Raw genomic sequence first — 121896 nt, forward strand, 5'->3', positions numbered from 1 at the left:
GAAAATGGGCAAAAAAATGGGCACAGAAAATGGGCACAGAAAATGGGCAGTGCAGGATGTGCACAGAAAATGGGCACAGAGAATGGGGCAGTGCAGGATGTGCACAGAAAATGAGCAGTGCAGGATGAGGGCAATAAATGGGCAGTGCAGGATGTGCACAGTAAATGAGCAGTGCAGGATGTGCACAGAAAATGTTCACAGAAAATGGGGCAGTGCAGGATGTGCACAGTAAAATGAGCAGTGCAGGATGAGGGCAGTAAATGAGCAGTGCAGGATGTGCACAGAAAATGGGCAGTGCAGGATGTGCACAGCAAACAGGGCAGTGAGGGTCCCAGCTGCTGACGAGGGTGCCAGGGCTGTGGCACACAGCCCTGTCCCAGGCAGGCAGGAAGGGCCCTGGGCTCTGATCCCCTGCCAACAGCGGGGGGCTCAGCCATAAAAACAAGGAAATGGCTGGCTGCACACACGCTGCTGTGTCTCTCCTGCCGAGGCACAGAGCTGGAGCAGCTCTCCTGGAGCTGGCTGAGGTGGGATCCTCAGGCTGGGTGCTGCCCAGCTCCTGGTGGTTTTTTCCCCCCCTTTTTTCTCCTCTTCATTGAGAAAATGGCCTTACCAAGGGAAGCACCTTTCCTCCCTCGCAGTAACACAGAGGCTGACCCTGCCAGCTGATGGCTGAGTTACCTGTGGTGACAAAGGGCAAATGACCAGGGAGGAGTGTTCTGGTGAGAGCAGGAGCTCGGGAGCACAGTGACTGCTCTATAAAACCAGGACATACTTTCACACCAGCTGGAAGGGCTGCAGGCTGGGGAAGTTTGCTCAGGTTTTAATGGCTCACTCATTAGCAGTTCGACCAGATCTGTCTATTTCCTACACTTGGAATAAGAAGCTGAGGTGGGAACGTTTCCTCTTTCACAGTCCCAGAGCTACAGCTCTCACCAGCGCCTCGGCAACACAAGGGCTTTATTTACACTGCACAACCTTGAGGTGCCAGCACAGAATCACACAAAGGGAAGGGCTTGGAAGAGAACTTAAATCTCCTCCAGTTCCACCCCCTGCCACGGGCAGGGACACATTCCAGCAGACCAGGTTGCTCAAGGCCTTATCCAACCTGCCCTGGAACACTTCCAGGGCTGGAGCATCCACAACTGTCCGAATTGCACCCCAGAATCCCGATTTTAGCCTGCTTTGAGCAGGCCTGTGATTGCCCAGCTGTGCTGGGATGTCACGTACACACTCCCTGCCCTCATCCCCTGCTGTCCCTCCTCACCCTGTCCCCCACCCTAGTGCCCCATGTCCCACACCCTGTGCTGAGAGGGGTCCTGTCTCTCCTCGCTGTGCCCCTCCTGCAGCCCTGTGACCTCCTCCCCGTGCCTTATCCCCTGTCTCCTGTCTCTCAGCCCTGTCCCTGGGCTCCAGCTGCCATCCCCAATCCCCCCATCCCCGGTACCCTCCTTTGGGCCAAGTCCCGTGTCCCAGCCCTGCTCCCGCCTCTCCAACCCCAAACCCCATCCTCTGTGCTGCTGCTCCCTCTGCCCTGCCCTCCACGTCCCATTCCCCATGTCTGTGCCCTGTCCCCCATGCTCTGCCCCTGCACCCCTTCTCCATGCTCTCCCCTCGCTGTCTCCATGCCCCACCGCTCCTCCGCTCCCGTCCCCGCCGGAGCCCGTCCCCGTGACTCTGTCCACATGACACCGCTGTCCCTATCCTGGCCTCCCGTTCCATCCCCGCCTCCTTTCCGTTCCCGCCTCCTTTCCGTCCCCGTGCCCGCTGCTTTTCCGTGTCCCCGTGCCCGCTGCCCCGGCCGGTGGCCCCCGTCCCCATCCCCACCCCGGCCGGTGCCCCCGTCCCCATCCCCATCCCCATCCCCATCCCCATCCCCATCCCCATCCCCATCCCCATCCCCGTCCCCTGCCCGCTTCGGCGCTGTCCGGCGCTGTCCCGGCGCTGTCCCGGCGGTGTCCCCGTGTGTCCCGGGCCATGTCTGGGCGGGCGGTGCGGGTGCTGCGGCTGGGCGCGGTGCCGTACGCGGAGGCGCTGCGGGTGCAGGAGCGCTGCGTGGCGGCGGCTCGGGCTGCGCGGGGCCCGGCGGCGCTGCCGGTGCCGGCGGCGGCCCGGGGCGGCCCGGAGGAGCCGGCGGCGGAGAGCGTGGTGCTGAGCGAGCCGGCGCAGCCCGTGTACACCTGGGGGCTGCGGGGCGCGCCGGGCGCGGCGGAGGCGGCGGCGCTGCGGGCGCGGGGCGCGGCGCTGGTGGCGGCGCGGCGCGGCGGGCACATCACCTTCCACGGGCCCGGGCAGCTGCTCGCCTTCCCCGTGCTCGACCTGCGCCGCCGCCGCCTGCCGCTCCGCGCCTACGTGGCCGGGCTGGAGGCGCTGGTGCTGCGGCTGTGCCGCCGCCTGGGGCTGGGCACGGCCCGGGCTCTGCCGCCGCCCTACACCGGGGTCTGGATGGGCGACAGCAAGCTCTGTGCCATCGGTGAGAGGGGACGGTGAAGATGGAGCCGGGCTGGGAGAGCTGGGGGTGCTCACCTGGAGAGGAGAAGGCTCCGGGGAGAGCTCAGAGCCCTGGCAGGGCCTAAAGGGGCTCCGGGAGAGCTGGAGAGGGACTGGGGACAAGGGATGAGGGACAGGACACAGGGAATGGCTCCCAGTGCCAGAGGGCAGGGATGGATGGGATATTGGGAATTGTTCCCTGTGAGGGAGGTGCCCAGAGCAGCTGTGGCTGCCCCTGGATCCCTGGCAGTGCCCAAGGCCAGTCTGGACCAACCTGGGTATGGTAGGAGGTGTTCCTGCCCATGGAACTCCTCCCAGCCCAACCCAACCCATCCTGCGATTCCCTGGGCACAGGGGCAGGGCACTGCGGGAACCTGGAGCTGTGGGCACCGGGCAGGGAGGGAGGGAGCGTGCAGGGGTGGGACTGGCACCCAGGAGGAGGGCACAGCACAATCTGGAGCCCCTGCAGCCCCCCCAGGCGCCGGCACTCGGCACCCCTTGCTCCCAGGGCTGGCTGCCTGCAGCCCAGTACCAATCCTTCCCCTTCCCTTGCACCCCTCCACATCCCATACCCCTCCCTGCAGCCTGGATTTGGAGTCCTGCAGCTCTGCCCATGTCCAAGCCCACTGGAAATTCCAGCGGTGGGAGGTGCTGGGGGATGCTGGGCTGCGGTGGAGGGTCTCAACACGCTGCTCCCCACCTGCCCCAGTTTTGGGGAGGCCTGGCAGGAAACCCAATTTTTGGGTTTCCCCTGGAAGAAGGGAGCACAGCGTGGTGGGGGAAGAGTTTTCCGTGATCTGGGCAGCATGGTCACTCGGTGTGTCCCAGCAGGGCAGCCCTGGTGCAGGTGCTGACGGGGGGGATGCTCTGGCCCCGCAGGTGTGCACTGCGGGAACCACATCACCTCGCACGGGCTGGCGCTGAACTGCTGCACCGACCTCTCGTGGTTCGAGCACATCGTGCCCTGCGGGCTGGAGGGCAAGGGCGTCACCTCGCTCAGCCGCGAGCTGGGACAGCACGTCGCCGTCAGCCACGTCCTCCAGCCCTTCCTCGACTCCTTCCAGGAGGTGTTTGAGTGCACTTTGGTCTCCTCGGAAGAGCCCGGGGTCTAGGATCCTTGTGCTGCCTTGGCTGGGTGTGCCCCGGGCCAGGGCAGCCCCCGGGGGTCTCTGTGCTGAGACGAGTTCTTGTGCCTTTGCCTGTGGACTGTGAGTGGACCGTGGCACAGCAAGGCTGCTGCTTGACATCCAAACCTGCCCTGGGAGTCTCCATCCCTCGGCTGAGACCTCCGTGGGTGCCACTGACCATCCAAACCTGCCCTGGGGCTGCTCTCTGCATCCCCATGAGTCTCCATCCCTCGCTGAGACCTCCGTGGGTGTCACGTCCCCACGTCACTTGCTGGGGAAGTACACAAACAGGTGCTTTTGTGGGGTTTTTTTATCTGCTTTTTGCCCTACAGAAATTAAAAGATTTGTGTGAATGCTCACGGGTTCACAGGAATTCACGTGGGTCATCCTTGCTGGTGGGTAAAAGGAGATTTTATATATAAAGAGAGTTGCTGGGAACTTTGGCTGCCGATCCTTTTCTCATTTGCTTACCCCAAGACTTTATCAATTCCGGCCTTTTTCTCACCCTGATCCCAGGGAAGTCCTCACGTGGCGGGGATCCTGGCGCCAGGGAGGGTGGAAGGGGGCTGTGAGCCCTGGTGGGAAGGTCACGGGAGCGCTGTGGAGGCAGTGGGAAAGGGGGAGGAGGGGGAAAAGGCTCGCTAGGAGAGAAGCCAGGGGTGCCGTGGATCCCGTGGGACCACACCACATTCCAGCTGGGCAGTGGAGGCCTGCTCCCACGGGATCTGTGGGGCTGCAGGAGGGGCTGCTGTCAGCACTCCTGAAATCGCTGTCTCGGCTGCAGCATCACGGGCTGGGTGAATGCACGGGCTTATCCAGGCTGAGGAATCAGCCCGAGGATGAGGTACCCCCACCCTGTTCAGAGCAAGCCCTGACCCCCAGGCACAGCCCCTGGCTGCCGTTCTGGGTGTTCTCCCTGACCCCCAGGCACAGCCCCTGGCTGCCATTCTGGGTGTTCTCCCTGCCCCACAAGCCCTGACCCCCAGGCACAGCCCCTGGCTGCCGTTCTGGGTGTTCTCCCTGCCCCACAAGCCCTGACCCCCAGGCACAGCCCCTGGCTGCTGTTCTGGGTGTTCTCCCTGCCCCACAAGCCCTGGGCTCTCTCTGCTGCGGCTCGGCACCGGCAGCTCCTTGTGAGCGCCCCTGGGTGCCCGGTGGGGCTGGCAAGGGGCGAACCGGGCAGGCTGAGCTCCAGGAGGGCACGGAGAGCAGGAGGAACATGCCCGGGCAGGCTCTGTGCCATGTGAGGGCTCCGGGACCGCGGTGCCGGACGAGGAGGGACAGGGGCAGGAAAGCGGGAGCGGCAGTGTGTGCGGGGGCAGCGCCGCTCTCCCGCCCCACGGAACCCCGTAAAGCCCCGTAAAGTCCCCTAAAGCTGTCCCGGGGCCGGGCTGGGCTGGCTGGCTGCGCAGGTGGCTCTGCCCGGGAAGGGGAGGAGGCTGGCGGCGCTCCCAGCCCGCCGGCATCCCTCCCCGCCGGCAGCGATGCTCAGTCCCGGCTCAGCCTGGCAGCGGCGCGGGCAGGGAGGGCACACCAGGTGAGTGCGAGCCCCCTTCCCGCGCCCTGTGCCCCGCTCCCTACACCCCCCCAAGGTGGGACCCCCCAAATCGTGCCCCATCTGTGGGTGCCCTCCTGGGATGAACCCAGATCTTGCCCAAAACCTCCCCAGTTCAGCCTAATTCTCTTCAGTCAGGAAGGCAGCCGGGTCCGACCTCATCCCCTCGGGCTCCTGGCTGCTCGGCCCCTTCCTCCTTCTCCTCCTCCTCCTCGCAGCTGGGGTCTCATCCTGGAAGGCTCACCCCGAGTTTGGGGTGGCCCATTTGGGGTCAGCTGGGGGTGGAGCTGCGGGTGCAGCAGGCAAGGGGTGCTGGGGAGCTGGTGGGGGACAGGCTGGATCCCCGGGGGACTACAGGAGGGACTGGTGTGTCCCAAAGGATGGCACACTGTGTCCCTTGTCCCTTCCTGGCCGTGCCTGCCCCGGGGCAAGCTGTGAGGGTGCACAAGGGAGCCCAGGGGGGTGCCCAAAGGGAAGGGAAATCTCCAGGGGGGTTTAGGGCAGCAAGATGGGTTTGCAGTGATCTGTGGGGGGGCTGTGCCAGCTCTGCACCCTGCAGGGGGGCAGGATATGTGCCCAGCATCCCCACACATCCCTGGGGAAAGCAGGCTGTGAACCCTCCGGACAGCAGTGTCCCCACATGGTCCCCAGCCCTTGGGAGGAGAGATGGGCAGGCAGCTGCCCCAGAGCCCCGGGAGCTTCCTCTCCTCCATGGAAGGAATGAAATTTAGGGAGAGGGCTGCTGGGAATGCAAAGGGTCTGGCTGCTGGGAATGCTGAGGGTCTGGCTGCTGGGGTTGCAAAGGGCTTGGGCACCCTGCTCTGCGGCAGAGGAGCGCTTTGGGGTCGGTGCTGTGCCCTAGACCCCCTGTGCTGTGAGGGCAGCCCCCGTGACCCCGCTGTCCTGCCCTGCAGCCGGCCGAGCGAGGCCATGGACGGGATGAACGGCACGGAGCCGTGGCAGCGCAGCCTGCAGGCGGTGCTGAGCGCCCTGAACCAGACCCTGCACGGGGCCAGGTCCTGCCCCGGGCAGCCCCCGGTGACAGGGGACACGCGTCGCAACGCCAACGCCTACATGTACATCCTGTTCGTCATGACGCTCTTCGCCGCCACCGTGGGCAGCCTCATCCTGGGCTACACCCGCTCCCGCAGGGTGGACAAGCGCAGCGACCCCTACCACGTCTACATCAAGAACAGGGTCTCCATGATCTGAGCCTGGCCCGCGCCCCGTCCCCCGGAGCCGCGGGGCTCGGGCTCACCGGGCTGGGCACGCCCTGCTCGCCGGGGCATGCGGCAGGGCTGCTGGCCCCGGAGCTGCTGGGAACCCCCCAAACTGCTGGGATCCTCCCAGATCTGCTTGGAACCCCATAGAACTGCTGGGAACCCCATAGAGTTGCTGGGAACCCCCCAAAGCTGCTGGGAACCCCCCAAAACTGATGGGAACCCCCCAAAACTGCTGGGATCCTCCCAGAGCTGCTTGGAACCCCATAGAACTGCTGGGAACACCATAGAACTGCTGAGAACCCCCCAAAACTGCTGGGAACCCCATAGAGTTGCTGGGACCCCCATAGAACTTCTGGGAACACCCCAAAGCTGCTGAGAACCCCCCCCAGAGCTGCTGGGAACACCCCAAAGCTGCTGGGATCCCCATGGAGCTGCTGGGAACCCCATGGACCTGTTGAGAACCCCCAAAGCTGCTGGGAACCCCCCAGAGCTGCTGGGAGCCCCATACAGCTGCTGAGAACCCACCCCGAGCTCCTTGGAACCCCCAAAAGCTGCTGGGAGCCCCCCAGAGCTGGAAGAAGGTGACCTGCAAGCAGGCGCTGGTCCTGCAGCCCCACCGGGACTCCAGCGTGTCCATGGGGCTGGCAGGGCAGCTCCTTTCGCACCGCGGGCTGGCAGAAGCCTTCGAGGAGAAGGTTTCCCCGTTTCCCAGCTCGGATCAGCCCTCGCTGGGCTCCCAGCAGCCGCGGCTGTGGCCAGCGGGGGGTTCTGGGGCTGAAAGGCGGCGGTGCTGGAGCTGGATGGGCCCTGCTGCTCTGGCAGGGAATTAAAGGATCTGCTGGGCTCGGGGCACCGTGTTTGCTTCTGCCCCCAGCCAAGGGGTGTCTGGGGCAGCCCGTGGGGCACGGCATTCCCAGAGCCCGGGAGTGCTGAAAGGGCTAAACATGGGGGATTCAAGGGCACCGTTTCCGGGGCACCACAGCCCCTAGAAGGGACAAACACCCGGGGTGGGACACATCCCCGGGATGGAGAGGGATGGGACACATCCCCGGGATGGAGAGGGATGGGACAGACCCCTGGGATGGGACAAATCCCTGGGATGGGACAGATCCCCGGGCTTGGACAGATCCCCGGGATGGAGCGGGCTGGGACACATCCCCGGGCTGGGACAAACCCTCCGGCTGGGACAAACCACCGGGCTGGGACAAACCGCCGGGCTGGGACAGATCCCTGGGCTGGGACAGATCCCCGGGCTGGGACAAACCCCTGGGCTGGGACAGATCCCCGGGCTGGGACAGATCCCCGGGCTGGAGCGATTCCCGCACTCCCAGCCAGACGCTCTGTCCCTCTGTCCCTGTCCCCCGGCCGTGCGGGCGGCGCTGCCGGGGCCGCGGGCACGCTGCAGCCGGGCCGGAGCCGCGTAGCTCCAGCCACCTCCAAAGCCTCTCCGGGCTCCGGATGGCCATGCCGGAGTCTTTCCTGCTTCCTTCCTGCTGTCAGCTGCAGCTTTGGCCTTTTGTCCCGCGGGTGCCAAATGCGTTTTCCATGGGGTGAGGGTGCAGCGGGGACGGGAAGGGGATGTCCTGGGGTCCTGCTGGCCTCCTTGGCTCCGGCTCTGCTGCGTGTGGAGCCGGCCTGGGGGGGTGGCCGTGTCCAGGACAGTGAACGTCCCTGTCCTTCAGAAAGGCCGTGGGGCAGCGCCAGCGTCTCGCACGCCCTAACCTGTTGATAATGGCATAATGAGTGCCTTTAATTGCAGCTAGATTAGCTGGCCCACGGGCGCCTTTCCGCCTGCATTCCAAGGTCAAACGCAGTTGCAATCCTGAGCCCAAACAGTGACGCCAAGCCCTAATCCAAGGAATAATAGTGGATGTGAGCGTGTTTGGGGTAGGGCTGGGAACCTTGGCACAGGCGGCACTGGCACGGCCGCAGCCTGGCGACCATTCCTGCTCTGCCTGCCCTCGGCTTGGGCACAAACCCGGAGCAGGGGGAATGGGAAGCCCGTCCTGGGGCTGGTCCCAGCGGGATTCCTGCGGCAGGCAGGGCTCTCTGGGTGCAGGAGTCCTCGGGCACCTGGCCCGAGCGGGAAGCGGAGGCTTCGCTCTGTTCATCCTGCACCTGCAGCGCTGGGAAAGGAAAATAAACCTTTATATGTGCAAACACAGCGGGGGAACGGGGCCAGCAGGGACAGACACACGCTGTGCTGCTCCTTCCCCTCTGCCTGCCCGGGGCTTGTCCCCCTCCAACCCCTGCCCCTCCAGCGGGATCAGCCTGGAGCAGCCATGGCCGGGATGTGGGGATGGGGCTAGATGGTGAGTGTGGTACCCCAAAATCCCCTAAGTGAGGTGGAATCCTGGCTTTTCCCACTTCTTGGAGAGAGGGATGCATCTGGTGACTCCAGAATCTCTTCTGATGCTGTGACCCAAGCGGGAAAACCCTGTTGAAGGATAGCATGCCATAAAAATTGGGGGGAAAGAAAAAAAACTGCTGCTCATCCTTAATCCAGCAGATTCTGAGGGTGGAAATCCCTCCTGGCAGACACAGTTCCTGCAGCAGTGGTTACCCACCCGATCTGCAATCCACTGGCAGCTCCACTGTCCATCCCGCGGAGGGAAAATTCGGAAAATCCGGAGCAGAGCCTGCGGGGGGCAGGGCAGGGCAGGGCAGGGCAGGGCCGGGCAGGGCAGGGCAGGGCAGGGCAGGGGGATCCACCGGGTGTCCCCAGCCTGGGGTGGCCGGCTGGATGCCACCAGGCTGGGTGACAAGATGCCAGTGCCACCTTGTGGCAGCTGCCTCAGGGTCCCGGTGTCACATTCCCGGGACAACCCGGCACCCCAGTGCCCGCGGGAGCTCTGTCTGTCCGTGTCCTCATGGCTCCCCGGCTCCAGCCTGGCTGGTGTCCCCATGGGATCCGTGGTGTGGGGCAGCTTGACAAACCTCCAGCAGATTGTGCTGGGCTGCTCCGAGGGCTGGGGAACCAGGGATATGGGAGGGAGGGAGGGATGGATTTGGGAGCCCCCTGAAATGGGTTTGCCTCAGGAGCCAGGGGATGGATTTTGCCAGTCTTGAGATGCTCATGCCAGAGCTCAGAGTTTCCTCCTCGGAGCTGATGGGCTCCCTGGGCTGCAGCCCCAGGAGCAGGGGACTCCTGGTCACACTCACAGAGCTTTTGTCAGCAGCAAGGGGATGCTCTCAGCACACAGAGAGAGGGGCTGGGAGTGTGCTGGTCTGGGCTGAATCCCCACATCCAACCGAGCAAATTGTAGCTGGCTACATTTGGGGTTCAACCAGTGCAGCTAGGGAAAATAATAAGGCTCTGGGAGGCTGATTTATTGGAGAGTTTTTGTGTTGGCACACAGCAGTGGATCACGGGTCAGAGGGTGTCTGGGGCCTGGAAAAGGACATGGAAACCTGTGGGAATCTGGGCTGACCTTGGCTTAGCAGCTCAATGGCTGGATTGTTGGGGAGCAGGAACCTCAGGAGCCTGCTCTGGGGCTGCTTTGATGCTGATAAGGAAGGCACCAGGTGAAATGATAGCAGCTCAGGGAATGGGGCTGCCAGCAGGGCTGCCTCAGGTCCTGCTGGCTGGGGAAGGGTGGCACGGCCTGGCTGGGCAGGGGAAGCTGTGCTCTGGGGTGCTGCTCCTCCAGGAGAGCTGGCAGAGGGTGGCACAGCCTGGCTGGGATGGGAAGCTGTGCTCGGGGGTGCTGCTCCTCCAGGAGAGCTGGCAGAGGGTGGCACAGCCTGGCTGGGATGGGAAGCTGTGCTCGGGGGGCTGGCAGAGCCCCGAGGGGAGTGTGCTGCCCAGGGAAGGGCTGAGCCAGGCTCACATCCCCAGGGCTGCTCTGCAGGGACAGAGGGGTCACGATGGGGAAGGCTGGTTTTGGGAATCCAAGCATTTTGGGGATCTGGGAATGAAGGGAGCTGCTCCTGCCCTCCCTCCGTGGGAGCAGAGCAGAGGTGCTCCAGCAGCTCAGAGCTGCAGGTCCCAAACTGCTTTTGGAGCCTGTTTGGAGCGGTGTGCTCCTGAGGAGAGTGCTGCCCGTGCCAGGGCATGTGGGATCAGCCCTTCCCAGGGCCGACACCATGAAGCACCGAGCCAGGGGCAGCTGCAGAGCTCCAAGAGCCAATTCCTGAAGCCGGCAGCCCCCGTCGCATCCCTCCCCGCGGCCGGCCTGTGCTCTGTGTCCGTGCTCTGCCCTCCCTCAGGACACAGCCCTTCTGCTGCCACCCGGGTCTGCTCAAACGCGGGCATTCCAGCCCAAAAAAGCAGCGCTGGCCCTGCCCAGCCCGCCCGGGATCCCTCGCTGCCTTCCCCGCCGTGCCCGGCTCTGCAGGGAAGGGAAAGCCGGGAGTTGCTGTGTCATCGCCAGGGAGAGCCAGCAGGGTGCTCAGGAGGCAGAAATAACGAAATTATAAACCAGAAATGGTGCCCCGGAGGCGGCGCTGAGGGGCACGGCGGCTGCGGGAGCACACGGGGGTCACCGCGTCCCGCACAGCCCCGGCCCCCTGCACATCCCGGGAGAGATGGAAAAGCGGCTGGCATGGCTCGGGAGCCCCGGGCTGCTGCTGCACCGTGCGGAACAAACGGTGCGAATTGCCAGGGAAACCTCAGGATCTGCTCCAGGGCTGCTCCCGCCGGGCTCCTCCCGTGGGACGGCGCGGGGCTGGTCCCGTGGGCTGGGTCCGGGCTCTGGGACAGACCCCGAGGATGCTGACGGGCTGGGACACCTGCTCCTGATCCCGACGTGTACCTCAGCCCTCCCGGTGGGCAGCGGGAAGGGGGGATCCTGCCCCTGTGCCCAACCCTGGTGAGAGCCCACCTGCAGAGCTGCCCCAGCCCTGGGACACAGCAGCAGCACCTGGAGCTGCTGGAGAGAGCCCAGAGGAGGCCCCAGGGGGATCAGAGGGATGGAGCCCCTCTGCTGGGAATGGAGGTTGTTAGCCCAGGCTAGAGGAGCTCCAGGGTGACCTGAGTGTGGCCCTGCAGCACCTGGAGGGAACTACACGAGAGACAAAGAGATTTTTTACAAGGGGTCAGGACAAGTCTGCCTCAGACCGATGGAGAATTGATTTAGGTTAGAAATCAGGAGGGGTTCTTTGCCCAGAGAGGCTGCCCCTGGAGCCCTGGCAGTGCCCAGGGCCAGGCTGGAGGGGGTGGGAGCAGCCTGGCACAGTGGGAGGTTGGGGCTGGGACTGGCACTGCCCTGGTCCCGAGGAGGCCCTGTGTTTGCCCTGGCAGCGCAGAGCAGCTTCCCTGGCCGCAGGACAATGCCTGCAGGGTGCCACAGCCCGTGTGACACTGCCCTGCCTTTGGAGCTGCCATTCCCTCCCGCTGAGCCCTGCCACGCTCCTGGCGGCTCCCAGCACACGAGCTGCAGCTGCCAGCAGCCTGGCAGCCCTTCTGCTGCCAGCCGGGCTCCTTCCATGCCTGGCAGCCCTTCTGCTGCCAGCCGGGCTCCCTCCATGCCTGGCAGCCCTTCTGCTGCCAGCCTGGCTCCCTCCATGCCTGGCAGCCCTTCTGCTGCCAGCCGGGCTCCTTCCATGCCTGGCAGCCCTTCTGCTGCCAGCCGGGCTCCTTCCATGCCTGGCAGCCTGGCTGCTGCTCCCTGGGCACTCAGGGGAAAGCACAGAGACCTCGGCTCTCCTTCCACCTGGGAACGGGTTTCATCTTTAACCCAACACACTGGGCTTAGCTGTCACCTCCCACGAGGAACCCAGCCAGTCCCCATCAGTGGGTCTGAGCAGTTTCACCACAATGTTTTTCCATGGTTGCCCTGCTCTGGAGCTGCTCGGAGCACCCTCCACGGGCTGCCTTGGCATTCCCACATTTGGGAACCAATCATCACTTCCCCGTGTGGGGAGCACTGGTGAGGTCCTGGGGAGCCTCAAGCCCTCTGTGCTGCAGTTATTCCCGGGAAGGAAATCACCTCCATCCTCCTCCAGACTGTTCTGTTCTCCAGGGGAATTGTCATGGGGGAGAGAAGGGTAATTTTCCATCTTCCACCCGGTTTTGGGGGAGACCCAGGGTTTGTGGGCTGTTACACTGGGCTCTGGCCTTCTCTCCTTGAAGGCACAACACAGAGGAGGAGAGAAGAGCAGCAAAAGCACAGAAAGCTCTGAGCTCTGGAGAAGCACGCAGGGACGTGGTGCTGCTCATCCCGTGGGCTCAGGATGGCACCAGGGCTGCTGCCAGGTCTACAGGAATGATTGCACCCCATTTCCTGGCTTCACCAGTGCCCAGGCTCTCCTCCCTCTCTGAACCAGGGCAGGGGGAGGATCAGGAGCTGCTGCAGGTGCTGCCAGGTGTACAGGCAGGAATGATTCCACCCCATTTCCTCACTTCACCAGTGCCCAGGCTCTCCTCCCTCTCTGAACCAGGGTAGGGGGAGGATCAGGAGCTGCTGCAGGTGCTGCCAGGTGTACAGGCAGGAATGATTCCACCCCATTTCCTCACTTCACCAGTGCCCAGGCTCTCCTCCCTCTCTGAACCAGGGTAGGGAGAGGATCAGGAGCATCCTCACTCCTTAAGGTGACCTTCTACCTCCTTATCTTCATCTTCTGTTGACTCCAGCCAGTAATTCCCTGTCACAGACCAATTACAAGGTTTATCTCCCCACGCCCAGCCAGACCTCTGCACCACAGGATTTGTGGTGTGTGAGCCACCCTCTTGTGATGGAGCATTTCCCTCTCTGTCCTCTTGGGTGCCCCAAACACCTGCTGGGGAGCAGCCCCACAGCCTCTGCCCATCCTCCCAAAGCCTGGCATCCCCACCTGCAGGGCTGCCCCAGCCCTGGGGACACAGCACAGGAGGGACACGGAGCTGCTCCAGGGCTGGAGCCAGGCTGGAGAGCTGGGGGTGCTCACCTGGAGAGGAGAAGGCTCCAGGGAGAGCTCAGAGCCCCTCCAGGGCCTGAGGGGGCTCCAGGAGAGCTGGAGAGGGACTGGGGACAAGGCACGGAGGGACAGGACACAGGGAATGGCTCCCACTGCCAGAGGGCAGGGCTGGGTGGGATATCGGGAATGAGGAATTGTTCCCTCTGAGGGTGGGCAGGCCCTGGCACAGGTGCCCAGAGCAGCTGTGGCTGCCCCTGGATCCCTGGCAGTGCCCCAGGCCAGGCTGGACAGGGCTTGGAGCAGCCTGGGACAGTGGGAGGTGTCCCTGCCATGGCAGGGGGTGGGAATGAAATAAGCTTTAAGGTCTTTTTCAACCAAAACCATCTGTGATTCCATGATTCTATCCCTCTGCAGTGCCTGCTGTCACTATGGCAACCTCAGCCAGGACATGCAGTGGGGTGGGGATGCTCTGTGGGATTGGGGTGCTGTATGGGATTGGGATGCTCTGTGGGATTGGGGTGCCCTGTGGGGTGTGATATTCTGTCGGATGAGGATGCCCTGCTGGATAAGGATGCTCAGCCTGATAAGGATGCTTTGAGGGATGAGGATGCTCAAGAGGATGAGGATGCTCAGCGGGATGAGGATGCCCAGCAGGATGAGGATGAGGATGCTCAGAAGGATGTGGTCCCTCCAAGCCTGCTGCACAGGGCCAGGCAATCCAATTGGAGCTGGTGCATCCGGGGAGGGCTGCGATCCCCCTCCTAGTGGCTTTGGAATTGCCATCTGGAAACGCTTCTCAGCAAGCGGCTCACCTCCAGGGCAGCGCCCTATCCGCCACCCTCCCGGGGGGAACACCGGACGCTGTGGGCACTGCCGGGCGGTCCCGGGGGGGTTTGTAGCTGTCCCTCGGGCCGGGCAGTGCCGGTCGCCGGTGGCCGGGGCCACACAGGACATTTTCGGGACGTTGTTTTCGCTCCGCGGCGGGGGCGGGACGCGAACCCGCGGCCCCCGCGCCCGGTGCCGCTCCCGGAGGCCGCCGGGAGTTGTAGTTCCGGCCGCGTGCCCTGCGCTGCCCTCCGCGCGGCGGGGACTGCATTTCCCGTGGTGCCGCGCGGCGGGGCGCGGCCCGGGGCGGTGGCGGCGGGGGCGGGCGCTCCCCGTTAATCGCCGTTGCTCCCGTTAATCGCCGCCGGCAGCGATAAAAACCGGCCCCGCGGGCACCCGGCCGTCCCTCGGCCTCCCCCGCCTCTCCTTCCCCGCGGGCGATGCGCGGTGCGGCGGCGGAGTGAAGGAGCGGCGCCTTCTCCGTCCTCATCCTCCTCTTCCTCCTGGTCGCCGCCACCATGGGCGACTGCGGCGCGCCCGGGGACGTGAACTCCAACGTGCTGGTGTCCCGCAGCACCGGGGACGCGCAGCTGGACAAGGCGGTGTGGCAGTGGCTCAGCTGGGACAAGGTGGGCGAGCGGCGACGGCGACAGCGGCGGAACCGCCCGCGCCCCTCCCGGGGCTGCGGCACCGCCCGGGCAAAGCTCAGCCCCGGCATGGGCAGGGGTGGGCACGGATGGGGCCGTACTGGCACCTGGAGCACTGCTCGGCGCTCTCCTGGGCAGGGACGGGGCCGTCCTGGTGCTCACCTGGGCAGGGATGGGCTTGGATGGATGGTGCCATCCCTGCCCCTGGAGGTGCTTGGTACTCACCTGGGCAGAGATGGTGCCGTCCTGGTGCTCACCTGGGCAGGGATGGGGCTGGGATGGATGGATGGTGCTCACCTGGGCAGGGATGGGGCTGGGATGGATGGATGGTGCTCACCTGGGCAGGAATGGGGCTGGGATGGATGGATGGTGCTCACCTGGGCAGGAATGGGGCTGGGATGGATGGATGGTGCCCTCCGCACACCTGGAGCCCCGTGCCCGCCCTACCTGCTACTGCTGGGGCGGGGCTGGGTCAGCAGCTGGTTCAAGTGCTGTGTGAGAGTGTTTCCCTCAGCTGCCCGATTTTCCCCTCCCCGGGAATGCACAGCCGGGTTCCGCATTCCCCTTTTCTCTCCATCCCCCGCGCGGTGTCAGGGGCACCGCGGGCTGGGTTAATTCAGGTTAAACCGCCCAAACCCACGGGGACAGCGCCGTGTTGGAGGCTGCTCCGCTGCTCCTGGCGCCGGAAGGGTCACTTTGGGTTTTCTGTGGGTTTTTGGCTGTGGTTTGTCCAACCATCATGGCCTGGGCTTTAAAAAAACACCCTGGTGGTGGGGAGGGTGAGCTCCCAGTGCTCCAGGGATTCGGGCTTCTGGCTGCTTTTCCTGCGTTTTTTAGGTTCCTCTCTCCTTTAGGAGCCTCTCTTGCCTTTATTTTTGTCACCGCGGCAGGCAGTGCGCTGGCTCTGTTTCCTCTCCAGTGTCACCCTGCCGGGATCAAAGGGGCAGAGCCGCAGGCAGGTGCCACCTGATGGCTCCGAGAGGAGAGAGCTCCCTCTCTCTCTCCCTCTCCTGCCTGGAAATGTGCTTTTCTCCTGCCAGCCCTGCAGGAATTAACAGGTGCCACCTGCACCTCCTGCGCCGGGGCTGCGGCTGTGAAAACACCCGGGGGAGGGAAGGATGGCAGGAGGGAAACAGCATTCCTGATAACACCTCTGATGGCCCAGCTCGAACCCCAGTAAATGTTTTATTTTTATAGCCCCTCGCGGGCGCAGTGAAAGGCTTTTGCTGCTCTTAACAGCTTGTTTTGTCTTCCCTGAAAATGCGGGAGCTTCCAGCGGGGGTGGGGGGTGCCAGGGAAGGTGGCAGGAGCAGGGATCGCTGCCCCAGCTCCCGCCAGGAGCCTCTGCAGAGCAACCCTTTGCTGCTTGCCAGCCCTGAGCCCCCCTGCCAGCCCCACCTTCCCCAGCTGCAGGGAATTTTGGTGCCTCTGACAGGAGGAAATCCATGCGCTCTGTTCCCAGCTGGGCAGGCTCCTGTCCTGGGGTTCAATTGGAGATTCTGGCTGTAATTAATTAACTAATTAGCAGGGCTGAGCTCGGTGCCCTCTGGGGTTTGGGGGCTGTGCTCAGGAGAGGCAGAGCTCCCGGGCACTGTTCTCCACTCTGTCCCTGGAATTCCCTTTCCCTGTTTGTGCAGGCCCCTCTCCCTGCAGCCTCCCTGCATTTTCCTAATTCATGGGCTCAGTGTCATTGTCTTGTTTTCTCCTCCTTGCTGGTGAGGTGCTTTGGGGTGTTCTCCTCATTTTGTGGCTTTGGAGATGCTCTCCAAGAGGAAATGGACTTGGTGGTTTGTCACCAGTGACTCGCTCCAGTTATTTGGCTTGCAGTATTTGTGCTTGTAAAGACTTGCAAGTGGAATTTTAGGGATAATGTGGGGAAATGAAGGCCACAGATGGATTCACTGAAGCTCAGACCAGCTTGAGGCTTTCCCCCTTCCTTCAGCTGCCCATGCATAGAGTGTGCAAACAGAAGAATATAAATTGCTGTGAGTAGTAAATAATTTGACAGGGTATTAGCTTTGAAACCTGACTCTGGTGGTAAGTGCAGGTGATTAACATGCCTGGTGGGAAAGAGCCATAAGGAATACCCATTAATGCCCTTGTCTTTACTTCTCCACTTGCTCCAAATGCTGGACCCTGGTGAGCCACAAAAAGTGATTTTGCCTCAGCAGGTGACTGTGCAGCACGTGGCAAGCTGAAAGCTTGGGGGATATATATTTGTTTTTTTCTCTTTTTGCTTAATAATACTTTGTGCCCCAGCAGCAGCAGCCTGTCCTGGGGCCACTGTCCCTTATCTGCCACCTCCTGCTGCAGCTGGCCACCTTCCCCTGGGAGAGCTGGAGGCTCCTGATTGGGGCCTTGGCCCTGCTAGGCTGTGCTGAGCATTTACAGATGTGAGCTCTGCACACACCAGGGAGATGGAGTGGGTGGGTGTTGTCATGTGGATTGGGGCAGTATCACTTAATTATTAATTATATACTCATTTATAGTGGGTCAGCATCAGTTATTTATTATACATATATTTATATTGGGTTGGTATTATTTATTATCTATACATTTCTATTGGGTCAGTATCATTTAGTTACTATATACAGATTTATGTTGGGTCAGTATAATTTATTTATTTATTATATACTCATCTGTAGTGTATATAAATAAATAAATGATGCTGACCCCCATCTGTAGTGGGTCAGTATCATTTATTATAGACACATTTATATTGGGTCAGTGTAATTTAGTTATATACACATTTATATTGGGTCAGCATCAGTTATTTATTATAGACACATTTATATTGGTTAGGTGTCAGTTATTATACCTATATTTACACTGGGTTGGTGTTATTATATATACATTTATATTAGGTCAGTATCATTTAGTTATTATATACATTTATGTGGGTCAGTATCATTTAGTTATATATAATAATATATGACATATCATATTGCTTATAATTTTTTATTATGTATCACATTTAGTTATATACACATTTATATTGGGTCAGAATCATGGATTTATTAAATATACATTTGTATTGGGTCAGGATCATGGATTTATTAAATATACATTTATATTGGGTCAGGATCATGGATTTATTAAATACACATTTATATTGGGTCAGGATCATGTATTTATTAAATACACATTTATATTGGGTCAGAATAATTTATTTATTAAATATACATTTATATTGGGTCAGAATAATTTATTTATTAAATACACATTTATATTGGGTCAGTATCATGTATTTATTAAATACACATTTGTATTGGGTCAGTATCATTTATTTATTAAATACACATTTATGTTGGGTCAGTATCATTAGATATATACAGATTTATATTAGGTCAGTATAATTTAGTTATAAATAGACATTTAGGTCAGTATAATTTATTTATTATGTACACATTTCTGTTGGGTAGGTGTCATTCCTTTATTCTATGCCCATTTATATTAGGCAGCCTGGATTCATAGTGCACATATCTGTGTCTGTTAGGGAGGTGTCATGTATTTATTTATACATATATTATGGAGCTGAAGTGTTCCTGGTGTTTGAGGAGGGTTGGTAAATAAACCAATGTCTGGATTTTCTGCACAAGTTTTGGTGCTGGTGAAGGTGTGAACTTGGCCTAAAATCTCTAAGCTTCTTTTCTTTCTTGCCCTTGGCAAGAGGAGCCATCACAAAAGCCCCCGTGAGACCTGAGGTCGTAACTGCCAAGCCAACCAGCAGAACCCCTGTTTTGGGGTTTTTTTTGGGTTTTTTGGGGTTTGCAGTGGGGATCAGTGCCAGCAGAGTTGTGGAATTCCCAGGCTGGGGTGGCAGAGGGTGCTCAGAGCCAGGCTGGGTGTTGCAAGAAGGGAAATCTGGGCCATGGGGTGTGAGACTCCACAGCTGGCAAGGAGTAAGGGTGATGCCAGGCTGGGATTTTATTATTTAGGAAATTAGGTGGCTTCAGTCAGAAGTGCTTGCTAATGTGTTTTTAAAAGGTGTGTCTGTGCTGTTGCTGGAGCCTAGCCTCAGTTTTGTGGGATGTGTGATTTTCTTGTTGTGTTCCTGCAGGGGAGCAGTGCAGTGTGTCCTGGGAAGCTGCAGAGGATGCTGTGGGGTTTGAAAACTGTGTTTTAGAGCCAAGCCACGCCGTGTCCTGGTGTGCAGTGAGGTGTTGAAGGCTCAGACTGGTTCCACATCAGCTGTTTGTGGTCTGGTTGTGAACAGCAGGGAGAGAGACCTTGGCTCTGGCAGTCTGGTGCCTCTTGTGCCCCAGTGCTGTGGCTGCTTTTTAGGACAGAAATGGCTTGCCTTTTATTTCAGAGCAAAAACAAGAAGTAACAAGTTGTTTGAAATTCACCTGTCCAGCGTTCAGGAATCATTTCAGCTTTCTCAATGCATTTTATGGATTGTTTTTTCCTCCCAGTGAGGGTGCCCAGCTCATGTCCTGGTGCTCTCCCAGCCCTTTGCCAGTCCTCCTGCAGAGCCTCTCCCTGGAGAGCGCTTCCCAGCGCTGCTGGAGCTGCCTGACCTCTGATTTAAATGTCAGGGCAGCTGCACCCCTGCCCTGCAGATGCCATCTGCCTTTCCTGACCTTTGCTTGCCACCCTGCCTGGGGCAGCTCTGCTTTGGAGGAGCCCTGGTGTGCTGGGCTTTGAGGGTCCCCAGCACGAGGGGAGAGCTGAGAGCCTTGGCTCCCCATCTCAGAAGGCTGAGTTGTTATTTTATGGTATATTAGAAGAAAGTGGTATACTAAAACTATACCAGAAGAAAGAAAGCTAGAAAGGAAAGGAATGAATAATAAAACCTTGTGAGTGCTCACAGCCTCGGCACTGCTGGCTGTCATTGGTCATCAGGTGAAAACAATTCAGGTGCTGGGTAAACAATGCTGCAAATCACATTCCAAAGCAGCAAAACATGGAGAAGCTGGAGCTTCCCAGCTTCCCAGGAGAAAGATCCTAGCGAAAGGATTTTCATGCAAGGTGTCAGTGGCACCCTTGTTCCTCCAGGGCAGTGTTTTTCCCCTCTGCAGGGGCTGTGTTTTCCCGGCTGGGTGAGCACTGCCGTGGGTGGGATTGGGAATGCCCTGGGTTGCTTGGTGGCCAGATTAATTCAGTGTGGGCTGGGTGGCTGAGAAACAAAGAGCAGAGCTGTGCAGAGCTGTGTGGGGCTGGGGGTTTAGGGAAGCCCTGCCTGAGCAGGGGCATCAGTGGGTGAGAGCCCAGCCTCTGCCCACTCCAGAGGGGCTCGGGAGCCTGCTCCAGGGCAAGCTGTCCCTGCCCATGGAATGGGCTGGTCCCCAAGGCCCCTTCCAGCCCAAGGCATCCTGTGATTTCCAGGGTTTTGCTGTGCCTGTTTCCTGTGGGTGGGGAGGAAGGAAATGCTGCTTCCAGGTTTGGGTTTTTGTCCATCCTCCGGGGGCAAAGGTCGGGAATGGAATTGTGTTATCTGCCTTGGGAAAGCCTCTTCCAGAGTCTCTGCTCCTCACACAGAGGGGCTGGGAGGTGTCCTAGTGACCAGGCAGTCACATCAGTGGCGGCAGGAGCTCCTGAAGCCTTTGTTGGTAGGATAATGTGGGAATGATGGGAGAAGTGAGTTACGGTGGGGGCCGGTTTGAGGATGGGAGGGCTTTTCCCTAGGAATCCCCTGGAAGGGATGAGCGTGCCCGGCCCAGCTCCTGGCTGCCAGCGCTGAGGGAGGCCTGGCTGTGTTTTGCAGAACCAGAAGACCAAGGAGCAGATCGAGAGCCTGCTGCAGGACGGGAAGCACCGGGAGCTGCGGGAGCGCCTGTGCTGCCGGCTGAGCTTCGGCACGGCCGGGCTGCGCTCGGCCATGGGGGCTGGCTTCTGCTACATCAACGACCTCACCGTCATCCAGTCCACCCAGGTGAGCTGGGGACAGCCCCTGGGTCCTGCTGGGAGCCCCCAGCCGCGGTGAGCACGGAGGGCTGGGTGCTCAGGTGGCTTGGGCAGCTTGGGCTGGGCTGGAGTTGGGCAGTGCTCCGTCTGCTGCACAGCCCCGTGGCTGGAAATCCCATGGGCTGCCCCAAGAGCTCGCAGTGCCACGTGTAAATACCTGTGGTGTTTCAAAAAGAAAGCACAGAAATAATCCAGCAGGGGAAAGGAGCGAAGCCCTGACCAAACCAGCCTGTTCTTTTGTTTGCAGCAGGAGTTGTGGGCATCTGTGGGCTGAGCAAGTCACACCAACGCTTTATTTGTGCCCACCTCTAGCCCTGGGTACTGAAAATAGGATGAGCTGGTATATTTGGGACACTAATGCTTGGGAAACCAATAACATGTTTGTTATGAGACAAGCAGTGAATTTTACCTATTTTGAGAGATACACTCCATTTCCATAAAAAGTATGGTCAAAGCTGTTTGATGGCATGGCTTAGCAAGGGTTGGTAAAACCTCTCAATTAGTGCTGTGCACCTGAGCTCTTCAGCTGGTTTCTCTTTGCAGGCTGATGCCCTCACCCCCCTCAGGACATTTGCTGGAATTGCCCCTTCTGTTGGCCTGGGGTGGAGGGCTGTGCTGGGAAAGTGGGACAGCTGGGACTCCCCAGGGGTGCTTGACATTGTCTGAGCTGTTCAGCTGGAGCCCCCAGACGTGTGGAGAGGCCCAATTCCAGTGCTCTTTGTGGAGCCTTTGTGTCCAAGTGCTGCTTTGAAACCCAGCCTTCCTTGTCTCTGGCAGCTCTGCAGGATCTCCTTGGCCCTAACAAAAAGCTTCCCTTGGGTGTCTGACCTGCCAGGAAGGATGCTGCCTTCCCTGCTGCTCCAGGTGTGCCAGCCTGCTCTGCCCAGAGCTGGGCTCTGGCTGCCGTGGGAGCAGGTTGATAAAAGGGGTCTAAAAGTCAGTGTTTAGTTGCCCGGGGTGGGATTGTTAAAAGCAGCCAGGCTGCTCTGAAAAGCCCCATTTCCCTGGCAGCAGAGGAGGGTTTGTGGTGATTTCCCTGCTGCTGTGGGCTCTGGGGGGGCTGCTGGCCCTTGGCTGGGCAGGGCACGTGTTGGCAGGCTCAGTTTGGTGGGCACTGCTGGTTTTGGGAGCTGCAGCTGTTTTTGGGGGTGTGTGCCTCTGCTCCCTCTGCACGTTTGCTGCTATTTTTGGTTGTTTATGAGAGCTGCAGGTCAGGCTGGGGCACGTGGCCTCTGGGGGGTGGATTGGAGCTTTGTGCAGTTTCTGAAGTGACCTGCAGCAGGTTTCAGCCTTTTCTGAGCACTCTCAGAGGCTGAGGGCAGGAGCAGCCCTGGCTCTGGCTTTGCCCTTGCCTGGGACAGGAATAGCTGGCCAGTCAAATATCAGAGTGGTAATTAATACTTCCTTCAGTTAAAATAAGCTGCAGTGGAGTTGCACATGTGTTCTGTGTCCTTCATTTGAGCTGATTTTTTTTTTTCATTTGATCTTCACTTGAATTGGTTGTGTGGATATCGTGAAAAGTCAGAGCCAGGAAGGCACAGAACATTCAGCAGTTGCTGTGGGCTCTGCTGAAAATGGCAAGTTTTAAACTCCACATAAAGCCCTGGTTCCCTGTCTTTTCTCCTGCTTTGATGCATGTCCAGGTGCTTTTATCAGTGGGACAGGAACCTGTCACTGATCTGCACAGTGACAAAACCAGCCAGCTTTGCATCAGAGGGTTTCCTTGAAAAGCAAAGCCAGAGGTAAAAGATGAGAAGTGCAAAAGCTGGGCTTTGTAAAGCTCTTCCTAGCTCTCTGGATTTCATCAGCCAAGAATCCTTGTGTTATTCTCGATCCCATCACTGTTCCCTCCCCTCTCTTCTGACCCTGAGCACTGGGGACAGGCCGTGCTGTAGATGCGGACTCGTTGGATTTTGCAGCAGGAAATCACCTGAACCGTGCAGTGGGAGAGGCAATTGTGGTTCTGGAGTCACCTGAGGAGAATTCTGGCTTAGATCTGAGTGCTGACACCTGCTAATGAGCCGTTAATTATCCCCACCAGAGGCACCTGTGCCTCTTTCAGAAGTGCTGGAGGTTTAAGGCAGAAGTAATTAGGGACACCAGCAAAACCTGGGTCTTGTTGGGGGGAAAGAGAAATTCTTTAAACGGAGAAGCTGTTCCAAGAGAGGAGTTAACCCCAGAGGTGCTGGAATTCCAAGGTGCCCTTGGAAGGAGGATTGGTGTGAGCTCAGGCAGAGGGTTTGGGCAGTGGAGAGCCTCTGCATTCACTTCCTCACTGGCGTTCATTGATTTGCTTTTATTTCCTGCAGCTTTCATAACCATGCTTGGATCAAGTCCCAAGCTTTAACTCCAGCTGTGGGGTCTGTGGCTGAGCTTTAGGGGCTGATTTTGAGCCAACTGCTCTGTAGCAGAAAGTGAAGACATCCCTGTTTTCCTTCACACAGAATCTTAGCTAAATAAGGGGTCTGCTGAAAGAAATGTGCTGTTTGTGCCTTCAGACGTTGTTCAGGTCAACTAGAAGAGTTTTCTCCCCTTGTTGTCTCCTCTCCTTGCAGCTGTGAGTGGAAGTCCTTGGCAGGGTGAGCACTTGGTGTGTTCTGGGTTCAGGGTGAGGGTGACTGCAGCAGGAGATCCCAGCCTGCAGCCCTGCCACTGTTCCAAGAGCTCTCTTTATTTTAGGAGTAAATAAATCCCTCTCTGTGTCAACCAGGTCATGCTTTGGGGCTCATCCTTGGACCTGATCCCCGGGGCCTTTCCCAGCCTTGACAATCTGAAGGGTTTGAGAAAAGGGATCCTGGCTGAATTCTGGGGCAGGAGGCAGGCTGCCTTTCCAGATACCCAGAGGAAAACATCCTGAAGGATTGCACCAAGTACTGCTTGGGCTGAAAATCTGTTCAATTCTGGTACAGAGCTTCCAAAATATGTTTTTTTTCTCAATTCAGCCTTGAGAGGATGATGTAAATAAGTGGAGCACAGTATGGATTGAAAATGAGTGTTTGCTTCTTGAGGGTTTGTTGTTGTCCTGCTCCCTTTTATTTCCCACAGCAGTTCCTCTGGTTACTTGCTTTCTTTCAGTGGCCACTGGGGGAAAACCACTGCTGCTGTTTGTGATTATTGTTATTGATGTGTTTGAGCTGTGTTTTGCCTGCTGACACGATCCATCCTTTGTGCAAGATCACCCTCAGTGTTTGTGTGTGCTGCAGCCCAGCTAATTCTCCTTTTCTCCTTTTTTTGTTTTCTCCAGGGGATCTACAAGTACCTGGAGAGGAACTTTTCAGACTTTAAGCAGAGGGGCTTTGTTGTTGGATATGACACACGAGGTCAGGTCACCAGCAACTGCAGCAGTAAGAAGTATGAGTATTGATTACATCTGCAAGACTAGAAATGAAATTGTGGCTTTAAATGCGTTCTGTCCTGTCAGCCCTTTCTCTTTTGGTTTGGGATGAGCTGGGCACACTCTTTGCTCTCTCCCTTAGTCCATTGGAGCAGCAATGAGGAGAGGCTGGGACTAAATTCTTTGTTTGCCAGCACAGGAGGAGTGTAAGGCTGCTTGCTCTCCACCAGGGGAATTACAGATTAAATGCACAAGAACAGTAGGTTTAATGTGCCTGGAGACAGAGTGGAACATGAAGGTAAATTCAGAACATGCAGCTGGAAACCCCTGGAAATTAATGCACTTTTTACCCTGTGATGCTCTGGTGTCTCACACCTGATCTGAGCTTGCCTGGGGGAGGCAATCCCACCTGCAGCCTGCTGTTTCTCCATTTTGGGGGGGTTTCACCTGGAATGCTCAAAATGTGGGCTTCCAGCCACGGCCAGCTGTGCTCTTGGCAAGGAAAGGGGAGGAAACTGCCTCCTGAATTCCCTAAGGAATCCCAGTCCCTTGTCACTGGGGAGCAAAACCCCTGTGGGTGATGGCATGCTGTGCAAAGAGCCAAGCCAGTAGCTAATTAGTGTTTTGGTGAGGAGCAGTTAATTATTTTAGTTATTGTAATTAACAGTTCTTCTTTTCAAATGTAGAAGTATTTAATTTTAGGGCTGAAGAAGTCCCTGGTGCAGTAGGGCACAGAATGCAGTGAGTGTCTCCTCTCCCCTGAGATGTGTGTGGCTCACTTTTCCCCAGACTCTGTGGGTTTGGCACAGTCTGAAAGTGGGGAGGTGCAAGAGTGAAGTTCCTTCCCATCCCCCCAGAGCCTGGGACTGAGCCTGGATGGTCACAGAGGTGTTCCACACGTCCAAGCAGCACCTCAATTCCTGACTGTGTGTTCCTCCCATCCCTGGGATCCTGCAGAGCTGAAATCCAGCTGATCTCCCCCAGAAGAGTGTTCCCAGTGGGAGCAGAGTGCTTTCCCAGCACTGTGGGCAGCAGGGCCTGGGGATGGCAGGTCACCCAGCTGTGTCCTGTGCCCCAAGCAGGATGTCAGTGAGAGCTGACATTCAGCTCCCAGCTGAGCTCTCAGAGCCTTGCAGGGGGGCTCTGAGTCAGTGAGAGGTGGGCTGCTGGTGGTGGGGAGAAGGAAGGCAGTATTAGTGCCTGTCTGTGAGAGCAAGGTGGGCTTACACCATTTAATATCTCCTCTGCTTTGCTCTGAGACTTCCCTTTGCCTCCTGAGCTGTGCAAAAGCAGTTTGGTATCAGTTACCTGGAAGAGAGTGAGCTTCCCTGATGCTTGAAGGGGCAAGTTTGTAATAGAGTGGGAATTGGATCCATGGGCACTGTTGCTAAACACTCTGGAATGAGGGGTGCTGCTTTGCAGGGATATTTTTTGGGGCTGGCTCTTCTTCCTGGCCATGGTGTGAAGCTGCTGGGCAGGGCTGGCACAGGAGCTGTGTGTGGGATTCCCAGTCCTTTCCCAAAGCTGCAGCTGCAGACACCTGGTACTTCAGACCCTCTGGGGAGCTGGGTCTGTCCTTGAGCAGAGGATGGGGGCTCTGTATCTGTGTGTGGGATGTCTGCCTTGTTTACCTGAGGGCTGCAGTGCCTGCCCTGTCCAGGCAGCAGCTGGAAGTGCTGGCTCACATTCTGCAGCCTGAGAGATCCAACCCTGACTGTGCAATTTGTGGGATACCACTCTAGGCATCAGCCAGAAAAGCAGTGGAGTGCCTTGGGAAGCAGGTGCCTGGAGGTGGCAGGAATTCCATCTGGCTGCTGGGCTGCCCTGGTGAGCTGGGCTGACTGAATATTTTCTTTTCCCTGTTGGTAGGCTCGCCAAGCTGACTGCAGCAGTCCTGCTGGCAAAAGATGTGCCTGTGTACTTCTTCTCCACCTATGTCCCTACCCCCTTTGTGGTGAGTCACCTTCTCCTCCTCTTGTACCACACAGTTATGGGAGTATTGGAATTTACTGAAGAAGAGAGCTAGCAGCTTTCTTATATTCTGTTATTTAACAGAAAAAGAGGCTGTTTGGTATGCCTGGCTCCTCAAGGAGGCTGTAACAAGGATCTCACCCAATTCCTCAGTGCCTCTACTTTCAATGCCTCAAAGTCAGGCTCTTCTGGTCACAGCAGCTTTTCCTTGCCTGGCTTTAAATCCTTGCTTGTGTTCCATGAGTTCTTCCACGAGCTGCAGTGTGTTCTGTGGACCTTGCTTTGAGGGGAGGGCTGGAATGCCTGGAGGAGCCTGTGACTCCTTTTCCAGCAAGCCTTTCTGTCAATCCCTTTGTTCTGTTGCCAGGGGCTCCTTCAATCTGTGTGTAGGCTTCCAGCTGGCCAGTTAAGGGTTGCACTTTTGCAGTGGATATAAAGGATGTTTTCATGGAGCAGCGGCTGGCGGGAGGCAGGGTGTTCACCTGGGTGGCTCCCAGAGGGGCTGGGGCAGGGCTGGGGGCACCCCTGGGTGCTGGGGCAGGGCTGGGCTGAGCTGTGCCTGCTTGCCTTGCAGCCCTACGCCGTGCAGCAGCTGGGGGCCGTGGCTGGGGTGATGATCACAGCCTCCCACAACCGCAAGGAGGACAACGGCTACAAGGTGAGCCAGCCCTGACACCCATCCAAGGACACCTTCCCCTAGCCCAGGCTGCTCCAGCATGTCCAGCCTGGCCCTGGAACCCTCTGGGATGGGGCAGCCTGTGCCAGGCTCCCCTTTGTGTGTGTGTGTCCATTAGAGGGAGAAGTTCTGTGAAGTAATTGCTCCTTGCACAAGCTGGCACGCTCGCCTGTGCTGAGAGCAGAAGAGCACACAGTTGGTGTGTCTTGAGCATCAGTCTGCAGTGGCATTCCACACAGGCTCAGCAGCAGCTGAAGGAGTGCCCCAGCAATTTGTGTGATGGCTGCTGAGGCTTAAAGCTGAGTTTAAAACTAGGCCAGCCCTGAGGTGGATCCATGCACACGGCAGGGGGCTGTGCTGAAGGGGGGAATGGTTCAAGAGTGGATTAATAAAACTCAGTAGCATTGGTATTATTGTGGTTTTGCCCTGGTTTTCTGGGCACTGAAGAGGGGTGGGTGGCTTCACTTGGCAAGCTTGGGACAATAAAACCATCCACAACAGCAAGTGCAGTGTTTTAACTGAGCATTTCCTTCCTCAGCTCTATAAGAGGCTGAACTAAACTCTCAACTTTAGCTGAGTGTTCTAGAAGCCCTGTGGCAGGTCAGTGAGTGATGGCAGTGTGAGGGGAGGCAGAGAGAGCTCTTGGGGGTGATGGAGCTGCTCTTGCCTTCCCTGGAACACGCTGTCAAGTTCTTCACCAGCCTTTGTTTCTGCCCAGCTGGAGCAATGAGCAAGGAGAGGAGCCACAGGAATTTCCCAGGTGCTTCATTTGTCAAGAAGCAATTCTGTGTTTGTGTCTTCTGATGCAAACAGATCAAACTTACAAACATATCAGTTTACTGAAGTGAAGAACAGTTTACTGCTCTTCAGTAGAGAGGAAGTGAACAGAGTTTACTGGTGCCAGGACCCTGGTGTGTGTTTCCTGGCCTTTCCCAGGAGCTGTTTCATCTTTGACAGTTTCCCCAGTGGATTTCAGCAGGTTCTGAAGGTTTTGGGCAGTGTGGGCTGGAGGTGACAAGCCCAGAGGTGAGGAGGCAGAGGCAGATGATCAGAGCAGAGTGTGCCCTGTGAGCTCAGCCGTGCTGCTGGCAGCAGAGTGTGGGAAAAGTGGCCTCTCAATCTTTAACAAAGGCTTTATTGTAGCTGGGGTTAGATATGGAGTTTCCACTCTGGAGGGTGTTTCCAGCTGAGAGATTAGGGCCGTTCAGCTGTGGAAAAACACAGACCTTGGCACCCTGCTTATCTGCTCTGCTCTGGGTTCCAACCCAGGCTGTATTCCTTTTTCCAGAGGAATGCCAGCCTTGGGGAAGGAGCTGTTTTTCCTACTGTTAGTTTGCACAGCACTCCCAGATTCAAGTGCCTGCCTTTGGTTTCTCACATCCTGATACTTCAGTGGTGGTAGTTCAACACCATCTTTTGAGGAAGCAGGCTGTGTTAGCTCCATTTATCAGCTGTGAGCTCAGAGGTTCGTGCTGGATGACTCCAAATGTCTTGAATCAAGCCAGTCAGATGCTGAGTCCCCTGTATGGCTTGGGCAGAAGGCAGGTGGAATCCTTTAGCTAACAGAATTTATCAGGTTAACATCTTTGCAAGTAAACCAAGTCTTGTTTCCTTTCCTCTTACCCCAGGTTTATTGGGAAAATGGAGCACAGATCACCTCTCCTCACGATAAGGAGATTATAAAGTGCATAGAGGAGTGTGTGGAGCCATGGAGTGGCTCTTGGAATGAGAATCTGGTGGACACCAGTCCCCTCAGGCAGGATCCTCTGCAGAAGATTTGTGACAGCTACATGGAGGACCTGACAAAGATCTGCTATCATAGGTATGGTATAAAGCACAAGGCACCTGGGTTGTGCTTTTCAGTAAGCTGTGGGTTGCACGTGGGAAAAACTGACTGCAGACTGACTCCCCTGTGTTCTCTGAGGTGTCATCAAGCTCAGGGCTCACCATCCTCAGGGTTAAACCATTTGGTTGAGAGTAAAGCAGCTGCCTTTGGGAATGAAGTTACTGTGAAGCACCCCAGTGGAAACCATTTATTACGAGTGAATACACTCAGTTCTGAATAAAATGCAGAAATTCAGAGTAAAAGTGAGGTGGACGTGCATGAAATAGATTCAGTCTAAAGGTTAGGTGGGGCAGAGGATGAGAATAAAAGGAGGGAGGATGGATGGCATGCAGCAGATCTGGAATAACGTTTTAAGGTGGTGGAAGAGCCTGAGTTTGATGTATAAATCAACAGTTTATTCTTGGGAGACTTTGATCTGTCTCAGCAGAAGGTAAATACTTCATCTTCCAGGAGAAGCAGCTTTAACCCAGCGATCTCTAGTGCAAAATAAGCACTTTGACTGATTCCTTTGAAATGAATGCAGCAGTCAGCAGAGCAGTGCCCAGAGGAGCTGGGTTTGCTTTGCTTTCCCTCGTGAGAGCAGTCCTGGAGAGCTGGGGTCCTGCTGAGCTGTGTTTCCTCCCAGGGAGCTGAACGTGCAGAGCACTCTGAAGTTTGTGCACACCTCTTTCCACGGAGTTGGCCATGACTACGTGCAGCTGGCCTTCAGAGCCTTTGGCTTCCAGCCCCCCATCCCAGTTCCTGAGCAGAAGGATCCAGACCCCGACTTCTCCACGGTCAAGTGCCCCAATCCTGAGGAGGGAGAATCTGTGCTGGTATTCTGGTTCTAATTCATCTGGTTTCTGTGGGGGAGAGCAAGTGAGGGAGAGAACAGGGGGAGCCTGCCTTCAGCTGTGGGAAACCCATGGGGGGTTTTCTTTCACTGGCTGTTAGGGGTAAGCAGGAAGGCTGTGGGTTTATTTTCTCTCACATGTTGGTGCTTTTTGTCCCCTCCTTCTCCCACCAGGAGCTGTCCCTGAGGCTTGCAGAGAAGGAGGGTGCCAGAGTAGTAGTGGCCACTGATCCAGATGCAGATCGGCTGGCAGTGGCAGAGCAGCAGGACAAGTGAGTGGTGGGACCCTGTCTGGTGCCCTCCTGCAGAGAAGGTGGTGACAGTCACAGAACATCCTCAGATTACCAGGCACAGACCTTCAGTCCGCTTTTTCCCTTTCCCTTTGAGTTTTATCCTTTGGTATAAACTCCAAATGCATCTTAAATCAACTCACCCAGCCAAGAGTAGATTAAATACTTACTGGTGTAATAGTAAATGGACCAGTAAAGCTCAGCTGAAAACTGAGTGGTTACTGAAGGCAGTAAACTCATTTTGTTTGCTGTGTTTTCATTTACATCAGGCAAACCTTCCTTGGCAGTTATCATGGGCTTCTTTGGTGGAGTTGGTTTTTTTTATTCTTGATTTAAATCCCTGGCTTTCCCCTGCTTGTTCATATTGAACAGAAGTTATTTTTCTCCCACTGACAGGCCCCAGTCCTGGTGGTTGTGTAAGTAAAAGCTGCAGTGTTCAGGTTGCCTAGACTGCTCTGTGTGGGCCAGTTCCAGACTGCTCTCCTCTGCTGGGTGATCTGCCCAGGGTCTTCTCAGGCTGTGCCAGAGAGAAGACCCTGGGCTGTCTTTGGGCCCTGGCCTTGTAGATCCTGGAGGTGTGATAGGTGTGCAGTCTGTCAGCAGGGTGGCTTTGCCTAGAGCAGCTTGTCAGTGCTGTGCTCACACCCCGTGTTCAGAGACTGCCCAATTCCTGTCCCCCAGCCCTCTCCTTGCCTCTCTGGGTGGAGAGTCCTGCAGAAATGCTCTCCTTGCCTCTCTGGGTTCTGAGTGCCTGCAGAAATGCTCTCCTTGCCCCTGCTGGTGCTGAGTGCCTGCAGAAATGCTCTCCTTGCCCCTGCTGGTGCTGAGTGCCTGCAGAAATGCTCTCCTTGCCCCTGCTGCTGCTGAGTGCCTGCAGAAATGCTCTCCTTGCCTCTCCCCACAGTGGCTGCTGGAAGGTGTTCACGGGCAATGAGCTGGCAGCCTTGTTTGGCTGGTGGATGTTCTCCTGCTGGAAGGAGAACTGCTCCCAGGATGCTGATGTGGGCAATGTTTACATGCTGGCAACCACGGTCTCCTCCAAGATCTTGAGGGCAATTGCACTCAAGGAGGGATTTCACTTTGAGGTGAGTGTGGGCTGGGGTGCTGCCTCCAGCCCAGCCCCTGCTGCTGGCCTCTCTGAGTAAAAGGGGATCAGGGGGCTTCAGGCTGGGAGTGCTGAGGGATTCCAGCCTGCAGGGATGTTCTCTCACCCACACAAGCCTGGTTTCAGTCTCCTCAGTGTTCTGGGACTGGGGGATCAGCGTGGGCAAAGCTGAGTCCCAGGGACACGGATGAGCACCTGGATTGCAGGTAACAGGCATGCCCTGGCTGTGGTTATCTGAAGGGGATTTGTGCAGCCTGCCCTGCTCCCTGAGTGTTGATGGGGCTGTAAGAAGCACCTGGAGGTTACACCATGGCCCTGCAGGTGCCCCGGGCCAGTGGGTTTTGGTGCTGGGTTTACTTCAGGCAGAGGGGCTCCTGTGTTCAGATCTTTAATGCACAGCTTTGGGAAGAACTTGCTAAAAAATAAACTGGGGGTGCTCTCCCCAGACTGACAGTTTAGCTTCTGCATCCAAATTTAATCTGATTTCTCTTGGATCTTAGCCAGAGGAGAGGTAAGTGCCTGAAATCACAGCACAAACATACAAAGGGCCAGGCCTTGTTTACACATGTCTTAATTAGATCCATGTGCAATAGGAATAAATATTTTGCCAAAAAAAGAGGAATTTAAAGTTGAAAGCAGCTCTGAAAACCATTTTGAGTGGCTGCCCAGATAGGCCTAATCAGGGTGAATGTCAGTTCCCTGTAGTGGATTTGGTTCTCCCTCTAATACTGCTTGTTTTGGGGTGTTTTTAATTGAAAAAGGACATACTTGACTGAAAGAAAAAGAGAAGCCAAGAATTTACAGAACCTCCTGGCCTTCTCTAAAAGCTCCCCTTCCTTTGTATCTGTAACTTCCTTCTCTCCAAGGAAAGCTGTTCTAAGCTTTCCACTGCTGTTGCATGATTTATGTGGAACCCCCCAGAGCAGTGCTCTCCCCTGCCAGCAGCTGAGAGTGTTACTGTTGTATTTCTGTGCCTTTTCCTCCTGAATAAATAACTGTGTCTCATCTGTGAGCAGCACAGATGATCTGATGTGGTCTGAGCACCACAGCCCCCGACACACTTTTCCCTTGGTTTGGTACCCGTGTCCTACTTGAGTATCCACGAGGAAAATCCTTTCCAGTGGCTCTTTGCCTTGGGCTCCTCACTAAACTGAGGAGATGACTTGTCTGATGCTTCTTTCCTGTCCCTATTCTGCTTGTCAATTAATTAGATTGGAATTTAAGGAAATCACTTGGAAAAAAAATCAGAAGAACCATCCTTAAGCTTTAGTGTTTTGACTCTGTACCAGTCTTTCCCACTGACCCTAAAATTCAAAATACATAGTTATTTTCTTTTTGGTGTTGTGGTTTTTTGTTTGTTTCTTTTTTCCAGTCTGGAGTGAACAGTGGCTGTGCTTTTTTCTTTGAATTTAATCAAAATTGAAAACACATGTTTTTAGCCCTCCTTTTTTCTCCCTTCTTTTTTAGGAAACACTCCCTGGTTTTAAATGGATTGGAAGCAGAGTGAAGAATCTCCTAGACAAGGGGAAAGAAGTCCTCTTTGCATTTGAGGAGTCCATTGGTATGAGTGCTGCTGTCCCTTTAAGCTGTTGAGGGCTGAGGGGGCAGTGTGACCAGGAGGGGCTGATCTTGGCTAGGAAATAAAACACACAGAGTACTTTATTTTTATCCTAATAGCTAATAGCATTGATATTTTGCTCTCATCAAATTGGCTTGCCAACTCCCATAATAAATGGTGTCTGACTTGCTGATTCTGGTGTTTGCTTATCTGTCCAGCCCTATAACCCCCAAAATCATTAGTTTAGATGAGAAATCATTGGATTTCTGCTGCATAAGCAGCAATAAAGCAGCTTCCGTGTGCTGGCCAATTTTCCTTTCCAGGACCAAAGGTTAGAGCTTAGTCAGGTAAATCAGTGTGATAATAATCTGTCAGGTTACTTTTCCACCATCCCTTTTTTCTTCCTAGGATTCATGTGTGGCACATCAGTGCTGGATAAGGATGGAGTGAGTGCAGCTGTGGTCATTGCTGAAATGGCAACTTACCTGCAGGGCCAGGGCCAGGGCCTGACCCTGGCACAGAAACTCGTTGACATTTATGAAATGTGAGTGGTGCCTTTCATTAGAGTGTTCTACTCTGCTGCTTTGGAGCTGGGAATCATCTAAGGAGTATTTATTTAAATACAAGCAAGTGTTTGTGTCCCTCAGATGCTTTCTCATTGCAAGTTGTTCTGGGGTTTTTATGATGTAGGGTGGATTAGAGCCCATCACAGCAGGTATCACAAGGGGCTGCAGGAGGGCTGGAGAGGGGTTTGGGGCAGGACTCTGGGAATGGCTTCCCACTGCCAGAAGGGATGTGTAACAGAGCAGGGAGGAATGGCTGGGGGTGCACTTCCAGCAATAAAACAAGTGTTTGTCAGAATGAAGCCCTGTACTGAGATCTTCCGGGTACCAAATGAGCCCAAACCCTCTGACCCTCACAATGAGAGCCTCTATGTGCTTGCAGCTATGGGTATCACATCTCCAAGACCTCCTATTTCCTGTGCTACGAGCCTGCCACCATCAAAAGGATCTTTGAGAGGCTGCGGAACTTCGAGGGCCCCGAGTCGTACCCGCGGTGCTGCGGGGCTTACAGCATCCTGCACGTCAGGGACGTCACCACGGGCTACGACAGCAGCCAGCTGAACCACAAGGCTGTGAGTCCTGAGGGCTGGAGCAGGGCAGGGAGGGGGCACAAACCCCAGTGCACCGACAGCAGCCAGCTGAACCACAAGGCTGTGAGTCCTGAGGGCTGGAGCAGGGCAGGGAGGGAGGCACAAACCCCAGTGCACCGGGAGGAGGCAATGGGGAAACTCTGACACTGTGCACTCGCTGGTGCTGCTGCAGCTCCTGAGCCCCCAGGGGCTGCTGCAGGGGCAGTGAGGGGCTGCTGCTGCTGTTTTGCAGGTGCTGCCAGTGAGCAAGAGCAGCCAGATGATCACGTTCACCTTCCAGAACGGCTGTGTGGCCACGCTGCGCACGAGCGGCACCGAGCCCAAGATCAAGTACTACGCTGAGATGTGTGCTCTGCCCGGGCACAGGTGGGTGTCCCAGCCCTGCTGCTGCCCTCAGCAGCACACCAGCAGGGGTTCTCAGCACCTGCTGCAGCAGGCTTCTCTGACAAACCCAGTTCCTTAGGGGTAAAAAGTGCTCAGGTGGCAGAATCACGGAATTGTTTAGGCTAGGAGAGCTCTCTGAGGTCAGAGTCCAGCCTGTGACCAACCCTCTCCTTGTCAGTGGGACCAGAGTGTCACAACCAGGCTGTTCTCTCTCTGCTGGGGTTGTACTGCTGCTGGTGGGTGTGTTTGCAGCCAGGTGGGCTCCCACTGCCTTTGGGAATCTGCTGTGTTACCCTGAGCTGTGGGAGAGCACCAGATATTGTTCACCTGGGCTGAGCCACTTCCAGTTTAAAAGTGTGGGGGAAATCCAGGGTGTGTTTGCACCACAGAAACCACCTCTTCATGATTATGGAATGCTTGGTGTTGGAAGGGACCTTAAAGACCACCTTGTTCCACCCCTGTGCCATGGGCAGGGGCACCTTCCACCATCCCAGGTTCCTCCAGCCTGGCCTTGGACGCTGCTCGGGGCAACCTGTGCCCGGGCCTCACCACCTGATTCCTGCAGTATTAATTGAAATTAATTTAATTAAAGGAGGGAAAAGGCCACTAGAGGGCTCTGGGCACCGTCTTTTGAAGTCCCTTCCAGCCCAAGCCATGGTAATGCTGCCGAAAAGGAGCTCGTTAAAGCAGGAGTCTCCACACCTGGAGGGTGGGAAACACAACAGAGCAAGTCCATCCCCGTCAGTCTCGCTGTTTGTTTGTTTAATTCTGGGCATTTCCCAGCCCTCTGACCCAGACCTGCTCTTTCCTGCAGTGACAGAAGCGTGCTGGAGGAAGAGCTGCAGAAGCTGATCGAGGCTCTGATTGGGGATTTCCTGGAGCCTGCCAAGAACGGGCTGACCTGGCGCTCTGCATAGAGCCCGGGCCACAGGAGGCTTTGGAACAAAGGACCCAGGAGCAGAACCAGTCTCATCTCTGTGTCTGTGTGTGTGTTTTCAACAGCTGCATTCTTTTTCTGTGCAGAAGAAGCTTTCTTTTGTCAGGCTTTTCACCAAATTGGGTTAAGGAGAGGAGGTCAGAGGAAAGGGTGGGATTTATTGTTGCGGTTTTCAGTCCTTGTGACCAAAAGTTTAATTAACCCACACCAATGCAAGTGAAATGCCCTAGTACCTTTGAGGCAGCTGAGCTTAGCTGCTGCATCTCTTAAACTCAGTTCAGGTACCTGAAGCACCTCCTTTTTTGTGTGAGAAAAGGTTTTAAAGTTTTAAAGGAGTGATCACTCCAAACTGACAGCAAAGGCTGCTTCTTCCCTGCAGCTCTGAGACCTTCCACACAGGTCTGCACTTCCAAAAGCATCGAAGCAGAGCTCAGCTTTCCTTGTTTGGGCAAACTGTTGGCATTTTTCAGCTACTAAAGAATTCTTCTGTTGGTAAAGGTGTTCTTGGGCTTTGTAGCTTTCCTGTGTGTGTCTTAAAATAATTGGCAGTGAAACAATAGTGGCAAGAGCTGCAGCTTGGGGTTGGAATTGCCTGGTGCCTTCCAAGGCTTCCAGAGGAGCAGGAACTTGGTCATTCCTTGGTAAAATTTCCCCTCCTGACTACCACAGGCGCTGTAGCTACTTTTTGTCCCCCATCTCTGCAGGGTTCCTCTATTCATTGCTTGATTTAAATGCTACTCAGTGACTTTTTGTTTTTTGCTGGCCTGTATTTATATAGTCTGTGTATTACAAAGAAAAAACAAAACCAAGGAAGAAAGTGAAGATGAGATTAACACAGTTACTAAATTGTGATTTCTTAAATTTTTGTCATGTCCTGTCAGGTAATTTATTAGAATAGCACTTTGCAAATACTGTTATTCAAGGGTAAATTTTTAACAGCTTTCTCTCATTTGTTTTCTCCCTTTGCTCAAGTAGCAAGTGGGACTTGTAATCACATTTTCCAAAAAAGCCACCCAAACCAGTGCTCAAGTTCTCCTTGTGGTTATATTGGATTTTGAGCAATAAAGGCCCTGATTTGGCACAGGGGAGCTGGTTCTGGAAGCTCCCTGCTGTCACTGGCAGCAAGTGAAGAGAAGCTGCAGCAATTCAGTGCTGGGTTTTATCAGTGTGGAGATGATGGGAGAAGAGCCCAAGGTGCCCTGGAGCTGAAGCTGTGGTTTTGCCACTATTGCTGCCTCCCCAGATTGATCCTCCCTCTGCTGCTGCCCTTGCAGCTGGATGCCACAGGATGGCACGGGGTGGCTTTGTGTGTGTTGCCTCTCCATGGCTTCAGAGAGCCCTGAGGTTTGGGGGTTTCCTGCTGCCAGCAGCTTTGCACTATGTCCATGGAGAAGTAGTTCAGTGTCCGTGAATGTACATGTACTAGAGAAGGTCTGTGTTGCACAAGTTCTGACCTGTCACTGCTATTTATTTATTTTTTTATTTTCAGAGAGAGTATCTCCAAATTGTTCTGCCAGTGAGTGAAATGTATCTCATGCCAAAAGCTTGGGTTTTTTTTTTACCTTGATTGTACATTTGACTGACATGGTGGGGGAAATAGGCGAACCCAGATACACTCAGAGGATGCTTTTGTTGTTGTCTGTGCTGGCTAGGGCTGGGAAGGCGTTTCTGACTCCTGCTTTGCCTTCAGCTCTCCCAGAAAGGAGATCCAGTGCAGATCTGGATCCCCACTGCACTGAACTCGAGGGAGCTCTTGCCATTCCTTCCTTTGGCAGCAGAGTAAACCCTGAGGTGTTGAGGGTTTTGTTCTCCAGGCAGTGAAGAGGACAAGTGACTTTGGACATAATTTTGAACAAACACTGTAAAAAGCAGAGTGTGTGTGTGTGGTGAGCCCAGCTGTGTGTCACTGTAGCAGTCACATCTTGTGAGTGATGGTTGTGCTCCCACAAAGAGCAGGAATCTGCAGCTTCCCAGACATCTGCTTTGTGTCAGTAGGCAAGTGCTAGAAACTGAGATGTTTGCAAAGAAGCATTGTTAGAAGCTATTCCTAGTTTAACTATCCTTAATTAAAGAAGCAGCCCCAGCTGTGGGGTGTTTTGTGTCTGGGATTTTCCCCGTGGGTAGGTCTGACAGGGAGCTGTAGCTGTAGTGATGCCTTTGGGAGGACAGCAGCAGGCACAACGTGTTGAATGTACTTTCAGGGTATAATAACTATTTGCTGTTTTGAAACTGCTGCTACTGTTGTTTTCCTACTGTATTGGAACTGTTTGATATATTTATACTGTTCCATTTGTGGAACTCCTTTATCTCCTCCCTCTGATCTTGCATCCCTTACTTCTGTTACTGTGAAGGACTGGAATTCTCGTTTCCTTGCCCTGTAACTTTGTAATGCATCGTGGTAGAGTTCACTTGGTTTGTGCACAGCTTTCCTCGAGTTGTCAGCTGTTCTTTCCCACTTCTCAGATAAGAACAAAGGCCTTTCTGACTTGGGTAGAAAGCAGGTCACAGATCACAGGACGCCGTGGATGTTGTTTCTGAGGTGCTTCCAGGTAAAACACACCTTGTCAAAGCTGGGCAGTGGCTGGAGCTGTGGTCATACAGCCAGTGTTTGATGAAATCCAGGGGGCTGGGGTTTGTCCCCTAGCTGTGGCAGGTTTAATCCCTGAGGGCCTGGGACAGGAGCTCTGAGTTCAGGGCTCTGCTGGTTGGTTACCTGCATGCCCACATCCCTGGTGTTGCTCCCTGGCTCAGCACTTGGTGTGCCCTCCCTGCCAGGCTCCTGAGGGTTGGGGATTCCAGCTCCATTTCCTCACAGCAGTGTTTGTGTGACACTGGTGGAAGCCAGGAGAGGAGTGATGGGGTCTGTCCCTTGGCCAGGGTGGGATGTGTGTGCTGCCTTAGGAAGCACCTGGATGGGCTCTCATTTTAAAACTGGTATCACTTTGTTTTGTCTTCCCTCCCCCTTTTTGTCCTCTCCACAACTCAGAGGGGCCTCCTTGCATGGTGGCACCTGGGTGGTTGCAGTCCAGCTTGATTCCCTCTGCTCAAGAATGGCTTTGTACAGGTGACTGAAGTATCTCAAGCTGCATCATTCCCCTTTCCTGGAACCTTGGGGAGTTCTGGATCTGTACTGCTGTTTACCTGATGTCTATTCTGTAAAACTAGGGCGTATTACAAATACAGAGTGAGAATTTGCACTTTTCTGAAGACTTTCTGTGTACTGCTATGTGGATTTAGCTGAATGAAGTGTTATAAGTAATAAACTATTCCCTTCGTATAGTCTCAATCCAGGTTTCTTTGTCTTCTTTAGCCAAATGCTTCTGCCCCAGAAGCTGAGCTGGGCTTGGAGGGGTATCCATGTGTCACTTGGATAAGGCCTGGGAACAAGAGACTGCTCAGAGCCTCCTCCTTTTGATGGCACTGAGCTGTCCCTGATGGTGGAGGGTGTCCCTGGGGCTGATGGGGGCTGCAGTGTCACCTCAGTGCTGGCTGCAGCCTTCATCCCAGGGGATCCTGTGTACCTGATGATGTTTTATCTGCCAAGGCTGCTCTCCCTGGGCCCCTCTTCTCCCAGCTCAGTGTGGGGGACAGCCAAGGGCCAGGCAGGACCCTGGAAGTTCAGGGTTGGGGTGCACTTCAGCAGGGAGAGGGTGACCCCGGGACTGGCACCTGCTGTCCTTGTCCCTGCTGAACACAGACATTCCTTCCAGGACAGCATGGCTGGGCTGCTCCAGCCTCCTTGGGGCTCGTGGGAGCAGTGTGGGGGAGCAGAGCATCTCCTGGGGGCTCCAGGGTCCCTCTGTGCTGCTGACAGAGTACCAGGACCCAGGGACATCCAGATGGGAGCAGCCCAGGTCGCTGGAAGCTGATGAGTCCTGGCAGGCAGCAGTGCTGGCTTCGCATTCAGGTCTTGTCAATTTAAATGTTAATTCAGTAACTAAATTAATTACCAATGGGCTGAGCCCAGCCTCCATGGGCTGTCCCTGGGCTGGGCTCTCCTCTGCCTCCTGAGGCCTCTCTGGAGCCAGTCCCTCCTGGATTCACCCTGCTCAGCTGTTTCTTGCTGGGGGATGATGTGGCTGGTGAAGGGCTGGGTGCTCCCTGCTGTCCTGTTCTGGTTCTGGGAAAGCTGAGCAGTGCTGTCTGGAGCCTGCTGGAGCACCTGAAATCCCACCTGAGGGCCTGGGGTGGGAGTGGGACCAACAGCCCCAAAACCTGGTCCCCGGAGTCAAGGGGAGCCCCTCAATTGCAGCTTGCCAAAAGGGAAACTGAGGCACAGGGGAGAGAGAAATGGGCTCAGGGACCCATCCTGCCCAGGCAGAGCAGCATTTCTGAGGCTGGGCAGCCTGAACAATTAGAAGTGATGAAGATGATCTAAAAATAGGGATTGGTAAATGTCAGGCTGGCGAGCGGCTGGGGCACGTGCCGGGAGGATGGAGCAGCTCTGCAGGCTGCCTGTGCCCCTGTGTCCTTAGCAGGACAGGGACCTGCTCTCATCTGCCCTGCAGTGAGCCTGCCTCCCTGGGAGCTCCCCAGAACTGGCTGATGGGGACCAGCTGGACAGCCAGCACCAGAGTTATCTTCTGGCTGTTTGATCCTGACAGGAGCTGCAGAGGATCCCAGCTCTGCTTTGGGTGGGGGACACCAGGCCCTGAACACAAGTTATGTTCCACTGGCTTTTTACAGGAGGAAACTTCAGCAAAGGCCTGAGGCCCCATGGCTGATCCCAGCCTCAGGATCTGGGTGCTGTGCTGCCAAAACCACCTCAGATGTTCAGTCCCCCTCTCTGTGCAGATGATGGGAGCCTGCTGGCACAGGGACACCCAGCAGATGTTATCCCCTCCATTTCCTCCACCCCTGCCAGCTTCTCCCCCCTCCCCAGAATCCCACCTGTCCCCAGCATGCCAAAAACTTGCTTAAAACAGCTGGGAACAGAGGTTTATTTGGAGAAATAATCCAGATTGGGGCAGATTAGTGGAAACACGTCCTTCCCCATCTGCCTGGACAGTGCTGTGCCAGCTCCCTGACGGGCTGCCTGGAGCCAGCTTGGGGAAAGCACACAGGGACTTTGGCCTGCCCCCTGAGCCCCCTGGCCAAGCTGAGTATCCCCAGCCCCTGTCCCTCAGGAGAGTCCCTGATCCCTGGTGGTGTCACCTCCAGCCCCTCCAGGTCTGTGCTCAGCAAGGACTGCCCATCTCCCAGAAATATCCCAACCTGGCTAATTAGAAACATCCATAAGCAAACAGGAGAAATCCTTACTGACAATCCCACTTTTTTTTGGCAGAGAAGAACCACCTCTGAAGCAGAGGAAGGACACACAGCACTGTCCTGGGTGTGGTGGTCCCAAACCACCAGAGTTTCAAGTGAACCCTGCTGAGGACTGAAATCCATTTCTGTGGGGTTTCCCCCCTGTGCAAACCCTTCCCTGCTATCAGGAGCTCCACCCTGCTCTGTTTGTGCCTCAATTTCCCCAAGGCATGAGGGTAGCGTCCCTGTCTTGCTTTTCCTAAAGGAATCATGAAAAGCAGAGAGTGTTTTTCCTCCCTCTGAAGGTTTGGGTTAATTTGTGATGAGGGAGGAAGGAATGTGAGGACTAAGGAGCCTGGTGCGTAGGCTGTGAGGGGTGAATTAATTCTCATTAATTCTGTGTTTTTGTAAGGACGAGGCAGCTTGTGGCTGATTCTCTTCCCTGCCTCAGTGCAGGAGCACCACAGCCCTGTGCTCAGCAAGGACAAGGGTGATGCTCCAGCCCAGCTCTTTCTCCTGGATAAATCCAGCTGCCATCATCATGCTGGGAGTTTTGGCCTCTTCTGCACTAAAGAACCAAACTCAGCCTCTCTCCTACAGCCTTGGGACCACAGAGCACCTTGGGCCACCAGGGGATACCCTGGTTTGGTGACACGAGGACCTGAATGCCCCCAGGATGTTCTGAGGGCTGGGTGCAGCCAGGGCTGCCCACCCACATCCCCCTCCCCAGCCAAACCTTCCTGCCTGCCCGCTGGGCCAGCCCAGGGAACATCTGAGCTTTGGAAAATAAGGAAGGAAAAGCAGATCTCAAAGCCTGTGCTGGTTGCAAAGCACCGGTGGCATTTCTTATGCAGGGCATATAAATAGATGTTTTTTGGCTTTTTTCCCCCTCTGTTTCGGTGATGAGCCACTGCAGGGGGCTCTGAGCATGCTTTGCTTGGTTCCCATCACAGCTGCTGTTTCTATCCTGCATTTCCCTCGGCTCCAGGAGCTGCTGGGGTGACTTTGTGCTCGGGCAGCAGCTCCTGCCATGAGCTCGGGACACTGGGAGGTCCACATTCCTTCATGGAAAGGGACTGCATGCAAATGGGATGGCAGCTGGGGCTCTCCAAACACAGGGCCTTCTTTGAGAGCCCAAAAAGCACATTCTGAGTCGCAGCTTGGTGACAATGCCCTAATCCAGAGGTTCCCTACTCCTGTTCCTTTGTCATGTGTGGGGTATGCGCTGTACAGAGTAAAACTGATGCTAACAAGCCACAGGAGCTGTGCTCCCACAGCTTTAGCTTTATCCACCCCCGTCCTACCCCCTGCACATCACTTGGGGGCTTGCCATCCCTGGAGGGGTCTCACTGCACTCAGTCAGGAGGGTCGGGATGGTCCAAACCTTTTGGTGCCAAAAGGAGAAGTGCCCTCATCCCTGGGCACCAAAAGCCACCACCTCCCTCCCTCTGGCCTCAGGAAAAGCTGGAGCCACCAGCTGCCCACACCAGCCACCCCTTCAGAGAGAGGGCTTTGGGGTCAGGGGGTGTTTGGCCACTTCTCCTTTTGCCTGGAGGTGATTTCCTTCCTGTTATCTATCCCAGAGCCTGGCGCCTGCTGCCAGACTGGTGTTCTGTTCCCTGCTCCAGCATCCCCCTTCTCCCTGCTTCCTCCAGGCTTCTCCCTGCTCCAGCATCCCCCTTCTCCCTGCTTCCTCCAGGCTTCTCCCTGCTCCAACACTCTCCTTCTCCCCTGCACCATGCTCACCCTCACCAGGGCTCCCCATCTCTGTCCCCATGACTGGATGCTGGAGTCACAGCTGGGGTGTGCTCTGCCAGATGTGCAAACCCACCCTGCTGGCCCCATCCTGTGCTCAGGGGCTCGGTTTGGCTGCACTGGGGTGGGAAAGGGAGGTGGGGAAGTGGGTGAAGGTGAGGGCAGGATGAGATGTCTCCCCTTGTAGCTTGCTGCATGGAGTGACAAGGTGGCAACGGAGCCCACAAACTCCTACAGTGGGGGGAAAACCTCAGGAAAAGGTCTTCAAAATGCAACAAGTTTGACAAGGAGCTGAGCCGTGGGGATCTCAGGATTCCCCAGGAGCCAGGACAGAGGGGAATCAGCTCCCTGCTCAGTAGGACCAGCTCAGAACATCCAGGAAAATCACTGTGATTCCCAGTGCTGTATCCCCACTTGAACACAGCCCAGCCGCAGGCTCTGCTCCCGCTCTCCTTTCCCAGCTGACCCACCTCGATACCGGCATTTGAAGGGCAGGAATTTCAAAGGGGAAAAATGCAAAGGATCCCGCACCAGGCTGCATCCCTCCCGGAGCTTCCAGGCATGGAAACTGTGCTCCCCACCTGGCAGCTGAGCGCACACGGCACCCGGGCTGGAGGAACACAACTCCCACAGAAGTCTCACTTCGGAGCCAGCACAGCGGGCACCAGCTGCTCCTGAGCATCCCCGAACACCCGGCACGGCTGGAGGCAGCCGCGCTCCTCGCCCTGCCCGCATCAGCCTCCCGCTGTGGGGAAAGGCAAACGCAGACGCCTCAAAACGCAACGCTCCGGTTTTCATCCCAGCACCGAAACTCGGCAATTTAAGATTGCCACATCCCAAAAGCTGCGGCTTCCTTTGGAGAAGCCCCGCAGCCGGAGATGCTCAGCGCGCCGGCACCTCGTGAATTAGGTACCAAACCACCCCGGAGAGAAAAATTGCTTTAGAAAGCTGTTACCTGGATCATTTTCCCGAGCCCCTGTGCTGCTGCCAGGGAAGGATCTGTGCCCAAGCCACACAAAACCCCCCTACATGCCTGGCCACCAAACCAGCTCAGCAAGAGAAGTTCCTAAGCACCGATGAAAGCAGAGGAGCAAACCGACCACAGTAACTCCGCCTCAGCCGCGGGGATATTCGGAAATCGTTTGCAAGGAGCTTTATAGAAAATAGACGATGGAGTGGGTGCAGCTTTCAATATATTTGCTCTAGGATATAGTAACAGGCACTAAAGCAAACACGGGCGGGGGAATTAGGGCGGGAGCTTCTGCTTGGCTCGTTTTAAATTACAAAGTGCCGAGACAGCCAGGTCTACGCTACATTCTAGAGTCAAAGGGCTGCCCCCGCGTGCCCCGGGGACCATGCACGCAGCCGGCGGAGGCGTTTCCTACAGCTGCATCGCCTTGTGCCTAGAACGAGCTGGAAATGTCACTGAACATAACCTAATGGATAAACGGGCTCGGAAGAGCACGCCGCTACCCGGGGGGAGCAGCTGGACGTGTTCTTCTCTTTCCAGCAAAAAGGGAAAAAAAAAAGAAAAAGAAATCGAGTTAAACTTTGCGCCTGTCAAATAGAAATCTAATAGGAAAGAGAGCTGTACATGGTCAAAGTCAAGTCGATGCTCCAGGAACGTCCAGGACAGTTTCAGGTATTGCCCGCGGCTTCCCGGGCTGTGCCAAGCAAACACGCGGGTGCGAGCGCCGAGCCGCGCATCCCGCCTACCGGAGCTTCCCGGTGGAAGCTTCCCGGTGCTCCGGGGCCGAGCCGGGCGTGCTCCGGGGCCGAGCCAGGCGTGCTCCCCGCCAGAGAGCTCCGCGATGGGGGAACGGCCCAGCCTGGCGCCCTGCGGGAACCCGTCGGGTCGGAGAGGGCGCGGCAAGGGGGAGCCGGTCCGGAGCCTTCCAGGGAGGCTCACCGCGCTCTGGCGCACCCCGAGGCCGGCTCGTCCTCACACACCGATTGTCGGTGGTGCCGGGGCCGGGCCGGTACCGGGGCGCGTTTAGAGGCCGGGCCGGTGCCGGGGCGCGGTCAGAGGCCGGGCCGGTGCCGGGGCGCGGTCAGAGGCCGGGCGTGCCGGCGCAGCGCGGGTCGGCGTCCTGCTCGTAGCGGTAGTGGTAGCCCTCCATCTGGTCGCGGCAGGCCTCGCGCAGGTTGTGCAGCCAGCGCTTGATGCCGCGGCGGTTCAGGTAGAGCACCATGAGGAAGACGACGCCGATGAGCGCCAGGACGATGCCGAAGAAGACGTAGGAGGCGGTCTCCAGCTCGGCGGGCTCGCCGCCGTCGCCGCGGGCGCAGGCCAGCGCCTCGGGCCGCAGGCGGAGCAGCGCCGTGCCGCGCAGCGCCGGCGGCCCCGCGCAGCGCAGGCTCCGCGCGTCGAGCACGCGGGCGGCGGCGGCGCGCAGCCAGCCCAGGAAGGGCCGCAGGCCGCAGTCGCAGCTCAGCGGGTTGGAGGCGAGGCTGAGGCGCAGCCCCCGCAGCTCGGGCGCGTCCAGGCTGCGCAGCTCGGCGGCCGCCAGCCCCCGCAGCGAGTTGTTGCGCAGGTCCAGCTCCTCCAGGCCGGGCGGCAGCAGGGCGGCCGGCAGCGCCTGCAGCGCGTTGCCCGCCAGCTCCAGGCGCCGCAGGCTGAGGTTGCGCAGGGCCAGGGCGAGCTGCTCCTCGAGCGGGGCCGCCAGCAGCGCCTGGTTCAGCTGCAGCGTGCGCAGCAGCGGCGCCCCGGCGAAGGCGCCGGCGGCCACCGAAAGCAGTGGGTTGTGGCTCAGGTCGAGGGTGCGCAGAGCGGGCAGGCCCTGCAGGGCCATGTCCTCGATGGTGTGGATGTTGTCGTGGCGCAGGCGGAGCAGGCGGAGGTCGCGCAGCGGGCGGGCGGCGAAGGCGGCGCGGGACAGGACGCTCAGGTTGCTGCCGGCGATGCTGAGGTTCTGGACGGCGGCCGGCAGCTCCCTCGGCGGCTCCTCCAGCCTCTCGTAGCGGCACTGCACCAGCTCCGGGGTGGCCACACAGTAGCAGGCGGACGGGCAGGCGGCGGGGGCGGCGGCGGGGGGCACGGCCAGCGGCAGCAGGGCGAGCCCCAGCCAGGGCAGCCAGCGCGGCCCGCCGCCCGCCGGCCGCGCCTGCCTGCGGGCCATGCTGCCCCCGCGGGCATGCAGCGGGGCCGGGGCTGCGGGGGGGTCGCGCCTGCCTCGCCGCAGCCCCCCCGGGGCCGAGCTGCCTCCGGCGCCGCGCCCGCACACGGCGGCTCTGCCGGCAGCGCCGGGCGCGCCGCTGCCCAAATCGGGCCGGGGGGGTGGAAGGGGAGGAGAGCGAGGAGGAGGAGAAGGAGGAGGAGGAAGAAGAGAAGGGGACAGGTTGAGGCTGCCCGGCGCTGCGCGCTGGGCTGGGGAGCGCCGCGGGCGGCGGCCGTCGGGGGGAGCTGAGCCGGGCTGGGCTGAGCCGGGCTCGGCACCGAACCCACCGAGCCCCCGCCGCTGCGGGGCCCTGGGGGCTGGACGGGGCTGCCGCGGCCCCCTTGCTACCCGAGGAGGGATCAGGAGATGCCGCGGTCCCCGCCAAGCCCGGGGAGGATTTGGAGGCTGTCCCGGTCCTTTCCCAGCAAGGTGGGCGTTGGGGGGCTGCTGCGGGGTGCCCCCCCAGCCCTGGGGAGGGAGTGGGGGCTGTCACGGGGGCTCTCCACCCCAGGGAGGATTCGGGGAATTACCTCCGACCCCTTCCATTCCAGGGAGGAGCTGGGCGGCTGTCTCAGCTCGCCTCCAGCCGCGCAGGATCTAGGGGCTGTCCCACCCACCTTCCAGCCCGGTCCCCATTCCCCGACCTTCCCCACAAACCGGGCACCCCGCAGCATCCCTGAGCATGCAGGGTTATCTCCCCCTGCTTCCAAGCCTGCTTGGTCCCCACCGGCATCCTGGGGCTGCCCAGGGCTGCCGGGCACTGGGGGATCACAAGCCTCAGGGCACGGAGGGTGGTGTTGGGGTGGGCACGGGATTTTCGGATGCTGGAGCGATGCACAGCCAGGGACTGGGAGCGCTGTGTTCAGAGCCAGATGCAGCAGCAGTTGGATCCCCTTCAGTGCCTAAATTCCTCCATGGAGCTGAGCTGAGGTCATATTAAATAAACGCCATCCTGGGCACACAGAGTCCCAGAATGGTTTGGGTGGGCAGGGACTTTGGAGTGCATCCAGTGCATCCAGAAGATAAGGGTCCCTTGCCGTGGCAGGGACACTTTCCTCTGTCCCAGTGGGTTGCTCCAAGCCCTGTCCAGCCTGGCCTTGGACACTTCCAGGGATGGGGGTCTCGTGGATGTTGATTCTCCTCCTCCCTGTCCTTATCCTCTCATCCTGACCTTTTCCCAAAGCATTTCCCCTCTTACTGGGGTTCCCTTCTCCAGAAGCTCTCCTGAGTTTTAAAGGGACCAGGTGAATCGTGGATGCTGCTGTGGCTGGGTGGCTCGAGCTGCTGCTGACCACCCTGTGCTGCACTCCCAGAAATTGGGCAAACTCTGTATTTAAAGTGACGGTGTCTAACAGCGGCCAGAGAAACCAAGGGAGCTCGTGGAAGGGTGGAGGAGAGAAACAGACCTGGGAACATGCCAGATAAAGTGTGGGGCAGCACCCACGGAGGATGAGTGGGGAGAGCCAGGTGTGCAGTGGGTCGTGCTGAGCCAGCACTGCAGCACTCCCAGATGGAGCCTCCTCTCTCCCAAAATAGCGCTTTGCAGCCCATTTATCACATTTAATTGCTATATATAAAGAACTGATAGCACTCTGGAAGACATGGCAGCGGGTGGGTGAGGTCAGGCCAGGTGAAGCAGGTCCTGGCAAGTCTTGCCAGCCGGGCTGCGAAGATCCCGGCACCTCTCAGTCCTTCTCCGGGCTCCTCGCACAAGGAGCTGCCATGAAAAAAGGCAGGCACCTTCCCTCCCGATCCAAAAGCCATAAAACACGGCGGCTGAGTGATGCTAGGGGTTGTGGCAGAGCGTGAGGCTCTCTGCAGCTGACCCCTTTGACTTTGAAGGGTGGAGATGCTCCAACGTTTGGAGGGGAAGGGCGTTCCAGGGTTGTTCTGCCTCAGGGTGACTTTGGGGACGTGGGGCCTCCTCCCTGGTGGCACCATGGTGAATTCCTTGCCTGCTGCAGACACCCTGGAGTTCCCCAGGGCTGGCTGGGGGTGGTGAAGCCGCAGCATGCAGCTCAGCAGAGCTGTGAGCCTTTGGGCAGCCAGGGCAGTGCCAGTGTGTGCAGCAGCCCCCCAGGTCCCACACCCGCCACCAGGCTGGTGTTACTCATTCCTGGCTGTCATGCTGGATCCTGGAGCCCCTCAAACATGCTGTGTACAGACCTTCAAACCCCCGGCGGGCTTGGATCGATTTGAGAGCCTCCTCCACCATCCCCCCTGACCATAATTCTGCATTTGAGGCAGCATTGAAAACTTCCTGTGGTTAAAGGCCGGGAGATTGCGTCTGCCATTGCCGTGTCTCAGGATGAGATTAGGTCAGGCTGATGTGATTTGTTCCTACAATTCCATACAGACCGTTACTCATTGCCTCGTTATCTTCTGGGTGCTTCCAAGGAGAATTGATTGCTTGTGCCACGTCTGGTAACCTCTGCCAGGCCACCTGCTCTGTGACATCGCTCCTCTTTCCCCCTCGTCAGTGGTGGCCTGGGTTATTTTGGGTCTTGCACCCTGAGGATGTGCAAGCACAGCTCTGGTTCCTCTCCCACCGTGTCCCACACTGGTTTTTTTCCTGCTGGTGCTGCTCTTGTTTGCAGATTGCTTTTTAGTGAAGGCTGGAGCAAAAAGGCAGTGAATGCTTTGGTAGAAGGCATCGTACCTTCCCTCTCCATCCCTCTGTGTTTCCTGCTGCTGCAGACTGAGGCTCAAGGCTCTCCTCATCCTCCTCTGGGCAGAGAATGGATGGAGAGCAGCCCTGAGGAGAAGGACCTGGGGGGTGTCAATGAGTGAACAACTTGACAGTTTTTAGCAGGGGAGGGGATCCTGCCCCTGTGCCCAGGTGAGACCCCACCTGCAGAGCTGCCCCAGCCCTGGGGACGCAGCAGCAGCTCCTGGGGGTGCTCACCTGGAGAGGAGGAGGCTCCAGGGAGAGCTCAGAGCCCTTGCAGGGCCTGAAGGGGCTCCAGGAGAGCTGGAGAGGGACTGGGGACAAAGCATGGAGGGACAGGACACAGGGAATGGACTCAGACTGACACAGTAGGCTTAGATTTGATATTGATAAGGAATTGTTCCCTGTGAAGGTGCTGCGGCCCTGGCACAGGTGTCCAGAGCAGCTGGGGCTGCCCCTGGATCCCTTGCAGTGCCCAAGGCCAGGTTGGACAGGGCTTGGAGCACCCTGGGACAGTGGAAGGTGTCCATGCCAATACTGCAGCATGTGAATCCAGACACTGACCTTTGCTCAGCCAGTGCTGGCAGCAGCGTCCTTTAAAACCCACACCTGTGACACTGGAACTGCTCATTTCCCTGCAGGAGCATGTTTGGGAAAATGCTGGAAAAGAAGGAATAATTTTTTTTTTACATTTCCCACATAAAATTGTTGGAAATGACATTTCTTTCACTTAAAAAAATTTCTTCCATCTGTATTTGGAGAGGTTTGGCACTGAAGTCCTGTTTTTGCCTTGTCCTAGGTGATTTCTTTCCCTCCCTTGCTCACACCCTCTTGGGATTACAAATCTGCTTTTAAACCAAGATAGGAGGGTCCCCAGGCTCAGGGTGATAGAGGCCAACTCCCAGATTTTGTGTCTTGCTCCAGGGATGGTGCTGGGGCTGGAGGTCAGGCTGGGCCTGCCTGGTCCCATGGCCAGCCTGTTTCCCTGTGACCTGGCAGAAATTGCCTTCCCCAGCACCAGCAGATAGAAAGTGGGAAATAAAAGGCAGGCCAGGCTGGGCTGACAAAAGCAGATGGGGACAGCACGTCCGTGTGGGTTGTGGCTGGCCATGGTTATCCCTGCAGGAAGAGCTCATCCCTGGGATTGGCAGAGGCCCACTGCTGGCTGGGTGCTCCACACCGCCTCCTCTTCCCTCTCCACAGCTCCCTGTCCGTGTGTCCCAGCTGGCACCAGCCAGGCCCCATCTGTCACTTAGGGAATGGGATGGCTCCTTTTGGTGGCCCAGGCACTGTCAGTGCCACTGCTCCAGCCCCCTAATGGATTCCCTGAGCTAATCCAGGGAGCTGGCTGGAACTGGACACGGCTGAGCTGCTTGGTGCATGTTTTCAGATGGTATCAGGGCTTTTGAATTTCAACCTTGCAGACTGGCCAAGGCAGCTGCAGGTGGGCAGGGCCAGGGGCTGCTCCTCGTGCTCACAGCCCTGCGGAGCTGGGAGCTGCTTCCTGCACTGGTGGAGGGGGCAAGGGAATGCCGTGAATCAGGACCCCCTGGAGTCACCTGGGTGGTTTTTCCATCCCAAATAAGTGGAACTCTGCAGTGCTGGGCTGTGCTGGCTTCCCTTCCGAGGGAACAGTGCTTTAGGAGCCCAAAACCAGGCTTGGCTCTGTTGTGCCCGGGGCCCAAGGGGGAAAACGCCACCCCAGCCCAGGAGGGAAACAACAAATCCCTGATGGCAAAGCCGCGGGACGCAGGAGGGGAGGGATGGCCCCTCCTGGGTACAGAGCCCGGGCGTGTTTAAGTGCTCTGCTCAAACCACGGCGTCCAAAGGAGAGGGCACCCTCTCCCCAGCGCCCGCAGAGCCCCGTGTGTGCTGGAAATGCTCTATAAATACATTGGCAATAAATAATGGATAACCTGGATGGGCATTAAAGTGTAAACAGGAGGTGAAGGGCTCTCTCCCATTACCGGTCCCCCGAGAGCCACACGCATCCCTCTCTCCAAGCCCTGCCTGATGCTACTCCAACTGCAGAGCCCTTAGTCACAGCAGTGACAATATCATAGATCAGTGGCTCCAGAGTTGGCAAAAACAAACCAAAAATAGTCCGGAGGGCAGAGTCTTCCTCCCGATGGCCTGCTGGATTCGCCTGCATCAGCGGTTTTGGCTGTGGTGCTCCTCTGCCTGATGGGCTGACCCTCCCAAGGAGTCAGAGTCCTCTCCCTGGCACACAGCTCAGGAGTGCCCCTGACCTGGGAGGTTTTACTCCCCTTGGATGCAGCTGAGGCGTTGAGCCATGCTGGCTGGATATGGTCCCCAAAAGTCACTGCCCTGTGGCCGAAGGTGGCCCCATTCCCAGGCTGGGGGGGAATGTCCCTGTTGTCCACCGACAGTCCCAAGGGGTGGCATGGACACCCACCTGATGTGCAGAGAGACAAGGGGATTAAATGAATGTATGGATGTGACATGGGGTCATCTCAGTAGGAGACTTGTGCTGGGAGTTGAAGGAAGGGCTGGTCAGAGTCAGGCAGGGTTTGCCCAGCAGGGGGGTCCCGTTCTGCTTCCAAAGGGTCCTCTCAACCCCAAATAAAAGCAAACCTTCCTGGTACCAGCACTAATGCTATATCCCAGGGTCCACCATCCTCCTGGAGAGGAGAACAGGGTGCCAAGAGCAGCTGTGGCTGCCCCTGGATCCCTGGCAGTGTCCAAGGCTGGGCTGGACAGGGCTTGGAGCAGCCTGGGACAGTGGAAGGTGTCCCTGCCCATGGCAGGGGGTGGGACTGGATGAGCTTTAAGGCCCCTTCCCACCCAAACCATTCTGGGATTCTGTGATTTATGTCTTTGAGCTGCTAAAAGCAGAAGAAAAACATCCCCATAAAATGCCATGTGCGTTGTATTTCCTGGATCTCCCCCAGCCATCCCCAGCACCAGGGCCAGTCTGTGATGACAAGAGTGCATCTGTTTAATAGGACAACCTAGGCCATGAAGATACATTCCAAAAGGATAATAAACCGGATTGCTGGAGTGCAGGGACCAGGCACCTCTGTCCATCACTGATCCCCCTCTCCCACCCTCCTCCCTGAAATCTTCAGGCCTGTTTATCTTCCTGCATTTCTTTGGAGAGCTGCTATTTCCTGCTTTCCAGGGTGTCAAATCCGCTTGCAGAGTAGGAGGTGTGGGTTGGGGCCACGTTGGTGCTGAGAAGAGGCTGGGCAGGAGGGCAGTGGAGCCCATGGGGCAGCTGACCTTCTCCCAGAGCCCACTCAGGGCTGAGCTTTATTCCCAGGTGGTGGCTGATGAGAGCTGCTCGAGCATCCCAAATCCTCCAGCCAAGTGGAAGCCAAGGGGGTGATGCAGTCAGGGAGCAGGCAGCTGCTGGGCTGCTGAGCTCCCCCCACTGCTCCAGCATGTGCTTCCCTGGGTGTTTTTCACTGCCAGCCAGCTGAGCTCCTTACTACACCGAGCAAATGGAAAAATATAAATTTCCCCAAGCTTGGAACTGGGGGAGGGTCACAATTACTCACACTGGAGCTGACAATTAATAATGGAGATCTGACAGATTACACGCTCACCTGGGATAGTGCACAGCACCTGGAGAATACTAAATTAATGCTCACAGAGAGCAGACACCCTGAGCTTGGTGCTGTGAAGTCCTGGTTTTGAAGCCGGGTGGCAGAGCTGAACCCAGAGCTCCTCCTGTGGGCATGGTGAGGGCAGGATGGAGAATTCCTCAGGGAATTTCTGTCCTCCAGCTGCTGAAGCACTGTGATAGGACCTGGTTTTGCATTATTCAGGTGACATAAATAATCTCCTGAGTCTAGAGGGGGAAAAAAGGGCAGGCACGGCCTTGCCAAGGCTCCTTTTTGCACAAGGTGGCTGGGGGTGACCCTCACCAGTCCCAGTCCTGCTCTGGGCAAATGTGGCTTCCTGGGAGACAAGGAGAACCAGTGTGAGACAAAGAAGAGCACAAGACCTGGGTGTCCCACAGTCCCCAAAACCCCTGCGTTATAGCTCAGCCTTTTCCCCTCATCTCCCTTTGATGGGGTTTGGGTCTACCTGGAGTTTGGTGGGAGGGGGGAATGTGCAGCATCCAGCAGCTCCTCTGCAGGGAACCTGGCCCCAGCCGGGAGCTTTGTGGGGAATTCTTCCTGAATCCCCGCAGAACTGAAAACCCCCACGCCTTGGTAACAATTTCTGAGTCACAACAGAGCTCACTGGGATGTTTCAAAGTCCTGCCTGCAGAGGGGATGCTCAGGGGGAAAAGCAGAGCCCAGTGCTCAGCAGGATGATAAATAACTCGCCGTGGGGACCTTCCAGCTTCCCTGCTGTGGCACGGCTGTAAATAGTGTGCTTTGGGAAGCACCGGTGCATTAGTGAGGGCTGTAAAGCACTGGGGCTTGGCTGGGCACTGCTGGCTGCAACAGCAGCAAAAACCCAGCCAGGAAAATGCATCCCATCTTCTTTTACGAACCACAGCAATCTGCTGGCTCAGAGTGCACTTTAGGAGATTCATGAACTGAAGCCCAAAACAGGCAAAAGAGCTCCAAAGCTTCCTGAGGCTGGGCTGGGGCAGAGCCTTGGGTCCTCTCCCTGTGCTGCTCCTCACGCAGGGGGGTTTACTCTGCCACCCTGGGCAGGGCAGCACAGGTGGCACCCCAGCAAAATGCTGCAGAAAATGCAGACAAGGCAGGTGATAACATCTGGTCAATGATCCTTCTCTAATTGCTGTTTTATGGTAGTTTGATGGCTGGTGTGTAAAACCACAACAAGCCTCACTCATCAAGGTTGCAGTGAAACTTTCTGAGAAGCAAAGGGCTGCTCGGAGGATGCTGTGTGGGAGGGGGGGCAGGGAGAGCCCCCAGCTTCTGACTTTTCAAAGGCAATTTCTGAGTCACCTTCCTGGGGATCTCTCTGCTGCTGCTGCCCTGGGAGCTGAGGGAGACTCACCTGTGCAGGGCCCCTGCACCAGGGAGGGCAGGTACCTCTCAGCAGCCCCAAAGAGCTCCCCAAATGCTGGGCTTAGAACAGAGGTTTTGTAAAAAAACACTACATGGAGAAGGGTTTAGGGGTGAACAAGCTAGTGTGCTCCTGCCAGAGCTGTTATTAATTTCAGAGCTGCTGGAAGTGCTTGGCTCTGGTGATGCCCCGTGGGACCAGCTGGCCCAGGGGCAGAGCCAGCTCCCTTGCCAGCTCCATCCTCAGCCAGAGGCTGTTGCACGCAGGGAATGGCAGCAGGGAAAGCCAAGTCCCTGTGTTTACTGTTGGGGACACATGGCTGTCCCTGGTGTCTTGTTCTGGGCAGGGAATTGTTTGGCCTCGGGCAGCCTGCTCCTCTCCCAGCTGCAATCACCTCTCCAGGCTGGGAGATGCTCCTTGGGCTGCTCTAAGGATGGGGGTGGGAAGCTGTTTCAGCACGAGGAATCTGCTCAGCCCCTGTTGTCCCACCCCCGTGCTTTTTTCCAGGTACCAGCGTGCCAGGTCCTGCTCAAAGCAATGATCTCTGTCCTCTGTGCTGAGGAAGCTCTGCCTCCTGTCCCACACTGACCCATGCTGGTCCCTGACCCTCTCTCCAGAGCATCCCTGTCCCCAGGGCTGGAAGGGCTCACTCATCCATGAGGACCCCAGGACATGCTCCCCAGAGGCAGCCCTGGTGGGTTGTTTCTGCCTGGCACCAGTGATGGTCCAGCTGTGGTGGCTCTGGTTTACTGGTCTGAGGCCTGCAAAAGATTAGGGCAAAACAGATGGCTCCTAATTGGCAGTGCAGCTTACTTCCTGCTCTCCAGATAAACCATTACATTAAGGCTTAAATCAAACTTCGTACAACTTAGGAGGCTGCTTGTAATTATTTCAAAATCTAGACAGATTCAAGGGCCTGGATTAAGGCTCTGTTTAGTGTAATGAATGAAAAATGCCTGCTCTGTCCTGTTAGGCTGAGCAGCAAAGCGTTGAAGTGCTGGAAATGAGACCAGCAAAATCCTCAGGCTCTGATGGCTGGAGTTTTGGGGCAAAGTAAGAGGTCGTGGACTTTGGCCAGGCTTTTCTGTGACAGCAGACCTGTGATGGGGCTGCTGAGGAGCACACAGCTCCCTCTGGGACATAGTGACACCATCAGGAGGCTCTGGACATCCGTGGGGACTCACAACGTGGTTCAGGGCTGAGCAAAGTCTTGGGATAATTTTAATTGGAGCTGAACGCAGCTCAGTTAAGATAAACAAAATTTAATAAGCTGACCAGCTAAGGCTGATTAAAAGGGAGTGATGCCTCTGGATCTCCTGTGAGCATCTCCCACTGGAGCAGCATGGATTGGCAGCTGCTCCAAGGATAAAACAGCATAAGCCCATGTGTTTGGGACACAGCAGTGTCACCTTAAAAAATTCTCTGGGAAGTGAGAGGCTTTTGTTGTCTGTCCTAAAAAACCAGCACACCTGCAACTCTGAGCAAGAAATGTCTGGAACTTCTCTATCTCTTCACCCAGCCCCAATGGAACTTCTCTCAAGCCCTCCTGAATAACCCACACAGGGACTGGATTCATCCCTCAGTAGTTTATAGACTGTTTCTAGAGCTCCTGACAGCACAAGTGCCACACCACGTGTCCTGCCTCCTCCAGGATCTCTCCAGAGGCATGGAGAGCTGCCCAAGCATCCTGCCACAGAGCTGGGAGGGGGAGACACCACAGCCCCTGTGCAGCAAGCTGTAACCAAGCCGTGGCACCTCTGGGGACAGTAGCTGTCTGGCTGGCACATGCTGAGGGTCTCCCTGCTGGCCCCAGCCTGGGCTGCCTCCCTGGAGCTGATTCAGAGGTCAAGGAAAGGACACCCTGCAATATCAGGTGGGAAGGGGCCTCAGGGATCAGCTGGTCCAGCCTTTCTGGGACAAGACAGCCCAGCACCTTTACCGATGAATCTTGAAAGTGTCCAGAGGAATCTCCTCTGCTTCTCTGGGGAGGTTATTCCAATGGCTGATTCTTCTCACTGGGAAAAAATATCTCTTGTGTCCAGCTGGAATATCCCCAGGGAAAAAACCTGCACCCTTTGCCTCTCATCTTTTCTGTCCAAGGGAATCTCCATCTTCTCAGCAGCCACCCCAGAATATGGTAGTAATATTCTTCTTTTCTCAAGGCTGGGCAAACCCAGGGCTCAGCCTTTCCTCACCTGGCAGCTTTCCCTTGGGTCCTTGGGTCGTCTCTGGGGCCTTTCTCCGGGCCCTGTCCCACCCATTTTCTGTGCAGCATGGGCCAAACCTGAGCACAGTATTCCAGGAGTGCTGAGGATTGCTGAGTGGGATAATGACTCCTTTGTCTCAGCTGGAGATGCTCAGCCTGTTCCCAAGGCTGACCCACAGATGCTCCAGTGCAGGGAAGGGGCTGACACATTTCTGTGCCTTCCAGGGAGGGTGGAAATACCCCAGGCATGGGCACCGAGTCCCTGATAATTTCCTAGCAACCCAGAAGAGTATTGATTGTGCCAAGCAGCACATTCATGCTTCATCTCAGAGTGAAAAATTCGGTGCTGCCATGCAGTAAATTCAGCAAAGCATTCACAATTAATGCACAGCTCCTGGCCATGCCTTCTGGATAGGCTGCCAGGACTGATTGATGATTGGAATTCTGCTAACTGCTTTAAGGAGCAAATTAAGGAGCAAGTTAAAATATCTGTGCTTTGGGCATGGAAAAACAGCCTCACTGAGTAGGCTGGAAGATCACATTAGTCTAGACAGGCCTTTTGGCTGCCTCTGTAGGAGTTTTATCTTCATCCATCCCTGGTCAGCCCCACAGAAAAGGAACAACACCCATGGGCACGTGCAAAGGCTCAGTCCTTGCTCCCACAGGAGGAATTTTAGTGAAGTGAAAGCTGGAGGTGCACCAGACCTCAGCAACAGCTAAAAAAATCCCTCGGAAAGCAAATGGCTCAAGGAAAGAGTGCCTGTTAAATGGATCAGCAAATACCAGTGTCAATATCCATGGGAGGGTTTGTGATCCCTCCTTCCTTCTCATACAGGAAAGGAATTCAGGTGGAACAGCTGCTGGAAAGGAGCAGGGAAAGGTGGAGGTTCAAGGAGCAGGATTCCTCCAGGAAACACCTCTGGGAGATGAAAAGGGCTTTGTGCAGAGCAGACATGCAGAAGGCAGGGCAGGGGTGGGAGTGCCTCGTTTGCAGCTGGGTCAGGCAGAGAGGACTCTGCCAGCCCCAGCTCTGCTTTAAAACTCTCCCAGCTCTGCAGGAGCTGCAGTCAATGGGTACAAACTGAGAGAGTGGAAGCTCAGGCTGGATATTCCAAAGAAATTCTTTACTGTGGGGGTGGTGAGATACTGGAACAGGTTGCTCAGGGAGGCTGTGGACCTGGGCAAGACCTTGCTCAAGCTGGTCTGCTGGGAGGTGTCCCTGCCTTTGAGCAGCGACCAAGAGGGGCTCACTCAGCCTGTTTATATATTCCTAAGGCTTTGCTGCTATTCCCATTCCACTTTGACGATGGCCACGTTCAGCTGGATGGCAATTCCAAGGGGGTAAGCTGTGTAACCCTGGCTCAGTGAGGTGTCTCTGCAGGAAAGGCGGGCAGAGGTTGTTTAGGGAGTGCAGAAAATCCCAGCAGCTTTGCAGAGCATGCACTGAAAGGGCTCTGAGAGCCCACTGGAAATCAAGTGGCATTAAGGCATGAATAAGCAACTGAGTTGGGGGGGGGAGACCTGCATATTATAAAGAGGGATGAGGAGGAAGGGAGCAATTCACAGTGGGGATGAAAGTGCTGCATCAGCCTGACAGCCCCAGCAGTGGCCAGAGGGATTGATCTGTGTGTGTGCCTGCTGGGAAATGTGCCTCCATCCCCAGCGCTGGCTCCTCAGGGCTCCCCCGGGCACAGCCCCCTGCCCGGAGCCCTGGGCATGCAGAAATGCCAGGTGCAGAACACCCCTCTGGGCAGCATGGAGGGAACAGCCCCCTCTGCACAGAGGATGCTCCCACAGGCTGGGAGGTGCTGCATTGGTCTCTGTAAAACTGCCTGGGCTTAGGTTGGGAGAGACCCTAAAAATCACCTTGTTCCACCCCCTGCCGTGGGCAGGGACACCTTCCACTATCCCAAGTTGCTCCAAGCCTGTGCCAGGGCCTTCCCTCCCTCACAGCCAGGAATTCCATCCCAATATCCCATCCAGCCGTGCCCTCTGGCAGTGGGAGCCATTCCCTGTGTCCTGTCCCTCCATCCCTTGTCTCCATCCCTGTCCAGATCTCCTGGAGCGCCTTTAGTCCTTGCAAGGGCTCTGAGCTCTCCCTGGAGCCTTCTCCTCTCCAGGTGAGCACCTCCAGCTCTGCCAGACACCCAAGGCAGAGATAGTGAGGGGGAGGTAAGTGGATTGAAGGAATTTATGGCTCCTGCACAAGAATGGGTGAAAATCCCCTTTGGGGTCAGAAGAGGAAATGCAGGGATGCCCGCACTTGGCTTTGCTGCTGGTGCTGTGGGAAGGTGACCCTGCTGCCAGGCACTGCAGAGTTAAACAACTTTGCTAGCTTGTGACACAGAAATATGATCTATCTGGGGGAAAGCCGTGCTTTTACAGCCTCAGCATCGCAGCGTGACATTCTGGAGCTTCAGCATTCCCCTGGCGGGGCGCTGGGTAAATGCCACTGCTGGTAAAGTCTGATGACCTCTCTGGAAATCCAGGGGCAGTTGCACAGTCTCGGAGGAGGACTCTGAGAGCCTCACCCCCTGCAGCAAAAGGGCCGAATTCTGACCGCCACATACTGAACAGCAACTGTGTCCCAGGCAATATTCCAGTGCTTCCAGCTGACTGCTACAATTCCCTCAGCACTGTGCATGTCAAACAGCAGAGCTCGGCCGTGATCTGTTGCTGTACAGGATTTGTAGTGCACAAAGGAGGAGCTGGGGAAGAGCTTCGGCATTAAAAAAAGGGAATAAAGCTGCTCAGGGTCTGGTGTGCACACGGAGCGTGCCCCAGGTGCTGGGGAAGTTAGATGTGTTAGCAGCCATGACTTGTTAAATGAATTTCCCTGCATTATCTGTCAGGAGCTGACTGCAACTTCGTTATCTTTGCTGGTGACACAGGATCATTGCCAAATTATTTTGTGCTCCTTGATGGCTGCGGGGCTGTCAGAGCTTTCCTTGGGGGGATCAGAGGTGTGGAGCTGCTTGCAGTGACCCCAGCTCCTCCCTGCCTCAGTGACAGTCCCACAGCAGAGGGGCTTGCTACTTCGGACCCCAGAGAGGGGCATGGCCACTGCTTTCTCCCTGACAGATGGATTAGGGACATTGTGGAGGATGCAGAGGTTTAACTACTCACTTACTGGCAGGAAAAGTGAAAAGGAGAACAAAGACAAGGCATCTTTGGGTTGTCTTTATACCTCCAGGAGTTTAGGCAGTAGAAATAACTGTGTCTAGGTAGGAATTCCCTCCTGTTGTCCATCCCATGGCACTGTGGCTCAGGTGTACACCCCAGAGTATCCTCATTTCCATAGGAAAAGGCTTTTGTGGGTCAGGAGTGCCACAGCAGCCAGTCTGCCTTTCCAGAGGCTTGAAAATCCTTCTGGGTCAGTTCCTGGGTGAGTTCATGCCCAGCTTCTAGGTCACCATTTCTGCTTGGAAACCCTAACCCTGACCCTCACCCTGACCCTAACCCTGACCCTGACCCTCTGACAACAGCAGAGATGATGGATGTCCTTGCTGACTGCATCCCTCACCAGCAGCTGCCCAGGATTTTGGGAAGGAAAGAGCTTTGTTCACCAGGGCAAGGCGTGTAACCCTGCATGGGAGTATTGGAGTTCTGTCCCCTCGGTTTGGCTCCTCTGGAGGCCACACAGCAACATTAATCACACCCTGACCAGCTGCTGGAGGTTTGTTTTAAATCTCCCCAGACAGCTCTGGCTCTGCAGAGAGTTCATTAAACATGAGCACTTTCTGTCCTGAGAGAGAATTAAATGAGTTAACAGATCCTAACGAGGAAGGGAAGTGCTGGGGATGGCAGTAACAGCGAGCACTGCGGGGTGGATGCAGGATGGGGCGCAGGGGACTCCTTGGGAAGTGCCCAGAGAATGGCTCCTGCTGGAAAGTGTCCGGGAGTGGGAATGATGTACTGTGCTCTGCCTGAGAGCTGCCCTGGGGCAGCCCTTCTGGGAGAGAATTCAGGGAATCCCACACTGGTTTGGGATGGGAAGGACATCCATTCCACCCCTGCCATGGGCAGGGACACTTTCCACTGTCCCAGGCTGCTCCAAGCCCTGTCCAACCTGGCCTTGGGCACTGCCAGGGATCCAGGAGCAGCCACAGCTGCTCTGGGCACCTGTGCCAGGGCCTGCCCACCCTCTCAGGGAACAATTCCTTCTCCATATCCCTCCTAACCCTGCCCTCTGGCAGTGAAATGCCCTGGGATCCCACATCCAAGGGCAATTGGCTACACTAGACCCTGTGACAGGCACTTGGGTGCAGGAATTAAACGTGCTTGCTGTGTGCTGCTGATGGAAAAGAAGGGGAAGGAGGAAGGGGAAAGGGAAAGATGAGGCAAGTGGCCAGAGACTGGAGATGCAAGCTGGAAAAATCAAAGGACACGCTGAGATTATGGATGGCCACAGAAACAGGATTGTCCCCTCAAAAGGCAATTAACACTTGAGATAATACTTTGATGTTACTTTGCTCCTATATTTAATCTAAAGTTAACAAAGATAAGCGAAGAAGATGCTGGGTTTTGGAAGGGCTGCTGCTACAGCCCGACAGCAACAGGGGAGCTGCAGCTATGGCCCCCAGACTGAGGGGCTGTGAGGGAATGGGGCTGGTGGAATGAGGCTGAGAATGTGAGGGAATGGGGCTGAGGGCGTGAGGGAATGCGGCTGAGGGAATGAGGGAATGGGGCTGAGGGAGTGAGGGAATGGGGCTGAGGGAATGGGGCTGAGATTGTGAGGGAAATAGGGCTGAAACTCTGAGGGAATGGGGCTGAGGGAGTGAGGGGAATGGGGCTGAAACTGTGAGGGAATGGGCCTGAGGGAACAGGCCTGAGGGAGTGAGGGAATGGGACTGGTGGAATGAGGGAATGGGGCTCAGAGTGTGAGGAAGTGGGGCGGAGGGAATGGGGCTGAGATCGTGAAGGAATGGGCCTGAGGGAATGGGCCTGAGGGAACAGGCCTGAGGGAGTGAGGGAATGGGACTCAGATTGTGAGGGAATGTGGCTGAGATTGTGAGGGAATGGGGCTGAGAATGTGAGGGAATGGGGCTGAGGGAGTGGGGCTGAGAATGTGAGGGGAATGGGGCTGAGAGTGTGAGGGAATGGAGCTGAGAGTGTGAGGGAATGGGCCTGAGGGAGTGAGGGAATGGGGCTGGTGGAATGAGGGAAGGGGGCTCAGAGTGTGAGGAAGTGGGGCTGAGGGAATGGGGCTGAGACTGTGAGGGAGTGGAGCTGAGAGTGTGAGGGAATGGGCCTGAGGGAGTGAGGGAATGGGGCTGAGGGAACAGGCCTGAGGGAGTGAGGGAATGGGGCTGGTGGAATGAGGGAATGGGGCTGAGATTGTGAGGGAATGGGGCTGGTGGAATGAGGGGCTCAGTGTGAGGGAACGGGGCTGAGGGAGTGAGAGAATAGGGCTGAGATTGTGAGGGGAATGGGGCTGATGGAATGAGGGAATGGGGCTGAGGATGTGAAGGAATGGGGCTGAGATCGTGAAGGAATGGGCCTGAGGGAATGAGGGAATGGGGCTGAGACTGTGAGGGGAATGGGGCTGAGGATGTGAAGGAATGGGGCTGAGGGAGTGCAGCTTTTGCAGCTCGGCCATACAGTCAGCCCCAAATGGCGACTCTCTGCCAGCAGACTGACACAGACAATTGATTTATTTCCTTTCCATGTTGTAAAGTGGCCCCTTGAAGTTAAAATCCCCATCTCGGGATGGTTTTCCCCTAATTCCCCTCCCTCTTGGTGGGATCCAGGGAATTGAGCTCCGGGTTTGGGTGTGATCAGTCCTTCCCTCTGCTTTGCAGAACAGCACAGTCGTGTGAAAGAGATGTTACTCTCGGTTTTGCAGAAAAGTGGCATTGAAAAAAATAAAAGCAATGAAAAGAGGCCTCAGGGTGGCAATTTCTTATTTTTTCTGATGTCTCTACATCTGGGGCCGATGAATATTCACATTTCCCTTGGTAAAAGGGAAAGAACTGTGAGGGGAAGTGGATCTGTTTTGAGGTGGAGTACAGATCTCAATAAATTCTAATCAGCTGCTCAGGAATGGACACAGGGGAGTGGGAATTGGTAGATAAAGCCTCAGCTGTTGAAAGAAACACCGAGCAGCTGGATAAATCAGGCAGCCCTCTCTATAGACGTGTAGCCAAGGAAGGTGAATTGACAAGGACTGGAGCTGTACTCTCATGTCAGATTAAATTTGGATTTATGGCCCGGAAGATTACACTGATATGTACCTGTGGTGGCAAAGGCTTGGTTTCATTGAGAGCCCTGTTTCCTCCCTGCTAGCTAGGCACTTAGGAAAATAAAAAAGAAAAGAGGCTGCTGGGACAGGAATTCTCATTTCCATTCAGGCCAGCCCAAATAATAAATCCACAACCAATTAAACCTCCCACTCATCCCTGCTCCACAAACCACAGCCTCCTGGAAAGCCCGTGGCCCCAGCTGAGAGGAGGCTCCTCCATTCCTCTCACTGCACAGGTGAAGCTGTTGCTCCTGAGGGAGGCATTTTCCTGGGTGTTGGTGATTTTATGCCGGGCATTTAGCTGTTCCCATCGCACCACCTCTTTGTTTCCAGCCCCTGCCTGCTCTGTTTTGCCTTTGCAAGGCTGCCAGCAAGCACTTGGGATCATTCACACATATTTGCTTGCAAGCATCGATTAGTTTGATCACCCTTGCAATCATTATTCCTGCAAAGACCAGAAGCTTTTAGCCTGCTTTGTTTAGTTTTTAAATGTCACCAGCCGTGGGGTTTGCAAACAGGGAGGGCAAGAGTGATAGAAATGGCCCGTTCTGATGTGAGAGCAGGAACTGGAAGTAAATTTAGAGACTTGCAGGTTCAGAGGAAGGGTTGTGGGTGAGAAAAGGACAAGGAGGGGGAGAAGTGGGGGTAACATCTCACAGAGACATGGAGAAACTTTGCTGCAAGGCAGAGCTGTGTCTGCCAGTAAATCCCCCGGCCCTTCAAAAGGATCTCCATGTTCCTTGCACTTAATGAGGGATTTTCCTGTTAACAAGTCCTCGACAAGTTTGCACCCAGGGGACAGCAGTGCTCTGCCCCCTGGGTGCAGATGCTTTCTGCAAAGTGCCAGAAAGCATCAGAAGGGCTCCAAAATCACCGAGGGACTGAGCTGAAACCCCCGTGCCAGATGGGACTGAGGCTCCAGGGTCAGGGGGGAGGAATTCATTGCACCCCAAAAGTCACCAGACCCGGGCTTCCTTCCACAGGCAGGACCCAAAGGAATGGATCTGGCCCTCAGAAAATTGAAATTAAGCTTGCTTGTTTTTCGGAAAGCTTTCCTCTCCCAATCTTTAATCAAATGTTTCTTCAGCTTTTTATATAGTTCCTATCAAAGAGCCCATCTGTGAACAAAATTTCCCTCATTTCCAGCTTAATATTTTTTTCTGCGAGCGGCAAAATGTTCTTGTCTGAAAAATGTTTAATAAATTTCCCTCTGTCTCTTGCTTTTATTAGCTGTGCTTTCCTATTCCTGACGATGCTCTCTGCCATTCCCGTGTTCCAGAGCCCACTGAATTATTCAGCCCATTTATTTCTGACTTTGGCTATTGTTCTGATCTGCCAGCGTGTGCCAGTCAGATGGGGATGGGGGAGTTTTCTTACTCCAGGGGGGAATCAAAACCTACAGTCAGAGAAATCTTATCCTGCACTCGGGGACTTGCCTGGCATGGGACACTTTTGGGAACAGGAGGCTTGTAATGGCCTTGTGCATGGGAAAAAGCTCCTCCAGGACAACTTTTCCAGCCCTGGGACCAGCAGCAGAAGGAGGTGGAGCTGCTGGAGCAGCCTGGGGTAGTGGAAGGTGTCCCTGCCCCTGGCAGGGGTGGGACTGAAATGAGCTTTGAGGTCTTTTTCAACCAAAACCCTCCTGTGATACCAGGAACTCTGCCTAGAACTGTGGAGAAACCCATCCTGGCCCAGCTCTGCATAAATACAACGTTGTACCTGCTCCAAAAGTGCTCCAGACAGTTTGTCATCCAAGCACTGGGCCGGGAAGTGTGGGGGTGTTGCCTGGGAAGGGAGAGCTGCCCACATGCAGGAAAATTGTATTTTCACACACTGCCTTCCTGACTTTCATTTGCCAGAAAAGAAATATCCCTCCAGGCATGAGACAAATGGGTCCTATTTCTGTCCCCACCACCCCTAAAGCTGCCTAAAGGCTGTGCTTTATTGGAGAAAAGGGCTGTATTATTTTGGAAAGCAGGCCTTTGGGGAGCAGATCATTATCAGAATTTAAGAGCTGGATGGAGGCTTAGCCATTGCTGAAAGTCTGGTGTTAAATGGGCTCCTGTTTACTGATATTTGTACTTTCCACTTGCTGGAGAAAGAAAAAATAAAAAGAGGAGAAAAGACCTTGATTTCACCAAGGATATTGGGACACAACAGGAAGTCATCAACAGGATTTTCATCTGCTTGTTCCTTTTGATTAGCCAGCCTTTCCCTGAGCACACACTCCTGCCAAAGCACCACGGGCTGCTCCTCCTTGGGTTAAGCCCCTTTATTGTCTATCCCTGCTCTCCATTCCATGGAAAGCCAGGCTCAGCTTGGCCTGGCAGGTGGCAGGCCTGGATGAATTTCTGGGCACATCCTCAGAGTTTTCTCCCAATTGTTTCCTCACTTTTCTGCAGGAACCTCAGTGCAGGCACACCCTTGTCCTGTCCTCACTCCTCTCCTGGGTGTGGAGCTGTGATCCATCCTGAAGCCCCAGGAGCAGCTGGGTTCCCAGGATCTGTGACCCACCACCAATGACCCAAACTGCCTCCTGGTAGCTCCAGCTGGCTGCAGGTGCTTCTCCAGCCCTCTGGGACCTCCCTGAGTGTCCCTGCAGCACCTGCACAGGATGGGGTCGGGTCCCCCGAGCTGCTCCTCAGCTCTGCAGCAGCAGCAGAAATAACCAGAGACCAGCTGGACACCTGTGCACCAGCTCCTGCCAGGGCTGCAAAACTCAGTGCCCTCATTAGGGATTCAGGCAGGTTATTTCCGAACCTGAGCAGCTCCTCGTGTTTGTGTGATGCAGCATTTGAGATAATAAATCCTCCAGGAACAGGGCTGTGCTGCAGAATGCACCAGCGAGTCCCCAGGCTGGGGCTGCAACAGCAGGGCTGGAATTATCTGGGCTTTTCCTGTTATTTGCAGAATTCAGCCTCATGTTAGCCTGGATGAGAGGGAAGCTCTCGCAGTCATAATTAAATGTCACATACATTTAACAGAGTGTAAGTCTCTATTCCAAACTCCCTCTTCCATCTGGCTCCAGCACAGCTGAGATCAGGCTCTTCACAGCCTGGGAAATGATATCAGGGCAGTTTGTGTTTATCACAGCCATGAGTGATGCCTGCAGTCAGCCCGTGATATAACGAAGGGAGCCCAGGCAGCACCGTGGGATGTATATTTAGAAGATGAAATGGGGCCTTGTGAGCCATTAAGTGCCATGGCATCACCACTGGGGAGTGTAAATAAGAAGTGGAACATAAGGGTGGCTGAGTCACCGTGGCGGGGAGTTGTTCTCCCCCCCAAAAAAGCGCCTGTCCCTCCTGAGAGAGGAGAGCTGGGGTTGGGTGGCACTGAACTGGGACCCCTCTCTGACCAGTGCCTCCCATCCTGCGAGCTCCCAGACAGCTGGAATGAGGGAGAGGCTCTTACAGTTCATGGAATCACAGAATTCCTGGATGGGTCAGGCTGGAAGGAATCATAGTGGGTCACTGGTGCCACCTCCCTGCTCCAGCAGGGCCATCCCAGAGCTCAGGGCACAGGAATGTGTCCAGAGGGGTCTGGAATATCCCCAGGGAGGAGATCCACACCTCTCTGGGCTCTGCTCAGGGCTGGGCACTGCCCAGGGCAGGAGTTGTGCCTCCTGAGCAGTGGAACTCGATGGGCCCAGCCCCTGGGACACCCAGGGACACCCAGGGACACAGGGCCAGGCAGGGCTGAGCCCCCTCTCCTTGGGGCTCCTCTCCAGGCTGAGCAGCCCCAGCTCCCTCAGCCTTTCCTGGGCACAGGGATGCTCCAGGCCCTTGCTGGGCTCCAGGAGCTCCTGGCCCTGCTGTGCTGAGGATCCAGAGCTGGACACAGCATCCTTGTTCCAAGGGTGTGGGATCAGGTGTGCAGTTAGGTTCAGCAGGGGCTGGTTTCTGACAGGAGATCACCAGGCTGCTGCTCACGGGGAGAGACAGAGCTCAGCCATCACAAAGATTTCTGCTGTTTGCCTTCCCACATGCCAGTTTGTGTCTCCATCTCAGCTGTGATTCCCCCCTTTGGGCTGACAGCAGCTCACCATCTGGAGAGGGGTGTGCTTCTCCTGGGCTGAGCCTTCCAGGTGGAGCTGCCCGAGGAGCAGGAGCAAACGTCACACACCAGGAAGGGTCAGGTGCTTGTTTTTCCAAGCCTATAAATAAAGAGTGTGCTCCAAAGTGACCTGACAGCAAAGGGATGCTAAATATCGGGATCAGCCCAGGCTGGGGGATGAGCAGTTTGAGAGCAGCCCCGCCAAGAAGGATTTGGGGGAGCTGGTGGGTGAAAAACTGGACATGCCCCGTGCCCTGGGCTGATCCCCCAGCCTGGGCAGCAGGAAGGGGGGATCCTACCCCTGAGCCCAGGTGAGACCCCACCTGCAGAGCTGCCACAGCCCTGGGGACACAGCAGCAGCACCTGGAGCTGCTGGAGAGAGCCCAGAGGAGGCTCCAGAGCTGCTCCAGGGCTGGAGCCAGGCTGGGAGAGCTGGGGGTGCTCACCTGGAGAGGAGCAGCTCCAGGGAGAGCTCAGAGCTCCTCCAGGGCCTGAAGGGGCTCCAGGAGAGCTGGAGAGGGACTGGGGACAGGGGATGGAGGGACAGGACACAGGGAATGGCTTGGACATCAGAGCTCTTTCCACATGTGATGTTGATGTGGAATGGGCCAAGGGTTCACTCAACAAGAGATGTTTCACAGATATGTTTAATTTTGAAAACTCATTGAAAAATCCCCAGAGCAAGCTGTTCTTGTAAAGTTGGAATGGAGCGGTTCATTTCCCCTTTTGGGACTTCTGCTTGGAGTTTTAATTTAAGCATGTGATAATAGCTTAAAAAGTCCCAAAGCAGACCTGCCCTCTTTAAATCACAACCAGAACAAGATTATTTGGCTTCTGGACAGATGTTTTGAGAATATTTTGAAATAGGAATTCAGAGAAGCTTTTGTCCTCATCTGGGGTTGGGTGTGACCCCAGGGCTGGAGAGAATGGAGCGATTTTCCAGCATCAGCCATGATTTCTGTGGAGTGGATTGCTGCTTGATCCACTGCAGATGAGTGAAATATCAGCAAAATATCAGTGTCCTTCTGCCTTTATTAAAGGCATCAAACAAGCAACCAGCATTGCTGAACCACTTTGTCAGGGAGAGGAAAACCTCCTAGGGCAGGAATATTGACGGAGTTTGTAAACTCTGTGCTGACCTTTCTCCTTCACACAAACTTGGGGGCTGAGTCAGGACAATAAATCTGCTGCATCTCCTTCAGGAAGGGAAATGATTACTCATCTCTCCACGATGAAAGGGACTCCATCCTGAAGCCTGGCTGGTTGGTGATTTGCAGCCCTGCCACGGAAGTGGAAGGGATTTATGCAGCAAAAACTCGGCCCTGCATGGGGATACCCCTGTGCCATGTCTGCAAAAGGCATCCAGAGGCCTCTGCATTTCTGCTGGCTGTGGAGGGGAGAAACAGAAGCAGGAAAAAAGATCCTGGCTAGGATCTGGAAATCATAGATGGGCTGTGGGTGAAGCAGGGAAAGCAGAGAGCAAGGAAAAGAGGGGTTTTGCATCAATCCAGAATCAGCAAGCACAGGAGCAGAGAAAGGGAAGAGAAGCAGGATCTCCATGGAGATTACCAGGGCAGGTTAATTGAATAAAGTATTTTCTCACTGTGTGTGGAGGTTCCTCCCAGCACCATTGGAAGCAGCAGAAAATGGAAGATGTGCTCCATAAGCCTGGCAGAGCTGGGGCTGGACATGAGGGCTCTTCCAAGGAGCTCTTTCCTGGAGTAGAGGCAGAAGTAGGGTTAATCTTCTCCTTGACAGCAAGAACCAAGAGCTTATTTATGATGGACAGCAGCTTAGTGGAGCCATGTCTGGACAGCCCCATAAAGAGCAGAAGTGGTCTGAAAGCCCTGAATGGAAGCCAGTCAGGTTTTTATATATTTTTTAAAGCCTCATCAGGCTCTAAGTGGAGTTTGGCTTTGGTGCATGGCAGATGGCTCAGGAGAGGCTTCTCTGCTCTATACATAGTAATTTTTGACCTAAATCTACTTCTGCCTCTTCTAGAGAAAGCACACCTATTTTGGCTGGTGTGGGAGATTTCCAGAGCAATTCCAGGAGAGGTTCTCTGAGAAAGGAGTGGGGGAAGCCCACTGCCATCCCTGGCAGGACAATGGCCCATCCCTGAGACCACTGCCAGCTTCTCTGCAGCCGGTAGAACCAAGAGCTGTCCCCTCTAGAGGACACCAGTGCAGCTGGGCCAAGTTCCCTGCACCACTGGAACCTCTTTCTGCACCACCCCAAAGCTGTGGGAGTCACTCCTGGGGTGCAGATCCAGGCCTTGGGAACAACGTGGGCTTGCAGGGTAGCTCACCAGGAGGAGAGTCAGGGAATGGTTTGGGGCAGGAGGGACCTTAAAGCCACCCAGTGCCACCCCTGCCATGGGCAGGGACACTTCCACTGTCCCAGGTGCTCCAAGCCCCGTCCAAGCTGGCCTGGAATAGTTCCTGCAGGGAAGCTGCTCTGCCCCGGTGTTGGTGACAGGGGTGTCACGATGGCAGAGTGCTTTTTCCCTGGCCACAGAGGAGCTGGGGACAGACCAAATGTGTGTTGAAAGCCAAGCTGTGTAAGAAGAGGGTGAATCTTCAGTGCAGCTGTGTGGGAGATAAGGCAGCCCAGGATCTCGGCAGGACCTCGAGCCTGTCCAAGTGCAATGCCTCTGGCCTGCCAGCACTGCCCTGCTACTCCCAGGCTTCTTCCCAGAGCTGGCTGCTCAGAGGAGCCTCGGAGCTGGGACAGGAGCAGAGGCACAGGCGCTGCAGGGATTATTAAACCCCACAGCCTAGAGCAGAGGGGGCTGCAGGGTCACTTTGCAGCCAGCAGCTCCTTGCTGTCCCTCCGCAGGGCTTCCCGCAGCTTTTCCCGAGGCTTAGGAAGGCAGAGGAGCTGGAGCCGCCAGGGATGCTGTAACACAGGAATCCTTTCAATGTGCTAATGCGGCTGCATTAGCGCTAATGGGCACCGCCACCAGCGGGCTCTCGGGAGGATGCCGAGCGCCGAATTCCACTAATGCTTCCTTAATCCAGCCAGTCTTTAAAAGAGTAATGAAAAGAGCTCCTGTTTACAAATAACCAGGGCAGAGCAGGGGGTGGCAGCCGTTCTTGCTCTTTACCCAGGGAGAGAGAGCAGCCCCGGGCTGCGGGCTCTGCCTCGCGTCCCGCCGCCAGATCCCACCCTCGGAACCAGGAATCGCAAGCGCGTCCTGTTAAATAACCAGGTTGCCTAAGCTCGGTCTGATGTACTGAAACAACATTTGCAGAGTGCAAATCCCGCTGTCGGTTACGTAACTGAATTATCCTTCCATATGCCAGACAGCAATTCTACAGTTAATTGATTTTAATCTAATCATTTGTAGCCAGTCACCAGTTTTAATCAACCCTGCCCACCCCCAGCCCGTCGTTTTGCATGAGCCATCTTTCCAGCAATTACTGGTTTTAATTATATGAAAGTCTGGCTCTGTTTCATTAATTCTTGTCACATTAGCAGGGCTCTCCGTTTCCACACCCAGTGTCCAGCCACCTCGGCACGGCGATCCAGGGCAGCAAACGGGAGCATCCTCACTCCTGCTAGGCTTGGAATGCTCAGCAGCAAGGCTCAGAGGAGGCAAAACACGGTGCTCACCCTTTTCCTCTGGCTCCCCTGCTCTCCACAGCCCGGCTCCAGCACTGGGCACTGCCCTGGGGGCATCTGAACCAGGGCAGAGCCCCAGAAATCTCAAGGTGCTCAGTTTTTCCTTAAGAAAAGTACTCGGGGCCTCCTAGGGGAGGAGGAATATCCCTCACCACTCCAGCTCCAAGAGTTATCACCAATGTGAAATGCACCTCGGGGTGGGCAGAGGCAGGCTGATGGAAAGCAGGGCCAGGAGGAGGAGGAGGAGGAGGAGGAGGAGGAAGGTGGGAGCTGGCCTCCAGCAGCACGGGGGTGTCGTGCCCCAGGCAGCACCTGCAGGAGCCTGGATGAGGTGCGAGGCTGGAGAAGGGGCTGCCTGTACCTGGGAGCAGTGGGACATGCCTGGCTGTCACTCAGGCTGTGATCCAGGCCAGGGCAGGGGCAGGAGGGATGGAATTGCCCCGTTCAGCCCAGCCTGGCTGGCTCTGCAGGCTCAGAAAAGGTGGCCCAACACGGGAGGGGCCTCCCAGCCCCAGGTGTGGCACAGGTGGATCCCCAGGGATCAGAGCTGTCCCTGCTGCCATGGGGGATCCCTTTCCTGCCCCCATCGCTGCCCCCAGCAGTCAGTGAGGCTGAGATGGAGACACCTGGGCTCCAGGGATGGGCCAGGGAGGATTTTGCCTCTGGGAACACTCTGCTGCAGGCTGGCCATCTGTCTGGGAGAATCCCCCCAGCCAGAGGCTCTGCCTTGCTCCCCCTTCAACAAATATCAAATAAAACTGAAGGACTACTTCATATCTAGCTGGGAAGGACAGGAAGCCCTGCTATTCACCCCAGAAAGTGAATATTTCCTTTTCCAGAGTGTCTCTTTAGGAGCCCACGTGCTGCAGCCTGCCTGGAGCTGGTGTGGGGGAGTGGAGGGGTCAGGGAGCCTCATGGGTGGTCTCAGCATCCTTCCTGCCACCCTTCTGCTGGTGCAGGGGGCATGGGGGTCTGGAAGAGCCCTGGCCGTGGGGGTGGAGGGTTTCTGTCCTGTCCTGTGCCTCTCAGGACACACCCCAAGCCCAAGGAGGGACAGAAAGTCCCGCAGCCAAAGGAGGCCGGAGGAAGGAGCCGCAGTCACTCCAAAGGAGCTGTCCCACATCAATAATGGATGGCCAGCAGGATGGGCTAACGAGGCTTTTATGCACAACTAATAAAGCAAACAGGAAAAGGCCCCTCCTGTCTGAGGCACCGCCGCCAGCACCAGCGAGTAATCTTGGCTCTGGGGACCACTTGGTGTTTAATCCTCCCTTTCCCCACTCAGGCCCGTTTTATATGGAGATGAATTATTGAATCCAGCCAGATTTTCCCTGCATTCCAGCTGGCCATGGCCTCTCTTGCTGAGGAGTTGTGGCAGCACTGGTAGGGCCCCAGCAGGAAGGCTCCTGGGGGCTTTCTGTGCGTGCATAACCAAACTGAAGTGATCCATGTGGTAACTGGGAGGAAATTGCCACCTTTGTGCTGGGAATCGTGTGGATGATGATCCAATCTAGCACCTCTCCACGTGACAGGAGCATTTTTTACACATTTGCTATGCCATAGATAAACACTGCGTTAATTATTCATTTATAATTTCTAAGGTTGTCTCTCGCAGGGAAAAATGGAGAGTCCTGAGCTGGGTGTTGACTTTGGAGGAGGAATCTGAGCCGTGGAAGAGCTGGGGGATGGAGCAAGGTGAGGGTAGGGAAGCATTCCTCCTTTCCAGAGGCAATGGCTGCCTGCTGCTCTCCCCAAAGTACAGGAATTCTCCTTGATGAGCCCACTAGAAAGGTGTGGGCTGGAGGTGAAAGCCCAGGATGGTTCTGAGGGCCCAGAGAAGATGAGAGTGGCTCCGGCAGGGACAGAGCGGGCAGGGCTGGGCGGACAGCAGAGGGCTCTCCAGCCCTCGGCAAGAGCTGACCTCAGGAACTGCCCGAGGAATTAAACATCCTGTGGGACAAAGAGGGCAAGAAAGAGAAAAAGAAAGCTGAAAAGTAGAAAGGGCAAAAGAAAGAGAAAAAGAAAAGAGAGATGGAAAGGATAAAGAAAGAGAAGATAAAGAAAAGGATAAAGAAAAAGGAAAGGAAGAAAGAAAAAATATGAAAAAAAAAGAAAAAAAGAAAAAATAAATAGAAATAGGAAAACAAAGATTAAAAAATTAAAGAATTAAAAAATAGAAATAGAAATAGAAATAGAAATAGAAATAGAAATAGAAATAGAAATAGAAATAGAAATAGAAATGAAATAGAAAGTTCTGTTTTCCCATGCAGAGAATGTGTCTGCAGGGAGCAGCGCTGTGGTGATGCAGTGCTGGGTCCTCCCCTTCCCACCCCAGGGATTTGTCATCAGTCTGCCTTTGGCTGGAATCTGAGCAGGGGAAGGAGAAAACCCCCTCCCTCGGATGGCTTGGGAAGAACCTGGAAGGCTATTTTGGAATTTCCAGTGGGAGTTGGAGGAGGATGCCAGACTGGGTTCTTCATCCTTCCCATATTCCCCGCTATTCCCGCCAAACAGGGAGTGTGTGCCTTCCCTGATGCAGGACAGACACCCCAAAGGAGCAGTGCTGGGGCTCCTGTGCAGGACTGGCAGGGATCACTGCCCTGGGAGCTGCATTTCCTGGGGCTCACCCACTTCCCAGGGATCCTCACCTTGCCCGGCTCCCACCTCCCGATCCCACCTTTGTGTCCCATCTCTGGGCTGAGCACAAGGAGCCCTCTGCACTTCTGGAATGGCAGCGGCTGTTTAGGAACCCCAGAGAGGGAACTGGGAAGCCCTGGTGGGAATTAGAACTTTCCTGTGCAGGAAATCTTCTCTGCCCCTTCAGCCCAGGGCAAGGGCAGCGCCGGGACCTCTGTGCACATCCCAGACCCAAACCAAAGCTGTTCCTGTGGTGGGATCAGGTGGGCTCAGGTTCACATCCCAGACCCAAACTAAAGCTGTTTATAACAAAGCTGTTTATTTATATTAAAGCTGTTGATTTATGACAAAGCTGTGATGGGATCAGGTAGGTTCAGGTTCCTGCCCTGGCAGGAGACACCGAGGGTTATCTCGGCCTTTGCAAAGTAGGGAAGGAAATTGCCAATAAGTCCTGGCAGCCTGGGATCCGTCGTGGACATTTCCTTCCTCATTTATGTGTAAATAAGCCCTTTTCTCTCTGCCACCGAGCAGGGCTGCGAGCGGCTGCGGGCACGGAGCTCATCCTGCAGGAGCTCGGGATGGCAGATGGAGCCCCGGAGAACAAAGAGCTAATCCCGAGTGACCTGACATCATCCCCGCACGGAGAACAAGGTGTTGAGCCGGGCTGCCGCTGAGCACACCTATTAAACGCGCCCTCTCTGCCATGAATTATGCATCTCCGCATTTCCATTTCCCCACTGCCGCTCCTTTGATGGAATTCTCCTCGGCTGATAAGGATTAAGCCACCTTCTCCGAGGCGCAGCGCTGTGCTCCATCAGCCGGGGGTGAGGATGCTGCTCCGACGTGGGAAATGGGGAGGAAATGCAGGCCAAGGCTGGAGCCCGGCTGGGAAAGGCTTGGCAGAGCTCGGGGGGTTGTTTTGCACAAGGTGAGGGTGGGCTGAGCGCTGGCACACCTCACCTGCCAGCTCCTCCTCCCAACAGTCACTGACATATTTTATAAAAATCCTTCTCACCAGGATCTTTTCTCCTGAGAAGCTGGGAAGTTTCAGCTTCTCCATGTTTTGCTGCTTTGGAATGCGATTTGGAGAATTGTTTACCCAGCAGGTGAATTGTTTTTACTTGATGACCAATGACAGCCAGCTGTGTCGAGGCTGTGAGCAGTCACAAGGTTTCATTATCATTCCTTTCCATTCCATTCCATTCCATTCCATTCCATTCCATTCCATTCCATTCCATTCCAGCCTTCTGGTGTCTCCTTTCTCTATTGGTTTAGCATGGTTTTAAAATAGCATTTTCTCTGAATACGATACATATGATAAAATAATAAATCAGCCTTCTGAAACGTGGAGTCAAGGTTCTTGTCTCTCCCCTCGTCCTGGGACCCCTGTGAACAGCACCACAGAGCAGCAGCTCCTGGTGCTGGCTGAGGGGCTCTGGAGAATCCAGACACCCCAGGAGCAGAGGGGCTTGCCCAGGACGTGGGGAGCACAGGGACAAGACAAGAGGAAGGATGAAGACAGGGATGGGGGTTGTGATACCTGAGTAAATCTCTTCCTCTTGTCTTTTCCCTGGGGAGAGCAGGCATCCCTACAAAGCCAGGGCTCTCCTGCTTGGGGCAGGAGCCAAGCCTGCCCCCAGAGCAGCAGAGAGCCAGCTGTGGCTGCAGCAGCCCGGGGTTCAGGAGCTGGGATGTCACACAGCCTCTGTCAAACACAAAGAGCAGAGCTGCTGCTCCCCTCGGTGACAGCAGCCAGGGAGGTTTGTCCTGGCCAGACACTCTGGGGACAGGGGGAAGGGCCCTGTGTGTCTGGCTTGGACACATTTCTCGGGTCTGTGGTGACAAAAACGGGCTCAAGGACAGCACAGCTGCCAGTCTCGCCAGTTCCCCCTGGACACTGGGATCCTGCCAGGACGGGAGCGTTTCCACAGCAGATCCTGCTGCCCAGAGGATCTCCACACAGAGAAAGGAGATACTGGGCTCAGGGTTGGGAAACACCAGCACTTTGTGTGGGAAATGGTGCTCCCTTGTGAGGCTGGGAGGGGTTTGGGAGCCCGGTGTTAAGGCTGTGGTGCTGAGTGTTCCCATGGGCAGACAGAGCAGGCCCATCAATCTGGAGCTGTGAGTGGGAATCTCTGGGAATGGCTGCCTCCAGCCATGTTCCCACCGCAGCCCTTGCCCTCTGCAGGATGGATAATTATTCCTTCCTTGCCTCCCTGCAGCTGAGGTGCCCTGTTTATCCCTGCCAGGACCCCTCCCTCTGCCCCAGGCCTGTCCTGTTCTCTGTCAGTGTCCTGGATGTCACGGGACATCACTCCTGGAAAAGCACAAGGCAAACAGGAGCACAGCCCCGGCCAGGTCTGACAGGGAGGCAATATTTGCTCTGCTGTTTGTTTTCTGAGGCCAGGGAAGATGGATGGGAGGGCAGGCGTGCTGCTGACGTGCCACCCTTGCCTTGCCAAGCCCCTCTCTTTGCTCACTGTGGGGGTGAGGACACAGCCTTTGCCCAAGGGAGGTTCCAGCAGAGCCCTCCTGGCCCTGACCCCACCACTGCTGACCCAGAGAACATCTGAGGGCGCCAGACCCCCTTAGGGTTATTTTCCTGCTGAATATCAGGTTGCTGAGGCTGGATTTCCCTTTTATTTCACTGGACTTGGTGCCCTGAGAGCGAGCTGCAGAGAGGGGGGAGCAAGCAGAGCCAAGCACAAGAGGTGCTCCTAAACATCCTTGGCTTTCTGCTTAAATATTGAAGGCAAAGTCCTTGCACCGTGTTCAGAAGTACCAGAGGTCCCCAAAGCCCTGTCACAGCCCTGTCCTGTGTGCTGTAATGGTTTTCTGGCTGTTCTTGCCTTGCATCCTTGCTCACACCTCCTCAGCCTCTGTGGATGCCTTCACTTTCCACAAACCCCCGTCCTTGACCTCTCCACAAAGTCTCCTCTTGGCTGCAGTTATCTGAGGACATCTCCCCCTCCCTTTTACCAGAAAGCAGCACAAGTGCTCCCTACAGTGTCTCTCAAGTTGATGGTGAGTGCTGGCTCGAGCCCACGCAGCAGACAAGCTCCACGCCTGCAGAGCTGTCCAGTGCAAGGTCTCCATCCTTACCCACATGGATAACACCTGCATGGACTCCTTCCTCTGCCCTGCTCCTCAGAGGGATGGGATGGGAATGGGAATCTGACAGGGACACAGCTAGGGATGGCAGTGGGAATCTTACAGGGACACCAGGAGACGCTGGCAGGTTTGCACAGCCACGTGGGGTTTTGTTACTCAGGAAGGAGCCTGCTGCTCTCCCCCAAAGTACAGGAAATTCTCCTTAATGAGCCCTCCAGAAAGGTGGGGGTTGGAGGTTAAAGCCCACCCAGTGCCACCCCTGCCATGGACAGGGACACCTTCCACTGCCCCAGGCTGCTCCAAGCCACAGCCAGCCTGGCCTGGAATGCTTCCAAGGCCAGAGCAGCCTCAAATTCTCTGGGAAACCTTCTGTGGGAATGCTCTGTGTCTGGTGGTGTCCCCAGAGGACCCATCCCCATGGGACAGCAGCATGAACAGGCTCCCTTTATCTCTGCTTCCTTTCCCCAGCAGCTTTCAGCAAATCAGAGGAGTCAGATGCTATCAGCACCTGCAACTCTTCTCCTCTGAAGCATGTTGGTGACTTAGAGAGTGCCAAAAAAAAAAGGGAACAAGAGGTTAATAAATCTTCCTCTCAGCAGTGTCCATTCCAGTGTCCTCACCCCTTTCCTGACCCTGCAGAGAGAGGTGACACCCACTCATCATTCCCCAGCCCTGCTTTGAGCTGCCTCCTCTCTTTCTGGGGGAGGAGGAGGTGGCTGTGCCTTGGAGCAGGGGAATCACTGCACGGATGGGTTATGGAAGGGGAAGTGTGCTCAGGCATCCAGTCTGAGTGGTGATAGAGCTGCTGCCCCCCAGAAGATGGCTGTGCTCCCTCAGCCTGGCAGGTCTGAGTGTGATTTATGGGGCCCAGAGAGCCCATATCCACCCCTGCAGCCTCTGGGATCCTGCCCTTCCTTCTCTTCCTCTCACTGCCCAGCCCCTGCTCTGCATCCAGCACCCACAGCCCACCTTCCCTTTCCTTTGCTCTTCCCAGGCTCTCTTCCAGGAGTGCAGCTGGGCCCTGGCAGGGATCTGCCATCCATTAATTACCTGAGTGCCTGATGGGTGTCAGCATCCCCGAGGGGCTCGGGAGCAGCGCTGAGAATGATGAAGGGCTGGGAGGCAGTGATTTATTGGTGGGAGATTAAAGGAGTTAAATATGAGAAGCCCAAGTGAGTGATGGCAAAGGAGACTCTGCAGCCTGTGCAGAGAGGTTTGAAGGGTATGGACAGCCAAGAAGAAGTGGTGGCATTGCTGAGATGGGCAATTCCAGCAGAAGCCCTCCTTGGGAAAGCTCAGGGCAGGCAAAGGGAATTGCCCTTTGCCAGCCTGAAGTTATCAGGGTCCACACTTCCAAATCCACTCCTCTAATCTAAATGCATTTTGGCTGCAATCAAGCAGAGACATTATCAGAAGGGCAGGCACTCAGTTTCTCTTCCTTTCGCCCCCAGTGCCCCGAGCTCCTCTGTGCCCTGAGCCCCAGGACCCCTCAGGACCCCAGAGAACTGTCCTGGTGCCAGCACAGCTGGTGAGAACCAGGCAGGGGCACAGAGACCAAACCTGCTTTCCTCTGGAGCACCCAGTGGTGCTGTCAGACACTTGCTCAGGAACTCCAGCTGGTTGGTGCTGGCCAGCTGCTGCCTGTGCAGAGAGGTGCAGGAAAGCCAGGATTTACCCAGGCTGGAAAACCTCTCCCTGTGAGGGTGCTGAGGCACTGACATGGGTTCCTCAGGGTGCTGGGGCTGCCCCTGGATCCCTGGCAGTGCCCAAGACCAGGCTGGACACTGGGGCTCGGAGCAGTCTGGCACAGTGGGAGGTGTCCCTGCCATGGCAGTGATTTTGGGAATCAAGGATTTTGCTGCCAAGGGAATGATTTAGGCTCCAAAACCCCTGTGATCCCAAGACAAACCCTCTCAAGCAGGGCGGTTAAGAGGAAGATCCAAAGGATTTAGGGAGGGCTGTGCTTCCTTCCAGGGGGAATCCTGGTTGGGTGCCCTGCAGAAATGCTCGTTCCCAGCAGTGCTGCCTCAGCCGTGCCCCCCGTGCCGCTGAGCACTCAATAGAAACCTGCTAATGACATCCCCGGTGTCACCGGGTGTGGCTGGGGGGCACTGCCAGCTCCTCCCGGGGCTGTGCAATTAAGCATCCTGCTCGCTCCTCACAGGGCTGAGACAATTACCCCGAACTTCTGAAAGGTTAAAGAAAAAAAAGTGTCCAAGTTTTTCTGGTTTTTAATCTTTTTTTTTTTTCTTTTTCCTTCAAAATGTTTGTACCTTTCAAAACAATGCTAATGATTTTTTTTTTTTTTTTATGGACAGCATTTAATCAATACAGACTGCTGGGACTGGGATGCCAATTAAAGCCAGGGAGAGAACTACAGCTGTAGCAGAACACCTGTTTTTTTCCCCCCCAAAATTATGACATCAACTTAATTGCAACTTTCCAATCCATTTTCCCCCCAATTAATCTAAAGTGCTCTATTCTTAAGAGGGTTTTGGAGCTGTGAGAAAGCAAGTCAATAACCTGCTTTCTGACCCTCTGCTGAACTGCTAATGACTTTTTTTGGGTTTTATCTCCATTTTAATGGACAGTCAGAAGCTGGTTGGGAAATTTCCCCCAGCTCTGCCCTCTGCCAGGCTCCTGCCCCACCCCAGGCCCCCCAGGCTCCTGCAGCAGGAGTGAGGTCCTGCCCCACATCCTGCTGCTGTCTGTGCCATTCCCCTGGATTCCCTCATGGAGATCCCTCCTCCAGGGAGCATTTCTATTGTTGTAGCTTCCAGCTTTGGTGCTGGCCCAAAGCACCCTGAGAGGAGATTTGGAGAATTGTTTACCCAGCAGGTGAATTGTTTTTACTTGATGAACAACGACAGCCACCTGTGTCGAGGCTGTGAGCACTCACAAGGTTTCATTATCATTCCATTCCATTCCATTCCATTCCATTCCATTCCATTCCATTCCATTCCATTCCAGCCTTCTGGTGTCTCCTTTCTCTGTTCCTTTAGCATGGTTTTAAAATAGCGTTTTCTTTGAATATGATACATATGATAAAATAATAAATCAGCCTGAGCCAGCCAGGTCCTCTCCACATCACCCTGGGGTGTCCTGGCCCTGCACAGGACACCCCCAAGAGTCCCACCTGGGCCTGGGAGCGCTGTCCAAAGGCTCTGTGAGCTCCTGAGCTCCGGCTCAAGGAGCATTTGAGATCCCTTCCCCTCAGGAGTTCTCACTGGCAAGCACAGGGAGCAGCTCAGCAGCCTCTTAACCTTTGCTGCCTCCATCTCTCACACTTCTCCAGCTTCTCCAGCTCCTGGATCATTCCCATCACTCTTCCCCGCAGCCTGTCCCATTTATCTCCCTGCTCTCTCAGAGCCTGGAGCAGGAGCAGATCCATCACTGCAGAATTATTTTCCAAGGAGTGCAGCTCCAGCTGACAGAAGCTCCCTGCTCCTGGGGTGAGGAAAATTAATCCACAAACGCCAGAGGTTTATGTCCAAAAAGGAGACAGAGGAGTCCTTTTTCTTTATTCCAATAAAGGGAGAGGCCATGGGGCATTCCCCTGGGGTCTCTCACATTTTTGGAGGATGCAGCCTCCCTTTTATCCCAATTTCCCTCATTTCTCTTCTCTCTTTCCCCATTTCTGAGGTACCTGAGAGGTTCAGACTTCCCAGAACACCTGATCCCAGAGATTCCCCTCTAATGTACAACCCTCCCTTTCCATTATTAATTCTTACTGAATTTAGGGGTTCTCCTTCCCCATTGTTTCTTTCATCTTTCACTGTCCAATTTCCTTTATCAGCCATCCCAAAGTTTATTTGTAAAAGCAAATCTCTTTTCCATTCACCAATCAGTGGAACCCTTCCCGTTGTTCCTTTTCTCTCCCAGGGCTGGTTTCACCTTCCAGCAGCCCCCGAGTTGGTTTGGAAAGACAAACCCTCATTCCTCTCACTGGGCAGCTTTTTCCCCTCAGCACTCCCCCAGATGGGGATCCCAGAGGTGTGGGGTGTTCCAGCTCCTGGCTGCTCCCAGCCAGCACAGGGCAGCCCAGTCTGGGGTCAGGGGGACCAGCCCAGCCCAAAGCAAGGCTGGGGAGCACCAGAGAGCTCGGTGTCTGAGCTCTGCACCCCTCAAACCAGCAGCAGTCTGGCTCTAAGGGACCTGGAGGCTTCAGCTGGGCCTGAGCCAATAATTCCTCCAGGAATCCCCCAAAGCAGGAGAGTGGCCCGGGGGGAATGGGGTGTGAGAGCTTGGAACACAGATCAGGTGAATAACACAAATCCCAGGGCTTTTCCAGGACTCCTTCACCAATAATAAACCTTTACCTTTTTCTTTGCCAGGAACAAAGACAGCTCTGGGTACCAGGAGACTCAGGCTGGCTTTTCCCATGGGATGCAATTTGTCCACAGTCCAGCTGCTTCATCCCATAGATGTGAGGACCTGGGAGCCTTCTGGAGCTCTCCTGCTCAGCAGGGACATCTCCCAGGGCTTGAGATTCCTTACCCAGGACTAAGAGATCCTTCCTTGCCCAGGGGAGAGAGACCCTCTGTGCCCACCAGATCCTTGCTGAGGCTCTGAATTAGCACTAATTAATCCCCGTAGTTAATTCATTTGGGCAGAAATCCCTGTCCAAGTCCGAGGCCAAGGCTGGAGCTGGCCCCAGCTCAGCTCCATCAGGAGTTTGGGCAGTGAGGGGCTCCCCCAGCAGGGTGGTGCTCCTTACCCTTCTGTGCAAGCCCTTCTGAATGGATCCCAGCTGGATTTCCCCTGGAGTGTCCCACCCCGTGGGCAGTGCCAGTCACCCTTGCCACTGAGCTTTGCTCAGCTGCGTTTTCCAGCTTTATACCAAGAACCAACACCTTTGATGGGGATTCCCCAGGGCCCCTGAGCTGCTCGCTCACAGCAGAGCACCCCAAAAAATGGGTCAGTGCCATGAAACCCCTCCTGGCTGGTGGCTGGCCCAGCCCCTGCCTCTCTGTGTCCCTGCTCGGCCCCGGGCTGTGTGCTGGGAGCTGGAGGTGCTGTCCCAGCCTTGCTGTAATTTCAGGCCATGCCTGGAAGCTCCCTGCTCCCCCTTGGCAATGACCTTTTGCATAATTGAACACTGCCATTGTCTCCTGTCAAACGACACCGACTGCTTCCATAGCTCCTGCTCTCCTGGCCCCTGATCACTGTCACTGCTGTCACCTGAGCTCCCTTGGGCTGTCCTTGAGATGCTGAAACCCGACCCAGCAGTGCAGCCCTGGCTGTAAGGGGAGCAGTGCCACTGTTCTGGGTGCCAGCCCTGCAGAGATCACCCAGGGGTCTGGGCACACCTGGAGAGGGCAAACACAGCCTGGGGGATGGCACAGGGAGGTACAGCCCCTGCACTGCAGCTTGCAGGAATCCTGGAGTCACAGCCTGCTCTGGGACCCGGGAGAGCTCAGCCACGGGCAGGGACACCTTCCCATGGATCAGGCTGCTCAGAGGCTGTCCAGCCTCTCCTTGAACGTTTTCCAGGGATCCAGGGGCAACCACCACCTCTCTGGGCACCCTCAGCATGAAAATCCTCTTATCTGGTCTGATTCATCCTGAATCATCCCTCTTCTTGTTCAAATCCTTCCCCCCTTGTCCTCTCACTACAGGATGTACCCAAATGTCTGTCCCCACCTTTCTCAAGGCCCTTGAGGTGTGGAAAGGCCAGGAGGATGCTGCTCCCGGGCACTGTGCTGTTTCCCAGAAGGATCATGGACCCATGGATCTCCAACCCCAGCCCTGAAACTCCTGGGGACACTGCTGTCACAGGAAGGGAGGCTGAGGACCTGTGACAGGAGGGACAAAATAAAGATGCTCTGAGCTTTCCAGGGGTGTGATGCACCATTTGTCTGTGCCAGCAGCCCTCACATTTGTCAAAGCTTAAGGAAAGACAGACACAAGTGATGCAGGGGAAAAAAATCCCGTCAGTGGGAAGCAGTTGGGAGCTGTGGGAACAAAGCAGCTCAGTTTGACTCTCTGCTCACAAAGGAAATCTTCAGAAATCACCAAACCCCAGGGTTTTTTTTTTAGGTGATGATTCTCTAAATTAATGAGTCTGGAAGTTTCATGAGCCTGTGCTGCAGATTATTACTGGGGAGCTGTTTGTCATTAAAACCATATTGTGTATTTGAAGGGTTTTTAAAGGGAAGGGGGGAAAAAGCTATTTACAGAGTACCCCAAATTTTACACTCTTCAGGCTGTTTTAGCTCAAGGCAAAGATTTCTTAGGGTCAAATTTCCACATTTCCTCCCAGGTGAAGCTTTTGTAGTGCACTGAGGGTACCTTGAAAGCCCTTGTATCAATCAGTCAGGGCAAGGCAGCCTCTCAGGGGGCTGCTGAAGATTTTGGCTGCAGCTGGCACTGTTGGTGCATTTCTTTGTGGAAATCCCAGGTGTCAGAGCTGGCCTGCCCCAGCATGGCCCAGTGCCCAGCACCAGCTCCCTGCAGCCCTCTGCTGCACCAGGATTTCTCCTTCTCCTCTCCTCCCCCTAGCCCAGAGCAGAGATATTATTGTCACTCAGAGCAGACCTGCTCAGAGCTGGCTGGAGCCAGGACAGCAATGGAAGTGGGAGGAAATGAGTATTTTTATTCCTGCAGTGTCACCAAACCTGCAGCTTCCACCTGGGGAGCAATGAGGTTGGTGCTAAGGACTCCATAGAAAGACAAAAAAGTCATCTGAGCTGGAGAAAAGCTGTGCAGGATGGAGGATTTACCCAGGCTCACCCCTGCAGCCTTTAAGCATCCATTCCCATCCACACCCATCCAGCCAGGACAGAGCCAGGCTGCTGCCCTGTGTAATTCCTTTGGAAATGAGGAAAATGACGGGCCAGAGGAAAGGAGAGGCTGAGAAGAGTGCACATATCCTGTGCCCTTCCTAAAGCTGGACCCTCTCTGCTCCCTGAGCTTCGCCCACCTGGGCTGGCAAAAAACCTCACAGGAAGGAGCAACAGCCCAGGAAGGAATTTCCCCTCCAGAAAGGGAATCTTTCCCCATTCCTCTTGCTCTTTCCTCTGTGCTTGCTGTCTCCCTGGCATCAATGTTTTGGATTTCCCCCGGAGCCACTTGCCGAGGTCAGGAATATCCCTGGAGGACAGCCTGGGCAGGAGAGTCCCCCAATGCCCTGGGAGGCACAGGGATGAGTCCCTGGCCCTGGAGGAGCTGCAGAGGCAGGAGCCACCCCTGGCACTCACAGCTCCTGGCTTCTTGGAGCAGGGCCCTCCTGGCAGAGCAGCCACCAAAGTTCTAATGGAAGGTTTTCCTATTTCCCCGGGCTTATTTCAACAACAGCAACAAAAAAAGCAATTTCCCAGTCGGTTTTAGTTCTTTTTGATATGCTGCCTTTATCTTTGGTGCTTTGTGGTGCTAAATAGCTGCTGCATTTCACACCAGGAGAGCACAAATCCCTGCATTTCTGCCCCAAAAGGGCAGAAATAAACACGGATGTAGTCACAAGTGAAACCACTCGTTCTATTTTTGTCTCCCTTATCTCTGGCACTCCAACAAGATTTCTCCTGAGCCTTTCTTCTCCTTGATCTCGCCTTTTTCTGTTCCCATCATCTTCTCATCCTCTTTTCTTCCTACCCTGGGTTTCTGGAGTCTCTGCCTTTTATGCACAAAGCCGGCAGCTCTCTTTAATCAAACACAGCAATTAAGAAACTCTCAATTACAAGTGTCACCCGTGTCATGATTTATTCCTGGCTCCAGGACTTTGAGTTCACTTGTTATTGCTGTGTCTGGAGGAGTCTGAGGGGAGCTGGATGGCAGAGAGCAGCTGCCCCCAGGAGCAGCCTCAGCCCCAAATGCTTCCCGAGATGTTTCTGTGTGACTGGGAAGGAGCTGATTCCCAGGGGAGCCAGCACTTGCAGCCACCACAGAAGCATCTCATTTCTTCTTTTTTTAACTTTTTTTTTTTTATTTTTCCCCCTCAGAAGGTAGGAATCCTGCACCTCGCTCCTTCCCTTTGTGGAGGAGAAGCGTGGAAGTGGAATTATCATTTGTTAATCTCAGAATCAAAGCCCCAGAGCTCTCTCTGCCCCACACCACAGCAGCCAGAGGAATGTGAGGGCACGGAGGCCACTTGCTGAGGGCTGTGTGACAGAGCCCTCGGGAGCCTGGCTGAAGAGCAGGGAGGAGGCACAGTCCAAAAGTCCTTTCCAAGCTTCTCCAGCAGCTCTTCCCAAAGCTGGTGAAGTCCTGGTGAGCAGGAGCTGGGCTCTGGAGAGGAGAAGGGTCCCTGCTCCCCAGCCAGTGTCCCCTGAGCTCCTCGGTGACATTGGTACTATTCCCCACCCTCCTCTGGTTTCCCTGGAAGGTTCCCATTTCTCTTGGCTTGATTTATGCCCTGCAGAGGATCAGCAGTGCTCGGCCCATCCATCCCAGCTGTGACAGCCACACCACCTGCAGGCTCCCTCCTGTCCCCACCAGCTCTGCTGGAGCCTGCTGGGGTCAGCAGCACGGGGCACAGCTCCAAGTGCCCTGCAGGGAGCAGGGAGACATCCAGGGACAGCGTGGGGACAGGAGCAGGGCCCTGGTGAGGGGCTCTCACTGCTGCAGTCAGCCACCAGGGGAAGTGGGGACAGGGTTTGTAGGAGTGACAGGACAAGGGCTCATGGCTTTGACTAAAGGAGGGGAGGGTCCCACTAGGTGGTGGAGGCTGCCCCGGGGATCAGGGTTACTCCTTTGGGATGCTGCTCCCTGCACAGGCACCCAGCTTGAGCTGCCACGGACTGCCACTGTTTTTTAGGCACTGCTCCCTCCTGCATCCTGTGTTCCCACAGCATCCTCTGCAACGGCTCCCCTGAGGAATGAGAAATGCAGGAAACTTTGCAGCTGGGACTTCAGGGATCGACATTCCAGCTGTTAACCACAGCCTTTTTTTTTTCAACCCCAGTTGCCTGGAAACTGGAAAGCTGTGACTTCCTTTGGGCTTGCCTGACATGCCAGCAGGGCCCAGAGAAAGCCTTGTGTGCCTGAACATCCTCAGGCCAGGTGAGCCCAGCCCTGGGACAGCTGGAGGTGTCACCTCCCTGCTGGAGGGGACAGTGGGCTGTGCCCCTTCTGCTCCAGGTGTGAGAGAGCAATGCAGCAAGATTCAGTGTGAGACCCTTGGGATAGGAAAGGGACTCTTCCTTTAGCCCAGCTGCACTCCAGGCTCTTGCCCCTGGATTTCCCCCAGTCCCCCTCTGCTGCCCACAGTTCTGCCAAGGCCAGTGTGCCTCAGTCTGCTCAGGACCATCCCAGGAATGGTGCCAGGCCTCCAAAATATCCAGGCCTTTCCATCTTTCTTTGTTTGCAATAACAAATAGCTGTTGGAAAGGGGTGTGTAGCTTGTGCCTTTTGCCTTAAAATCTTAATTTGGCTTTTGTGAGTCCGGCACAGCTGCTGCCATCTCCTTCCTCTGGGGCTGATCCTCATGGATCTATCCTGTCCTGGGGCTGTGGGGGCTGTACCCCATCAGGCACGCTGGGAACTGAGTTTCCCCACTGTTCCCAGTTTGATTATCACCAACAGTGTCTCCATTTCTCAGCATGCCACCCCCATCCTCCTGGATTTGCTGTTCCTGCACTGCTCTCACACACATGCAATTCCCATCTCTCATAGGGAAGGGCCATAGGTTTGGGACATCTCATTATTGGTGCCCAGCCCGTGCTCCAGAGCACTCCTGCAGTCCCAAGAAATCAGAAACTGTGGGGAGAAAAGAAAGATGAGCACAGAGAGCCGAAGCTTCATTTGCAATGGACACATTCAGTGCAGTTTGGACACGCTGAGTGCCCAGTGGGTGATTAGGTCATGGCACTGGGACAGACAGGAGATGGGGAGGGTGGAAAGGGAAGTCTTTTCTCACAGCAGGGGTGAGAGCAAGAAGAATCCAATAGCAAGTTTTCCCAGGGAAAGTTATTTTTTCCCGAGTTTGCTCAGAAGGTTGCACCGGTGTGCAGAGCTTGGAACCACCTCAGGTTCTGCTCTCTTTAGCAAGTGCCATTCCCATTTGAAAAGTGAGGGGAGAGGGATTAGAATCCTTTATCAGTGCTGTGTGAAAGCACTCCTGTCCTTCAGCAGCCTGGAAGCACCAGATGAGGCTGGGCTGGGGCTGGGGAGCAGCTCCAGCTCTCATCACCTCTGCAGGATAAAGGATGCTCTTCCCTGGCCACAAGCACTTCAGAGCCCTCAGCAGCTAGCTCCTGCAGCTCCACTGCAAGTCCATTAAGCCCCAAAGATGAATTCCATATTTCAGGAGTAATCATTACTCAACCTGTCTCAAAGCAGAGGAGATAATTCCTGATTTACTCTGCTCTGTTTGCTTGGACCTTCGAGAGGGCTCAACTGGAGGAGATGCACTTGGCAATAAGCAGGAAACTTACTCAGTTCAGCAGCATGAGGAGATAATTTTATGCCTCCAAGTGCAAGGGGTCCTATCTTCCCCTCACAGGACAGCCAGAGGACTGTGGTGAATGCCAATTTAATTTAAAGGGACAATATGAACCCAAAAATCCCTGCTCCATTAGGAGCTGCTGCCACATCCCCTTTCTCCCAGGGCAAACTTTGCACCCCAGCCCTCCTTCCCCTGCACCACTGTTTTGCTCTTGTAAATCCCTCTGTTTTCCATTTCACACCATCTCTCCAATCTGCTCTGAAGGATTTGGATTCCAGTCCAAAACACTCAGGACCGTAAGCAGAAATTTTATTAGCTCCTGTTTCTCTCATCGTCCAAGTAATTAATTAAAATATTGATTAGTCCTAGAGACAGGACAGACCCTGGTGAGATTCTTGTAGATAAATCCTTTTGGGCAGGCAGCAAACTACCTGCAGCTCCTGCAGCTGAAGCTTTCCAATTAAGCCTGGTTTTCCTCCTCTTTTTCTCTTCTCTGCATAATTCCATCTGGCTGATAATTGGTTTGTGGGAGCAAGGAGGGACAGGGTCAAAACCCTTCCTTCAGTCGGGAAGGAAGCTTGCCCAGGTGGGACAGGGGCCTGCCTGAAGGAGAAATGAAGTGTTTGCTGTGAGATAGTCCATGACTCCCCCATCCCACTGCCTGCACGTGGATGAGTCCCCTCTTCAGCATCTTTCCAGGGACCAGCGCTGGGCTGGGTCTGGATCTGCCTGCTTGCTCTGTTTTCCCCTTCTGAGATCCCTGGAAACCTCCAGTTTCTGGGAATTGTGGTTTTAATTGGTAGCGTTTCAGTGATGCCTTGGCTTGTCTTTGCAGAGTTCCTCTGGGAACTTCCCAGGTTTTCCTGAATTCAGTGTAACAGCTATGGGTTGGTTGCCTTCCTCTTCCCCAGCCTGGGGGCTGGATAGCACCCACAGCTCTGCCTCAGTCCCAGCCTCAGCAACTCTTTGTCTTGTGGCTGCAAACCATGTCTCCTCAGTAAGCATTTCCTGGGAGCAGATTTCACATTGCCAGAGGCAGCTCCAGTGAGTTTTAGGAGAAACATCCAGTGGGTTTTGAGTCATGTTTTGCTGGCCCCTGTAAACAGCCTCAGAATCCACCTGGGACCATCCCTATCCCCTGGAAAACCAGCAGCAAAGCAGGAGAAACCTCTGGGTCTGGCTGCAGCAGTGGCCAGGAGCACTCCAGGGGGAGATCTGGTTGAGCTGAACACACTGAGGGTGATTTAAAAGCTTCAGCTCTGCTCTTTTTCCAGAGGAATGGGAGCTGTGCTGGGCTCTAAGGAGCTCTTGGCTCTGCGAGTGCTTTGGGTCCTTCCCTCCAGTTCTAATTCCTGCTCCTGACCCTGTGCAATTCTCACCAGCCCTAAAGGCACCGCTCTGCCTCCAGGTCTGTGACCCCTGGTACCACAAAGTGCTGCATGAAAACATCCAGTGCTCCAGTTCCAGGAAGTCCATGAGTCCTGGCCCAGCTGGATTAGCTCCTGTTAACCCCCCCAGTGCAATTCCTGGCTGGTGCCCAAGCTGTACCCTTCAGAGCTCTGTAAATTCTGTTTCAGGCTGTCTGCAGGGGACAGCTCCTCTGGGGAGAGCCTGGCACACGGCACAGGGTGGATTTTGCTGCTGCTGCCCCTTCCTTTGCTCCATTTCTCTGCAGCCCTCCTACCTGCCTGCCCCTTGCTCTGCATCAGACACTGCTCCTGCTGCTCCCTCGCTGCTGCCAGCCCTTTCATATTCCCTGGGCTCGGTGGGAGCAGCCTTTCCAAACTGCCTCTCTTTCATCCTCCCTGGCAAGGCTGTCCCTTTCAACTGTGTTCTTAAAGAGCACAGGGGAGGGGATGGGGAAATGGGGGTTTATTGCTCTTTTTAGAAACTCCAGCCCAAATGGATGGAAATTACCAGAGCAAAAGCAGAGTAACAAGCCGAGAGCTAGGACACAGCCTGCAGGTGCCTTGGATGGTTATCCCCAGGGATCTGTCCTCCCTGCTGGAGGGGTAGTGAGGGAGGGAAGAATTCAGGCTGTGCCAGACCTTTCTGTGGTGTGATGGGAGTTTTCCAGGTGGAAAATGAACATGCAGCCCTGAGCCCAGCAGTGAGAAGGGGCTGGCAGTGAGCTGGCCAGGCCATTCTCCAGGCCCCTTGTGCATCCATCAGGATCCCAACCGGGCAGCAGAGGGATGTGCAGCCTGCCTGCCACCTGCAGCAGCAGCACAGGCAATTAAAATCCCTGTTTATTTTGGGAAAGGGTTCAGTTATCCCCTTTCCCCCTCCTTTCTTTAAATCAAACCACTGCTTTCAGCATAGCCCTGGGGGGCTCCAGTAGGATAGGGGAGAGAACCATGGAATGGGTTGGGTTGGAAAGGCCTCAAAGCTCATCCCATTCCACCCCCTGCCATGGGCAAGGACACCTCCCACTACCCCAGGTTGCCCCAAGCCCCATCCAGCCTGGGCTTGCACACTTCCACGGCAAGGAATGGAATCCGTGGCAGATTCCTGGCAAAGCACGCTGCAGCTCCCCACTTCCCACGCCACTGGAGCACATTATGCTGCTGTTTGTTTGTTGTGGTGTGGAAAGTACCTTGGAGTACTTGGGACTCAGCTGAGCACGGCAGGACAGTGCCTGGGAGCCAAGGCTTGTGCTCAGCCAGGAAAGAACCTTCTTTTCCGAGGGTGCCACAGATTCCAGGGCTGCAAGGAGCTGGAACGCCCCATCTCCTCCCTGCTCCTGCCCTAAGAACCTCATCCCCATCCCTCTCCTGCTGCTTCAGCAACACCTGACAGGGTGTTGGAAAACAGGATAGAGCAAAACTCTCCCGGTTTTGGCTTTCTAGAGGTCGTGCTCAGCAAATGCTACTTGTCCTTCCCTGATGGCTGCACCTACACCCCTGCAACATCCACACACTCCTCTGCCTTCCAGAACCTTCTCTGAAACCAGACATCACTTCTTGGACAGGGCTGTAAACTCTCAGCTCAGTGAACAGAAGGCACTGCACAAAAATAGGAAAAAAGCCCCGACCCAAACCCCTGATAAATTCCAGTCCACCTCCCAGTCTGCACTGGTAACTGGGTCCCTCAGAATGGCTGGGCAAACAGTGTGGGCAAACAGCTAAATTCAGTCACTTCACCACAGGCCTGCTCCCTTCCCTTCCCTGCACACCCAGCCCTTCCCAGAGGATATCTGCCAGGGTGGCAGGAGGGAGTAAATTTTCCCCTCTGTGTATTTATTTTCTGAATATTTGAGTTGAACTTACAAGTTTTGTTTTCTCTACTAAATTCCACCCTGGAGCCAAAAATGACAAAGCTACCCAGTGGCTGTGGCTGGGTAACACAATCCACTCCTGGGTGGGAAGGAGCCCCAGGATGGGAAGAATGCAGGAAACAGAGGCAGCTGAACCAAAAGAGCGCCAGGCTGGACTTCCACCCTGTAATTACAGACAGAACCCCCTTCAGGGAGCCCAGGGCTGCCTGGAGCTGGGCTCAGATGGTTTAGCCACAAGCTATACTCAGTCTGGAGAGGGCTCCAACCTCGTCCTCTGATCCTGGGAAAAGCTCTGCCCTTCCTGAATTGCAAGCCAGGGATGCACCTGAACTCCCACGTGCTTCGAGCACTGACCATCAGAAAAGAAGTGCTGATAACACAGAAAATAAGAATTATAAACATCAGGCACAGAGATCTGCGGGTTCAGTACAAAACCATTTATTAAAAATGATTTATTTAAAAAACCCTTCAGGTTTATGGTTATTGCTCAGTGCTGGCATCACTGAGACGGTCAGCAGGAAAAACTGCTTTGCAGGACACAAACCCAGGAGGCTGCAGAGTCCACGGGCTAAAGAGTGAGGACTAATCCAGGTGAAGGAGCAAGCTGCACCCCCGAGGAGGAGAACAGCGTGTGGATGGATCCGTGCAGTGCAGGCAGAGTCCATCCCAGCCGGGAGAGCAGGAAGCAGCCCCGCGTCCATCACTCCAAGCATCCACCCCGCACAGCTCGGCTGTCGGCTGATTCACCTCCCCGGCACGGATCACAATCCACATTTCGCTGTCACACTTTGGATTCCGGGCTCTTGGTGGACTTTCCCGCCAGCTTCTCCTTCTCTGGCTCTGCCTTTGTCTGCGCTGCCTGGCTGGCTTCCCTCTCCTGCTTCCTGAGGATCAGATACACGGCCCCGAAGCACAGGAAGGCGCCCACCTCGAAGAAGAACTGCAGCCCCAGGTACCTGTGGGTGCAGACACAGCGGGTCAGGGCAGCAGGGATGTTCCAAGGAGCGCCCCGGGACTCTGGGGGGATGTTCCAGGCACGGCCTCTGCCCGGAGCAGGGAGCTGTCCTGGAGTGACCCTCCATGGTCCAGGGGGCGGGGAGCATCCCTGGGTGTTCCCAGCTCTTGGCACAGAGTTTGTGCCGTGTCCCTGTCCCGCTGTCCGTCCCTACCTGTGCCTGAAGAGGGTATTGTCGTAGTATCTGCAGGCTGCCCTGCGCTCGCACCGCCTCTCCCACAGCACGCAGCTGGTGTCGATGGCGCTGCCGTACAGCACCGGGCCCGGCATCCACGCTGCAACAGCCACAGCGTCAGCCCGGCCCGCCCTGCCCACAGACAGCCCAAAGCAGGCACCGGGGCCACGGACACCCCAAAACAGGTATCAGGGCCCACAGACACCCCAAAACGGGCACCGGGGCCCACAGACACCCCAAAACAGGGACCGGGGCCCACGGACACCCCGAAACATGTACTGGAGCCCACGGACACCCCAAAGCAGGTACCGGGGCCCACGGACACCCTGAAACAGGGACAGGGGCCCACAGACACCCCGAAACATGTACTGGGGCCCACGGACACCCCAAAGCAGGCACAGGGCCCACAGACACCCCAAAACAGGGACCGGGCCCACAGACACCCCAATGCAGGTACTCGGGCCCACAGACACCCCAAAACAGGGACCGGGGCACACAGACACCCCAAAACAGGGACCGGGGCCCACAGACACCCCAATGCAGGTACTCGGGCCCACAGACACCCCAAAACGGGCACCGGGGCCCACGGACACCCCAAAACAGGGACCGGGGCCCACGGACACCCCAAAAAGGTACTGGGGCCCTCAGACACCCTGAAAACAGGCCCTGGGGCCACAGCCAAAACCATGGCCCCAGGGGGCACAGCCACCCTGAAAACAGGCCCCAGGGGCCACAGCCCAAACCATGGCCCCAGGGGTACAGCCACCCCAAAACCACAGACCCAGGGGCCACAGCCCAAAGCACAGCCCCAGGTGCCACAGCCTGAACCACTGCCCCAAGCTGGACAGCCCAAACCATGTCCCCAGGTGCCACAGCCACCCCAAAACCACGGCCCTGGGGACCAGTGATGGAGCCCTTGGAGCTGCCTTGTCTCATCCCCCACCACGTGCCCCCAGACCCTGCAGGGCAGCATCCTCTCCTGCCCTAGGAAAGCCCTCTCCGAGAGCTGCCATTATTTTCCAGGAGGGTATTTTAACACATTTCAATTTACCTAAAACTCTCAGCAGCATGAACTGTATGCCAACGGCAAATGATTTGTCTTCAGGCTGGATGCTCCTGAAAAACAAAATGGAACAAAATGCCCTCTGGCAATCCCTCCAGGATGGATGCTTCCCTCCCTGGCACAGCACCTCGCCCACACACTCCTCCTTCAACCCAGCCTCCCAGGATCCCAGGGAGTTCCCATTCACATCACCAAAGCTGATGAGGGCTCATTCTTTAGGGATGAACACTGCCCATGGCCTTTTTCGTGGCCTGAAAATCCTGCCAGGCCCAGAAAGAGCTTGGGAGTATCATTTACAGACTAAAACAGAGATTCCCCCATGGCTTTCCCCTCTGCCTCAGCTTCACCCATGCCGGGGTCCAGCCCCACCAGCCTGGGCTCCCATCTAGGCTGGCTCCATCCTGCTGCCACCTGCAATCTAGGGCTGGTTTAACCCCCAGTCAGGACTGATTTAATCCCCAGACTGCAGGAACAGGGCTCAAGGTGCTATCCAGGGCTGGTTCAACCCCAGACAGGGCTGGTTTAACCCCAGGCTGTAGGAACAGGGCTCGAGGGGCAATCCTGGGCTGATTTAACCCCAATCTGCAGGAATAGGGCTTGAGGTGCAATCCAGGGCTGGTTTAGCTCCCATCCAGGGCTGGTTTAATCCCCATCCAGGGCTGGTTTAACCCCCATCCAGGGCTGGTTTAATCCCCATCCAGGGCTGGTTTAATCCCCATCCAGGGCTGGTTTAACCCCCATCCAGGGCTGGTTTAACCCCCATCCAGGGCTGGTTTAACCCCCATCCAGGGCTGGTTTATCCCCCATCCAGGGCTGGTTTAACCCCCATTCAGGGCTGGTTTAACCCCCATCCAGGGCTGGTTTACCTCCCATCCAGGGCTGGTTTAACCCCCATTCAGGGCTGGTTTAACCCCCATCCAGGGCTGGTTTAACCCTGAGTCCTACAGCTGGCGAAATCCTTCCCCCTGTCCCACAGATCCGCTCTGGATACCCTCTGTGTCTGCCCAGGAGGGTGCCCAAGCTGTGCCCACCTGAGGATGAGCATGAAGGAGGGCGTGTGGGAGGTGCTGGCCAGGATGCCAGCCAGGCAGGAGAGCACCACGAAGGGCACGAAGAGGTGGGAGCAGCCGGTGCCGCAGGGGCCTGGCCTGGCGGCGCCCGGAGCCCCGACGCAGCTGCAGCCGGTGTAGTTCTGCAAAGAGGAGACAGACCACATCCACAGGCTGCTTCCAGAGGTGGAAGGGAATGCTGCCAGCTGACAGAGCCAAGGAGAGCAGGTAAGATGTGTCTGGGAGTAATTAGCAGGAATTAGCACTCAGTACTTTGGTGTGGGCTCAGAGACATGTCCAGTGCTCCAGGAGAGCTGGAGAGAGACTGGGGATGAGGGACAGGACACGGACAATGGCTTTGCAGAGGGCAGGAACAGGTGGGATTTTGGGGAGGAATTCCTGGCTGTGCCACCTGTGCCACCTGGCTGTGTCACCATCCTGCTGTGAGCCCCTGCATCCCAGACAGAGCTGCAGCCACAGCCCAGGGCAGTGTTAAATCAAACATGCAAAACCTCACCTTTGAGAGAGGCTCATAAATAACTAGCACAGCCTTATAGCAAAGGAAAGATGCCTTGGGGTGATGGATGAGGAATTTTTCTTTTTCTCTAATTTAGTCACAATTCTTTCTTTTTTATTCTGTTTTAAACAAGAAACCCCTGGGTTGTTTTTTTTGTTTTAAAGAGACCTTTAAATAAAATGAGCACGATGTTTTGGTTGTCAGGGGGTGGCAGTTTGCAGAAGAGGGGTCCCAGATGCAGGGGCAGCTCGGGGTGTCCCAAAACCTGGTTCCTACATCCAAGCTTACACAGTGCCCTCCGGGAGGGCTGCAGCAAAGCTGGGCACACAATTGCAGGGTTTTCTGCAGGCTGGGAGGGTTCCTGGAAACCCTGAGACGGGGAAGGCAACAGGCAATGAGTGCCACAGGTCCCTGTACTGCTGAAAATGGTAAGAAAAGTGTAAAATTTCCAAGAAAGCAAGGGTTTTCCAGCAAGGGCTGGAAGAGACAGGCATGGCCTAGGAGAAAAAAAAGCAGTTGGAAAGGATCTGCTGTAGAAAAGGCAGGCGTGGGGGTGCAGGGAAGCACATTTGGGACTGAGCTCTGGCAGAAAGCACAACTGTTACCAAAATGAAGCGCCGCTAATTAACAAAACGCTGCTGCAAACCACCCAGACGGCTCCCTGCTGCCATCACACCCTGTGCCAAGAGTGCAGGAAAGCCACTCGACCTGCAGGTCGGGCTTTGAGTGGCAGAGGTTTCCCCAGGTGGGTCTGCTGAGCTGCACTGCCAGCAGAACAACCCACAGCAAAGGAAGGCAGGAGCAAAGCCCTGCACTGTGACCCCGCACTCCACTCCCCTGTCCCGCAGGCACTCAGGGCAGCTCAGTGGGCCAGCAGGGCCAGCTGTGGCCAGCTGTGACTCACCAGGACGGAGCCGTCGGGGCGCAGGGCCACGCTGCTGCAGCCAGCAGAGCAGGGGGAGGTGTACTCCACGCCGTCGGAGCCGCAGACGGGGTTGAAGCCGCGCTCGGGGCAGCGGCACCGCGCGTTGCACGCCATGGCGTGGTGGCCAAGGCCAGAGCTGAGCCCAGGAAAGGGTTAATGCAGGCATGGGGCATCACCCACGTGCATCTCACAGAGAAAACCCACTGTGCCACGCTGGGGTCAGCAAAACCCACCTGACTGCACAAGGAGCCCTTGCCCACAGGAATCCCAGCATCACCCCAAACCTCTGCTCTGCCTGGCAAAGCATCCCGACCACAGCTGGGCACCAGAGCCACCCACTGCCCTCATACTTGGTCCCAAACCTGGCCTTTGGGGTTCTTCCAACACTGCGGGAGGGAGGTTCCCCCTGAGAGCAGGGACCACAGGACACTAAACAGGGAATTCAGAGACCTGGATCCAGCCTTGAGGGCACACGAGGGGCTCCTGCCCACATCTAGCTGCCACAGCTTGGATGGTGTGATCCCAGGGCTGGCCCCTGCCTGAATTATTCATCCACCAAGCTTTCCAAGATGAAAACTTGTGCTGTTTGTGCCAAAAACATGTTTACTTCGAGTTCCACGCTTGCTCCTCAGTAGGAAATCTCACTGCTCTAACTTTTATAACCCTGCTCCTAAAAATCTCCTATTAAAAAGGTTTTAACCCTAAGGAGATAAAGCTGAAATGACTCCACCCTGTGTGGGATAAGTCACGAAGGCGAGGTGTACATTTTCTGCCCTAAACCTGAGGACACAGAAGACTCAGATTTTCTCAGCTTACTTCCACTAGCTGCTCCTTCTGAGGGAACAAACCCCTTTCTGGGGATTCTGCTTGGCTCCCACCCTGAGGAATGTGCCTGTGGCTGGGGTGTGCCCACCCTGGATGCCCCTTGCCCAGCCCAGGAGCTGTGGTACCTGTCCCAGTGGGTGACACCGGCCACCTTCTGCGTGGGGCAGCCCAGGAAGAGCAGGGGAAAGGCAGTGAGCAGGCAGAGCAGCATGCCCAGCACACACAGGGCACTGCACTGCCTCAGGGACATCTGGAACCGCTTCAGGATGGCACCGCCCACCACGATCCCCACCATGGCCCCAGGGATGTTCACAGCACCTGGGGAAAGGCAGGCATGCAATCAGGGAACTTCAACACCACCCAGTCCCATCCCTTCCAGCATCCCGGGCTGCTCCAAGCCCATCCTACCTGTTCTTGGACAATTCCAGGGATGCAGGGGCAGCCACAGCTTCTCTACCTCCCCACTGTCCCAGGGAACAATTCCCTCCTAACACCCAATCTACAGCCATCCCCCTTTGTGCTATCCCTGTACCTTGTTTTCCATCTCTGCTCTTCCCCAGTCCCCTCTCACAGCAAAGGCCCAGAGGATTTGCTGTTGGGTTGCTATTTTTCAGCACAGGTGGTTCAGAAGGGACCAAGGTGTTTGCAGGGATTGGTGGAGTAATGCTACAAAAAAGCTGCTTTTCAAAAGGATCCCACAGCAAACTGGCTGCCTCATGGATCCATGGGTGGAAGATGTCAGGAGCAGTGGAAAGCTGTGCCTCACCCAGCAAAATGTGAATTTTCAGTGCTGACAGGAAGAAGCACCAAGTCAGCCTGGGAAGGATGTGTAATTTCTGTGCAGAGCAGGATTGCCCATTTCTGTGGCCACCCTTGTAAAACCCCTTTTACATAGAACCCCCCCCCCCCATTTTTTGGGGGGAGACCAAAATTCAGCTAGAGACATGCAAACTGTTTAATTCAGCTAAGAATCCACGGGGAGGTTGCTTTCAGCCCCTCAATACCCACGCAAGGAAGGAATTTCCAGCTACAGAAAGCTTTTTGATCTGAAAGAAAAAGGCCAAGAGAGACTCAGTGGTGAGCACAAAGGCCAGATGAATTCATCCAGGGAGCACGGTGCTGACTTGAATGCAGAGGGTAAATCAAGGCTGGGAACAGCTCAGCTGGGCACATCAGGGCAGGACAGCACTGCTTCAGCATTTAACCTTCCTGCTGCACTCAGCCCTGGCTCTGCCAGTCTGCTCTGCTCATTTTATTCTGATTTATCTGTCCCAGACCTCAGAGGCCCCTTTCCCTGAGGGGCTGTTTGCTCAAAATCTTGTTTTAAACACTTCTGTGGCAGGATCTCTGAACTCTCTGAGAGGGAGGCTTTACTCTAGAGGAACCCTTCCCAATTTCTAGATGGTTTTTTAAGGAGCCAAAAGCTCGGCAGCACTTACCAATGACCATGTTGGCCAGGGAGGCTGTGAGGGAGAACTGCCTCTCCAGGAACTTGCCCATGAAGGTCGCTAAGCCAGCCACCATGGCAGAGATGTTGACCTGAGCCAGCACCACCAGCAGGTACACGGGGTGCCGCAGGTTCCTCAGCAGCACCACGGGGAAACCTGAAAGGACAAGGGGCCACCGTTGCACGGGGAGCTGGGCCACAGCAAAATACTGATCAGGCAGCCACAGAAGAGTTGGGGATGGAAGGCACTGCAAAGCTCATCTCGTTCCACCCCTTTCCTTGCAGCTTCCTGGCAGAGCTGCCAGAAAGCAAATACAAAAGTAGATGGGAAGTCATTAGAAGTTAATTTATTTGTTTGCTGCGGTTGCAATTTCAGTGTCCTTTTGGTTTCAATGAAAAAATGAAACAATGAAAAGTGTATTTTTTGATTACAGCCAAGGAACACTCCTGCAAACTGCTCTAGGCCTGAACCCTTGAGAGGAGAGGTGTGCAGCCTGCTCAGCTCATGGGTGCCCCATGCTGCCAGCTGGGAGCTGCCACTGTCCCTCCTGGAGTGATGTCCCCTTCCTGCACACCCCAGAGCCACTTTCTGCTCCTGCTGCTGCTCCCCCACCACCTTCCCCTGCTCGGGCTGGCAGCAAAGGGCAACTTCCAAACAAACTGCTGATGAGTCTCCCAGATGAGGGCTAGGGCAGCCAATATGCTGGAGCAGAGATAAGGAATTAACAGCGAGGATTAATGCAGAGGACTGCCATAAATTAATGGTGTTAATTCTCAGCAGCTGACAAACAAGTGGGGCAATCTTTCTATCTGCTCCAGCACAGCGGTGCCAGGGACATCTCCCTGGGGCTTGTCTGGGAGCTGGCCTCAAATGGGGATGGATTTTGGCTGTCCTAAATCTTCTGTGAAGAGCAAAAGGACTCTCTGAGGGTACAGTGGGGTCCCCCATGTCCCCAGCTCCCCTTCATGGCAGCATGGCCCTTCCAGCTCAGCACTCTGCCCTCAGGTCAGGCAAGCAGCCAAAACTCGTAGGGAGCTGCACAAGCAGGTCCTTAGAGGGGCCCAGGCATACAGAGCATGGCCAGGGACCCTGGAATGCCGACCCTCTGGAGGCTGGCAGTCAGCAGAGAGGGAAGGAGCTGCACTACACCACTGTGAACCCATGGGGGGAGATGGTTTTGCTCTCAAGTACCACTAAAGGTCCAGATTTTTGAAGAGTATTTCTGGAATTTCTCAGCCATGTTGCAGATAGGAAACCTCAGCTTGCTGGCTGAAAAATCTCCTGGGAGCCAGCCCAGCCTTTTGTGGGGTCTTCCACCAAAAAGTCCTTTTCCCTGGAGGTCTCTGGTCTTTTTAATCAAACCACACACCCCAGATAAGAGGTGAAAAGCTGAGCAGGTCCCCACTTCATGGTGGGAGCAGCAAGATTTCCATCCTCTGCAATCCCTAATTGGATCCTCCTTGCAGCTCCAGAGAAGCAGCTGGGCAGAAAGGAAAAACAAGTGGAAACTCTAAGATAATAAACAAAAAATATCCTTGAAACTGTCTTTAGGGACCATAAGAGAAACAAAGGAGTCACGAGTGCAGCGCTCCAATTGCTTTGAAGATCACCTTTAACGGGCTAATTCCCAGTATGTGCAGCAGAATCTGCACATCCTCCCAGGTGTTTTCAACAGAAGCCTGGAAATTAGCAATGGAAATGACTTCAGGCAAGCTAAATCCTACTTTTTCCATCACTGCAGGAAGACCTGATGCCTGCAGCAGGAGGAATTTGGGAGGAGTTTGTGAGTGTGAGGAGCAGGGTGCAAGCTGGGGGCATGCAGAGTGTGTGTGCCAGAGCCAAGATCAGTGCCCAGCTCTGAGTCCAGACAGAGCTCCATGCTGGGCTGAGTGACCTCAGTGCTGGAGTGTCCCCAGAGCCTGGCCTGACCCTTACCCTGCACACAGCCCCGTCCTGGGGCTGCTGCTGGGCTGGCAAAGCCCTCCCTGCCCAGACAGAGCCTCCAGGGCTCTGCACCTGCCCCGCACAGCCTGCCCAGCGAGGCTCAGGGGGCTCCCAGGAGCACCTCGTGGGATGAATGGGCTCCAAGCTGCCCTTGCTCTGCTTGCAGGACACGGCAGAAATTGCCACAAGAGCGATTTTGCTCTCTGGGTATCCCCAGAGCAACAGAACACACGCCAAAAGCATTTCCTTCTCCACAGTCATGGAATGGTTTGGGTTGGATGGACCTTACAGCCAACCCAGTGCCACCCCTGCCATGGCAGGGACACCTTCCACTGCCCCAGGGTGCTCCCAGCCCTGCCCAGCCTGGCCTGGGGCGCTTCCAGGAGATTCAGGCTGGAGAATCTCATCTCCGAATGCTGCTTTCATAAATTACCATGCAGAAAATAATAGTGAAAAGAGAAACAGAGAGAGGAAACAAAACCAGCAGGAGAGTGGTGAAATGGGAAGGAAATTCTCTTTCCAGAGACTTGCAGATGAGCCAGCCCTGAAGTCCTGGGGCTTCACCCAGTTTGTCCCATGTAACCATCACACACAACCTGCCACTCCATTCCTGGCCCTAAAAAAGAGTTTTGTATTAGAGAACCCGGTGATTTCAGCAAGGCTGCTCTCCTGACAAACCAGACACTTCATTTCTTTCAGAACTGGGCTTTGGGGGATAAATTCTGAGAAATAACGGATTTATTAGCACAGCCCTGCCACAGCCACACTGATTCCAGCCCCGCACCAAAGCTGCAGCCGGGAGCAGGGAGCTCATTTTGATTCGTGTTTCGGAGGCACAGAGCAGAGTGCTGGTGTGAAAATCCCATCTGAGCACCATCAATCTGTTCCCACGCAGCCGCTCCCAGCACACGGGTTTCTAAATGACAGTGCCACAAGGTCAGGGGGCGAAGAAACCCCCGGCTGCCTCCTCTAATTGAGCATTAGGCTGACAGCAAACGCTTCCACCGGCAGGAGAAAAGCCTGCCCACGCCTGCCTGGCTGTGCCTGCCCTGCACTGACCTTCAGAACATGGAGAATTTGCAATAAATTAACGGGATAATATTTGGGAAATATGGAGGAAGCTGACACGGAGTGACTTCAGAGGGCTGGTTTTCTTAAGTAGCTGCCAAAGTGCAAAGTATTTAAAAAACCCAAACATCCCAAGCATTAGCAGATGCCTCCACAGAGTGAAGCCCAGCTGATCCCATTCAGCATAAAGAGCCCCCTCATTTCCAAACAATTTAATTGCACTGGATTCAGCTCTCCCTCTGGGCTTTAACTGCCCAGACCCTGGCCCCAGGCAGTTCTCAGTGGGACAGGAGGTCAGCCTGCCTTGGACAGCATCTCCAGCCTCGCAGGAGGGAGTCTGGGGAGGCTTTTTGGGGAGAAGTTGCCAGTGCTGCTGTGGGACCGATTCCTGATTCCATGGCCTGAGGACTGAGCAAGAGCAGCTCCCAAACCCCTCTGACCAAAGGGGTCTGTCCCTGCCCATGGCTCTGCTCCAGCCCCACAGCTAGCACCCCTCCTTCCTGCCTGCATTTGGGCTCTGGTGAGACTTTGGCCTCTGATTCCTACTGCCCACACGAGCCATAGACCAGAGAGTCACAGGAGGATTTGGGTTGGAAGGAGCCTTAAAGCCCATCCCATTCCACCCCCTGCCATGGGCAGAGACACCTTCACCTTCACTGTGCCAGGCTGCTCCAAGCCCAGTCCAGCCTGGCCTTGGGCACTGCCAGGGAAGGCATGTGACACTCAGAGTGACCAAGGCCAGGTGCTTTGGTTGGCAGGAGGTACAAGCAGGGTGGTGTGAGCAGGGAGCAGGGGGCTTAAACCCAGCCCTGAGCCTGAGGTGCATGTCAAGGGCTGATCCAGGAGCTGAGCTGAGCACAGGGAACATCCCTGTGCCCTGGCAGCACTGCAGCCCTGGCATGGCCCAGCTTGGCCGTGTGTGGGTGCCAGCAGGGAACTGCTGTCTGTGTGGGATCAGGGTGTTGGCTCACTTACGTCTGATGAACTCCATTAGGGAGAGGCTCTCCGTGTGCTGGGACCTCAGCCTGAGCTGGCTCAGCATGTCCTCCCTCTTCTTGCTGCCTCTGTCCTTCCCTCTCACCACCTGGGGACACACCAGAGGCTGTCACTGCACGTGTCATGCTACAGCTTCCCCTGCCCTGGCCTTTTCTCTCCCAGACCCTGACACACAGCAGCCCAGGATGGCCATCCCTGTCATGTCCAGCTGTGCTCCCTGCCCATACCTCCGGGTTTCCAGCAGGACTGACAGCATCCAGACACATTCCCATGCTGCAGAGGGCCTTTCCCACCTCTCTGACAGTGCTGGAGCACACTCCATCAATATCAACTGTGCCACTCCCTAGGCACAGCACGCCATGTGCTCAGCTCACACACACTCAGGAGGGGCCAGCCTTTGCAGGGAAAGGAGGTGCCAAACTCAGGAGGAGCCAACCTTTGCTGGATACCCTTAGGGGGATGGTTTTGTGCCCCAGAGCTCGTTCTAGCCCTGTGTGTGGGCACAGGCACCCCAGGAAGGACACACCTGGCTCCCCACCAGCACAGCTTTGGATGGAGGGTGAGCAGTCCCCATGTCTCTGTGCTCCCTCCCAAGCTGCTGGGCAGGAAAGAGGCAGCAATTGTAAGAGGAAAATGCATCCAGGCAAGGAGGGTGTCTGGGATGGAGGCAAAATGTTTGTCACCCCCTAAGGCAAGAGGCTGCCCAGGGCAGTGTGGGGTCCCAGCCCCGGAGGGCTCGGAGAGGGAAGGTCCATGGCAGCCTCCCTCGGGGTGTCCAACACCCCAGGGCAGCAGAAAGCCAAAGGAGCATTGCTGGGATGTGGTCTGATCCCCTGCAGGAGCTGCAGGCCTGCAGGGGAGCCACAGGAGCAGGGGACACTGGCTGGAGATGTGCTGCTGTGCCTCTGGAGTGGCAGGCAGGGCTCAGGGCAGCGTGGTGTTCAGGGGAAGCCACAGAGTGTTTACAGCTCTGCCACCCCATCAGCTCAGCAGCCCTGACCTGCGCTGGGCAAATGAGTTCATTCAGCAGCAATTAGAGACCTGTAATGGACAGGAGGAAACGGCAGCTCTTGGGCTGAAACCACTCCTCTGCTCTGAAATGAGAGTGCTCATTAAACAGCAGCGAGGTCACGGTGTCTGTGCTGTGGCTGCCACCTGCCCTTTTTAAGGGCAAGGCAATGAACTCCTTTCCTGTTTTGAATTGCTGGAGCTCAGGCTTTCATACATATTTCAAATGCAAAGATAAAACCCCTTTCACTTTTCAACTGCCTTACAGGGGCTCTTCTCTGCTCTGAAACTGCAGCATTTTCCAAAAATACATTCAAGCTGCTCCTGCCCGTGGCTTCCTCAGCTTCCAGCTGTTTGTACTTCTGAGAGCCAAGAGCCTGCACGTCCAGACAAAACCCCAGCTCCCCCCAAATCCCCCAGTCTGGGATGTCCCTGCCTGTGACCCTTGCAGGCCACGTTCCCATGGCTCAGCTGTGTGCACATGGAGCAAAGCCTTCACAGAGGGGGGAAGCTGGGAAGCTCCTCTCCCTGTGCTGCCTTGGCCCTGGCATGGTGTTTTGCTGCCTGAAAGGATCAGGAAAGACATTCCTGTGGGCTGAAGGAAAGCAGGGGCAGAAGGAAAAGCAGGAATCCAGCCTGCTTGCTGTGGATGATGCTGGAAGGGTGCTGCTGCACCATCAGAGATGCCCAAATCCTGAGGAGGATGCTGTGCCTCTGCCACGGGGGATTTTGACATTCTCACAGCAGAAATTTGTCAAGCTGGAGCTGGAAGGTGCAGTAACACCAGCTGGCTGCTCAGCCCTGCCCCAGCATCTTGCCAAGGAGAAACAAACTCAGCTTGCAAAATGCCCCCACACTTGGATTTCCCTGGATGAATCCTTAAAGGACTCAGCTCCTCGGTGCCACTCGTTGCATCGCACGGTTTTGCAATCAGATTTTATCTGCATTTTTATCTGCCCATGGATCCCTGAAGTGTCCAGGTTGGACACTGGGGCTTGGGGCACCCTGGGACAGTGGGATGTGTCCCTGCCATGGCAGGGGTGGCTTTAGCGTCCCTGTAACCCAACCCATGCCATGATTCCAAGAGTCCCCTGGCATCACTCCCACCCTCAGGGGGCTGGAGGAGGCAGGCAGGCTTTTGGGGAAGGAGAATGAAGGTGCCACACACTCTGCATCAGCAAGAGCATCCCCAGCCTGACCTTGGCCTGGGGAAATCCCCCATCTCCCTGCACAGACAGGAATAAATCCGGGCATGGCTGAGCAGGGCTCTGCAGGAAGGGAAAATGAAAGCAGCTTTCCCTGGCAGCTCCTGCTCTCCCCACCTGCTCCTGCACCTGTGAGAAGGGCAGCCAGAGGTGCCAGCAGGCCGCCTTGATCCAAATACACCCCTGGAAACAGGGATAAATGACCTGCTCTGTGAGAGAGAGATTCTCCTTGTTTATTTTGAGGTTTCTGCAGAGTTTCCCTCTGGCTGTGAACAAAACCTGGCACTCCCAGCTCACTGAAAAGTAAGGTCAGAGAAGTTATTTTCATATTAGACAAACAAAGTGTAAAGCCTCACAGCTTGGGAAAGAATTATTTCCCCTTTGACAAGGTCAGGCTCCCCACAAACACTTCGTTATGCCTCTTCCAGCAGGGGTGGGTCCCTCCAGGGACCCTATTTCCAGGAGTGTTAAAATAACCAGCTGAGGGGCACCTTGCTCCCACCACAAGGGAGGATTATTTTTAGCTGCTGTTTGTGCCTGCCTTTAAAGCTCCCTGGGGAAAATCCAGCTGTAGAGAGCAGGATTCCTGTAGCCTGTCCTGCCACTTGGCCCTCTTTGTGCCTCAGACCGTGCCCTGTGCTCCTGGGCTGCCTGTGGTGGTGCTTTTGGAGCTTTAATGAGGCACCCAGAGCACCACAGTACCTTTTTCCAGAGAAGGACCTCGATTTCCAGCACCTGCTGGGGGCCCTGGGAGAGCTGGACAGGGACTTTTTGCAAGGACTGGGAGGATCAGGACAAGGGGGAATGACTTTAAGAGGAAGAAGGGCAGGATTAGGTGGGATTTTGGGAAGGAATTGTTCCCTGTGAGGGTGCTGAGGCCCTGGCACAGGATCCCCAGAGCAGCTGTGGCCTTCCCTGCATCCCTGGAAGTGTCTGTTTTGTCTCTGAGAGCAGCTTTGCCCCTTTCAGTCCCTTTTTGTGTCACCCTCAGAGCTGCAGGACAGGCAGAGCCTGTGTGCCAGGAATACTGGAATATTGTGACAATACTGCTGCCTGCCTTGGGATACAGCAACACCAGCAGATGACAAAGCATGAGCTAAACTATGGCCACACAGCAACTGGAGAGTGCTGGGAGCTCCTCACAACCCAGGACACAACTCCAAGGAATGGTTTGGGCCCTTGGAGACAGGATTAAACTGGAATTACTGGGTGAAAAAGTTGTTCTTGACTGAAAACAGGTTTTCCTGTATAAGAGCCTCATCCTCTCATCCCCTTCCTGATCTCATGACAACCTCATGGCTTTGCCATGATCAGCCCTCAAGAGGATTATTCAGGATACTTTGGTGCTAGAAACCTACTGGCAAGCAGCAAAGTAGAGAAATACAAATGTTCTGGGTTTGGATTGACTAATTTAAGAGAAAAAGATCAAAAGAGCAACCCCACACTTTCATTAATGTTAACACAAGCCATTCCAGGAACTTCAAAGAAAGAATTAATCAAGGAAAGGTGAAGCTGCAAGGTGGCAGTGGGATAAAAAATGTAGATGTGTTTTGGCTGGTGGGAGGAGGCAGATCAGTCTCCAGAGGCACAGAGGGCTCAGTGACACCCAGCGTTTGCTGCACCATGCCCAGAGGAGGGTGGCCACAAGTGGGATCCCAGCACCTCAGCTGCCTCTGGGCACAGCAGAGCTGTGCTCTTCCAGGCTGTGCCTGAAGGGATGTGCTGTGGGCAGGACAGCACACACACACAGAGGAAAACATCCACTTCCAGCACATCTTGGAGGGTGTGCTCCTACAGCTCACACGTGTTACCCAGAACAGCACGTGGCAAACTTTCTGCAGAGGCTTTTATTTGAATTCTTTTAGGCAGGGCTCCTTGCTGGTGCTGATACCCCCATGGGACAGGTGTGGCTGGCCCCAGTGCCTCCCATTCTGCAAGGAGGGCAGAATTTGGCTATTTACTGTGTTTTCCTACTATTATTTTTAACCGTCAGCAGATTCCAAGAGCTTTCTGAGGGAGATGCAAAAATGGGGAGAAATCCAAGAATTCAAGAAATTCACATGCTGCAGAGGGACACGTGGGTGCTCAGCCATGTGGAAGTGTATCCTACACATCTCAGCCAACAGAGCAGGGTGAAATCTTCCTGCTCCTTTTAAAATCAATAGCCTGCTCCCCCTTAAACCCTTCCAAACTGCTCAGAGTGCAGCACTTGCCAGGAAGTGCAGCTGTTTTAGCTGGAAGTGCATTATCTTCTCTCGAGAGGCGTTTATGAAATTAATATTCCCATCAGCCCTAATGAAGAACTTTTCCCTAAGATGAGCCTAGAGCCTGCCAGCCCAGACCTTCCCTAAGGCTTCAGAGCAGCCCAGGCACGCTGCATTTGGGGTCAGCCCCCTCCTGCCATGCACAGAGCACCCCATCACCTCACAGCTCATGTCAGCCAGCAGTAAATCACTGCACCCCCAAGCTGAACCAGAAAATCAGGTCAGGGAACCCCCAGTCTGCACTGATTCCTGTGGAGATTGAGGCAGTGTCAGGAGAAATGAAGGATTACTCTGCACGGGTGCACAGACTTGTTCAGACAGGGAGGTTTCGACGCTGCCTCGAGGTACAGCACACATAGAGGGCATTGACACCACTTCCAGCACGGCCAAGAGGAGCACAGCTTCACCTCCTGAGCGTGTCCCAGCAGCTCCAGCCATATCCCAGCCCTCAGAAACACCAAACACCTCCTCTGCCAGCACAGCTCGTTCTGCTGTGCTGCTCCCGAGGCACTGCCACGCGCAGCCAGGACGCTCAGGGAGCTCCTGAGCTGTATCAGGCCCTGGAGAGCAGCTCTAGACTGCTCAGACACCCCTGGGGAGCAGCTCTGCACTGCTCAGACACTCCTGGTCATCAGTTCTGCACTGCATAGCCACTCCCTGCCCTGCTCCCCAGCTCTGCTGAAGAAGAGCTGTCTCGTCTGCCACGAGCCCACTGATGGAGTTTCAACTTCACCTCCAAAATTAGTGACTTCTCCCCGACAAAAGCTGCCGGGATGGACAAAGCTGGCTGCCCTTTGCCTCCCCTGGCAAACCTCTGGTAAACATGAGGATCTGGGACTGCATCCTCCCCTCCCCAAGCACAGAACCGCCAGTGGTTCTGGTTCCCGTGGCTGGCATTTCGGCCCCACCGAGGTGTGTGTGTGCAGAACCTCTCCTACCTCTTTTGGCATTTCCCGTGGGAAGAAGAAGTATGGCAGGGCACACAGGGCCACCAGGCTGGCAGCCACCAGGAACCCGAGCCACCAGGCCCCCACCCAGCGTGGGTCCTTGTTGGTGAGCTGCACCTCAGCTGCAAGAGGAGAGGAGAGGGGCATCAGACCAGTGCTGGGACAAGGCAGGGACTCCAGTGCACCAAGGCGTGGCCCCAGCCAACCCCAGCACCAACCAGCCCCAAGGTGGTGCTCCCAGCCCCGGGACCATCAGTCCTGGGGCCTGAGCAGCGTTTGTCCCGATCATCCCACCACTAAATCACATTTCATTGTCTCTTTCCATTTCATTGCTGCCCCCAGGGTGTCCAAAGAGCTCCTTTGGATGGAGCCAGCTGGCAGAGGGATGTGCTGGATGCCCACTCTGCCCCACTGGCAGGCACAGGACAGAGAACCCCCAGGGGGCTGGAATCCCCTCTTCTCCCCAAGCTCTGCCAGGACCTGTGCTGCCTCACCTGAGCTGACTTTGTCGATGTCCACGTAGAACCTCAGCATGGCAGAGCCCAGCATGAAGGCCACCCCCGGCCCAACGACCGTCAGGGAGAACAGGATTCCTGTGGGACACGAGAGCAGGGAGGGCTCAGCCTGGGAAAGGGACCTGGGGGACACAGGCGCCTCAGGGTGGGACCAGGCTCTGCTGCACCTGCCTCCAGCACAGCCCATTTCCCTGGCAGCTTTCTTGTCTCCAAGAGCAACAGCCCCATGCTCCCCATCTTCCTTTCCCACATGGGATTCCCTTTGGCTCAGCTCAGACCTTTCCTGACACTTGTCCTCAGCCTCCTAGAAGGACTGCAGTACTCCCAGGAACAAGAGGTGCCCCTTGGCATCAGTAATCCAGGGAACACCAAGTTTCACAAGGCGAAGGAGATAAAAGTTATCAGTGAACTCTTCTCTTCAAATTACTGATAAAAGAAATCCACACATGTAAGATTCAACTCCTACCTGACTTGTAAGAGGTTTGGATCACCTCTTAAAATTTGATGCTGTGCTTCCTTTTTTCAGCAGTCATGACCTGCTTTTGATCTACCTTTGCTGCTCCCTTCAGTTCAAGGCTGTGACAGGTAACAGCTGGGAAAGGACTGGAAGGAGCTGCAAGGACCATCCAGGGTGTCCATCCACCCTGTGGGTCCATACCACCCTGGTCCATACCACCCTGTGGGCCTGTGCCCAAGCTGTTCTCCAGCACCCCCTCTGCTGAAGGGTACCCTCCCATCTCCCAGGTGGTTAAAACTGCTTTCTTTGGTTTGCTTGGTTTGTTTTTTTGCTTTCTTTGCTTTCTTTGGTCTGTTTGGCTTTGCTGACAGCTAAACAGAGTACCCACTGCTGCCCATTAAACCCACAGCTGGCACCTGTGAACACAGAGATCAGACTGTCCCTCTAGGCCTTCCTGAAGCCTCTTTGTAGGAGTTCATGGTCATTTACTCCAGTTTTTGTCACTCTCAGGCCTAAAACCCCAGCTTCTGCCCCAAATGGTGTTTCCCAGCTCTCCTGCTGCCTGCCCAAGCCTGAAGCACATAAACTCTTTCTGCAGAATCCTTCCTGGCCGTGGGCAGAGCAGGGCTGTAACGAGCCCTGCTCTCATCAATGCCAGCTAGCCCAGTGTGGCCTTGGTGCCAGCTTCAGCCCAGGAGCACCTCACCCAGGTAGAGGGGGGAGTTCCTCTCGCTGGCGAAGTCGTCGATGTAGGAGATGCCGAAGGGCTGGATGGGCACGCCGCCGATGCCCAGCAGGGCCTGGGCCACGAACATCACCAGCAGCACCTCGTGGTTCTCCCTGGAGCCATGGGGAGGGCAGCTGGCATCGCTCAGGTTGGCTCCAGCCCTTGGGGCTCCGGGCTGGCACAGGTCCGTGGTGTTGCTGAGGGTGCCTGAGGTGACAAGGGGACAGCTCTGAGGAGCTGGGTCTGCAGAAAGGATTTCTTCATTTAGGCACTGGAAGGGCTCTGAGCTCTCCCTGCAGCCTTCTCCAGGAGAACACCCCCAGCTCTGGATCTGCTCCAGCAGCTCCACGTCCTTATCTTAGTCCTTATCTTAGATGGCAAGTGAAAGAAAACACAAAGAAGGTACAAAGGTCACTGCACTGGTGCTCACAGACATGGGGTCATGAGCCTGGAAAGCCTTCAAGGCTCTTCCTCCATCAAGGGTCACTCCCAGCACCTTTGACAGACTGCCCAACACAGGTAACTGAGCAAACCTGCAGATTTTGTGAGCAGCTACCCAGGAAATGAGAGCTAGTTTTCCTCAGAAGAGCTGCCTAGGTGAAAGGCTGATTCCAGCACCCTCATCTTCCTCAGAACCCCGGGCAAGGGGGTGCTGGTGCTGACAGCAGGATTTCCATGGTTATGCCCCAGATCCTGGGGAGCTCCAAGTGCTCGGACAGCACTGCTGAAACACCAGCTCAGCGTTTCCAGGCTGGGGCTGCAGCTGGCTCCTGCTTGCAGCCAGCAATGATTCACCTATTCAGCCTTCCTTTGGTGTCTGCAGGTGCCTGAACCAGCCGCACTCCCTCTGGTGAGCCAAACAAAAGCTGTTCAGTGGAGGTTTCTAGAAGGTTTGCTGGAGCTTCATGGCAGGAATTGGGGAGCTAGCAAGTAACTTCTTTTCTCCTTTCTTTCTGTTCCCATCCCTTCATTTTCCTTTAGGCAGAAAATCCCAAACCCACCCTGTCCTGTTCCCTACATGAGTGATTTAAACCCTTTCTCAAGGGAGGCTGATACTCCAGTGGGGTCTAAAACCTCAAGGACAGCCCAGCTAAACCAGGGAAGGCAGGTGAGGCTGGATGTGCAGCAAACAAGGGGAATCAGAGGCACAGCCTGCATTTTGATTGTTTTCCTGCCCTTTCCCATGGTTCCATGGTTCCCACATCCCCCTGGCTCTGCTTTCCACCAGTAGCTGTTGCCTCTCAGGGCTGGGATGATTTCATTCCCAGAAAAATAAAATGTCCTGAGAAGAAGCCAAAAGCATGCATCTCCCAGTGCCTGGAGGGAAGGCCATTTCACAACAGCTTCCCACTGCCAGGGGGCAGGGATAGGTGGGATGTTGGGAAGGAATTGTTCCCTGTGAGGGTGGCTGCCGGGGAGCTGTGTCTGCCCCTGGATCCCTGGCAGTGTCCAAGGCCACCCTGGGCTGGTGGAAGGTGTCCCTCCCATGGCAGGGGTGGAATGAGGTGATCTCTACGGTCTTTTCCACGCGAAGCATCCTGTCATTCTGTTATTTCCTCCTGGTGTCCCAGGACCCAAGGCAGGTTTCTGAGCAGGTTTCTGAGCAGGTTTCTGAGCACTTACTGGCCACGGAATGATCGTACTCGTAGGGCCCCGTGAGGAAGTGGGGCAGGGCCATGAGGAAGCCGGCCAGGGACACCAGCAGGGCCCCGCAGCCGATGAGGCGCGGCCGGTGCACGCGGCTGCCCAGGTAGCTGACAAAGACGATCAGCAGCGTGTTCCCCACCTGCAGGGACAGAGCAGCGGTGTGTCCCAGGGCAGGGCAGCACGGGGACAGCGCTCAGGGGATGGGGACACGGCTGGGGGGGCTGCTCACCTCGTTGAAGGAGGCCAGCAGCCCCGAGGTCTGGCTGGAGAGGCCGTAGCGTCTCTCGATGGTGGAGATGGAGCTCTTCAGGTAGCCGGAGACCAGGAGCTGGGAGAGCTGCAGCAGCCCGTGGCAGAACACAAAGAACTGCCAACACAGAAATGGAACCCCCAGCAGGGTCACCCAGAGCTGCAGGGTCAGTGAGAGCAGCACTGTATCCCCCTCAGAAAGGCACCATTGTCCAACTTAAACCTCTGACCACAAGCCATGGAAACATCACCCCTGCTCTGCCACCAGTGAAATCTCCTGAGATTAGGTCAGAACCATGGAATTGGCCCCTGCCAGAAGTCACAGCAGGGTCAGTATCTGCGAGGAGGCTGTAATTTCTTAGCTGAGAAGTGGCTTTGGACAAACACATGCCTTCAGCTGGGATGATCCCTGTTTGTGTTGGCCCTGTCCCTCGGATGCAGCAGCAGAAGGGAGGTTGCACAACATTCCTGTTCCCATTCAGCCTGAGGCAGTCAGCCTTCCCCAGTGCTGGGAGCTCTTCTGGGACAGGAACGAGCCCTTCCAAACACACCAACAAACAAGTCAGCAGGTCAGGGACAAGAATTCAGGCTTCTTTCCTTTCCTTCTCACAAAGCCCTAGATGTAAAACACATCTCCTTTGGAAAATGTGATGGCTCTCTTCCACTTCCAGAAGCAAACCTGGTCAAAGTCCACCATCTCCCAGAAAATAATCTGCCCTCATCTCCATCCTCCCTCCTCCATCTGAGCCACCTCCCTCCTGCTGCCTTGTGGCTCTTCCTTGTGGCACCCCTCCAGTCCCCAGAGGAGCTCAGATAACCAGCCCAAACAGTCACACACCCTCAGGACACGGCCCACCCATCTCCCTGTGGGACAGGATGGATGGCCTGGCCCAAACCCTTGGGGTGCTTCTCCTGCTCCGTGTGCTTTGCAGCAGCTCCCACCACGGAGAAATTGCTGAGCCTGGCCTGGATTTCTGCTACATCTCGTTCTGATCCAGGCCTCAAGTGAGGTCACTGCCAAACTGGGCTGCTCTGTCAGCCAAGGCAGCATCCCCAGCACAGAAGGGGGAAGGTCAAACCCCTGGGTCCCTGGGAACTGCAGGGCTGGTCTGTGGTCACTGCCTCCCAAATGATGGGCTGGCAGGATGCACACCAGGACGGCAGCCAGGACCTCCCCCCTTCCAGGCTCATGTCACCACTGACGGCTGCAACGTGTCTGGACTGGGAAAATGTCACCCAGCCAAAGGAAGGCGTCCCCAGAGTCAGCTCTGCTAAACCTCCTGCGTTCCTCCGCGTCGCTGGCTGTGTGCAGGCTCTGCTTCCTGAGCACATCACTTCAGAGGGAAAGGCTGAAACCAGAGATGGTTATTGCAGGCATCCTAGCACACAGCCCCCTGAGCATCCAAATCCCGGAACTTTGGGGGTTTACAGCAGCTCAGCAGCTGCCCAGCACTGCCCCACATCCTCTGCAGCTCCCAATGAGTTGGGAAACTGCTATTTTAGGAGAGATGGCCCTGCAGAGGACCTGCCATGCCTTGGGCAAGGACCCCAGTCCTGCCTTCAGCGGCTCTTTGCTCTCAGCCACCAATGTTTTGTCAGGAAAAGGAAGAGCAGGCTTTTCCTGGCCTTTGGATCTGCTGGACTGGTGGGACTGATGTGCTGGCCCAGCAGGTGACCTGGATTGGCCGACACCAGGCTTTTCCCAAGACCTTTTCCCTGGCAGCAGAACGGACCATGGACACCAGGAGCAGCCTCAGGGCTGAGCTGTGCTTGTAAAGCCTTCCCTCTGCACCCATGGAATCAAACAACTCAGAGAACCCAAACCCTGGTGAGGCACTGCTGCTCCCACCCCACACATGCAAGGGAACAGAGAAACACCTTCCATCCTAGAAAATCACAGACCTGGGAATAAGCACCAGTAATTGCTCTCCTGGTGGTCTGGAAAAAGCCCTTTTCCAAGGGCTGCCTGTGTTTGCAGTGTGGATGGAGCAGCCTGGCAGCAAACCCTTCTCCTGAGGGCTCCCCAGGCCGTCCTGCCCAGCTGACAGCAGCACGTCCCCACCACGCTCCCTCCACGTGCCCGGGAGGTTCTGGAGGCTATTTTCAGAGAGGGCCTTGTGTCTCAGCACGTGGCAGAGGCACACTGGGCTGTGCTTATGGCAAATGGCTCTGGGAGCAAACAGCTGGAACCAGTTTGGCTGGGCCTGTGGCTGCGAGGGGGCTTAAAGCCCACCCAGTGCCAGCCCTGCCATGGCAGGGACACCTCCCACTGTCCCAGGTGGCTGCCAGTCCCATCCAGCCTGGCCTTGGGCATCCAGGGGCCTCCCCACCCTCCCAGGGAACAGTTCCTTCCCAATTATCCCAGCTAAATCATAATGCTCCGTGAAGCCAAGCAGGGCAGTTTTAGGTTATGTCCCCCAGTTGCATTTTGACATGTGGTTCATGGTTTTTGTGACACACTCTCTGGAGATATAAATACCCATAAAAACTGCAGTGCTGTGATTTTTGGTCCTTCAGCCACTTCAAACACATCCAACCACATTGTGCAACGGTTCTGTGTCTCTGCAAGAGCCATTCAAACCCTGGGCTGCAAGTTTTGTTTTCTGAGGAAGTCATTTAGAAACCGGACAGGGTGGCCTAACTTCTTGAAAAAAACCCCAGGAGATAAGAGGAAAACATCCTGTGCTGAGGATAATTGTGTTCTTGGTGACAAGGGCTTCCTCCACATCTGCCCGTGGCAGGGCTTGCAACAAGAGAGTCTTTGGGGAACCCCCCAACCCAAACCAGACTGGGATTTTAGGATCTACCTTCAGAGACACAGCAAAATACAGCTTGATTCTGCTCACAGGCCTGAGCTGGCTTTGCCCCTCAATGGTTTAATCTTTGAACCCCTTTAAAATATCTCCCCATGGAAAAATCAGCAGGGTCATATTTCTAGAGAGAACCTTGCTGGGGAGTAAAGAAGAAACAAGCAAAGCCCACCAGATAAAAACCAGCTGAACGGGCTGAAAGAGGATTGGGGAAGAGCCTCAGGCCATGGCTGTGTGTCTCCAACCTCTGTGCAGGCTCTGCTAGCCTCTGCCTCAGTGACTCACTTTCCTCCTGCCACATGGAGGAGGCTGAGTAAATGCACCAGCATTTGTACAAAAACCCTCAAAGCCCAGATCTTCCCCGCAAAAGGGACAGAGAAATCCTGAGCCTTTAAGTCCAACTGTCATGTTTTGCTCTCTGGCCGGGTGAAATTCCCTAATGAGCCAGGTAATTGGCTTCCAACTGCCCTGAATGTAGTGATGCACTGGTGTTAGTGCCACTACTGATAACAAGGGATTATCGAGCCAGAAGGAAATGAGGCGGATGTTGCAAGACACAGGGAGCCACTCCAGGTGAGCCTGTGCTTCTGCAGAGCTCCTCAAACCCTCACCTGGTGAACCTTGGGTCCTCCTGGATTTGAGCTTGCACCAAATCCAGGAGGACCCAAGACTTAGAAGAAAGGCTTCCCACTGACAAAGCCAGGCCTAGATGGGCTCTTGGGCAGGAATTGTTCCCTGCACAGGGTGCCCAGAGCAGCTGGGGCTGCCCCTGGATCTCTGGCAGTGTCCCAGGCCAGGCTGGACAGGGCTGGGAGCAGCCTGGCACAGTGGAAGGTGTCCCTGCCGTGGCAGGAGATGGCACTGGATGGGCTTTAAGGTCCCTCCAACCCATCCCATCCTGGAATTCTCTGGAGGAGCTGGGAGTTAAACCTGCACTGAAACATCACTGCCCCACCACTGGCTCTGGAACAGAGACAGCTCCACACCAAAGGCATTTGTGCCCTGTGAAACACAGGGGGCATTCCCCCAGCACACCTGGTGCCCATAAATCCTCGCAGTGCCTCCTGCAGGGAGCTGAGCTGCTGTTTCCCAGGCCAGGGAGCCGAGGGGGTGCTGGGGAAGGCAGGGGGTGTTTACCTTGATGCTGAGAAAGGGGCTCCTGCAGAGCCTGCTCCGGGCCACGTCCGGCTGGCTGCTCCTCGTCATCCTGTCAGCCTGTCAGGGATAAATCATTCAGCACAATGCTCGTGGCTGGGCCTCAATTCCCCCCTGCTCAGCAGGCAGAGTCCTGCCAAACACCCCCACAGCGGGCACACAGGTCTCCCAAGCAATCACTAATTGTTCCTGGCTTTCCTTTGCTCCGAGCACTTTGATTCTGCAAAGCAACAAAGCAAGCCTGCAAAATGTTAAATCCCAGAGGACCGGGAGGTGAAATGCTGCTCAGCAGAGCCAAACACAACATTGTGCAACATTTCTGGGGTCGGTGTGACTCCTTATCAATGGCAGGGGTGATGGGGCACCCTCAGCCAGCTGCCAGCTGCAAACACTGGGAGGGCAGCTGGCAAAGCTGATGGCTGTGCTGCCATCCAGAGGCACCTCAACTGCCTGGAGAAGTGGGAATCGAAGGGCAGCAGTGAGCTGCAGAAATGGGCTCTGAGAGGGATCTCAGCGGGCTGCAGAACCCCAGAAGTTCGAGGGGATGCAAAGTCCAGGCCCTGCCCTGACCAGGACCCAACTCTGCATCCCTCTGGAGGGATCTGTCCAGGCTCGGGGACAGCAGCTCCTTGCTCAGCAAGCCCTTCCCATCTCTCTCTGTGCTGGGCACTGCTGGATTAAAGCCCTGCATCCCTGCCTGTGCTGGGCACTGCTGGATTAAAGCCCTGTATCCCTGCCTGTGCTGGGCACTGCTGGATTAAAGCCCTGCATCCCTGCCCGTGCTGGGCACTGCTGGATTAAAGCCCTGCATCCCTGCCCGTGCTGGGCACTGCTGGATTAAAGCCCTGCATCCCTGTGCATCCCACTGCCACCCACGGCGTTCCTGCATGTCCCCTGGAAGAACCCCTCCAGGGTCGCTTTCGGGCCCCAGCCACCACATAAATGCGAGCACGCAGAGAAATTCCAGCCCGCGGGAAGCCAGCAGCCCCTGCCTGCCCGCAGGTCTCCTTCCCTCCTGTCAGTGCCTCCTCCCCAGGGACCGGCGATGTCTTTGTTGGGTTCCAGCAGCCAGGCTTCCTGCTCAGGAAGCTGCATTGTTCCGAGGCACGTTAGAGCCATTAGGCTTTAACTTGTTGTTCAGCACATTCTAATAGATGTTTTCATCTCCGCAGCAAATGGGGTGAAAGGCTTCCCATTATTGTTGTGTGTAATTCTATTTCCCCCGTGATGAGAGGCAAAGGAGCAAGGACCCGCAGCCTCGAACAAATTAACAAAACGCAGGGGTTGATGTAACTTCTCGCAGGACGAGCCTGCCTTCACTGTGGTGTTTATAAACCCCCAGAGGAGCATTCCAGAGGGGACCTGCAGGAATTCTGAGTGCCACAGCAGCCTCTGCAGAACGCCATTGCTGCCCTCAGCCCATTCTGAGAGAGACTGCTGTAACAAATCCAGGGTGGGATCAATACAGTGGATTTCATCCTCAATGGAAGCAGGCAGGAAAAACTCTCCGGCCCCTGGAGGGCTCAGCAGTGCTGGGGCAGAGGCACCTGCCTGGCTCCAGCCCTGATCAATTATTGACAGCCCTGGGCTTGCTGCTGCAGCCCCTGGAGTGCTCAGGGGGCAGGAAAAGGGTGGAACACCAAAGGCAGGAAACCCAAAGGAGCCTGGATTTCCAGGGATGGGAGTGCTGATGGAGCGGGCAGCAGGCTCCATGTCCTGGTTAACTGTGCTCCTGTCTTTGTCCCTCATTAGACCTGCACACCACAAATCCAGAATGCACTCTGTCATCCTTCCCCCTCTCCTTTACACGGGTGGAGGAGGGAGGGAGGGCGGCTGACCCCGGGCAGTGCTCAGCAGAGACCTCAAACACCAGCAGGGTTTGCCAGCAGGTCAAACTGAGGATAAAGCCCTGCCCTCAGATCCCGCCCAGCTCACCCCTCCTCTCCCTTAGGAACGAAACTAAACAGAAAAGTACTTTGATCCTGCTGAGACGACGTCAAATCAAGAGGGAGATAAGACTCAACTGATTAAAAAAAAAAAAAAAAAAAGAAAGGATGGAGGGATGGATGGATGGATGGATGGATGGATGGATGGATGGATGGATGGATGGATGGATGGATGATGGATGGATGGATGGATGGATGGATGGATGGATGGATGGATGGATGGATGGATGGATGGATGGATGGATGGATGGATGGATGGATGGATGGATGGATGGATGGATGGATGGATGGATGGATGATGGATGGATGGATGGATGGATGGATGGATGGATGATGGATGGATGGATGATGGATGGATGGATGGATGGATGGATGGATGATGGATGGTTGTTCAGAGTGCTGCAGATCCATCAGCTGCTGTTGTTCCTCCAGCCACAGGTGCAGGCAGGTGCAGGATTTGTCCTCAGAGCCCAGTTTTCTTCCCACTTCTGTCCTGGGTCAGTGCATCCCTCAGGAAGGCCTGGCATGGCAATCCCTGGGTGCAGCAGGCACGGGGAGCTGAGCTCAGCCTCACACCAAGTGATGCCACTAAAATTCTGCCAGCAATCCCAGCCTCACCTGCCTGGCACCACCTGCCTGCTCCCAGGGGACAGTGACTGCAGGGAGCTGCAGACTGGGAATAACCCCCATCTGGGCAGAGAATCCCTTGGGTTGGGAGGGACCTTAAAACCCACCCAGTGCCACCCTTGCCATGGCAGGGACACCTCCCACTGTCCCAGGCTGCTCCAAGCCCTGTCCAGCCTGGCCTGGGGCACTGCCAGGGATCCAGGGGCAGCCACAGCTGCTCTGGGCACCTGTGCCAGGGCCTGCCCACCCTCCCAGGGAGGAATTCCTTCCCCAGATCCCAACTAACCCTGCCCTCTGGCATGTCCTGTCACTGCCTATATGTGAGACAATCTCCAAACCATTTGCAGCACTGATTAAGATGCTCCACTTGTCCCCAGGCTGCCTCTCCTTTGACACCAGGGCAGCAGAAATGCCCCAAACCCCTCTGGGAGCTGCACCAGGGTCCTGCTGTGCCAGCAGGGTCTGGGCTGGGTGCTCAGCACCCTGTCCCATTCCCAAGGCTGTTTCTCCTCCCAGAGCCTTCATCACCAGCTGCTCCCCTCGGCTGAGCAGGAGAGGCACACGCTGGGCTCAGCAGAGCGTGAGTAAATAACAGCCAATGTAACACAGCAAATTAAACCCCAGCAGGGGAATGAAATGCCAGCAAATATTCTGGAATCTGTCTTCCTTCTGCTGAATAATTCTGCCTCCGTGGCAGTGAGGCTGGAAGGGAGTCAGGGTGTGTATTTATGAGGGGGTAATTTGTGTGTTTATGTGCCTGGGGTGAAGGAGAGGCTGGCTCGGAAAATGTGGGTGCAGAGTTGCTTTATAACACAGCAGAAGGGAAAGGCAGCGGGTACAGGGCATGGAAAAAGACAGGGAATGAAAAGGGATGCAGGGATGTGCCCGGGAGCTGTTTCTGTCTTGCACCACGTGGCAAAAAGAAAGTGAAATGAGATGGGCCCAGCTCAGTGACTCTGTGTAATGAGAAACGGGCCACAGATGACAGAAATTTTACAAGAAATTAGAATAGGAAAACATTACTGGAGGAAAAAAATTAGAGGAAAAAGGAAAAGTGGTGTTGAACACATGAGCTGCAAGCACAGGCAACGAGGGAGAGGCTCCAGCCCTGCCCTGGTACCCCTCTGCTTTGGGAGTGGTGAAACCCTGCTCCCCAGGTGTGTGGTGTGTGCTGAGGCCTCCCGGAGCTCCTGCCTCTCCCTGGCACCCCCTACCAGGGCTGGAGCCCTTCCTGGAGGGATCCTCACCTGCTCCAGCACTGCAGCAGGTGGGGCAGGAGCTGGAGCTCACCTGGCAGCACCAAACCAGAGATGGGGATTCTGGTATCACTGCCTGTGGATGGGGCAGCCACAGCTTCTCTGGGCACCTGTGCCAGGGCCTGCCACCCTCACAGGGAACAATTCCTTCCTAATATCAAGTCTAAACCTATTCTGTCTGTCTGAATCCATTCCCTGTGTCTGTCCCTCCATCCCCTGTCCCCAGTCCCTCTCCAGCTCTCCTGGAGCCCCTTCAGGCCCTGCAAGGGCTCTGAGCTCTCCCTGGAGCTGCTCCTCTCCAGGTGAGCACCCCCAGCTCTCCCAGGCTGGCTCCAGCCCTGGAGCAGCTCTGGAGCCTCCTCTGGGCTCTCTCCAGCAGCTCCAGGTGCTGCTGCTGTGTCCCCAGGGCTGGGGCAGCTCTGCAGGTGGGGTCTCACCTGGGCTCAGGGGCAGGATTCCCCCTTCCTGCTGCCCAGGCTGGGGGATCAGCCCAGGGCTGTGAGTTTCTGGGCTGGTTCATGTCCATTCTCTGAGGACCAGCAGCCCCAAATGCTCCTGCCCCCGTTCCTCCCCGTCACTGTGGGTTTGTGTGTGGCTCAAGGGTTTGTGAGGTTTGCCTCACCAGGACCTCCCAGCTTTGCCAGTTTTGCTTCTTCCCTGCATGGATTCATGCAGAATTCTGAGGACAGAAGTCACCCCTGTGTTCTGGACAGGCCAGGTGCTGAGCAGCCACCCTGGCCTGGGAGGGACAGATGTGGCTGTGCTGCAGGAAAGCCTTGTCCTGTGTCCATTTTCTGTCTCAGCACCACCTCCTCTGTGTCTGGCACAGAAACTCCTCCTGCCTCAAGCAGCTCCAGCCCTGGATGGGAGTTAAAGTGCTGAAGGAAGGATGAAGAGCCCGATTCCAGCAGGAATCTGCCATTCCACAGGCTGCAGGCAGTGCTCGGCTCTATGGACAAACACCTGCCAAGAGAAGCCCGGAGGGACGTGATCCCAAACCACAGCTTCCCCCATTTGGGGTTTCATACACCATAAATACCTTCCTGATGTTTTTTCCCCTCTGTACTTCACTGCTGCTTGGACAGGAGTGAAAACTGGGAAAAACACAGATTTTTTGCTGGGTCCCCCTGAAAGCTGTGAGAGTTTGCAGTGCAAGGAGCAGCTGGAGGAAACGGGCAGAGCCAGAGTGGCTCCAGGGACACAGACACCTCTGGTGAGAAAAATGAACTTTTTGAAGGGGAAGCTGTTGCAAAACAAGACCAAGAGCCCCTGTAACAGCCCCATGCCTCGAGCACACATCCTGAGTGGAAACCCCAGCAGCTCCCTGGAGCTGAGACCTCCTGGAGCAAACCAGAGCTTGTCTGCTATTTATTATCTGTAACTTCTGACAAAAAAAAGGCCCAACAAGCCCAGATCCTCCATCTGCACTCATGGTCTGACCAGGACCACAGACCTGCTCCTCACGCTGAGTGTTCCATGAGGAGCAGCTGCACCCCAATCCTGAACATTTATTTCCAGGGGACATTCCAGGGCAGCTCTTTACCCCCTCCACACTAACCCAGGGATTAACAACCACAGCATCCCCAAATTTTGGAGGTGGCCAGGAGCTGGGAATGATGCTGGCCACCTGCAAGCAACAGGGATGGATGGATGGATGGGTGGGTGGATGGATGGATGGATGGATGGATGGATGGATGGATGGATGGATGGATGGATGGATGGATGGATGGATGGATGATGGATGGGTGGATGGATGGATGGATGAATGGGTGGATGGATGGATGGATGGATGGATGGATGGATGGATGGATGGATGGATGGATGGATGGATGGATGGATGGATGGAGGAGGAGGAGCAGGAGCAGGGAAATGCTGCTGCCAGGAAAGGGAACTGAGTAGAGCTTAGGAGAAGTGAGAAAATTCCTTAGCCAGCAAGAGAGGAGCTGGCTGTGAACAGCAGAGGAAACTCTGAGGGTGGGACAGACCTGGTGACATTTCTGGGTTCTGATGGACAAGGAGCAAGTGCTGGAGTGAGGCCCCAGCCCGGAGCAGTGGTGGGGGCTGGAGCTGGCACAGGAAAAGGAGGAAACGCTGGTATTTTGGGCAGCAGGGGGAACCACTCAAAGTCCTTCTTCTATTATTTAGCACTGGTGGGCTGCACTGTCATCTGTACACCCAGAGGGACCAAGAAAGTCCAGTGAAAATGGAGATTAGCTTCTGGAGGTGCCCAGACCTGCAGCTGGAGGCACAGCTGGCCCCAGCCGAGCTGCCTGACAGCAACAAGCCCTTTCCTGCACCCCTGGGCGTGATCTTGTCCTGGGGTTTCTCCAGCCACGCACTCTGTGGCTCTCGGTTTTCCCTGGATGGCGCCTCAGAGCCTTGTGGTGTTCCAATCATGTCTCAAGGCAGGAATTCCCCTCACCGCCTGCTCTGCCTCCTACACTGCCTCCACTTCCCTGGAAAAACACCATTCCAGAGCCTGCTGTGCCAATGGCAGGTGCTGAGGGGTGGAATGAAGCTCCCAGGCCATCCCCCAAAGCCACACTCAGCCACATCATGGTTCAAGACACCAATATTTAACCTGCTCCAGCCAGGACACATGAGGCAGGTCCAGAGCAGGGCACAGTGCAGAGCAGTTCCTCCAGGAAAGCACTGGGAGCAGACTGGGAGCCAGGAACCATGGAGGAACCAGGGCTGGGAGCAGACTGGGAGCCAGGAACCATGGAAGAAGTGGGCTGGGAGCCAGGAACCATGGAGGAACCGGGGCTGGGAGCAGACTGGGAGCCAGGAACCACGGAGGAACCAGGGCTGGGATCCAGCTGTGACCAGACCAAGGTCCCCAGAGAGCCCTGGGCTGCTGCAGGGAGGGAAGGAGGCCCAGCAGCCCTGCAGGGTTTGGGGGTTTGGGTGAGGCATTGCAGAGACTGGAAATGCCAACTGTGCCCAGGGTGCTCCAAGCCCCAGTGTCCAACCTGGCCTGGAACACTGCCAGGGGTCCAGGGGCAGTGTTTTTTTGGGATAGGCAGTGCCATTCCCTCCTGACACAGGAGCTGCCCATTCAGGGGTGTCCTTGCCCTTGGGTGCCCATGTCCAGAGGTGGGATCAGAGCAGCAGCCCCCACACAGAAGGGGCCAGGAGCCCACCCACCCCTGCAGAGCAGTCCCCCTTGTCCCCATGCCCAGCAGGGACACCTGACAGAGGCACAGGTGTGGCCAGCCTCGCCCCAAACCTAAAATCCGTGCTCCGGGGAGGACAGGCTGTTCCCACGGCTGGCTCCCGGGGGATGTGCCCACCCCAAAGGCTTGAGGGGACACGGCAGCCCCCCGTTTGCTGGAGCCAGCAGAAACCCGGCAGCCTGCTGCTCCCAGAGCCCTGCAGCCACGGAAAAGCTCGGCAGGAGCAGCTCAGCACTGAGCCCAGAGCCTCCCGTGACTCGGGTGCTGCAGGATCGGTTCTCCTCCCTGCTGCAGAGCTCTGGGCAGGGTTGAGAGGTCTGGCAGCCAGGCACAGGTCAGATCCACGCTGCCTGGCCTCTTCCCAAGATCCGGGCTGCAAAGAGCCATTGCCCCTGTAGAAGTGAAACCACGAAAGAAAGCCATCGGGGCAGCGTTGGGAAAATGGGGAAAATTCCCTGCAGCGGGAGAAATAAGTGGGTCTGCCTCACTGGGGATAGAACAGACCCTCAGATAAATAAGCACAAGCAGAGAGGCAGCGACAAAGCACACGTGCACAGGCTGGCACGGAGCAGGCGAGCAGTCACTCCTTTCTCCCCCGTGGAGCTGCTCCCAGCCCCAGCCGGAGCCTTGCACAAGCAGAAAGTTCACCTTTGGCAGAGCCCGAGCGGCTCCATCCGCGGGCAGCGCTGCCACACTCACCCGTGCTCCCGGGGCTCTCCCGATGCTCGCTGACCCCACGGCAGTCAGACTTTCCCTCTGCCACCAGAGCCGGGGCCATTCGCTCCTCGTCCTGCCCGCCTGGAGGTGGGGAGGGCTCGGCGGAGGTGGGGCTTCGCCTGCACTTTTAAAAGCCGGAGCAAATCCAAGTTTTGCAATCCCTTTCCATGGGGTTTCATTTGTTTCTGTGTTTTCCTTTTCCTCAAGCTGCAGTCCCATAGTGACAGAGTGTGCGGTTTGCTGAGCCAGGGCTTTGCCAGCTGCTTACCCAGCTCCAGTCCAAACTGGGCTTGGCTTTCCCCCCGTCCCGCGGCTCCAGTCCCCTCTCCCCTCCCTGCAAGGTTCCCATTCCTCCGGAGCACTTTCCACGGGTTCATTTTCTCCTTCAATTTGCTTCATCTGCCTGTTTTCTTGCTGTAAATTTTGAAGCCGTGGTGTAATCCTGGGATTTGGGAAAGGGAAACTTTGTTTATCTAACCCTGGACTATTTATTTTCAAGGTCTGCCCAGTCCTCTCTTGCTCGGAGCGCTAAGGCTTGTCCAGACGAGAGCAAACAGGCTGCCCCATCCAGCCCTGCCCTCTGGCACTGGGAGCCATTCCCTGGGTCCTGTCCCTCCATCCCCAGTCCCCAGTCCCTCTCCAGCTCTCCTGGAGCCCCTTCAGGCCCTGCAAGGGCTCTGAGCTCTCCCTGGAGCCTTCTCCTCTCCAGGTGAGCACCCCCAGCTCTCCCATCAGACAGGTGCACAAACACAGACGAGCTTTGCTGGCCCAAATTCACACTTGGATTCCATAAAGTTGCAGCCACAAGAAGCTGCTGGCTGTCCCAGCTCCGAGGGGTATATTTCCCCCCTCAGGGTGGTGGTGAGGCAGAAAAGGCACAGACCTTTCCCTCCTGGCATTTCTTGTGGGGCTCTGAGGATGGGACAGCCCACAGGACACACTGGGCAGAGGGACTTGGTGTTTCCCAAGGGAGGATCATCTGCTTCCTCTGCACCAGCTCATTACACAGTAATTAAATAGCCCTTTATCAGCTCTGGCAGCACAGGAAAGTTTGGCTGAGCAGGAGACAGCCACAGCAGCGTGTCCCAGAGCACTTGCACCCAAGGGACCCCGAGCTGGGCTGCCACTGCAGAGGGAAGAAACCTCATCAGCCCCACCGGCTCTGCAGGGCTGCAGGAAGGCATTAATAGTGGAAACAAATATTATTAATATTTTACAGCTGCACAGCTCCTTCCTGTGCACAGAGCATTCCCCAAGACCCCCGGGACGGGGGGATTTGGGGCTGGCAGGGCAGAGCCTGGGAGGGGCAGTAACCCAGGGGAAGAGGAGAGTGCACAGCTGCAGGGCAGCATGAGGCAGCACCCCCAAAGAGCCCCGACACGGGATCCTCCAGGCAGGGAAAAGGGGACACCCAGCCCAGGAAGGGAAAGGCAGGAATGCCCTCCTGCGATGTTCCATGGAAGAAGAGCACCATCTAATGACTCCTCCTCAGCTCTCCTTCCGAGCTGCTCCGGCTGCTGCTCCATCCCACGGCCAGCGGGTGCCCAGAGCACCTCGTCCCGCTGCTCCGTGTCCCAGCTCCGGGACATCGCCGTGGGATGCTCCCAAAGGATGCTCATCCGTCCCGGGCCAGGCTGGACAGGGCTTGGAGCCGCCTGGCACGGTGGAAGTGTCCCTGCCCGTGAGAGGGAGGCGGATCTGTAAAAGCCCTGAGCCCAGCCCAATCCCAAAAAGGCCGTGGGGTGTTCCCAGCAGGGCAGTGCTTGTCCTGGTGCCTCTGGAGCCTCTGGTGTCCTGCCTGCTGCTGCCGCTTTCTGGCCAAGAGAGTTCCCACTGCTCCTTCAGCTTTTGGGCCATGCGGGGCTCTGGTTTCCGAATACTGGGATGTGCAGCCCCCGAGTGCCTCCCAAAAGGGTAATTCCCATTAAAGCAAGCAGGGGCTGGGTCAGGTGAGGGGGGCTGAGCGCTCTGGAGGATGTGCAGGGAGGAGTATTCCTTGGAACGCTCGGGAGCAGTTCACAGGAAATGATAGCAGCACTTACTGGTGCAAAGAGATTGCCAAATCTCACATCTGAGATTAGGGATGTGCACAGATGAAGAAATCCAGGCTTCCAGCCTGGAAAATTAGGGATCTCACAACTACCCAGGCTCTGC

General features: G+C 55.6%; 6 protein-coding genes across 14 annotated transcripts; 4 read left to right on the forward strand and 2 right to left on the reverse strand.

Annotated features, from left to right (window-relative positions):
* The first annotated feature begins 1875 nt into the window (after positions 1–1875).
* On the forward strand, positions 1876–4055 carry LIPT2 (lipoyl(octanoyl) transferase 2). The gene is made up of 2 exons (XM_050980314.1): positions 1876–2473; positions 3370–4055. The coding sequence occupies exons 1-2, from the start codon at positions 1978–1980 to the stop codon at positions 3600–3602; spliced, it is 729 nt and encodes a 242-aa protein (XP_050836271.1). The 5' UTR covers positions 1876–1977; the 3' UTR covers positions 3603–4055.
* Positions 4056–5083: 1028 nt separating this feature from the next.
* On the forward strand, positions 5084–7244 carry KCNE3 (potassium voltage-gated channel subfamily E regulatory subunit 3). The gene is made up of 2 exons (XM_018916821.3): positions 5084–5154; positions 6087–7244. The coding sequence occupies exons 1-2, from the start codon at positions 5102–5104 to the stop codon at positions 6382–6384; spliced, it is 351 nt and encodes a 116-aa protein (XP_018772366.1). The 5' UTR covers positions 5084–5101; the 3' UTR covers positions 6385–7244.
* Positions 7245–14376: 7132 nt separating this feature from the next.
* On the forward strand, positions 14377–37983 carry PGM2L1 (phosphoglucomutase 2 like 1). 2 transcript variants are annotated; one of them, XM_050973762.1, is made up of 14 exons: positions 14377–14686; positions 20412–20579; positions 23856–23962; positions 25815–25899; positions 26491–26574; positions 28221–28414; positions 29064–29253; positions 29445–29542; positions 30465–30645; positions 32133–32226; positions 32632–32767; positions 33169–33358; positions 33609–33742; positions 34575–37983. In XM_050973762.1, the coding sequence occupies exons 1-14, from the start codon at positions 14576–14578 to the stop codon at positions 34675–34677; spliced, it is 1875 nt and encodes a 624-aa protein (XP_050829719.1). In that variant the 5' UTR covers positions 14377–14575; the 3' UTR covers positions 34678–37983. The 2 variants fall into 2 exon arrangements, with proteins under 2 accessions (XP_050829719.1, XP_050829714.1); XM_050973757.1 differs by lacking the exon at positions 14377–14686 and adding an exon at positions 19975–20256.
* Positions 37984–39652: 1669 nt separating this feature from the next.
* On the forward strand, positions 39653–72542 carry LOC115484817 (uncharacterized). Its single transcript, XM_030233955.2, has 2 exons — positions 39653–43341; positions 71774–72542. Exon 1 carries the CDS (start codon positions 40975–40977, stop codon positions 41884–41886), a length of 912 nt encoding a protein of 303 aa, XP_030089815.2. The 5' UTR covers positions 39653–40974; the 3' UTR covers positions 41887–43341; positions 71774–72542.
* On the reverse strand, positions 43751–44818 carry TPBGL (trophoblast glycoprotein like). Its single transcript, XM_030234584.2, has one exon. The coding sequence runs from the start codon at positions 44816–44818 to the stop codon at positions 43751–43753; it is 1068 nt and encodes a 355-aa protein (XP_030090444.2).
* Positions 72543–88433: 15891 nt separating the features above from the next.
* On the reverse strand, positions 88434–119976 carry SLCO2B1 (solute carrier organic anion transporter family member 2B1). Of its 8 annotated transcripts, none has more exons than XM_050974871.1 (16): positions 119725–119793; positions 112003–112080; positions 108447–109404; positions 108036–108173; positions 107783–107945; positions 106139–106402; positions 104955–105053; positions 104452–104582; positions 99016–99124; positions 95020–95184; positions 93706–93898; positions 92735–92891; positions 91296–91456; positions 90253–90317; positions 89181–89301; positions 88434–88967 (listed from the first exon to the last, which is right to left on the reverse strand). In XM_050974871.1, exons 3-16 carry the CDS (start codon positions 108531–108533, stop codon positions 88793–88795), a joined length of 2028 nt encoding a protein of 675 aa, XP_050830828.1. In that variant the 5' UTR covers positions 108534–109404; positions 112003–112080; positions 119725–119793; the 3' UTR covers positions 88434–88792. The 8 variants fall into 8 exon arrangements, with proteins under 8 accessions (XP_050830828.1, XP_050830836.1, XP_050830834.1 ...); XM_050974879.1 differs by lacking the exon at positions 119725–119793 and having other exon boundaries at positions 108447–108593; positions 109333–109404; positions 112003–112086; XM_050974877.1 differs by lacking the exon at positions 119725–119793 and having other exon boundaries at positions 108447–108593; positions 109292–109404; positions 112003–112086.
* Between the last annotated feature and the right edge of the window lie 1920 nt (positions 119977–121896).

This window comes from Serinus canaria, chromosome 1 (genome assembly GCF_022539315.1).
Source record: "Serinus canaria isolate serCan28SL12 chromosome 1, serCan2020, whole genome shotgun sequence".
NCBI lineage: Eukaryota > Metazoa > Chordata > Aves > Passeriformes > Fringillidae > Serinus > Serinus canaria.

Bases quoted from the DNA above. Each gene is read 5' to 3' on its own strand.
- SLCO2B1 (XM_018916913.3), bottom strand. From the start codon at position 119,961: ATGGGACTGCAGCTTGAGGAAAAGGAAAACACAGAAACAAATGAAACC. The intron at 105,054-106,138 runs GTGAGGTGCTCC...CGTGTCCCACAG, and splicing joins GAACTCCCCCCTCTACCTGG to GAATCCTGTTCTCCCTGACG. The intron at 99,125-104,451 runs GTAGGAGAGGTT...GTGTGTCCCCAG, and splicing joins CACGGGAAATGCCAAAAGAG to GTGGTGAGAGGGAAGGACAG.
- KCNE3 (XM_018916821.3), top strand. From the start codon at position 5,102: ATGCTCAGTCCCGGCTCAGCCTGGCAGCGGCGCGGGCAGGGAGGGCAC. The intron at 5,155-6,086 runs GTGAGTGCGAGC...CCTGCCCTGCAG, and splicing joins GGGCAGGGAGGGCACACCAG to CCGGCCGAGCGAGGCCATGG.
- LOC115484817 (XM_030233955.2), top strand. From the start codon at position 40,975: ATGAGCTCGGGACACTGGGAGGTCCACATTCCTTCATGGAAAGGGACT.
- LIPT2 (XM_050980314.1), top strand. From the start codon at position 1,978: ATGTCTGGGCGGGCGGTGCGGGTGCTGCGGCTGGGCGCGGTGCCGTAC. The intron at 2,474-3,369 runs GTGAGAGGGGAC...CTGGCCCCGCAG, and splicing joins CAGCAAGCTCTGTGCCATCG to GTGTGCACTGCGGGAACCAC.
- PGM2L1 (XM_050973757.1), top strand. From the start codon at position 20,074: ATGCTGCTTCCAGGTTTGGGTTTTTGTCCATCCTCCGGGGGCAAAGGT. The intron at 30,646-32,132 runs GTGAGTGTGGGC...CTTCTTTTTTAG, and splicing joins AGGAGGGATTTCACTTTGAG to GAAACACTCCCTGGTTTTAA. The intron at 32,227-32,631 runs GTATGAGTGCTG...TTTTCTTCCTAG, and splicing joins TGCATTTGAGGAGTCCATTG to GATTCATGTGTGGCACATCA.
- TPBGL (XM_030234584.2), bottom strand. From the start codon at position 44,818: ATGGCCCGCAGGCAGGCGCGGCCGGCGGGCGGCGGGCCGCGCTGGCTG.